At 39.6% G+C, this 144,179-nt stretch overlaps 3 protein-coding genes across 9 annotated transcripts in view; 1 reads left to right on the top strand and 2 right to left on the bottom strand.

Moving 5' to 3' along the window:
- pkdcca (protein kinase domain containing, cytoplasmic a) overlaps positions 1-12,037 on the bottom strand; it is a 23,246-nt gene extending 11,209 nt beyond the window's left edge. The window contains exons 1-2 of one of the 2 annotated variants that reach the window (XM_053503009.1): positions 11,021-12,037; positions 1,655-1,777 (exon numbers count right to left, since the gene is read on the bottom strand). In XM_053503009.1, coding sequence (XP_053358984.1) covers positions 1,655-1,777; positions 11,021-11,692 — 795 coding nt within the window. In that variant the 5' untranslated portion in view covers positions 11,693-12,037. The remainder of the gene's footprint in view (positions 1-1,654; positions 1,778-11,020) is intronic. The other variant, XM_053503010.1, reaches the window with a different exon arrangement.
- A 53,568-nt stretch (positions 12,038-65,605) lies between these two features.
- Positions 65,606-68,382, top strand: prph2b (peripherin 2b (retinal degeneration, slow)). 2 transcript variants are annotated; one of them, XM_053502657.1, is made up of 3 exons: positions 65,606-66,186; positions 67,099-67,349; positions 68,185-68,382. In XM_053502657.1, the coding sequence occupies exons 1-3, from the start codon at positions 65,606-65,608 to the stop codon at positions 68,379-68,381; spliced, it is 1,029 nt and encodes a 342-aa protein (XP_053358632.1). In that variant the 3' UTR covers position 68,382. The 2 variants fall into 2 exon arrangements, with proteins under 2 accessions (XP_053358632.1, XP_053358631.1); XM_053502656.1 differs by having other exon boundaries at positions 67,099-67,345; positions 68,181-68,382.
- Positions 68,383-70,487: 2,105 nt separating this feature from the next.
- Positions 70,488-115,698, bottom strand: ubr2 (ubiquitin protein ligase E3 component n-recognin 2). 5 transcript variants are annotated; one of them, XM_053501319.1, is made up of 47 exons: positions 115,614-115,698; positions 100,698-100,957; positions 100,148-100,226; positions 99,446-99,556; positions 98,931-99,061; positions 98,664-98,802; positions 95,200-95,262; positions 94,574-94,694; positions 94,291-94,395; positions 94,115-94,203; positions 92,963-93,061; positions 92,421-92,584; positions 91,819-91,918; positions 90,967-91,095; positions 89,976-90,159; positions 89,038-89,099; positions 88,802-88,912; positions 88,658-88,723; positions 88,405-88,527; positions 88,216-88,279; positions 87,948-88,072; positions 87,765-87,817; positions 87,569-87,671; positions 86,990-87,038; positions 86,757-86,911; positions 86,486-86,588; positions 86,300-86,409; positions 85,832-85,912; positions 85,562-85,743; positions 85,189-85,394; positions 84,987-85,080; positions 83,948-84,106; positions 77,505-77,596; positions 77,357-77,426; positions 77,109-77,257; positions 76,900-76,955; positions 76,359-76,455; positions 76,207-76,274; positions 75,921-76,056; positions 75,416-75,512; positions 75,038-75,165; positions 74,570-74,678; positions 74,399-74,455; positions 74,187-74,264; positions 73,533-73,703; positions 72,337-72,438; positions 70,488-72,242 (listed from the first exon to the last, which is right to left on the bottom strand). In XM_053501319.1, the coding sequence occupies exons 1-47, from the start codon at positions 115,695-115,697 to the stop codon at positions 72,101-72,103; spliced, it is 5,256 nt and encodes a 1,751-aa protein (XP_053357294.1). In that variant the 5' UTR covers position 115,698; the 3' UTR covers positions 70,488-72,100. The 5 variants fall into 5 exon arrangements, with proteins under 5 accessions (XP_053357294.1, XP_053357291.1, XP_053357292.1 ...); XM_053501316.1 differs by having other exon boundaries at positions 75,032-75,165; positions 77,505-77,599; XM_053501317.1 differs by lacking the exon at positions 92,963-93,061 and adding an exon at positions 93,144-93,242 and having other exon boundaries at positions 75,032-75,165.
- Between the last annotated feature and the right edge of the window lie 28,481 nt (positions 115,699-144,179).

Consider the following 144,179-nt stretch of genomic DNA (forward strand, 5'->3'; position numbering starts at 1 on the left):
TAATACATATATTAATATTAATACAGAAGGTTTCTATAGCAACACAGCTCAGATATGATGCCAGCTGCCTATGTAAGTTATTATGTCTATTGTAATTTGAATGGGGCAGTGTTGGGTACGGCTGAGGCTAAAGGTTGATGATGGAAGGATCAGGGGTTTGAGAGCTGGCACAACTGGTTTGCCACTGTTGGGCCCTTGGGCAAGGCCCTTAGCCCTATGCTCGTACAAAATCACACCCACAATGCTGGTCCCAATGCCTGGATGTGAAAGGAGGATGGTTGGGCATCAGGCTAGCAACCCAACCTCGTTAGAGACCTCCATTACTATAGAACCCGTTGGCAGGAGTAATATAAAAAAGGTAACTTATAACTTGAAGGGAGTATCACATTAAATATGTTTATTTAGTATTTGTGGAAGTGTTTCCAACGTTCACATCTCAGGTACGACAGCATGATTTGATCAAAAAAGTATATTGCGATTATATCGACACATCTTGCAATTACATTTTAAATTGTGATATTTAATTACTGAATGTCCTATTTTGTATTCCAGTGTATTTATCTAGGCTACCAACAAAAACCGGTATCCATATCACGATTTCAGTTTATGCGATGCTTTAAACACAGCTGTGAGTTGAACTTTATGGGGATGGAGAGCTTTTGTGGTTTCTCAGTAACATCACATGCTGTTGAGGGAACTTTTTTGTGCTGTTGTAACATGATTTGTTCTGGATATTTCACAACATCAAAAATATTGTAAAAGAACAGATGGCCTTGCAGATGCAAAGCACGGTCGGAGCGTGCACTGACTTGTGCCCCCCTGTGGCTGGAGGTTCCCCGGTTGGGATTGGAATTGGGAATTATACCTTGGGCTACTGCAAGGCAGGCAGAGATACACCCGCCAGAGTACGAGTTCTTTAATCAATAGAAATTGTGATTCCTGGCAAACTGATGTGGTGTAGGAGGAAGCTAGTTGATAAGAGAGTGCTAATTACAACAACTTGTCCCAAAATTCTAACATGGATTTTATGCACTATAATTTACACCTTATAATATAATATGAAGCTAATTAAATACCACGTGATGCATCATGAATAGTAGATAAAAAACAAAACAAAATATCTGTAGTGAGACATGCATTGTGCTGTGAGATTTACTCTGGATAGATCGGTTCATTCCTCACCAGGACACTTGGCAACAGGAAGTAATAGGAAATTACCCAGTAGTGAGAGCAATCTGTAGGGTCACCTGGGTGATCTTTATGCCACACACCAGAAGGAAAAGGAAGTGGCGAGAATACTACATGCTGGAAATCACCTGGTCTTCCAGAGCCCCTTCCCCTGACCTGAGCTCAGCAGAAAGCACAGAAACCGAATCTCCGTCTCAGACTGCTGCCAGACTCGACTTTACACGGCTAACTTACTGTAACGGCGCTCGCTCCGATCCGCATATCAATCTTAACATCCCTTTACGCGCCGTATCGGCCTACAGAGTCTTTTTTTTTTTTTTTTAGCATGTCTGGTTGCGTGTCCGGTTGCCGAGGTTCAGTATGTACAGTATGAGCTGTTCCCTGAATCCCCTCCCACTCTTCCTCCTACAGCAGACACACACTTGATGGAATGTGTGATATGGCACAGACGCAGACACACACTCACTCGAAACCGCTCTTCCCAGGGTGTCTGCAGCAACTGGATCATCTCTAGAGGGCTGCCCAGCTCCGTGATAGCTGTCACCGTGTCCTTGATATCGTTGCTGTCCTGGTAGCAGTAGCCATACAGCTGTGGGTGAGAAAGATAGAAGGAAGACAGGGTGAGAGAGAGAGAGAGAGAGAGAGAGAGCAGCGATATTAGACTGTCAATCTGGCGAGATAACAGCACTGTGTAGAATTTCACTGTTTTTACTCAGACGGATAGATTTTGTCTGAGTGTGAGCGTCTGGTGAGTGAAGTGGAGTTTCAGTTTGAAGATAAGACTAAATCAGAACCATGCTTACGAGTCAGCAAACGGCATGAGCGAAGTACAATGAGCCGGTCCTATCAGGGATGGAAATTTTATTAGGAAGTCAGATCATATGGGTGTCTGCAAATCGAGTGGGTAGAGGTGGAGGGGTGTAGTGGAGTGCGGCGTCACTAAATGTCCTTTTCCCTGCGTGCTGCCGGGGCATGCATGCTGCAGCATTTGGCACTTTGCTTACAGAAACATTTTCTTTAGCCAATTTAAGCCAAAGAAGCTAGTTAAACTTAAACAGCATGAAATTTCATCTGGAAGCAAAAACAACCCATGGCAATGTGACCGGCCCGTACCACCACCAGCGTCCCTGGCTACAAAGTGGAAAACGACCGACTGTTTTTATTAACAGATCACAGCCTGTCTTCTTCCTGTCTCTTTTTTTTTTTTCCCCTAACTGGTAGGGTTAACGTCGCCTGGTTTGTAAAGTATTAGAGGATTAAAGCATAGCGTTCTCTGCTGCTCTCAGTGTACGTGTGCATGTGTGCGCTGAACTAATTTTAGGAGAGAATGCGTATGCAGTGCTTTACTCGCGCACCAGGCTGTACTGTGAACGTCCTGACACCTGCAAATATCTATTCCTGGAGTAACGCACAAATGATTCCTGACGTCATTTTCATCTGATGCAATTGTGGAGATGCTAAAAATGACAGTGCCAATGCCATGAATCTTGAGCTTGCTTACCGATGGCCATCCTTACACACACACACACACACACACACACACACACACATACACACACGGATTGGGCGTGCCTGGCACACTCATATTTAGCCTGGGGGAAGTTATGGGTGGTGTGTGTGATGTGTGCTGTGTGTGTCGGCGTGCCAGCCATGTGGCTTGAAAGGAAAGCACTCTAGGCATAAGATGGTGGAAAGCCCTTGTCACACCGCCCTGCTTGTGGTGATGAAAGAGCATGCACTTAAGTAGGTACATGATGATTTCTCACTCGTTTTCCGTTCAGCGTATTTGAAAATAATATTATTTTAAAATATTGTCAGTATTGTGACATGCTAACTGCTGGCAGGTGCTGATTAAAATATGGAATGAGCTTGGAACCTCTAACAGGCTGGAGGCGGATACGGAACCAGAAGCCAGGGCTCTTTGTGTGATAAGAACATTTGCTTCATGTTTATTTGTTTGCATTCCTACTGGTGAAGCAATCTAGTGACTGACTGTGTCTGTGTGAGTGTGTGTGTGTGTGTGCGTGTGTGTGTGTGTGTGTGCGTGTGTGTATATGGCAGACTCCTCGGCTGCTGGGACTCGTCGTGTGTAAGGAAGATAACTTGAAGGACCCATGGTTGTCTGCTCGACCACATGGTGCCATTTTGTCTGAACTCAGGTCAAAGGTCAACCTGTCTGTCCTGTCAGTTTACCTTAAGTGCAATTGCATTTCTCCAGTCCTGCTTTGTATCTGTTTTTTTTTTTTTTTTTTAAGAAAAGTGAATTAAAACGCAATATTAATTTATTATTCTAGTTTTAAGCATTGTAAGAGAATACACCTTAAAATCCTTTTTTGTTTGTTTGTTTGTTTCCAAAGCAGACATGCAACACTCCAGGGACACTCTAATAAGCATACAAGACACTTTTACTTTTGCACGCTAAAAATAAGTCTTGGTTTTAAACCAATTTACATTCTTGGTTCAGAAAATCCTTAAAGGCCCGGTCACGGGTCTAATCCGGTTTGCACCGTTAGCTGTTGGGATGAAATCAGCAACATTAAATGGAAAGAAAACGCAGAAAACAAATGTCCTCTATTTCTGTTCTACATGGTGAAAATAGTGTTTTAAAATTCTGTAAAGAAAACTTAAAAAAGCTGAAAAGTGTTGGGGTTTTTTTTAGTCCAAAAGCAAGATTTCCCTGATTAATAGAAAAAGAAGACAGAGCAGAAATGTGAGCATAAAAACTTTCCTAGGAAAATAAATATAACCCTTTTTATTTACTAGGATTGACATAAACAAAAAAAAAAAAAAAAAAAAAAAATTTATATATACATATATATATATATATATATATGTATATATATATATATATATATATATATATATATATATATATATATATATATATTATTTTTTTTTTATGTCAATCCTAGTAAATAAAAAGGGTTATATTTATTTTCCTAGGAAAGTTTTATATGTATATATATATATTTTTTTATGTCAATCCTAGTGAAAAAAGGAGTTATATATATCATTTAATCATTTAATCATAATCATTTAATGAATTTACTGCAATTTGTTCTTGTTAAAAAAATTCTACGTATATATTTTATTATTAAGTTTCTTTTTATCCAGATGCATTAGTGCTGAAGAAGCGAAAGTAGCATCTTACAGTTGCAGATGCACAGGAAATCCAGAGTAGGAAAAGTTATAAAAATGCAGGGTGGGAGCTTGCTGCTTTTCTCGCCAGTACATTTGGGAGAAATCAAACATGATCACACTCACGGTTGTTAAACGTGCCGTAAATTTTGTGTGACACTAGGCTGGAAAAGTACCTACGATCATTGTACGTGTTATGACATTTCCTCATTTAACCGAATGGGCAAAAGTTGCAACATGTTAAATCAACTTTGTCGTTTTTCTTTTTTTTTTCCAGTCTTCTGTATCTCACTTTCCACCCTGCGCAGCCAGAAAGTGACTTGTTGCTGTATAATCGATACAGTGGTCGCATTCATCCTCACGTACAAGTGCTAATGCTGAAAACCATGGACAGTACGAAGTACACAAGACGTTCACTTCATCTAAAGCAAAGGTGTGAAGCCAAACTGTATCTACAAGCATCTATCTACCCCACTGCCAAAAGTACCAAACCAGAGTGTATGCCAACACTCTAAGGCCTGTACAAAAGCATTTCTGTATGTAGTCTTATTAATTTGTAAATACACACTTGGCCTGACAGGCTCGGTGCACGTGCAAACACGAACACGTCTGCCTCTGCCACGCTTTTTTTTTTAACGAGGGCACACTGGCAGCGCATCAAAACGTCCACAAGGATGGTGATGTTTGTGTAATGGGACAGGCCAATGGTAGCCAGGTGTGTACGGCTCTGGGTCAGTGAACGAGCAACTGTCCGCTCGAACAAGAGAGGCTCAGAGACGCGAACGTGATCCTAATCGCATGACTCGTGTGGGTGGTGAATTATAGCTCGGATGAGATTCAAGCTTGTGTTAAATGTGTGCGTGTTATGTGCGAGAAGGAGTGTGCGAGCGGTTGGGTGTGAGGTTATAATTTAGTGCCCTATTTTCATCAGAATTTGGATGGGATGCTGCTGGAAAAACCTTTGAGTCAGTTCTCCCTCACTGGAAAACTAAACTTTACATATCGCTGCCTTGCGGTGCTTTTTAATAAAGATTCTTTTTAAATCATTAAAACGTATTTGCTTAAGCATGCAAGTGCTTGCAAAAGGATTAAATACGAGCATAAACACACCATGCTTTCCCTCTGCCCCTCCTTTACATCCAGATTCAGCAAGATTTTCTAATTAGTAAGCACTCCCTAGGGACAAATCCTCAAGAAACGGCACTAAATATAAATATAAAATTCAGCAACGCTAAAGCTGTCATGATGACAGCATCTAAATGAAATCTCTTCACCTATAAATATTTGCACAGCAATCCCCCCCCCCCCCACACACACACACACACTCTCTCTCTCTCTCTTTGGAATCTGGAACTGTGAACTAAACCGCTAAAAATAATAAGGATCTTTAAGAGCTCGTGTGCAGCAGAAAAAGTGAGAGATAGAAATCAACGTTATCTTCGAGGTACCCCTGTAGCCAGAAAGTCTGCTCAAACAAACAGTGTGGCGCAAAGACACGGAGCTGGACATGACTATCACGCCCAACAGGAATTCAGGCCCGTCCTGAGGAGAGCTCTCGCTGAGTAAACACTTTCATTCAGGAATTCCAGGAGGTTTAATTATCGACAGTGATGTACTCAGGGCATCTCGCTTATAGCGGAATGATTATTTTAACATTAATAAGAGTCTCTGGGGTTTTAAGTCGGGAGATTTGTCTTTGTTAAAACTGGCAACTTAAATATCATTTATAGTGTACCATATTTTTTTCATAAAATTAATTATGACTAAATAGCTGGAAGTAAAGTTTTTGCGATGATAAGAATGGTGAAAATAACGATGACAATGATGATGATGGTTATTATTAATCACTATTATTATTATTATTATTATTATTATTATTATTGTTATTATTATTATTATTATACAAGTATTTTTCTTATTATTAATATAAATAATAATAATAATAATAATCATCATCATCATACTTGTATTAATATTATTAATTGTTATTATTGATAATCAAAACTCAGTGTGCAGTACATTTGCAAAAAAAAAATCTGTGAAAACTAAATGAAGCCAGGCTAGGGGAGAAGAGGGCCCTGACCTAAAGCAAACTAAGTGCTGAAAATATACCGTAACGTGTGTAAGATATATTCCACATTGTGTATTCACATTGGATGCCATGTTTTTAGATACATTTTCTTGTCCTTCACTAGTCAGCATAAACAATGATCTGTGAGGATCAAACTAAGCAAAGAGTAATGCTATAAAGACGTAATGATGAACGGCTGTAATGAGTGGATGCTACTAGGTATATACAGATCCGATTTTTTTTAAATCCTGTTTGATCTGCAATGTGAAGTAACAATACTTGTGAAAGAAATAAGGTCTTAGATTTTTAAAGAACTGTTTTTAAAACATTAAGAAAAAGTGAGTTTTTTTCTTTAAAAAAAGCATTGATTCTGATTACATAGATGATGGAGTATCATGTACAGCAGTTAAACTTAGATTAAGCAGTCGGGGAGCTTTCTGTCTTTTATTGGTGCCAATTGTATATCATTCAATTTTTATACACAGTTTTAACATATAGTTTTCATATAATTGAAATATGACCAAATGTTTTTAACATCAGCTGTGTTTTTCCATAATAAAGGATTCATTTAAATTTGGACAAAAATTTGGTGGCCAGATCTTAATTTTTTCAGTTTTGGCATCAAGGCAAAGACATGTAATATAGTAATAGAAGCAATGACTTTATAACGGCAAAATAAAGAAATACTTACTTACTTTAACAATCATTAATTCAATTAAAGTTTTTTTTTCTAAGACACCTTACAGGTAGAATTATTACAATTATTATTAATATCATAACCATTACATTTTAATATAACTGAGAATTACATTAATATTTTTTTTATTAAATCCCTGTGCCAGAGCACTGCTCAGTTTGTTACCCAAGCAAACACTGCAGAAATGAATGGAAATCTATACTTTGTGCCTGTGATCAATTTTAGTGTAGAAAAATACATAGAAGTACAATACAAATCACACTATGTCTGGAATTTTTTTGGCTTTTCTCTTTTTTTAAACTTCCTTCCTGTGGAAGTGAGAGGTTAAAGTGTTAACCCGTGTTTAATTACAGAGAGAGCTCGGGCTGAGGCTTTGGCCCCTCTCACGTCCTTCTCCCTGCAGAAAACAACCCTGGGGGTCTCTGTGTACAGGACATCTAGCTTTCACATTAACACTAGCTGCTTAATGATTACCTGTCTCTCAGGGCGAGAGACCCGACGCACATAAAGTTTCTCCGAGCACACTCAGCCTGCCTCTAGCATTATCTCCATCACCGATCCGTCTTGTTCACACTCCCACAAACATGGCAGAGGGCACGAGAGTCACTCAGCTTTGCCAGAGGCGTAATCACCCCCGATTACTATCCACATTAACCCCCAGCCCCCACCCCATGCATGCAACACACACCAGTTCTTCCAGTGCTACATAAACCTATTTATACATCAGGTGTACACTTCCAGAAGCAGAAAACTCACAGGATGATTTACTTCAGGATGTGCATTAGAGATGTAGACCCCAGGATACTTTGTTCTAACCATTTCATACAAAGACAAAGTCCGGTTCAGAGCAGAACCACGGTCTGTGCACTCCTACTGAACCCCGGCCTGGTTTTAATCAAGCCATCATATCAGATCTCACCTCTGACCTTTCGGACTGCAAAATTCTGTCTAACATGCTCCTGCCAAAGAAAACGAAAAGCAACACTTTGAGCCTTAGATTGGTGAGGTTAGGCTTTAGCTCAGGAAACATAAATCCAGTGCTGTACTTTAATACTTAAATATAGATGATAATACTTTAATCTTAATCCTTATACTATATTATGAAGGTGTCTCTTAAATCAAATGCTTATGATTTTTATTATGTTATTAAAAAAAGATTTCTGGCGTATTTAGCTGATGTGTCAGCAGCCACAGGCGCTGCTCTGCTCAGAAGCACACAGTTGCAGCGCAGAGACGTGGCACGGAATTCAGCATGAGCACTTACTGAAGATAAATCTAACAGTTTATTGCTTGGATGCATTCCGGTTTGCTAGTCAATAATTTGCAATAGTTCTGCCACTGAATGTGTGCCAGTGTGTGATTAACGGAGACATAAGGACTATCTCAGACAAAATAAGCAAATGTTGAAGCATGTTGTAAAGTTTCTAAAATGTTTTACAGTCTCACTCCAAATCTAATGAATAAAATACCATTTTGGAAACATGATATTTATTAACCGATCACAAACAGCCAGGAACAAAAGAGTTACAGTTGACTAAACCATTCCACATTCAACTGGTTCATCCACATCTTGAAAAAAAAGGAAACAAAGAAAGTGTGACTAACAGTTAACATTTCAGCTAAAAGCATGTCTTATCCATGTAATCATTATCAATTCAAACAAAACCCTTGGGTTACAAAACAAATGTAAAGCTATAAACAGTGCATATCCGTTAAAAACAAATTCAAAGAAAGGAATATAGCCTGTGGCACGAACAGAGCTTAAGACTATTACTAATACTCACCACACCTTATTTATAATACAGATATTTGTGTCATGACCCCAAATAAATAAATTAAAAACACTAAAACACAGCAAAATCCAAACTGCTGAATTTGCTATTCTGGGGTGTAGTTCAGCTTTAAAGCATATTTTAAACCACAAGAGTTAATTGACTTAACAGAGGTGTCAATTTAGCACTGTAGGCGTTGAATCAGTTAGCAGAGGCGTTAATTCTACACCGTAGGTGTTAATTCTACACTAGGTGTTAATTCTAGACTGTAAAAGTAAATTTAGCATGTTAACATGTTCGGTCAATGCAGGTAATTTTGCCTCTTTTGGCTGCAGTTGACAAGCAGAAAATGTTATCAGAAAAATTGTTTAGTGTATATAGTGCATATATTTAGCCAATATGAATCGCTGGACTTTGTCTTTTAGAAACATATCTCACACAATATGACATTCTTCCTCTCATAATTTAAATAGGAAATAAACATTTAAAAATATTTAGAACAAAAAAAAATATCTTGAATATTAAAAATTCTAGATTATGTGCTATTTCTGGATTCTTATTCAAATCGAAGCAAATATGTGATTTGGACCATGTTCACTGCTTTGTACAAAAGATTCGATTTTCCTTGTGTCTAATCTCTTCCAGTGTATGTGCTCACATGACACTCTGATGATTTGTTTTAAAATGGATTATAAGACTTTGCACACTGAACTTCTGGAGTTCATGCCAGCTTGAGCATGCGCTGCCATTAAAACAAAAGCAGGACATACAGAGACGCTTTTAAATTTATGTAAATAATTCAAAGATTTGAGTTTTTTTTTTACACTAGTTGCTGATTTTAATATGTCATTAAGAAGAATAGTGTGCCAAACAGGAGCATGTAAATCATGTGCCTGAACTTCATCATTGTGAATCTAAACTGATTTGATGGAAAAGGCAAATGTATACAAACAAAAAGTCTGAAAATGTCTAATCGATTTTTTTGCAGTGCAAAAAGTTGTATAAATCTTTATGAGCAGCTGTTCCTAACTCTGCAGTTGAAAACCTATTTTAATTAAGCTGGACTTTCTTTTGTCTGGGGATTTCCTGCTCGTGCTGAGGCGACAAGGCGCAGAACTTTAAACTCTGCCAGTCTGTGCACCTTCAGAAAAAAAAATCCCCGGTGTTGAATGAACTAATTTCGTGCTGCATTAATTTATCCGCTGATGATTTGTGTGCGAATCATTCTTGTAGGATTGAATTTGGCACAGGCTTTCACCTTTGCGGTTAGCGCATGCGTGAAAAACACGCACACCCGCTGCAACTTAATCACATTTTGTTTAAGGTTCCGTAATTAACTTTTACCGAGAAACGAAACGCCTCACTGCCCCAAAGCCAAATCAGTATCCAAAACACACAGTGGGATAAAGCGAGGAACAAAAACATTCAGACCACCAGCTCAACGGTCTGCGGCCAAACCTGTGCGTCCAGTTCTTTCAGTTAGGAGGAACGACTGATATTAATCGTAACAGCGATATTGGCCTTCGATGTGACTGGGGGAAAAATGCTACTAGATCTATTCCAGGCGTTCCAGATGTGTGCGTGTAGGATATGTGATAAAACAAAGAATGTCACATCACTGAACAGTTTAAAACAACCTACTAAACTCCTTAGTGTTCACTAGATTACAAATAACTAAAGCTGAATTTTTGTGATAACCCTCTTGTTATTTCAAAGGCCTAAATGTCTCCAAATATGTGCTCAAGGAAACCATTTCATCACCAAACCAGTCCAAAGAAGCCTCACCCTCAGCTCAAATGCTAATAAATAAGCAAATGGCATTGTGTATTATCCACAGGAGCTGAATACACACATTTAGCTGAAGTGTTAGAGTAAACCTGTGTACTCATTTTCTCGCGCGGTGCGTAAACATTCACACCTCCGATGCTTATTCAGGAAAAGAGCTGAAAACTAAGTGATTTATAACGCAATTAACGCCGCCTAAATTGGTTATTTGAATAAAAAATGCTATGATTTAATCGATTATATTAATACAAAAAAAATGCAACTTTTGGTTTTCTTTAACTGAATAAAATATTTAATCAGATTTAAGTCAGCTGGGGTTATCTGGTTGTTTATGAGCTGTGTATTGTTGTTGTTTTTAAGGAAGATTACCTTAAGGATGTTGGGATGCTGCAGCCTCTCCATCAGTGTCATCTCCTTGATGATCTTGAACGAAGCGAGTCTGTAACAGTCCTCAGCTGAGCTGTACCTTTTCACGCAGCTCTCCATGTCGTGACCGTTGAGATCCACGGATTTGAGAGCCACGGAGAAGCTGGCGTTCAGCTCCGCTCGGTACACAGCTTTGGTGTAGCCCGAGCCCACAAACTGCACACTGCTGGCTCTCTGCAGTGCCGCGCACCCGAGCGCCCCGCCTGACACGCGTGCATCAGCCCGCCGCCCGGCCGCGTTACCGCGCGCCTGATCCGCGTGCTCGGTTCTCTCCGCGCGCTCGAGATCCATCAGCCGTCTGCGTTCGAGCGGGCGAGCGGCGTCGTCTTCGTCCCCAGTCTGGTACCGGAGCACCTCTCCGAGTCTGCCTCGTATCTGTAAGCGCAGATCGCCGAGTGCGGCAGCGCTGCTGGACTCCGGGATCGGTGCGGTTACAGACGCAAAGTGCTCTCCGAGGTGAAGCGGAGGCGGACGCGTTTCTGTGAACGAGCGCTGTCGTGCCGCGGCGTGGCTTTGGTGCGGCTCGAAGCCGGGCACAAACAGCACGTTCATCAGCGTGCCGAGACAAAAGGAGAAGCAAAACGCCGCCGCCAGCACCGTTTTCCGCCGCTTCATCTTGTTCGTGATTATTATGACGAGCAGAAAATAGCTCGGCTTGCCTCCGCCTAGCAGCCTCGCAGCTCGAGGCAGCCTCGCCGCTCGGTGCTCAATTGTGTAGATATGAAAAGGGAACAGAAACACTAAGACGCGGCTCTCTGCATTCGCGGGTGATACCGTGCGCAGGCTATATACGCGCTCACGTCTCCATCTCGCAGTTATGATTTAAGATCCACCCCATTTTAGGACTGATCGCTGTGACACTTGGCTCGTCGGCGCGCGCTCGAGACCCCGCAGCATCGAGGGTCTCCCCTCACGCGTCCATCCAGCTAACGGCAAGCCCGCGCGCCGAGGTGCGACCCAAACACACATGACGTCAGCGTGACTGACAGCTGACTCCGGCTCGCGCCGAACGCTGTAGTTTTGCCCGCTGTTTGCACGCCAATAAGACCATTTATAGAGAGTAACCCCGCCGAACTACGCTTCCCAGTGTGCATTTCTGCCTTCCAGCCAAGCAACGCCAGAGCGAGGGGGCGGATCCCCAGATTTCTAAAACGAGCCCTGGTACTTGGTTTAAGAAGTGGCTTAAATACACACACACACACACTCATCAGTCAATGAAGGTGATAAGTCTTTGGCTGTTCCACACTTTTAGCCTACTTTTGTTTTATGCCTCAACTGAGAGATGATTTCACGTTTTACATGTATACCCCAAGCTCACTATAGTGGTATTTGATAGCATTTTAATAGCATCTCTGAATTGCTCTATTAAAACAATCACTGTGATTGACCTGTGATATACCCAGCTCCCCAAAGTCATTTTTCCCCGACTGATCCTTGGACTGCATTAGGGCCAGGTCTGCTAGTCTAAATTAATAGTTCATTCCGTTTTGGACTGAAGTTTTGTGAGGCTTTTTTTGCCGTTTGGAAAGAAAAGGGAAAAATGTGTATAATTATGTCTCTGGGGTCGGAGAAGTGAAAGTCTAAATTAAAAACAGACAAGGCAGAGAGAGAGAGAGAGAGAGAGAGAGAGAGAGAGAGAGAGAAATAATGGAATAATAGCATTTGTATGCTTCCGATTTTTATTCCGATATTTATTTTTTTGCTAGAGCATAAATAACTTTATAACTGTATGATAGATAGATAGATAGATAGATAGATAGATCTCTTGAAATGTGTCTGGATAAGAGCACTTTCCCTCCTACAGTCCTGTGTGCGCATGGTTTCTGTGTGTGTGTGTGTGTATATAATGAGGAGTTAGAGAGGCGCTATAACAGAGGAGTCAGGACTGAAGAGCAGTGACGCGGCCATCCATCAGCCCCGCATTACTGCGCTGTTAGCGACTAATTACCCAAAGCAGCGAGGAGGGAAACGGAGCACAGCGGCCGCCGGTCAGCGGGGTGGCACATGGCCCTGCTATTATTTATAACCTCCATTAGCATCACTCACATAACTGATGGTAGTTCAGACGAGACGTTGAAAATTCGGCAGCTCAGAAAATGTCTGTTGCTCACAATTTGTCATGCAGTTATAGTTTAACCTAGCAGCATTACTTCGAAAACATATATTATATTGTAGCATAGTATAGCATATATTTTATTTCGTTTTTTTTTTTTTGCATTCGAAAATTGTTAAGATTTCAATCTTTTTATAAAGGTGTCTTCTGAAGTGACAGAAAAGCGTGTGTGAAATATACGTATATATTTGCATATCCTATAGGAAGAAGGGGTGAGGGATTTAGATCAGCTCCATATTCTGGGCACAATAATAATAATAATAATAATAATAATTATTATTATTATTATTATTATTATTAGCAGTAGTAGGTTAGTAATAGGTTAATGTTTGGAACTAATTTTCTTTTATGGTTTTTATTTTATTATTTTTTTTTTAGATATGTGAACAACCATGTGTGTGAATGTTAGTTTTGCTAATGGAACTATGTGCATAATTAATTATGCAGTGTTGTTATTACCTCCAAGAAAGCTTTATAGGACTAATCATGTTTCATTCCTTAGCCTACTATATACGAGTAACGTGTAGACCAGATAATCTATCACACAACTAATGACAGATTAGGCGTAATTACATGACACAAAATGATCTGTAGATTTCAGTCTTTTAGATTATTTGGCAATAAATAAGTGCTAGTTTATGAGTGTTGTTTAAGTCCGTGTTTTTTAATGTACAATACTCAAGCTAACTTTAAAACCCATGTTTTCCTCATTATACACCCTGCGGCAGGGAGTTAACATCAAACTATTATTCACCTAAAACAATTCACGCACAGATTAGGACTGTATCCACCCTTTAACTGGTCGCTTAGGCAACAAGCAACACCCACTTATAATAATTCCCCTTTGAAAAGGAAAATAAAAGGGTAAGTCTCGGTTAATATTTCCGATGTCCTCCTCCATTAGCACTGCTCAGCTCAGGGCTCAGACAGTAACACACCGCAGGAAACCCAAGATGCATTAATCCGGTTTAAGGAAGGAGGAGGGCTGAAAACAATGCAATAAACCTGTGCAGTCCTAAAGCTGTGTGCGCAGCCTCGGGTCGCCATTTACACGCAGCCCCACGCGTTTACCACGTCAATTCATTTCTGGGAGAGACTGCGGGATTATGTGGCTGAGGATCTACAGACTGAGTCAGTCGATGCCTTTGTGTTTGGTTAACGCCTGCGCATGGGGAGGGGCGGTGGTGGTTGTGGTGGGGTTTAATCCGTTTCCATTCTTTGCTCCGAGGGCGTTAATTAGGCGCTGTAGGTGAGCGCTCCGTACCCATTCATTAGCAGCGCAGGGGGTTCACTTCATTACTGTAAGAATGCGCCTCAGCCAGAGGCACTCAGTCAAGACACGTCAATCAGCAAGGTGCAAACGCACGAGGTGACTGCAAGGTTTGGGGGCTTTAGGCTACACATCTAACCGAATACGTATCCATCTTTTATTTATAGACTACGTGGAACTGAGTTGAAGTTGGCTGATCAGTGTTAGGTGAGTCCCCAGAGTGCCAGTTTGGAACAATGTGTGTCCAGACTCAGCCCTTCTGCACTTCTAACCGGTCCCAGTCTCCAAACTTATCCACTGCACCTAACTCAACTAATATGTTTAATAAGTAGCTACATTAAAGGTTTGTAATAAAAAAAGAATAGTTGACTGGATTTAAACGTTGCAGCAATCCGCATGGACAGCATTCAAGCAAGTGCACAAAAATGTCTAAAGTATGGATTCTATCAAAGCAAAATGGTATGTTTTGACAACTATTAGCCCACATCAGTCATTTGGCCATTTTAATATTACTAGTTGCAACTTGCATTGTTTCTGTAGAAAATGTGCATTCCTGACCTTTACTTAACTCTCTCTCTCTCTCTCTCTCTCTCTCGGAGTAACAGAGTGTAATCAGAAAATATTAAACAAAGATCTAGAAAATAAGTTTACTAATTAATACATTAAAAAAGTTACATATAATTATTTCCATTTTAAAAGATTTACACTTAAGCAAATATGCAAGTTTTGACAATTTACTGTATGAGTGTTTTTTTTTTTTGTTTAATTAATCAATATACATTTTATATATTTATTTTAAGTGGAAATTCTGCTCTTACTTTAAATATGTTTTGATCCATGATCCATGGTTTGTTTGTTTGTTTGTTTGTTCAGTGTTCCATGTTTCATACAAAAATTCAACTAAATGATCCTAAGGAACAGGAATAGTAAAAGATGGTTCTTACTTCATTAACTGCAAGGACTGGGTGCCAGAACAAAGGAATGGGCTTAGGAATTAATTTGTAAATGAGATGTCAGTGTAATTTAAATCCAGTTATTACAATTTATTAATTTTTAGTCTCTATAAGAGTCTATTCTTTCACCTACTGATTTTACTTGGGCATGATGTCTAGAAATAAAAGTGCACTTTACCATCTTCAATCCAATTTACAATATTTTAAATGGTTTATTTAACCATAACTGTAAATTTTGTATTTATACAAAATGAAGCGTCTATAGAATAGTATTTCTGCTTTAATATAGAAGCATAATATTTCTGCTTTTGAGCCTGAATGACACAGACATAGGAAGTCAAGAAGGCATCGGTTTGAGTATGTTTTCACATATCCAAACTGATATCTCATAGCCTATCCAAAGTCCTGTAGCCTCTTCCTAGTATTAATAAGGAGACTATTAATTAATTTACACTGTTACACACACACACACACACACACACACACACACACACACACACACAAATTAGAACAATGATTACAAATGAAAACATTGAATTAAAGATTGTTAAAATTATCTTACATTTCAAAGAAAAAAAATCAAAGACAAAGTGAGACATATCGTGAACACAGATGAGCACCCAGTCATCAATAAGCCCCCCTGTTTTAAAGTTATACATTCAGTTCAGAGGCTGTCTCAGTTTCTAAATACATTTAATATCAGTTCCTCCATCCTTTTTTTACATCTTTGCAAGTTTTACACATAAACACAGTGCTAAAATGTGACAGCAAAGTAAGAAAATTATATTATTATTATTATTATTCATTCATATTCTTTCAAAACAAAGCCTTGTGCTGGTCTATCACACTTTCGCACACTCATCCACCTTAGTCTAGTGAGAGATCACAAAAAAAATCACGCTTTGTAAATGTATTGTTTTAGAGGTCAGCTAGTGGTGGGAGGTTTACTAGTAGACTATAAATGTGAAACTGGAGAAAACAGTAGGGATTTTAAAGTAGCTATTTTTTAAGGGATTTTATTTTTTTCATGTTTCTACCAAGGCATTTCAGTGGCAATTGATTTATTTGTCTTTGTACGTAATTTCTTGCTGAGGTGGTACACATGTGGCTGTGGTTTTTGAACTGAAACTAAAGGTTTTTAAAAAGTTTGTTAATTTGTTTTTTTGTTTCCCTTTCATAGTTTTCCATGGGTTTATTTTGTTTTCCTGAATGTGGCACACAAGAACCCATAAGTATGCTTTGGCATTCACTGTGGAATGTAAATTCCTCAAACACATTTAATATCAAGTGAAATTCGGCACCTGACAAGAGAAATTAATTGAGCCATAAATCGAGCTGCAATATTTATTTATTGTAGAATTATAGCTTTTTAATCTGTGCCTCATTCTTTTATTTCACACTGGCTGGGACATCATTCACTCTGTGGAGTGCGGAATTTAAATTCATTCTCACTGTGAATATGTAAAAATACCGTTTAATGAAAATCGTCGGTATTGGAGCATAAGATTTTTTAAATGCATTACCAATGTGTGTAATTATATAAGCTTTATTAATTCAAGGAACCCAATAATTATTGGCATTTAATGAAGTGGCACCAGTTATAACGCTTCGGTGAGTTGTTAAGTTTTAACTTCATCGCCTCACATATAAACTCATGCAGAACTCGTGACAGACATGAGCGATACAAGAGAATCTGTGTTAAAGAACAGCCAAAGACTCTCTGTTAGTATGGGTTGTTACATGCACAGAAACAACAGGCTTTTTACCTTCAGCATCATTTTCAAAGGATTAATGGATTTTCTTATTTGAGCTGTGCAAATAGGACATAAATGCATAGAACTGTGGTGGATCCCCTCACTAGTGATTAGATCAGGTGGGCCGTGGTTTACATGGGCTCCACAGAACAAACAGATGTCATAGTATGTAAGTTAGAAGACCCTTAATGTGTTAATTAAAAACTCAGGCTCATATCTACAGTTCCTAATGGCGTTAAATGAACAGTTCAGATAAGCAGTAATTGAGGTTATTAAGTAACGGTACAATCAGCAGAAGTCTGTTTGTTTGTGTGATTCTCACAGAGCTTGATAAACAAGGCACAACACAACAAACTAGGCATAAACTATGACATTATGTTTAGCAATTTGACTTTTATGTGCTTAACATTAGCATAGCTCCTCCATCTGACACAAGCACAAACATTTACCTTAAGGTTTCAAACTACTAAGCCAGAAATGACATTAAGTTATCAGTTAAAGGAGCTTTTACTTGTATTAAAAAAAAAAAACCTGAGCACAACACATTACTAACAGTTACAGAGGGTGAAAAAGGAATTTCTCTCTCAACTTTTTTTTTCCATTGAGGAGAATCAATGAAAAGAGTCTGCTCAGAGCATCACCCCCTGCAGCTAGTACAGTAAATCATATCTACGGCGGTCCATGCTTCTACTGGGCGATGCTTTTAGAACTGCCTTACTTCACCTGACAGTTCTAAGCACTGAAGAGTTGGGATTTTGATCTCACTGCCTTTTGCTCATTACCTCAGAACGTCAATCGCTCTTTATTCATTTCCAGATGTCCTTGCAACAATCAAGACAATAGCAATCAAGATGGCATTTAAATCACTCTCAGAATAGAGTTTTTTCTGTTTTAGAAATGTTCAGAAAGAAATCCCTTTCTCAGAATTCCAGTACGTCACACAACGGCACAAGAAAGCTGTCCAGCTCATCAGCAGATCAGAATGTGATGAGCTTCAGCACAATCATCATTCTCTCCACCACACTAGACTATACATTTTACCTCGATGCCAGAAGCAAAACATTTTCTCAGCAGTACTGCCATGTGGTGAACAAGCCCAAAAATCCATGTTTACAGATTCTTTTTTTTCTTCTTCTTTTCCGTAGAAGAATGATAAGAAGAAAATCAAAAAATTATTATTATTATTATTATTATTGATAAAATTGCAACAAAATGACTTCAACATCATTTGTACCAGATGTTTTAGACACTCCTCAGACAGGCAGAAAAAGATTTACAGACTTTTATGCAAAAATCTACTAATAGATTATCAGTATCTTTATATATCTTTAAGAAAATGTAAAAGGACCAATTGAAATATCCAAATAAAGTGATAACAGAAGGTTTGATGTAAAAGTCTATACAAGGGTTAACAATTTTTACATTTATTTGCTACTTAATTAAATTGAAATAAATCACCCAAATAAAGTTTTATTTATTAAAGATTTTGGGTGCTTAAAAAAGTACAAAATGTACTATGTATACAGAGCTTGGGTAAAAAAAATAATGCAAAATGAGCAGTTTCTCAGGGTTAAATTTTTATAGGTGTGTGTTTTTGGTAAAATTAATACTTGTGTTTTATCCAATACTGACAGCATTTCTCCCAAACTCCAAAAAAATATTGTTATTTAGAGCACTAAATTACAGAAAATGACAACACAACAAAATAAAAAGATGGAGTGTTTGCAGATCTTAATAAGTGCAAAAAAAACAAGGTAATAGAAATTTTTAAACACTAATGCTTTAACAAAAGAATGTTAGAATATTTGTTGAACTAACCCTGATTTGAAATCTAAAGTAAGCAGAGAGAAGAAATCAGCCCCTCCCGTCTCCCCCTTCTCATCTTAAAGGCGAGAACATAACAACAGGTTGCAACAGAGAGGTAGAAAATTAATCTTAAACTCTAATGAGACTTTCTTTTGCTTTACACTGTACACATGCGCTTACAAACGCAAAAAAAAATATGTCTTACGCATACACACGTGGTCACAGTGTTATAGTAAACAGTACACGTGTGCACGGATGTTGATTATACCAGTAAGAGACGCACACAAAGTCCCAGCAGGAGAGAAAACTACACCCAGTTCCGGAACACACAAGAGAGAACAAACATTGGCTCAGTTGTGATCACTAAACAAGAAGCGCATGCGTGATACATGATACTCGGTACTCGTAAACCAAGACTTCCTCGTTTTTCAAGTCAAAATTTATTAAAAACCTTTGCTCGGCCTGCACTCCCAAACCATGTTACTCGCAATCCGAGATTTCACTGTATATATCATTTTAAAAATATCCAAAATGTACTTTCCAATAATTACTTTCCAATAATTACTCCACAACCACACATGAGCCTAAATGCTCAGCTTCTGAAACATCTGCTCTCATTGTAACATTATAATTCCCTGTGGTCTACAGCATGGCATAAACCCTGAATTTGCCATCTGTCATCTGGTTACTTAGAGACCTCCGCGTTGCTGTTTTTTTCCTGTCATATGGCCGCATCACTGATCTGTGACCGCTACGCCACAGTGCTCAGAGGATTCAGGAGTGGGGAACTGGAGAGCAGAGTCCAGCCGCGCAAGGAACTTGATCCTCAGACTGTGGCGCGTCAGAGTGGACACCCAGAGAGCAAGACCTTACAATGGAGCCTCTCAGCACAAACACATACAGAAAGAGACAGACGGGGGGAGGGGGGAGGGGTAGAGATCCAGGTGCTAGGAAGCCTTTCATAAAACATATAAACATATATAAACATCAGTAAATGTCTTACTCAGCGTCTGTTAACATGTAGTACGGAGGAGGAGATATAGCAAGAGATAAACATTCTTGAGATATTTTTGTCATCACACAGGTGTCCAGAGGTGAAGGTGTTGGATAAGAACCAGATAGGAAAGGTGCACACCTGGAGACTGACACAGAGGCTTACAGAGGGAAAGCATGTATTGTTTGTTTAGCCACGTCTTACTATTCAGGCCAGATATAATGAAGTACTTTCTGTAAGTGTATACACACAGGTGCCATACTACTCTATGCCTGCCTCCTAGATTCCTCTAGGAGATATGAAACTAAAAAGACGCATTTCTTTTCTCTTCCCTTATGAAGTCAACTCCCTGATCATGAGCATGACAAAGCTTTTCATTCAAATGGGCTTAACCACATGTGGCGCAGAACAAGAAGCAGTCACTGGCTCGTCTCCAAAGCAGCTTTATGATCGTTTTATGTAATTATACCCTTGATTAAAATGTATTTAATGCATGTTTATGGGGTTTCACTTGTCATCCTTAGACTGGCCAAGTCCCACTGTGTGATTGACTGCAGCATCAGGGTTAAATTCAGCCATATTTGACCCCTATCATTTGCTGGAGTCTGACTCCAGGACTCATCTGTTGCACATCTGGCTGCAATGTGCTGCCCCGATCAGGCTAAGCCACCGCAGTGCAAGCTGTCAGGGCACCTAGCATGACAGCATTCCTGCTTCAATCCCTAATTCCACTCTTCAGTCATGTCCATCCTTCTCCCTTTCTGTCTCTCCTAGAACATATGATGATGGTAACCTGCTGTGAAACCTCAGAGGCAAAAGGATGAGGCGCCACAGACTGCAGGAGCCTGGGTGCACAGATGGTCATTATAACACACAGTGTTATGTGACATATCACTGTCTGTCATATCATGATGAAAATATGTGGAGTGGATTTGGCATGTGCATCAATCAACCACTTTTTTTTTTGCAGTTGCGGGGGCACTGTAATGAACATGATATGAGGACATCCCTAACTTTGAAAATTGCAGAAGGGGTGAAAACAGTTAAACTTTTTGCACACTATTATCCTCATATCCTGTCCATTAATTGTGTATTTAAAAATTTTCCGTTCTTTGCATTTGTTTGAACTTGGTGTTTCAATAAGTCAGTTTTTATACCTTTAAAGATCTATGTATGATCTGCCCCACAGACACTTGCGTTATGTACCGACTCACTGATCATCCCTGACACAGGATAAAATAAGGATTTTGAGGGGAATATGGAGTGACGCAATAACTAAATCCCTTGGCCTTTTCTTTTGATGAGGTTTTACATGTCATGTCCTTTCAATTCTTCAGGGCTATGACAGTACATTCCACTTATGAATCTACATAAAGAGTGTCTAGCCCTCTAACACAAAGCAGGAGCCACTCTGTCTGCTACAGTCCAAGTTCTTTAAATTCTTTCCCATTTCTGTAATTTTACATACACTACAGCACAAACAATGCAGTCATGCTATGGTCTCCACTTACCACACTATAACGGCTTAACAATTATAAACAATTGTTTATAGTCCAAATTTAAGCAATAAGCTGACAGGAGACCTGCACTGAAGGCAGAGAGACAGAGATGGATGTTGCACAGCTGACAGAAAGGGGAGGATTAGGATAAGGAAAGTGATAGAGGGATGAACGGATGAGTATAAGATGCTCAATGAGGATAGAGGTTACAGTATTAGCTCCATTTAATGCCCATGGGTTGAAATTACATGCCTCAAATGAGTACAGTGTCTCCTGCTGGGCTGAGGGATGAAACATGCCCTAAACATACATGGAGTGTATATGTGCAAAACCATGCTATAGATATAGATAGATATTGTACATGTACATGTACAAGCAAGCAGAGCAGAAGCCATACATAAAAGTGTAGAAATCCCCTAAAAAAAGGGCCAAATGCTGAAGCACAATAAGTATATCATACAACAAGTTGCTCTGTTTAATCCATTATGCTTATCCTGTGTAAGGTCACAGGGGCTTGAGCCTATCCTAAGGAATTTAAGGCACAAGGGGGTAAGATGTAAACCTTGGCTGGAGTGCCAGGCTATTGTGGAGGCTAAACTTATAAAATATAATTTCTCACCTTTGCCTAGCCTTATAGCAGCTTTTTACAATTTGCTAAAGTTATTCCCAAAACAGCATCTTAACAGCTCGAGTTATTCATATTGTTTTGCCAGATCAAACCGTACTTTGTTTTAGATTGTTTCAGCATTTATGCAACAATTAGTTTAACCCGAGCAATCGGATTGGACAAGAGGCTTTCCAGGAGTGTCCCAGGTGTTGTACAATAGTTAATTAGACTAAATGCCGGTTGCAGTGTAGGTGAGAACGGATCAGTGAAGGAAAAGCAGACAACAACCCAAAACACACATTCAAAACTAGTCACAGAAGCACTTTTAGCAAGAAAACCCATTTTAAACAACACTTACTATGTATTTAATAATTGCTTCTAGGTCATTCTGAATTGCCACTGAATTGCAAATCCATCTGTAACCCCTAATTAAGAGCATTACTCTATGTGTTAAACAAGTGATCGTACACCCTAATGCGATAGATTTTCATTTTAACAGTATTTGGGATTTAAAACCCCGGAACACAGAAGTTAGCAGAGATGATCGTCTAAAGCAGAATAATAGGACATATAAAGATTTAGAGGATGTCCACCAGCTTCTTGTTTTATTTTTTATTCACCTTTTGGCTACATAATACTAGTTAGAATTTGAAAATATTGTACTTTCAACTGCCAGTCGCTAAGCTCCACCAGCTCCACAAAAGAATTTGTGTTGGCAAACACTGGTTAAATAAGCTGGTTAAATAAGCTGGTTAAATAAAAAAATCTAATTATAATTGTTACACTCGAGGTCGGGCTGTGATCCCTTCGGCACTCAGGCTGCACCCTCTTGTCTATGACTGCCTACGATCGCACCTTGACAGTCTACTGTGATCAATCACATCGCCTCTTGCATAAGCAAGTTGATCAGTTAAAGTTTTATTATTATTATTTTATATAATTACAGGGCTAGCCAGGGTAGCCATGTAATTTTTTTCACATTGAAGTTACATGATGAATAGTTTTATATACTGTCTCTGATTGTTCTATACTCCTTACAGTATATTGATTAATAAACTTAATGGACCATTGTCACTTGGCACCTCCAGGTCCTGGGTTCGATTCTCACACTGGGTCTGTGTGCATGGTGTTTGTATGTTCTCCCTGTGTATATATATATATATGTGTGTGTGTGTGTGCCAAGAGAGAGAAAGAGAGAGAGAAAGAACAATTAGTTAATAATAAATAGTTTAACATTAAATTTCAGCCTTCTTTGTTAAAATTAAGTATGAAAGGAGTAAGCATAGATGAAATCCGTGAAGTCCAAATTCGTGAAACCTTTTTTGTTTCGTCTTTTTTTTAACAGGACGTGGTCTGCCTTACCTTGATCACACCCTGATCAAACTGTTTATTCATCTCTTTTCCCCCCCAGTGTCAACCTAGCACAAACAACAATCATAATAAAAAAAAACTGTTAACTAGTCACTTGTGTGTGCTTAAGAATTTCTGAATTTTTCTGATTGTTTAGAAGAATTCAATTTCAGCTTAGATTAAAGCATGGATGCATAATTAATATCATTTTAATCTAGCACAATATTTGTAAATTATTAAATCTCAGTGTCTAAATTTTAAAAGAATCATGTATATACTGTATAATGTATAATGATGATGATTTTAACACATAAAAAGAACTATTAGTCAACTTCTGTTAGCAAGCTTCTGTAAGGTTAAGAAATCCTGCTTTTTGAGTTATCATTGGTTATAAGAATTTAGTCCTGTTTATTATTAAGTAGCAAAAAAAAAAAAAAAAAAAGAAGAAGAAGAATGAAGCAAGACATTACTTGTGCTTATGAGTGCAGTTTAAAAGACTTGGAAGTATATGAGTCTCTCTTTTCTTTCATGTGCCTTTAGTGGTGCAGTACATTTCTATTTAGATTTAATCTGAACTTATAATAAATGACAGGAAAAAACTAAGCAACTTGAAGAATTATATATAATTTTTTTTCTTGTCATTTCCGGTCAATGAAAATTAAATTTCATTAATTACTCTATTAAACAAGATTTATCTGATTGAACTGAATTAATCAATTGTTGGACATGTATATGTGTGCATGCAGATTGAATTACTTTTATAATTGACTGTAAATAGCTGGTTAATGTCTAGATGCAAAACTGTCCATTCTTTTTTTTAAATCACAGTCAAAAAGCAGCAAAAGTTTGTGTGTGTGTGTGTGTGTGTGTGTGTGTGTGTGTGTGTGTGTGTGTGTGTGTGTGTGTGGTTCTGCTAGTCAGTCGATGTGGAAGCATTTTATTTGGAGAGTAGACAGGTCTGTAAAAAGCCCAGCTGTATCAGTTACCATATGTGAAATGTCAGCAATGTTTCTTCTCACGGGTAACACTTGGAAGATTTGGAAGTTTGAGCTCCACAACAATAAAGTGTTTTTTTCTAAATACAATAACAACATGAAGACAATGTTTTCATCAAACGATAATTTATTCTATCTTTAGGACCTCACAAAGGAAAGAAAAACAGCCGAATACTTCAGGCTCAGTTTACTTGACTGTCGAAGAAGGTGCAAGGAGATAAACCATCTTGGGGACAGTTGATGCATGACAAACCAGGACAAACAAAACAGAAAACAGAAAACAGCCCGGGAGCATTGTGGTTTAGTGGTTAGCACTGTCGCATTGCACCTTCAGGGTCCGGGTTCGATTCCTGCCTTGATCTGTGTGCATGAAGTTCTCCCTGTACTTAGTGTGTTTACTCAGAGTAGTACGGTTTCCTCCCACAGTCCAAATAAATGCAAATTCCCAAATTGCCCATATTGCGTAAATGAACGTGAGTGTATGGACATGGATGTGTGTGTTTCCCATGATGGATTGGCATTTCATCCAGGGTGTACCCCGTCTCATGCCCTACGTCTCCTGGGAAAGGCTCCAGGCCCCAAATGACCCCGTATACAGGATAAAAGGAGTATAGATGATGAGTGAGTGAGTAAATAAGGGGAAAATTGCAGGTGTGTTTACACAGTGAAATATAACTGACTGTGTTTATGTGTTATTTTGTAATGTTCTTGATGGCAAGTAATGTAGCTTTGGTAAGGTTTATTAATATTAAAGTCATGCATTACCTTTTTACAAAGTAAATCTCAATCAAGATCATCTCTTTTTTATCATATTATTATTGATTTACAATTAAATAATAAGGCCTACAGTAGAGGCCTTATAACGACCTAAGTTTCCTTGTAACGACCCTAACAGCTAAGCCTGCAGTGCCTGGGTGCATTTGACTTGTCGGTCTTTTCAAGACCGACTGGAGAAGGGCTTGAGTAGTAACACGCAAACAGACAGAACAGAGCAATGTAAACAGTCATTAATCCAGAGGCTGACACACAGACCTCCTTCTTCATTTCTAAAAACATGTCGATGATAGCCCCATACGGCTTCTGTACACAGACTGGCTGTAGTCTGAATAGCAGATCTTGGACTCCTACCATATCAATCTTTACTATGTTCCTCTTCCATGCTGTGGGAAGCTTTAGCACTGATGAGAAGGCGATGATGAGATCTGACTAGACCGACTAGACACTGAGACGAAACCCAAGTTGGATAGGGCTTATAATATCAGTCTCACTGACACACACAGGCATATACACACAATCACGTGACTGAACGGTGGAATGAGATCCAGGAGACAGATTCACACACTCAGAGCTGACCCGATTCTTTAGCCGTCACACTCACATCTCCTAAGTGTAATAAAGACTCCATGACCAAAGAGTTTGACAAGGGCCTGGAAGAAGATCTGAGTATACACCGGTCTGCGGGTGAGACTGAGTTTGTGTGTAACTGTGATCAGCAGAATTCCTAAAAATGACTGTGACTGTTTAGATTCCAGCTCAAAACACCACGCCAAAACAAAGAGAGATGCTTATTAGGAAGCATTTACAGTATTTGATGTCCAGCTATGGAGATGGCAGAACATTTAAAGCATGCCGTAATGGTGCTTTTAGACCATGTGCTCAACATTTCTGTGTTAATTAGAGGCGAGTTATTAGAGTGCATATCAATAGCTTTAGCACAAAGTAACCGAAGCATGATTGCAGAGGTGATTTGATCTCAGTGATTGCACACATTCTAAGGGGAATTTTCTCTGCCAGGTTGCTGTCAGGGAGGGTCGAGAGAGGGTCAGTGCAGATCCAGGATGCAGGGTGTGGTAAGGCCCGGTGGGATGCCTGATGGATTTTTGAGGCGTAACGCAAACACAAAGGAAGATCACTGAATGAATGAATGAATGACATGTACAGTACCATATATGCACTATTTGTTTAGTTCAAGTCTCTTGTTAGTTCCCGTATAGTATTCCCACTCTGTTCCAATATATGCCTTATGCTGCTCAAATCTAAGATGTAGATGCACAGAGTCAGTTCGTATAGGGTCAGCTCAAGCTCTTGGTTCTTACATACGTTTCCATTTCTCCCTGGAACATGAACTACTTGTGTTTTGGTGACCGCTGTTATTGCATTTACCTTCTCGTCTTGTTAGCCTGACATCGGTATCAGGTTTTTTTGACAGACTTGTTTGTTATGAGTCTCTAAATTCACAGATGGCAAAGGGTGCCAATACCTCTGACCCACTTAACAAAGTTCTTGCAGAGAACACAGTGAGAGCTGAAACATTGGCTTGAATGTTTTTTAAGTTCTAGTAGGAGGAAAGTCGCTTGTAGAGCTGTAGTCGCTCCACAAAATGCTCTGTAATGTGAGGGTCTCACGGGGGGCTTTTACTGGCCTGAAGGCTCAGAGGCTTCTGCTAAAACTATCAGAGCGAACCCTGACACTGGCCCGCCTGCTAAACGGTTTGCTATAAATATGAAATCAACAATGGCAACTGAACTCTTCATCCCTTCCATAAACTACACACACAAACATTCTGCACAGAATGATAGCCAACATACCGAACTCCCAACACGGTGGCTTCAATTACAGCAATTAAACTTACAGTCACTCTAACTCACTGTCAGTACCCACTCTATCCTTGTCAGGGTTGCGGTAATTTACAGTCCACTTCATGAAAACATATGAATGATAAATATTTGCCATTGCATGCACTACACAATATTTAAGCACAATGAGACCATATATAATTTTACATTTGGACATTATCATTTGCTTCAATATATATTCTTATAAAATGATTTGAATTAAAGTAAGTGAAGATAATTTATCATTTCACAATTTTATATCTGTATTTGAACAATATAATGTATTCGACTTGTCTATGAAAAGATTACCCCTATTATAAAATATTTGTGCTCTGAAAAGCCAAGTTCAAAATATTTCCCATAATTTTTTTTTTTTTTTTGAACATCAATGAATGTACCAGCAAGATATATTGTAATGAAGCACAGTAAGATTTTTGGTAAAGCATCAAAACAAACCACTGGAATATCATTTATCAGTGAATATTTTAAGGACTTCAGTATGTTTGGATCTGAACACTAGTTATGTGATTATTAGTGATAATGTGTTTGCTTTTATGATTGCCATCTCTTAGCACACTGATGTTGAACACAAACATCCTAGTGACAGGAAGCATTACTAAAATACTAAGCAGTGGCTACATGGGAAATGCTGATTGGAGACAACAAGAGTCAAGCGTAATTAATTCAACATTAAAGTCTGACTAAAATAAAATGCGCTGCCAATGTACTTCCAGCTCAATATGCACCCACTCAGTTCATTTATATAATTATTGTTATTATTATTATTATTTAGAATTTTCCTATTATATTGTGTCTATATATATGGAGTACAGAGTCAATATATAAATATAACCCATAAGGGCAAACCTGCCTGTATCAAATGTAGTCTTCATGATACCGTACTGGATAATGTGACATAAGCTCCATGTACATTTTGTAGAGAACAGCCTCACATCGTCAAGTCAGTTTTATTTTGGGCATAAATTCTATTAAACCATGTCTAAAACATCCCCAAAAGGCACCTTTACTTGTTTTAGTTTTCATACAGAGGCTTCCACCATGAAATGATTTAGATGACTAATGTATTCGGAATTCAGTACTGGTGGTTTTTATTAATGGAAAACTTTTTTATGTAATCTATGTTTTGGCTAACTACATACAAAAGCTTTTAGTCTTAACACTAGGACTAAAGCAGTAACAGTGTTGTTGTATGTGTGCAGCTGAAAGCTCATACCTGCAGTGCAGAGGCCTGGTGTGGATAATCCGGTAAAAAGATAACCTGATCCTGGTGTTGACCCCTACACTCCTTTCCTACTTAAAAGCTCACACGTATATGGGTGCGAAATTGTTTTCGCCTGCTTTTTGATGCTGGAACAAGTTTAAACTTTACAGTATTCTGATGGATTTAATATTATATGTATATATAAATATACACTCATGTTCAAAAGTTAGTATCCCCATTTTTACTCTATGTGTTTTGGTGGGGAAATGTAAAAAAAATCTTAGCAAATACAACCTCAGACAGACAACAACATTGTGGCTTTACTTTATTAAAGTACTCAATTAATCTCAAAAGGGAAATTGTATTAAAAGGGAAATTGTATTGTGTTTTTGTGTTATTCGGATCATTGTCCTGTCAAATGAGCAAAATTTTGACCAAAATGAAAGCCTAAATCCAAATCTCTCTACCACCATGCTTGATAGTGGGTGTGAGGTGTTGCTGCTGTCCATGGGACAGTGTTTTAGAAGTCTTGTGCTTTGTTCAGATGCAGTTCTGTGAACCTCAGTCGTGCTTCCATGGTCTTATTAGACAGAAGATGTTTCTTCTTGTTCAGTCTTCTTCTAATTGTACTATTAGGGACGTTAACATTTAACAAGCTTAGTGAGGTCTGTAGGGGCTGAGATGTAGCTCTTACATTTTTTTGCATTTCTCTGAGCAGTTTATGGTCTGACCTTGGGGTGAATGTGCTATGGCAATGGTTCTATAACCCTTTCCTGAATGATGTTCAGCAACAATTTCTTCTCTAAGAACTTATGTATTTCCCTCTTGGCATTGTGTTAACACATACCTGAATGCTCCAGAGCAACAAACTGCCAAACCGTCTGCTTTTATAGAGGTTTTTAATAGAGATTAATCATCAGTTAATCAAGGGCTGAAGATTAGCATCACTTACGCTCTTAAATCCTGTGGAAGCAGTAAGGGGGTACTTAGTATTGCCCACATGTTGTTTTCATTTTGGTTACATTTTGCTTAATAGATAAAGGCAAGGTGAAAAATGTTGTCACCAGAGGTTGTATTTGCCTAACACTAAAACCCAACATGATCTAATTACGTTTTTACACAAAAATACATGGGACTAAATAAGGGGGTACTAACCGTTGAACATGACTATGTATATGCATATGTATATTTATATCAGTACAACCTAACAGGTGCCTTACTTACAGTATGGTGCAAAATATATATATATATATATATATATATATATATATATATATATATATATATATATATATATATTACATAAAATATTTCTATAAAGAGCACTAAACAAAAATAAAATGAACACAGTCAATATTTGAGACGATTGAAAATATGAAATGGTTTGGAAAATAATGGAGACATTATAAACATAAAATGTGTGCTAATGATAATACGTCTAAGACTTACAGTACTGCACACACACATACACATACACACACACACACAAAACTATGAAATAACACATATGGCATCAGGTAATTTAGTAACAACAAGAACAACAACAGTTGTTATTTTAAGACAGGAAGGTCAGCTGTTCTGGAATCATTCTTGTAAGAACAGTGTTGTCAAGTGCATTTGCAATCAAGCACCGTGATGAAACTGGCTCTCATGATATCCATCCCAGGATCTTTCTTTGTACCTCTGCTGTAGAGGAGAAGTTCCAGCCTCAAAAAGCACTAATCAACAGCACCTCAGATTAGAGCCGTTATGAAGGGGTTATAGGGGGTAAGCAGCAGACACATCTCAATATCAACTCTTCAAAGGAGATTATTGTATATTTCGGATGCCTTCAGCACTGTTTTTAAATGTAGACAGAAATAAAAAATCTGGTGTTTTTTGGGGTAAAACCCGGTAGTGTATTTAAGGCATTTTATAAACTACTGCTAATGACTGTATGAATTATTATCTGTAACTCAACTCAACATAATGTATCATGACCTTGGCGATTGCATTAATTAGAGGTGTTTCACCTTGTTCCTGATTCATTTTTTCCATCCCAAACTTACAGCAGTGACATATGATAATTATCATTTGTTAATCTATAGGCAAAGAGCACTTCTCCCAGATAAACATCTTTGCAGCATACATTACATTTACATTTAGGCATTTGGCAGACACTCTTATCCAGACTTACAAAAAGTCACCGTCACATTTTTAACACTTAGCCCAAAGCACTCTGTTTGTAATAAAATGGATGTTTGAATAGTGCCATTTGAGCAGCCGCTAAATCAAATGACCACTGAGCACCAAAGACTAAAACTGGCTTTCATTATGACTTAATAGTCTGTATTCACGCCATTCACATTCACTTTGGCCTTTATTGGATCCAGATGAGGTTAATCATCCAACCATGACGCTTTCATGGCCAGATCACAGATGAGCCATGCCACCATGCCAGACACTGTGGCATCACTCATGCCTGCCTGCATTACGGTCACGGTGTGTGCGTTTGCATATGTTTCTTTACACATCACTAAAGATCAAGACACTCGTCTAATGCAAAGATTTTATATGCTAAAACTTTTTTTTGTGTGCATTGATGCATTTGTTTCCATTTAGTTAAGCACATACATCCTCTACTGCCTGTATGCTTCAATATTCTCCATGGTGTTTATGTTCAATCATGCAAGAGATAGTCATCAAAGGAGTGGGCCCTGAATCTCATTGCATACTTATATGGTAAGTAACTGGACTCTCTTCATTCGTGCAAACTCTCCTATCTGTCTCTATCTAAAGATGTGTTTTCCTGTAAGAAATCCCTCTGTTATTAAAAAATAATTAGATTACCAAGTTTCCTAACACTCTACATACTGGCTACACATTATAAGCTGAGACACCAACCGTGCAAATTAGACATAGGTAAAAAAAAATAATAATAATAAAAAAAAGCAGGAAATAAAAACTTCTTTGGTTTGTTAAAGATTCTGCTGATGGTCATAAGGTTCAATGCAATCTCCCTTCTCTCCTCATTTCTCACGGTGGTCTCTAAGGAAAAACAAAACCATGCTACATTCCAGTGAGGTTGAGATACAATCTTAAGATGTATGTAGATCTGAGATTTCCCTGGAAAATATACCCAGTTGGCAATTTGTCTCATACAGTTAGTTCCAGACATGAAATTAAAGACGTGTTTGACAATCTTTTGTAAATTTTTATAATGTTTGACTATTTTTTTATTGTATTTTTCAGCATAAATAACCGGATGCCATCGACAACTGATGCAAATCTTAAAGTTAATTGAAAGTGGTTAATCAGGTAGTCGCAAAAATTTCCTACAGCATACCATAACTGTATCTGTCATGCACATACATACATTTCGTCCTGTATGATAAATGTGCCTGATGCACTTTTTCTGTCTAAAAAGTGCCCAATGTAAATAATTTTCCCACTGCACAAGTCGAAAAGTGATCAGTTTGGCCAAGCTCTATTCCTTCTTCTTCTTTAACTTTTAATTGTCAATATAAGCAGAGAGGAAGATCAGTCCCCATTTTGTATATCCTTAAAAGGTGTATTGGGAGAGCACTAAAATCCATCCACCAGCGACGGAAGCTGACGAAAAAAGCAATAAAGTGCCTTATGACATTGAGCCCTGTTACTGCCCATGGAAACAAAGTTTTCTCTCGCTCTGTGCTGCAAGTGTGTCACTTTCCCCATTGTCTGTCTCTGCTTCTAATTTCATAAATCCTCAAAACTCACATGTCTTTCTTTATGTCTTTCTCTTATTCTCTCACACTTATCGCACATAACACAATCAAAAATGTTGGCTATTATAACTACAGCATTCAGAAGGATCAGAGTGCAAGTCTGTTGCCATGGCAGTGCCACGTTTGAATAAACACACGAGGGTACTTCCCGGGCCTAGGTCTCACGACCTCTGATCTCTTAACCTTAGGTCACTGTCACGACCTCACCTTAACTGCTCAGGGTCTGCCGTCCAGAATCCAAACAAAAAAAACCATGGCTACAAATACCACTCTTGGCATGGGTCCTACTCCTTTTTCTTTATAATGGATCTCTTCAGAATACGAAAGGGAGAAAAAAATTGGCCGAGCTTTCTTCCTGCAGCAAGTTCTTTTAGATATTCCATACTTATAGAGTGTTTGCAATCATGTGACAGGATGTTGCCCTTCCAGCCAAACTGACAGTTCAGCCATTTCTAGCTATGATTTCTAGCATTGAAAGTACTGCAGTGAAATGACGTTATGATCCCGAGCCTTGCTGTGATTTTAATATTGACCTAAATATATAAATGTGACTCAGAGTGAATTTAACTTCAAATAAACCAAAAAGTGTGTTGATGTGGAACAGACAAACAGCAGACTGGCAGATTAACGTCATATACCAGACATTAGAGGAAAACATTTTCAATTCCCGACCTTAAGATTTACATTTACTTACAATATAAGGACAGATCAGACATCTTTCAACTGCATCAAATGTTCAGATTATTACAATATGAGAGAGGAATCCATTAAAAGCACATAGCAGATAGAGCAATGTCAACCGCAGAAAGATATATTAAACAGACCAATATAATAATTTCCACCTGGATCTGCAGCCTGGGTCAGACTCAGTCTCAGCAGGCATTCTGTACACATGAATGTTTTTTCTTTGTCCCTCTTCTGGGAACATCGGAACATATAACATTTCTCCAACATTTATGGTTTTTATAGATGCAAAGCTTAAGATAAGAACAAAAAAAAAAAAACTACGGACCGCCAGAAGTGCAGACGGTGACTGTATACACTCTGTAGTTGTTATATCTAAAGATCTGATACAAAGTTAGAACGTCCAGGATGTGGAAGACAGACTCTTGAGAATTTTGAATTGTAGACAACTGTTTTACGTCCAGGACTATAAGCAGGATAAATCTTTTAGTGAGTCCACACTTCAGGCTTGTGTTACAGTTAATATACCAATATTTTTGTCAGCTACATAAAATGCCTTTTTTGATATCTCTGTTAAGATCCTTTTATACTTCCATAAAATAAGTAAGTGTGTAATTCATAAAAACTTACATAATATCAATAAAAAGTTAATAATTAACGTTATAATGCTTGTAGTATGTTATTAATGAGTAACATTAAAGCTGCTTAAAACTAAACTAACATTAAGTGTTTATTTATTGCCACGTAAGCCAAATGTAACTTTACATGATACGAGTACACTACCGCTCAAAAGTTTGGAGTCACTTGCAAATTTCTTTGTTTTTGTTTAGTGATTCATTTTCAACATTCTACAACAATACTGGGGATTTCAAAACTATGAAATAACACACATGGACTTGGGTAATTATGAAGCAACAACAACAACAGTCAGTTGTTATTTTGAGACATGGAGGTCAGCCTTTCTGGAATAGTTCTTGCGAGAACAGTATTGTCAAGTGCATCATCAAGACCTTCTCAGGAAAGCAAGACCGAAACTTACCTCTGCTGCGGAGGAGTTCATTTAGAGTTACCAGCCCCAAAATTCACCAATGAACAAACAGCACCTCAGATTGGAGCCGTTATGTAGACCTTACAGTTCATAAGCAGCAGATACATTTTAAGATTAACTGTTCAAAGAAGATTATTGCATATTTTTGAACGCCTTTACAATGTAGAAGGAAAACTTTAAAGCATATGTAATATAACATATCAACCATAACATTCATACATTAACATTGTGTATATTAATTATATAACAGTAAACTGGTGACAGGGCAATGAGTATCCAAGCCTCACCATGTTGTTTTTATACAGAAAAAAGTTAATGCACCACCAACCATTGAAAAAAGTCACTTCTGGTCACTATAGAAAGGCACCTGAACACTCACAGCACCACAGTCCATCACACATACCCAGGACTTGGCAGGCAAAGAGCCCAAGGACTCCAAGATCCCAATGGGGCGTTTGGAGATCTGGGGTGTTTAAAGCACCAAACATGGGGTGCATCAGACAAACAATTCCAATTCCCAGAGGCCCCACTGTGCCCCACAGCGCCTAAAGGATCCGCGGCCAATGTGCTCTGAGGTCAATTGAAAAACACTTTTCTCCAGTCGAATTAAACTATATTCCTCTATTACATGATAAGAATGTTTCTGTTTCCATAATTGAAATGGAGATAAACACTGATATGCTGTTGGCGGTTACAGTTAGTTACACTGAATGTTTCTTTGTATGAAAGGCATCTCTAAAAACCCCACTTGTTTGCACTGTTAAGAGTTTCGTTGGTCTCTTATCACTGATGACTCACTAGGCAAACACTCACCACAACGACACCACAAACTTAAAGTTTATATCAGAAATACTAAATGAAAAAAGGTCATGTGTACAACTTTATCATAATTTATTTCTATACAGGTATCTGTCTGTAATTCTTTAGAACATCTGTTGTTACTATCATATAACTATTCTATAAACAAAAGCCATCAGCAACCAAAGGCCTTAAACAGCAGGTAATGATTTATTATCTACATAATGCAAAAGGAAGTGTTTACACCTAATCCTTCCTAATGGAATAACAAAATTTCTTGTTGCAGCTATCGCCGTCTGTTTAAACTACAGTTCATTGGCACAATTTAACAAATAGTTTCCACATTTGGGAGAGAGTGAGATCCTGGCCATGTTGCAGACAGTTCACCAGGTGGACCGCTGTAAAAGAACTCTGGAAAGGAAAAGAGGTTTGTGGAGAGCTTGGCCAACAAAGAGACATTGTATCTTTACCATAATGATAGCAATTTGGTTCTGGCAACTGCCTTATATCCGGGATGATTTCCAAGAAATGTCCAAATTTAGTTTGTGATAAAATATATAACAGATGATATTGGTAGAAAAAATGATAGGGTGAGTGTTCAATACATTAATATTAAAGAAGCTTATATCATTACCAAAATAAGTGTTATTCATAGAGTGTTGTGTGATTGTGTTTTCAGATTTGGTTTCACAGAAATTGTGAATAATACAGTGACTAATCAAACAACACGTTTCTGAAATTGTTTCCAAATGCAATCTGTACAAAATCTTTAGTTAAACTGTAATGCTTTTATACTGTATGGCCATGGATAAGCACAGTGTTTTATATGGAGTGTTTTGTACAAGTAGTATCCAGCCATGTTATCTGAATTACAAGTAGACTTGTGTGTTCTGACGGCTGCTCCTTTAGTTGTACTTGTTTTATTTTAGTTGTGGTTCTACCCCCTCATTTACATGGTTTAGCTGCTTTATTAACCACACCTTTAAAAACATGACATTTTCTCCATATATCTACATTGTCTATATATCCATATATAAGACTGTTAGGTCTTATTCTTCTACCTGTTTAAAGACATTGATTAAGTTCAGAGTTTCAGAAACAGTGAAAAATAATTGCAATGTACACGCTAGCTGGGTTTTAAGTCTCAGGAGGTTAACTGTTTAAAAAGCATTACACATTACAAAGTGTGTGCATCAAGGATAATCAATTTTGCATGTCTGTTAAAGCAGGGACACACACACACACAACCTTTGGAAGCATCTGTGAAACTCTTCTGAAGACTGCAGCATGTCTTTTGTGGTCTTTGTAAGCCCTAAACTCCATCCAGGGTCAGCAATGATTTCCCTCTGAGGCATTTAGCCTCTGCGCCCGTGTCTGGAGTTCGGAGGAATAGAGACCCTTAGCATGATGTGAAACGCATCATGGGTAGGTTTTGTGGAACGACTAAAATAGATGATATCGCTCTGAGGGTCATGAATGGTATGTTGATGGGGAGATGCTTCTGAAACACAGGACAACACTACTAAGGATACATAGTCATCTGGAAAGAGAGAGAGAGAGAGAGAGAGGGAATTAAAGAAGGGCTGGGAGTTAAGTGGTTAGGTGATAGCATGCTGAGTGAGCATGCAGGGGGCCTCTGTAGGCAGGGCACATTCGGGGTCACTCCAGATCAATACACACAGCTACTCAATACTCCCTGCTCTCTCTGGGCTTTTATTACTCAAACACAACCTTACTCTCTCTCTCTCTCTCTCTCTCCCTTCCCCTTTTCCTCTTCCATGCTTACATACCAAGCTCGCTCGGCTGTGCTCTGTCTATGGTTTGTGGTTGTGCCGGACGCCGGGGGTCTTTAATTACAGTCATTAAAGTTCAAGGCATTATCAAATGCTCTGCAGCTTTATAGCTTCATAAACACTCAGCACTCTGGTATCCACCTGTTGCTTCAGCCACAAGCTTGAGTCATAGTAAAGGGCTCTTTATACCAGATACCATCCATGCTGCACATTTCAGCCACCACTTTTTTTTAACAAATAAATAAATAAATAGAATATGTATACTTAATAATGTGTTGTAACAAAACACATATCAAGAATCCAAGAAAAATCTGGTTTTTGTTTTGTTGCTAAATTTCATGATATATGAGAATCTCAATCCATAAAACAGATGACAGGCTGCAACCACAAGTGATGTGTGACATCCACTCACATTTATCTTCAAATTAAGCCCTATTTTTACCCTACGTGTCTGACAGTCCTGCCAAGAAATATGACTGTAAGCTGGTTCATCATACACTCTTAGAAACAGGGTAGTTAAATGGTTCTTTAGATAGCTAGAGATTCCAGGCTTTCCCATTTAGAGCCTCTCTGATAGGAAAACCATCTGTTGCAATGTTCTACAAAGATCCTTAAAGAGTTCTCCCAGAGGTATATGCCCTTAAGGGGTGCTAGATGATATCAGGCCTGTCAGTGGAAATTATTGTTCGCTATTTGTTCTGTATTTACAATCACTGGCCACTCTCTTAGTTACACTTTGCTTGTACTGGGTTGGACCCCATTTTGCTGTCTTAATTCATCAGGGCTTCGATTCAACATAGTGCTGGAAACATTTTAGTCCATTGACATGATAGCTTTATGCAGTTGCTGCAGATTTGTCAACTGTTTATCCATGATGCAAATCCTCATTCCATCAAATCCCTAAGGTGCTTTATTGGATTGGGATCGGGTAACTGTGGAGGCCATTTGGGTACAATGAATTCATCATCATGTTCTAAAAACCAGCTTGAGATGATTTTAGCTTTTTGACATGTTATCTTGTAGTCCTAATGGGATGGACATGGTCAGATACAATAAATACCCTGGTAGACTGTGACATGTAAATGATGCTCACTTGGTACTATGGCGCACAAAGTATGCCCACTCCACACCAGCAGCAGCAGCTTGTATTAGTTCAGGCTGGATCCATGCTTTTATGTTGTTTACACAAAATTTTGACTCTAAATGTCGCAACACAAATCAAGAATCATCAGACCCAACGTTTTTCCAATCTTCTATCGCTCAATTTAAGTAGACCCATGTGAATTTTAGTGTCATTTTCCTGTTCTTAGCTGAAAGGAGTGGTACCTGGTGTGGTCTTCTGGAGCTGTAGTAAATCTGCTTTAAGGTTCGACACGTTATGTGTTCAGAGATGGTTTTTGGCATACCTCTGTTGTAACAAGATGTTATTTGAGTTACTATTGACATTTATCAAATCCAAATCTGGCAATTCTTCTCTGACCTCTGGCAACTGCTTAAGGTTAAGGTTGTTGATTTGGTCTTCAAATTCTCCAGATGTTAATCTGAACAAGCATTCTTAAAAATTTCCAAGCAAACAAAAACGATCCATGGAGGTCCAACTCGGCAACAAAGGGCACCCAAAGGATCCACTGCTAATGTACTCGAAGGTCTTGTGGATTCATGCCCTGGTGGCACAGGGGGAACCTACACAATTCTGGGTTTAATGTTTATTTATTTATTTGTATGTTTGTACAAGTAGAACTTCTTTAAGAAGCTTGGATCTATTAACTATCCAGAGAAACCCTGAAAAAACATTCCTCTGAGGCTGTAACTTTACCTATGAGTAGGAAGAGTGAATGTGAAAAACATATGAATGAGGGACTCTACTACGTTGATAAGAGTGTGTTAGCAGCTACTAGTAATCTGCATGTACAGTAAGTGTAGAGACTCTGCTTGTGGTGCTTTTTAGGGAATGTCACAGCTAATTCCTCCTGCGGGGAGAATCAAGGAGGCCACATGTACACACAGGAGCACAGAGCAAGACGGCCTGGAGACACGGGTTCTGTCAACACAAGCCAACATCTGGATATGCTGCTTCTCGTTCTCACCTCTTCTTGCAATAAAATCAAGACTGTGTTCTAGTTCCTATGTGAGTGTTTATCTTACACAATTAAGGGGATATAAATAAAACAAGAGGAAGAGAAAACCTGGTGGTGGTGGTGGTGGGAGGCTAAACAACCTCAGTGTAGGGTTGTAAAACCACTGTCTTCTTGATCAGAGCTGCAGTTAAAGACAAATGAGAGTTTATTTGGTTGCCATTAGGTTTTTTATTCCTAATTCTATATTTAAAAGAATTCTGAATAAAAGAATTCCGAATTCTTTTATTCCTAATGGTTCTTAAAAATGCTCTCGTCAGTGAGAGACATAGTCCACTCCAATGTTCTAATTGTTACAGCTTTCAGCATATATTCAGTGTCAGGCAAACAGTATTGTTTAGAATACATCTTTTTGGTTCTGTTCATCTGCACTGAAAAATAATTTGTTAAAGCTATTGGAGACTAGAGGTGGACTGAGGCTATAACAGTGGAGGTTGTTAAATCATGCACATCGGGACTGAAGCAGATAAAGATTCATGAAACTTCAAGGACACAAATCATCACTGTTCACTTAAAGCTCCCTGGCATCCATAAGTTGAGTTGTGACAATTACACCGAGCTGTGTTTTAACTTCATCCACCATGGAGTTGGTACAGTCCCAGAACCAGCATGGGTCCAGCAGAGGTTTAGGGTTATTTTCCTTCTGGGGGCTCAGAATCTCATTCCCAGACTTCCTGCCAAGTTCTCTTCTTCTGACCTTTCAGTAATACAGAAATGACATTGGTGTTGTCATGAGCGAAAATCTCTGATGCATCTTAGAGTTATCAGTCTGGAGTGGAATAGCATACATTAAAAATAACAGGCAGATTTGAACCAACTCCAGAATGCATTACTGCTATACAATGCATTTGGACTAAGTTAGAGAGACACTATCTGATGCAGCAGGATGATGAGATGGGGTGAGATGTGGTAAGGGATGGGGTAGCTCAGTGGATAAGGCGTTGGACTACTGATTGGATGCTTCCAGGTTCAAACCCCCAGCACCACCAAACTGCCTCTGTTGGGCCCTTAACCAAGGCCTTTTACTCTCAACTGCTCAGATGTATAAGAAAAAAAAATGTAAAATCCAATGCAGCAGAATGTACAGATATAGTGAGAGAAAAAAGGATTAAAGTGTTGCATCAGCCAAATACTTCTACCACCATCAGGGGTTTTAAACTATATTGTGAAAAAAATGTACAGACCATAAACATCAAAAAACTTAAACCGAGATACTGTATTAATAATTAATAAACTACATACTAAAAAAGTCAGCTTAAATGTACACAGATATGTGTGAGTCTCTTGGCTCTATATAAACACACAGTCTTGGTTCAGTGCAGTTTGTTCAAACTGTTTCCACACCACAGAGCCAAGAGCTGTAATAAGCAAAGCCATATTAAATGTAGCAAAAGGAAAAACTCTGAAGGTTGTTCCTTACAGCCTGGGGTAACTTCAAGAACGATGCCAAGGGAGGAAGACAATTTTGCCAATTTTGGAGCAGGAAGTCAAAACAAAAGCTGGATTTAAGATTTATTGATTTGTATTTGAATGGGAAATAAAATTGTTGGAGCTGTCAAAAAACATATTTAATAATAAAAATGTTAACCATCCTGCAAGACAGTTTGTAAAATAATACATTCGCAATGAGTAAATAATACTTAAGTTACAATATTAGACAAGGAGTTTCTGGTCATTAGACTAGACATTAAACTAGCTAGCTACATTGAAGGCTACTTGACAAAAGCACAGTCCTGTACAAGACTTGAGCCACCCCTCATTTACTCACTCACTCATCGTCTATACCGCTTTATCCTGTATTCAGGGTCGCAGGGACCGGGAGCCTATCCCAGGAGACTTAGGGCACGAGGTGGGGTACACCCTGGACAGGGTGCCAATCCATCACAGGGCACACACACATACACACACTCACATGCTCATTCACACACTACGGGCAATTTGGGAACGCTAATTAGCCTAACCTACATGTCTTTGGACTGTGGAAGGAAACCGGAGTACCCGGAGGAAACCCACCAAGCACGGGAATCGAGCCTGGACAGGAATCGAACCCGGACCCTGGAGGTGCAAGGCAACAGTGCTAACCACTACACCACCATGCCTAACCCTCATTTAATTATATTAAATTAAGCTAAACTTAGTCTACATAATATACTTATATTTAATCATACTAAATATATTGGAACAAATGTTTTACTGCAACAGGCTGTAAAGTTCCTAAAGATACAATTAAAAAAATTGGTTGTTCATGTAACAACCTCGACAGCAACCTCATTTCCCCTCTTGTCTGTTTTAAACACTTAGCATCAAGCATCAGCAGTATACTGATCATCGGCCACTGGTTGTTTTTTGTTTTTTTTTCTTGAATGATTTATAGGTCAATCAGTGGCTTAACAAACTAATAGCACTCATCTGAAACTGGTCAGCTACAGGGACCGGACTCAAAATGAGAGGTTAAAAGTCTTTCAGCAAGCCTAAAGAGCTGTTCTTTAAGACTACTTCAAAAAATACAAGAATGACTGGCCCTCTGGACATTCGTAGGGTGGCTTAAGACTTTTGCACAGTACTGTAGTTACCACATTAAAGCTACCTACATCTAATAATCATATATTAATACTACTTACATTCCTACTAGTTATTTAACATCTAATAAAAAGAAGCTGATTTCCTTATGTACAAACGTAAAAATGTATGTTATTAGTAAGTCAGGAAGTCTTTTGTTTGTTTGTTTCCACCACATAGACCACAGCCACTTTATTTTATGAATAAATAACATACAGTATAGTGTTGCAGTCAGACGTTTACATCCACTTACAATGAACAAGATGTGATGGCAATATTGGAAATTCAACTATTTTAATTAATCTTTTTCTTTGATGATTAAGCAGCATTTTGTTTTTGGGTTTTCTATAATCAAAACAAGGTAATTATTATGCAGGGTAATTTAAAAAGAATGAACTGATTTCATGACTAATTGCTTCAATTCTCAAGCATTGTTATGGAATGAGTCAGTGACCATTTAAAATCGGAGTTTGAATGGCTGCCACAGGGGGGCGATTACAGGACAAACCTATCTCGATATGCTCCAAAACTGGCTCTTCCCTTCACTGCAAGCAAATTCATATGAATTCATTTTTCATCAAGATAAAACACCACCCCATTGGCACATGATGGTTCGAGCTTTTTTTAAAATAAAAATGTTCCACAGCGATGGATTGGTCGAAAGGGGGCCAATGATCTTGCTCTTTGTGCTTGGCCTGCGAGATCCCCAGACCTCACCGTATGGGATTTTTTTCTTGTGGGGATACAGTGGGGCAAAAAAGTAATTAGTCAGCCACCAATTCTGCAAAATCTCCCATTTAAAAGATGAAAGAGGCCTGTAATCTTCATCATAGGTATACCTCAACTATGAGAGACAAAATTAGGGGGAAAAAATCCAGAAAATCACATTGTAGGATTTATAATTAATTTAGTTACAGATTATGGTAAGTATTTGGTCACCTACAAACAAGTAAGATTTCTGTCTCTCAGACCTGTAACCTTTTCTTTAAGAGGCTCCCCTCTCCTCCGCTTGTCACCTGTATTAATGGCATCTGTTATCAGTATAAACGTTACGTTTATGTTCAACCACTACCCACTAACCTCGATGACCTTGAACACTGAATAACAACAGCGATCAACCCACACCTGGGAGGAATTCTCTTATCGTATTGATGTCGCCCGTTATGCAGGTGGTGGTCACACTGAACATTTGTAAGACAGGAAATAAAAGTTGATTGTGAGTGGAATAATTGTGACTGAGGAAAGGGCAGCTAGTGAACCTAGTGAGTTCTGTGGAGATTTCCATGTCTTTGTTGGAAAATTGTAGTAGTAGGAAGTGGGGAGCTAGATCAGAGATTTTTCTTTTCAGCAGTCTGGCAATTCCATAGCCCACGTACCACCAGTGCTTCAATTCAATTGTATTTATATAGCGCTTTTAACAATGATCATTGTCACAAAGCAGCTTTACAGAATCTTCTGATACTAGTGAGGACTCTTCCTGCTCCATTGAAGATTGTTTGAGAGCGAGACAGCACTGGAGGGCCGACGTGCGTAGAGATGGAAACTTACTCACAGCGCCAAAAATTGCGGTGAATTATGATGAACCATACGTACGGCCACCTCGCGAAACCGGATAGGTAAAATAGGGATGCTGCTCACAATTAACATCTTAAGGTAGACTACCCTTCATTAATGACCTGAGTGAACGAACTGCCACAGAGCTACAGACACTTCAGTCAACACTATGGAAACAACACTACTAGGTGCAACAATATACTACATCTAATTAAGTCAAAAAGAAAGTACAAAAGTCAAAACCTACCTTACCAGTCAAGAATAAACCCAAGAAATGATGACTTTAGAACACATTCCATATACTTTGTGAAATGAATCAGTTCAAAAGCATAATGCTACCACCACTGTGTTTAACAGTTGGAGTTAAATGCCAATTTTGTATTTTTAACTTTTTATCAAAGGGTTTTTTCTTTGTCCATGTGGCCAGCTGCCAACTTTAATCAAGCATGAAGCAAATTTTTGAGCAGGGGCTTCCTTCTTGGATGGCAGCCTTTCAGCCTTTAGCCTTTTACACCAAATGGTGATATAAAACTTACTTGACTGTACACAATGACAATGGTGTTCCAACAGTTGATGGCAGGCGTGTGCCTTGGTGGTTCCTCAGTTGTTCCTGACTATCCAAACCAGATTCCTCTCAGCTGAAGGAGTCAGTTTAGGTTTTCCTTTAGACCATGGCAGTTTCCTTCACCAAGTGACTACACCTCCCAATAACATGTAAATACTGGTTTGGATAGTCAGGAACAACTGAGGAACCACAACTGAAGATTCCAAGATCAGTTCAAACAATTTTGCATGAATATGCAAACTTGTTTGAACTGATCTTGGAATCTTCAGTTGTTTAGAAATGTTCCCATGGTCTTTGTACTGTAAGTTGTTCAATCCAATGACTGCAATCAAACAAACTCTTTTATTTTAGTATGGAGTAGCAACCAGCTGTGGTCAATCACAGGAACTTGCTTGGCAAATGAAAACACATTTAGGATTATCAGTCACACTATTAATATAATAATTATAATCATATATAGTTTATATACCTTGACCATTTGTTGAGATCAGAAAACCCCAAATTAATTAATCTGATTTATTTAGGATAAAGATCAGAACAAGATCATTGAAAGCCCAATATTGCTATGGCATTCATGTACTTGAAGAGTGTATGTAAACATACTGTATGACTGCAACTGTACAGATTAATGAATAGATCTTTCTGACTTATTGTTCTTGCTCCTGAAGCTTTTGGTCTTTTCCAAACTCTTTTATTTGGTTTCTTGCCAATTCAGCTTGGTCTGGTTTTGCTCCTTGACTTTTGCGTGTTAGTTTGTCGAGATTTACTGTATGAATGTCTTAATGAAATATGAACGTGTGCTATATCAGTGGAATGCCACAGAGGGCTATTGTAACTTGACGCTGAGCTAGGAAGTTGAGAACAGGAGTTACTTTACATGTCTTACAGAAAACACTCATTCAGCAACCTCTTCTGGCTCGCCCAACCACAAGATTTACAACTACTGTGATTTAATTTTGCCTCTTTATTTATGGAAAGTAGTGCTTATAATCCCGTAACTTCTTAACGTAATTTAAATCAGAACAAAAAAAAATTGTAGATGTTATTGTGAACAATCGTAGACACAGTTCCAGTTTTTATGAAAGTGACTAAACCTCTTTCAGACATAATGAACATTCTATGTGTGCGGTACAGAATTATTCTATTATCTGCTTTTTTCCTCTTGAAATGGCTCATTTAATGAAACATGAAAATGTGTATTTAAGGTAAAATTCCTGAGGGTATGAACCTAATTACCCCATAAATTGTCCTTTAACCTTCCTCCTGTAAGGTAAACGTTCAGCTGAGTATTAGGGTTATTTTTATAGTGGTGCGCTTGTTCAGTTATACAGTCTGGCCTGTCCACATGTCTGAGGTACTGAGCTACTGGGGACACAGCGTGACACACGGGAGCCAAGACTGGTCTACAGGCACACACACACACACACACACACACTCCTTTTTATGGCTCATTTAGGCTCATATTTAGCCTATTGGAACTAAGCACGCATTTTGCAGATTCTTCAGATTTTTAGAACATTGACTGTTTCACTTTTCTTTTTTTTTTTTGTGTGTGTGTGTGCATGTGTGTGTGTGTGTGTGTGTGTGTGTGTGTGTAAATGGTCTAGACACAAGGTTCTATCGTCACTCATGGTTTATTTGATCAACTGCCTCTGTTCCTGTCCAGATCCCTGGAAGCACTCGATTTTAACGTGAAACATAAACACACACACACACACACACACACACACACACACACACACACACACACACACACACACACACACACAGGTCACAAACAGACCAACGTGTGCTGCAAAGAACTAGTAGTAACACATCTTATTCTCATTACTAGTTAATAGATGTCAATGTGCAACTAATATTAATTTAAAAAAATCAACCCCCGTATTAAAAACAGCACAGTTCATTTGAAATTGTCACAGGGTCAACTTCACATAGGCACAGTTTTCAAAGTTACAGTCATAGAGCTTATCCATAAGTATGTGGACACCTGCCATATGTGTCTTCACCAAAATGTTGCCACAATTTCTTTATACTGTATAGTGTAGCATTACAGTTTCCCTTAGGGCCCAGACCTGATTCATCATTGCAATGTCCCTGTCCTTTTTCATTAGGACTTTGTTTACCAAGTTTGGAATGAAAGAATTATAGTGTCCAGAGCTCTGACCTCAACCCCACTGAAGACCCTTGGGATGAACTGAAAATTCTGAAAAAGGATCAGACCTCAGTAAGATCAGTGCATGATCTACCTAAAGTTCTTTTGGCTGAATGAGCAAATCCTCAGACACATTCCAAAATGTGGTGGAACACCTTCCCAGAAAAGTGGATAATGTTGTAATAATAAACAGTGGCAAAATCTATAATGTGTTTTTTAAAGCACATATGGGTCTGATGGTCAGGTGTACAGAAGATTTGAGCCAGACGTATTAAAACTATGAAGCTTGCCATGACATCATAACTTCCTGCCTAAAATAGTGTTGGTCTCCATCTATTGAGCCATGAACTCACCCAAAACCTGCTTCCACCTGCTCACCTTTTTCCTATAACGCATCCTGGTTGCATCTATTCCCCAGGTAAGTCACACACACACACACACCCAGCGGCCCACATGATGTAAAAAGAAAAGACCAAGACGCCGTGGTAAAGTTCTAATGCTCATGTCCCCATTGTAGGTGTCCTCTCTGGTGGACACGGGTCAGCATAGACACTCTGGCTGGTCTGCGGCTATAAACAGTAAGCTGTTTAAGACCCAGTCAGTTTTAGAATATAATGTTTTAGAATATTCATATGTCATATTAATACAATACTTAGAGATAAAGTGTTGATGTGTAAATTAATTTCTCACAGGAAACAATACATAATTGTGTGTGTGTTGCTCTTATTCCACATGTTTATGTTTAAAGTCTGAACAGCTTTTGAGCCCTGTCTAGGACTGGAGTGGGACCACAGCCTGCTGATAAAATAAACCAAGAATGCAAGAATGATGATGGAAGCTTGGGTCCAGACACTTTACACAGGCACGCACACACATTCTCATTCTCACTCTTACACTCACACACTCTCTCTCTCTCTCTCACACACACACACACACACACACACACACACACACACACACAGGCCTGTTGTATTACACTGTACAGGCCTGTAAGTGTTACTGTAACCAAATAATGATACAGCTACAGCTACTAGAGTAATCATCTTTGTCTCCAGACACTTTTTTAATGTCACTTCAACATATAATATGTCATGTATACCTTTTTATAATGAAATTTAATCAAAATTCATGAAACATCCAATTTTCAGGCTTTTGGGTGTAAAGCACCTGATAACTCTTATATTTCCAGTAAAAAAAGATTTACTACTGTAGAGTAAATCAGTTCTTACTTATTAATTAAGGTTTAATTAGGATATGTGACATGTTTAGCAAATGTACTTTATTAATAGTGTGTAACTGATGCTTATGTTTGTTTTCCTCCTGCTAGGATTTCCTTTGCTAATTTCCTTGCCAGAGTGGCCGAGGCACCCTAGTTGTCCTACTCTTAAAATAACATCCATTATACTACCACTACAACTACAGCTACTACTACTACTAATAATAATAATATTAATAATATTAAAAGTAGTAGTAGTAGTTGTAGTAGTAGTAGTAGTAGTAGTCTCATTATACAGCACTAAAAGCTGCTTTACAAAAGATAACAATCAATATGAAAAATTGCTAACACACCACACATAAAAACAAGGCACTATTATGTGTGGGCTACTGGAAAACATCCAAAATACACTAAACGGAGAAAAGTAAAAGATTTGATCTCACATAAAAGCACTGATAACTACAATACTACACAGTTAGAAGTTCAATTAAATTCGCCATAATTACGGCATCATAATGTGAACCTGCATGTCAGTATAATTGGACTATGTGCAATGCAGATTTACAGTGTTGTAAAATTCAGATTTTTTTCTCTTTTTTTGGTCACACTTAGAGAATTTAAGTACTTGTCATGTATCAGTTTGGAAAGGGTTACAAATCCATTTCTAAAGTTTAGGGACTCCAGCAAACCATGGTGAGAGCCATTATCCACAAAGCGAGAAAACTTGGAACTGTGGTAAACCTTCAGGTTAAAAATGACCTCTTCTTTGTCTTTCGGCTGTTCCCTTTCAGGGGTCGCCACAGCGAATCATCTGCCTCCATCTTACCCCATCCTCTACATCCTCTTCTCTTAAAAATGACTACAAGAGCACAAATGACTCATCCAGGAGCTCATAAAAGAACCCAGAACTTACTTGCCTTCAAGGTCAGTGTTCATGATATAACAAAAAGAAAGAGACTGGGCAAAAATGCCATCCCGAGAGAGTTAAGATTAGAAAGCCACTTCTGACCAAAAAGAACACAAAGACTCGTCTCAGATTTACTAAAAGAACATCTTGATTTTCCCCAAGACTTTGATGCTAATATTCTTTGGACTAAGGAGAGAAAAGTTAAATCTTTTGAATGGTGTACATCTTAACACAAAACTAAAAAGCATTTAACAAAAAAAATAAATATAATGTCAACAGTGAAGCAGTGAAGCTTCAGGACCTGGATGACTTGCCATAATTAATGAAAGCATGAATTCTGTGTTCTAACTGCTTTTTGTATTTACTTTGGTTATCTTTGTCAATCTAAATTCTTCTTAATACTGAAAAAAATTATTAAAGGTCCAATTACACTGAACACCTTTTGCGAATTGCTGTTTATCATTTTGTGATCTTACCTACAATAGATAAATCAAGATCACCATCTTTTATCTTTGCTGTAAATATTCTGTTTTAACAAATAACTTTTTTTTCCTTAACAATTTATGTTATTACTGTATTTTACTTATCATACCATAGGGCTGAATTGAATAAAGAACTTCCTTTTCTGACCTTTCTAGACATCTCTGTAGCTAGGCCCTGACTCGGTGAGCTGCCTTTGGCTAAATGATTTACATAAATGCATGTGATTGAATAAACCACAACAGATTATCTGCTAAAGAAGCTACATTAGCTCATGTTTAGAAAACCGGAGAAGCAGAACTAGTTGTAATTTTTTTTTTTTAAATGCTGAATTGCTTTGCTTTGTACAGTATACAATCAGACCATGGTCCACCAGTCGCACTAGTGTTACTGCATCTGCCATTTCCACCAGGGGCTCATGAGTAGCCCAGTCACTCACTTGGGGTATAGATAATAAAAGGGTTAGGCATTTGATCAATCCTTTTTTATTTCTCAAGAAGCATTAATGTTAGGCTGCAACTTAAATCATTGCCGCTGCCAAGCCTCCTTCCTGTATAATATTTTAATTGTCAGAATGCTCAGACGGTGAGCCATTGCCATGGTGCCTCATTACTCAAGTTAAGATAAAATGATTACTCATGCTAAAGGAATAACTCTTTCATGGGACTCTGATGGTTAACTTGTTTTTTATTTTTCAGAATACTACTCTGTGCTGTCATAGGGGTGTAATCAAGTTTAAAAAATCAAGTAACTGTTTTCGAGCACCTAGTGTCATGTAATGACATAATGCCGTAATAATAGCATTGATATTTATCTCCCTGAAATACATTGAAATGCAGATATCCCACCCTGTGAAAACTAACTTCAGGCAAAAACACAATAGGATTTCAGGCTAAACCACAAGCACACATACTCAATCATACAATTGATATGGAATTTGGAAATACCAATCAGCCTTCAGCATACATCTTTGAACTATATGAGAAAAGCAGCATTTTCAGAGGAAACCTGCCAAGCACAAGGAAAATATGCAAACTCCATGCACAGAGAATGGAGGAGAGATTCAAACCCCATTCAAATTCAAATTTTCATAAGTTTACAAACTTTCAATCACAGCTGTTACAGCTAGCCAGATAAACCATCAAATATCAATTTCCAGGATATTGTGCATGATTTGTTGGCTATCATTATGTAGGAGACTCCTGAAACTTCGGGAGAGGTGGGGTATCTCAAAATGCTCATACTACTTTATTTCTGTATCTGACGATGTCTTGAGCAGGACTTGAGCTCCGGTTCAGGTGACAGTGCTGAATGCTGGTTCATAAGAGAACCTGTTGCTGAGACTAGTTAATGCACAAATATTGCTTTGTCATACAATGCACGCCACAAAATACTGTGCCGACGGAAGCTTTTCAGACCATTTCAAGTTTTCCACATTTTTTGTCATCTTAAATAATTTAAATAATTTTTCTCATCATTCTACCACCTGTAAAAACTCCAACTTGATAAATATTAAATGAATTAATATTGCATTGCATATGCAATTGTTGGCCCAGCTTTCCACAATGGTATTTGTTGAGACAACAAGTAACATTGTGTTCTTGAAAACTTTGGAAACAGAACGAGTAAACTAAAAATATCAGGTCGACCCAGCAGTTTACCGTCCCTGAGATGCAATCATGTGATTTATAAGATACTCCTGAGAATGACAAAGTATCAAACCCTTTTAAATATGAAACTGTATATAGCTTTATTCCACCATTAGAATAAAAAAAAAAAAACTCTTTTAAAAACTTTCTTTTACACACTCTGGTGGTATATAGTCTTAATATATTTTATTTGTATCAGATATTTTGTATAATTTATCTTCTTTGCCTTTATAAGAGATCTCTTGTTAGTTTTTTTTAATTAGAGATCTGTTGTGGATGATTGGGTCAGAGGGGTGACGACTGGCCTTTTGGAGCTACTGTACAGGGGGATCAATATCAAGGTACTGCAGCAGCTCTAGGCTGTTTGGTCAGGTCTATGCTCTAAATATTGAATTCCAAAAGGACTGGGCATACGCCAAGGAAGCCATTCGAATGATTATAATTGAAGATACAGTACATGCTCCCTCAGATTCACATGTTGAGAAACAAACTCTTGTTGCCATAGACTCTTTTTCTTAGAATATCTGACACATTACGAAAAAAGTGTTCAAAAGTCAAATCTTTGCTATTTTTTTATGATATTGTAATGTAAAAGAATCAGTAAGTTACTGATAAGCATCTGGTGTTATACAGGTATTTAAAGGTATATGAAGCTACTAACTTTTAAGCAAAATAGAACCTGTATTCTCCTGTGTTATGCAGATCACTATTTAACTTTGACTAGTTTTAGAAGAAAAGTTTTTTAAGTAAGTTTTTATGTTGCAGAGGTTTGGAGTGTTTTTTTTTTTTATTTATAAAAAATTACTGAAAGACTGAAATATCTTATTTACACAAGTATTCACACCCATCATTTAGTTTTTGGTTAAAGCACTTTTGACAGCAATGACAGCCTCAAGTGTTCCTTGTGAATGATATTACAAGCTTGGCATACCTTTCTTTTGGAAATTTATTCCATTCAATATGGTAGAATTATTCAAGCTCAACTACATATGTTGGATGAGCAGGATTGGTGCACAGCTCTTTTCATAGATGTTCTATTAGGATCAGGTCTATAGCTGGGCCACACTTTCACAGAGTTCTTCTATAGCCTCCCCTGTGTTTTCTTGCCTTGGGTCATTGCCCTGCTCAAATATAAACTGTCACCCAAGCCTGAGACCCTATGCACTCTGGTAAAGGTTTTCATTCAACATTACTTATATTAAAATACATTTTTCTATATCCATTTTTCCATTATTCTGACTAATCTCCCAGTACACACAGCATGATGATACCACCACCATGTTTGATTGTAGGGATGGTTTTAATAAGGTGATGCATAGTGCCTGATCCATCCACACATGGCGTGGGAAATTGTGTGCAAATAGTTAGAGTATTTTCCTTCTCATGGTCTGAGAGACTGTTGGGGGCTTTTTGGCAAACTCCCAGCAGGCTGTCATGTGCCTTTTAGTAAAGAATGGCTTCTGTCTGGTCATAAGTTTGACTGGTGGAGTGCAGTGATATTTATTCTTTTGATATTTATTCTCATGCTTTTTCTCTCATCTTGTAACAAACATAGCAAAATGTGGAAAATTTAAAATGGTCAGGAAAATTTCCATCTGCACTGTAACTTATAAAAGTAAACAAAATTCTAGACAACTGCAATTTACCAAGCAGCGTAAAATAAAAAAGCTTGCCTAATTTCCGAGATCTGCATATTATGCAGTTTGGGCATAATGCTAGAGTAATCATCAGCCTCCCATATTATGATCTGTTGTGTTTGTCCTTTTCTCCCTTTAGGATTTCTGAACTTTGTTGTCAAAGGATGACAGATGGACGTGTAAAGCAAATAAAGGTTAATAAGTTGTAGTTTTAAGGTTGCTTTTGCAATGTTGCTTTTGGGTCATTCATACCAAAGATGTTTCTAACTTTTAAAGACAATATCGTCCTGATGTCATGTTTCGGGTGCACGACATTCAGTTTGGTGACATCACAACTTAGTTACAACTATTTAAGAACGTCATTCAGTGTTTATGTAGTAAACACAAGGGTTTATGTAGTAAACACATACAAATAGTGAAATATACCAGTGTTATTATACTTAATATACTTAATACTTAATGCTGCTTGTCTAATCAAATTAGTGGTCCAAAACAGTTACATAAGAATTTTATAAGATAAATGTAATCTTTTTTTTTTTTTTTATACTTTGATTCATGCTTTCAACAGCCTCTTTAATAATGGTCTTTAACCCAGCTGGAAGCATGGCTGACTATAGCCCTTAAACACACACACACACACACACACACACACACATACAGATGTACAGAATAAGGGCCAACAAAAATAAAGTCAAACAGTCACCATACCAAATCTTCAGAGCCCCTGCGCACTGTCAGCTCACAGCAAATATGGTAAATATCAGTGTAAATGAGCCATAATAAAGGTTTCAGTGTGTGTGTGTGAGTTGTGCAAAAATCTAAATTAGCTTCATCCTTCATCCGGCACCATATGAAAAAACAACTCCATATTTTCCTCTCAGACTCTTAGTCAGAACCTCTCCCTCACCTCCCTTCTCTACATCCAACCATTTTTCTGTAAGCTGCTCTGTGCTGAGATTATTGCTATAAAGAGGAAGAAAACAGGGATCGTGGTAAAATCAGAGAGGAAGAGACTTGTTATCCATCCTGCCACATGAAAGCTGTCCTTTTTTGCCCTGTGCAACAGATTTGGGTGAGGATTTATGTACTGTGTGTGTGGGAGGGGTGGGGGGCGGGGGTATATTAGTGATGCAGTGCAACTAAACTCACATCACCTAAACCCAAAGAACAAACTTTTTCTGTTCATAAACAATCTTTACAAACAAAATGTATGTATATATATATATATATATATATCTGCATGCGCATTTTGGTGTTTTTCAGCATGTAATTTATGAAGTGCGCTTTATGACCCAGTGCTGATTTATATCCCACATGGCTCTGATGTAAGAGACCCTGAACAAAGCACTGCTCTGAGATCCCCTACGCTGCTTTTTAATGTCTCTTACCTATCGCCAGCTCTCCAGCACAGAAGGAAGATCTCTGATCTGTTAATTATCCTGAATTCCCTCTTGCTTCTGTTGCAGGTCTTTCCTTTGGCATGTGTTTCACATTTATGAGCTGATGTACGGCTGATAATGATCTTAAATGGTTTTATTTTAATAATAGCCCAGGGCGTATTAGGGAATGACTCAATGTACATTCTGATTTGTGTATAAAATGTCTCGGTGCTGGTCTCACCTTGGATCACCTGGGGAGAGAAGTGGGATTGTTTAATTGACGTGGTTTATGCTGTAATGGCTATAAAGCAATGAGGTAAAAGTCTGAGGTTAAACTCTAAGGCATTAAACTCCCCTGTAGGTATAAACCTGTGGATAAAGACGGTTTCCTTAACTTAACACAGACAACACATGCACACCAACCAGACCAACCAGAAGTGCCCACCCAGAGGTTGGCACATGTCATTTGCTTGCACTGGATTTCCTAAACTGGGTGTGGATTTCTTGGCATAGCTGGTTGGAAGATGCGCACACACACAAACGCACATATTTATCCTCTCTGTCTCTTTCTCTCTTCACTCTACTCAAGGAATTTATGATTTTGATTCATTTTAAATAAACTTATATAACATATCTATATATCCATCTATCATTGATTTAAAGAATTCTTCAAACTACTATTAAAATTGCAGGATCAAACAAGGATATTTCATTTCGATTTTGCTGGTTGTTAGAGTGCAGGACTTTAAAGCCTACGCTAGTATTACTAACTTTGTATTTTAAATATTATCCAGTATATGCAATACACCCGTGTATGTAAAAGAACAGAAGAAAAAACATTGGGAGCAACTTTAATTAGAGAAAAGTAATTTCTTTTCGAATATTCCTGCCCAACATCTTAATCATCCATCCATCTATCCACCCATTATCTATACCAATTTTCCTGCGTAGGTTTGTGAGGGGCCTGGAGCCTTTCACAGGAAACTTAGGGCACATGGGATGGAACACACTAGATGGGGTGCCAACCCATTACAAAGCACAAGCACACACATTCACAGACCCAATCATATATTATGGGTAATTTGGAACTTCCAATAAACCTTCTGTGCGTGTCTTTCGAACACAGGCGAAAGCCAGAGAACCTGGAGGAAACCCACCAAGCATGAAGAGAACATGCTAAATCCATGCACACAGGACCGGAGACTATATTTAAACCTCCGAACCACGGGTGTGTGAGGTGTGAGGCGACAGTGCTAACCCATTCCAGTCATAAAATCCAATATTTATTTACTTTACATTTCACCCATTTTCATGCACATTGCCAGAATGTATGTAATTATAGTCCTAGTCCTACCTCCTAAAGGCTATCACCCTTATTCTCCCACTCTTTCTTCTATCCCTTCATCATTCCTGTTTTCTTTGGCAAATGACAGGAGATTTTGACATCTGCTGATGATCTAATGCTACATCTCGGGCCAAGTCCAACAGAGTAAAATGTGAAAAATACTTGTGCTGACTGTATTTTCTCTTCATTCGCCTCACGCTGAACCGGTCCACCAGCACTCGTAAACCTCACGTTAATCACTCTCAAATATTGTTGATGATATTTGTGGGTTGGGTTGGTTGGACCTGAAGCCAATCGACTCTTCGTCTGCCTGGTAGCTATGAGTTAGGTCACTTCAGTCGGAGAGAAAAAAATTTACATGTGTTTAGGGAAACACATATAGACTTTGCTCTTGCTTTATATCCGGTGTCAGTTGGCACCAATGCAGTTCTATATGGACATGACCATTTAATTTATGAGGGGAGGAGTGATAGATGATGTATTACAGCAATACGCAAATCTCTCATCATGTGGGTGTGAGGCTGTCAGTGTGTGTCTATCTGCAGGAAAGGGGCCATACAGTAAATGTATGGATCTGACTCGGGTCTGCCCTCATGCTCACTCAACAAAGAGCAGTATTGTGTGAATGAGGTTTCTGAACTTTCTCTGTCCCTTTATCACTTCCCCCAAAGCATATAGAAACTGACATGCAAAATGCCTGCACAGCTCTCGGCGCGATCCAAATGGGAGCAATTGGACTGGTGGCAGTCCGATCAGGAGCAGGCTGCGGGGACTTGGCATGTTTGCTTTTCTGGGATTAGTTAAAATCATGCATGTAATAAGGAGAAAATGGCTTTTAAGCTTGCCTGTAGGAAACAGTGTTCATGGAACCACTGCATTATGCCTTATTAAAGACAGACCAGAGAGAGCAGTTCTGAGGAAGCAAGCTTAGAAATGTGCATTGAAAAAAAGGGCAACTTTGTGATTGCAACTAATAATAATATGAGGGAAGAGAAATTGATATAAAAGCCTGGCATGTAATTGGATACATCCCTTGGAAATAAATCTTAAAATCTTGTCTGAACATAGTTATCCCATCTTTACAGCTTCAAATGTGCACATAATTCCTCCAGGTTTCCTTTATTTTACAGCCAGATTTACTACTTCAAAGTTTAGCCCAAGTGCCAAAAATCATTATGTTTTAACGAACGAAATGTAGAGTTTATTGATAATGAATGATGTAATGTCAATGTTATTTTCAAATAATTTACATTCTGACAAACACAGTTTATTTTAGTATCCTAAAAGATCCTCCGAAGTTCAGTGTAGCAACCTAAAACAAGTTGTTTTCTACCTGATCTATTTTTTGAAATGTGCATATGATGCATTTCACTTTAAAATTAAATAAATGAATTCTGACAGTTTTGAGAATAAAAAAACAGCTTTTGTAAAAGATGAAAAAGTATTACAAACTGACAGAATATTTAGCATGAATTTTCTTTGAGTTAAAAGAGTGATAAAGGGATAAAAAGGGATATTATTATTATTATTATTATTATTATTAATAAATGTTTTAATTTTATATTTTTTCTATTTTTATATATTAGAATCCTGAACAGATCTTCTGTTTGTTCATATTGAGAACACTTGAAGCACAGTTTTAAGCATCACATGGTATATGTGCTGTAAATTATTTTTGAAATGTCTGCAACATGTTTTGGCAGAATTACCAGGCTCCAAGGCAGGATGAGTGCAAATAAAATCATTCAATATATATATGACAATTTTATAAGTCATATTTTGGCTAGAAAAAATACATTAAAGTATAATAATAATAAATAATAAAATAGAAATAAGAAAAAGAAATAACAAGCCTGGAAAAAATTATAGAATTACAACAAAGAGCCTTTTAAATGTGGAAGGAACATATTGAATCATCACACACAAGGGTGCATTACAGTGTAGGTTTTGTTCTCTGTGAAGATGCTTGTGAAAGTATGGGTGTATGAGTATGTGTTCGTGAGAGTAAGGTCTCAGATAAGGCCACTCTCTCCTGCTGTTCATTAGAGTTTAATAGAGAGCAGAGGTCAGCTTGGGGGTGCACACGCATCATCGTCATCATCATCCCTCACTCCGCTGCTCGAGCTGTCACAATGAGTCCTTTATTCCTTTTATTAATCCCGTATACTTTACACTCAGTGCACACACTACGCACATTTGTAGTGCCTGCCAACTACAAAAATTTAATTTATATTAAGCTTCTTGCTTTGAACTTAGTCCTGGCTTACAGCTTGTCGTTATGTCATAATACTGTAACATTAGTGCAGGGTATTAACTCCAATAAATATGGAACTTATACAAACAAGGCAATCAAATTTATAGCTACTGTCATAATACTGAAAGTATTATTTAGGTAGTCAAATCGTCAGCACTGCTCAGTGATACCACAGTAATGTTAAACGCTCAAATCTCACTCTCCAACAGTAAAACTGGCAGTTATTTAAAATAAAATTTACACTTACTGCCCACTTCATTAGGTCCACCTTTTGCTGTTTGTTAATGCACATATTTATGCTCAGCCAATCACATGGCAGCAACTCAATGCATTTAGGCATGTAGACATGGTCAAGATGACCTGCTGAATTTCAAACCGAGCATCACAATGGGGAAGAAAGTTGATGTAAGTGTCCTCGAACCTGGCCAGACGGGCTGGTCTGAGTTTTCCAAACTGCTGATCTACTAGGATTTTTACTCATAACAATCTTTACAGGTTTAAAGAGAAAGATGTGAAAAAGAGAAAATATCTAGTGAGCGGCAGTTCTCTGGACGAAAAATGCCTTATTGATGCCAGAGGTCAGAGGAGAGCAGCAAGACTGGCTCAAGCTGATAAAGGCAACAGTAACTTAAATAACATCTTATGAAAAATGATGTCTGCCAGAGAGCATCTCTGATTGCACAAGACATCAAGATTCATATCATGGATGTGCAGCTGAAAAATCTGCTGAACTGCATGATGTTATCATATCAATATGGGCCAAGATCTCTAAAGAATGTTTCCATAACCATGTTGAATCTGAAACAAAGACTTAAGGCAGTTCTGAAGGCAAAATGGTGCATCACTAGCAAGGTGTACCTACTGTAATGAAGTGAGCGTTCTCTGTATATTAATGTTATCCTTTCTATAGTAACAACTTGAATACGTCTAATTTTAAATTGCTTATTTAATTTAACGATTAAAAATGTGTAATTACTCACATTAAAAAGATTTCTGTTAGCAGACTTTTATTTCATATTCTTCGAAAGGATCATTATTTTCTTGTTCTTTCGGCTGCTTTTATTAGGAGTCGCCACAGATGATCATCTGAGACACATATTTGATTTTGACACAGATGTATCACTGGATCCCCTTCCTGATGCAATACTCACAATTGGTGCCAAAACTAAGTGCTGGGTAAGGGGCATTAGCTGGGATGTAAATCAGGAGTGTAAGTAAGACTAATCGGTTAAAGTAAGCAGTACGGAAAAGAGGAGAGGACAGCTGCCTGCCAAAACTCTGTCCACCATCTCCATGTAATATTCTCCTCGCCTTTTGGCTACATAGTGCTGGTAAGAATTTAGACTACTTTCACCCCTGATGCAAACCCAGGTCTTTTGTATCTGAAACAGGAATTCCAAAAACTGAGCCCCCAGTGCCCGAGTGTGTGCTTGGGAATGGTCAGAGCTTTCAGACTTTCTGCTTTTCAGTTTTTTTGGTGACATAATATTTTTAAGATTTTTGTTATCTTTTTAAATAAGTAAGAATTTTTTTTTTTTATAAAACAGATGATGACAGAAACTAGTAAAACATTAAATGGAAGCAGAAAATATTAAAAAGTATGACATGTCTAATAATATATTGGAAATGGCATTCCATCATTGGTAATGTGCTGAAGTACAACTCTTTGGGACTCGTATAGAAAAATAAAACAGCTTTCACACTGTGCTTTATTCTTTGCTCATCATATAAAAGTATATTAACTTACACTCATGCAGAATGACCTTACACATCCTGTCACTGTTGAAATGATTTATTACGGCCAAATAAGGCCCAAAGTGGTATGGGTCACCAAAACATCCTTAATAAAACTTAATAAAAGTTCTATTCCCCTTCCAGTTTATTTTTAATACACGAGTCAAACTCTCTGCTGGCGGTTTTACTCCCATCTGCTTTCATACTGTATGTGGTCACATCTACTATGTTATTCGTGTTATTTATGTCTACGAATTATATCTCTTGTACGTGATTTTTTTCATCACTGCATCTCACTGTTGTTTTCTGTCTCTGGTGTTCATCTTCGTATATATCTTCAGGTTTCATCTGACCACTCAAGGAATTTTGGAATGACGTCAAAGAATATAATGTTTGACCCCTATGCCTTTCTTGGCATTTGGGAGGTTATATTTTATAATCAGAAACACAAGTGAAAACGTAACAAATCTCTTGGAAAGCACTCAAGTGCAGCAGTGAAGACTCCTCCATTCGCACTGAGAGATAAGGAGCATCGAGGTTTGAACAAATGCTTCTTTTTGTTATATACAAACTGATGAATTTCTTCGCTCAGGGCTCCTACAAGGGAGCATCACAGCTCCTCACAAAAGTGGTGGTTTTGGCACTCACTGTCCAAGTGGAAGAAGCGGAAACTCATTGTGACAGATTACTTTCACTATGACTAAGGATTGTATCAACGAAAAAAAGCTTTTAGACCAGCGCTCTCCGTTTCTCATTTTCTTCTCGCTCTTCTCACTGCAGGACGAAGTCACAGCACTACAACTCCATGACTCTGCACCGGCCATGTATACACAGTGTATGAGCGAAAAATAATCTTATTAAGCTCATAAGTGTGTGTTTTATGTTTTATAGGTATGTTTTCGCACCTGGAAAAGAGGAGCAGGAGGCGGAGCAGGGGGTAAGATGCAGACTCTCTGGTCAAGGCTGCAGACTAAGCAACTCTAAGGGAAATTGGTTTTTAAGTCAAGCTCAAGGATTTCTTCACTTATGGGGTATAAATGTAAATACATTTCGTTGTCCAAAGCCAACATCCTGCTCAATGATTTATTTAAGAGCGCAACATCAGTGGCTGTCACCTAAGATAGCAGTCATAACCTCTTACACCACCTGACAACCACAGTCTCTAGACTTTCTTCTCATTTTACACCCTCTGGCATCTTCGCTTCCATAAACTTTTAGAATGTGAATTTATAGGTGAGACTTTTGTCAAGCTCATGATTTATGGGCAGAATCCTACAGTGTGTGGGTCTGTCTTTCCCCTTCCCTCTCTGTAGAGACTGTCTACTGTGGCAGCTTCTCAAACAGCGGCATGAATTTCCTGGACAGTAAATACAGTCACCATTAAGCACATTAGGGCTACACCTTTTAACCAGAAATAAAAACGCCACAAAAGCTTCTTTGGCGAACACCATGACTAAGCGATTGTCACACAAGAGGGTAAGGTGTTCTCTTTTTTTCCGTTTTGCTCTTTCCTTGGGTCAACTTTGCTTTGGCTCAGTTCATGCTCTCAGCATTCTGCTAACTATTTTCCAAAGCTTTAGCTGTAAAGTTTATTTATTTTATTTATCTTCCTTATTTGTATTCTCCAAAACAGCCACTTTTAAAACAATTTAAGTTATTCAAATGACCTGTTGTTACCATCAACTTCTTGAAACTATGTTTATTTCTAATATAATCCCTTGTGACACTAATGCACTTATCCCACTATTGCTTAAATATCATCAAGGTTTGCTTCAACTGCATCAACTTTCAGCTGATGCAGAACGTAAATAATTCTTAAAATAATTTTATTTTCATGATGATTGTAAATGTCATATTAGACCCGAGTTTATATTTCTTGCTCAAATTTGAAGAACATGATGACACTGCAAAACTGTGATTTATTTTTTTTTTATATTTAGAGTACACCAGAGCCAAAGCCAGACAGTCTGCTTCACATCTAAAGGACTGGCCTCCCAGGAACTCCTTTAATGACCCAAACATGCGCAAATGGCTTGGATCGAGTTCAAGACTGTACTGGGATGTGCCAATAACTCCCAGCTGAGTCCCTATAATGTGTAATGGTGTTTTCATGAGTGAGTGTGTGAACAGCTCCCTCAGACAGATGCGTATCTTCCACAAGTTGTCAACAAGTTATTCGCTGATTTTTAACAATCAGGCATTCCACTTGCTGAATGTTCACAGAACTGACTGCAATGGGCTCTGAGCCACCTTGGGCTGTAACGTCATTCATAGATGCACAGCCTTCTTTAAAAAGTTTGCACAATTTAAATGTTTTATGCGGCTAAGAGTCTCATCACTATACTGTGCTTGAAGCCTTTAATAAATGTCAATCACGAGTCCTGGTTACTTGAACACCCCTCATAGTGCCCATTGCCCATTGGAAATGTTCTTCAACTAATTTGCAAGTATTAAAATTGACTTCAAAAGCACAATTTCAATACAACTTCACTTATTTATGAACTTCCTTTATCGGCCAAATTAATAATTTTAACGCCTTTTAAACTAAGACTGCTAAGATCTATTATGTATTAGGTAGCTTTCCTGACCTCTTATGAATGTATCATGTTTAACTGATAATAAATTAGGAACATGCAATCTAATGATGAAAAGAAATAAATTTAAAATAAAGGTTTTGAATGGTCCAACCATACTATTAAATGAAGGTGATTATTAATTATATAGTTATATGTTATAAGCTATGTTATAAAGACCTCTATATGTTACCATATTATTTAACAAAAACATAATTTCCTTGGTGAGATTTGAAATGATTAATTCTTGCAGTATCCAATGACAGGCTCAAATGCTCGGACATCTCGTACTACTTTCACTCTCTTGTGATGCAAAATCATTACACAAACAGTCCTATTCAGTGTTTAGTCTTGTATCTTAACCTACTGGGTCAGCACCTGTCACTGACACGAGCCTATCAGCTTTCATGAGAAGAAAGCATGGGTTGTCCTAGGCTCACAAACCCAAATGACAATTCAATTCTTCCTAGATGTCAGCTAAATTTTGTAAAGTAGACTTTGGCCAAAACAAAAACAGCAATTTATTTAAATTGATTAAAAATGTTAATTTAAGCAAAGTCTGGATGTAGTCTGAAAAGCCAAAAGTATGTCCTGAAATTCCATATTTCAACCAGTCTTTTACTGTAGAAATGGATTTCCTGCACAGATTTTGGTTTGCTCAAAAGTCTGTAAAAGCCATGTAAAAACGCCTCACATTACTGAGAAACCACTTTTCTCTCCACATGTCAATTCAGTTCTCAAGCAACTCACTCACACACTCATGCACGCAATCCAAGCCAAGCCTACCTACCCATAATCATTTAACATGTGTGTTCTCACACAAAAGCGTAACTCTGTTCTTTACTGGCCGACCATTTGTTTTCACTGGAGACAAATTTTCCCTAAATTGATGCAATTCTATTGATTAAATAATGAGCCTTTTCCTCCTGTCAGCCTGTCACCCAAAGCTCTCCACTCTTATACTTATGTATGTATGTGTGTGTGTGTGTGTGCATGAGTGGGTTAAAGTTTGGTGATGTCAGAAATCCAAGGCACAAAACTCTCTCTCTCTGTATACTGTATATATATATATATATATATATATATATATATATATATATATATATATATATATATATATATATACATACATACATCCATCTTACCATCTAGGAACTTCTGTAGTCCCAAATGATGACCATGGTAGGACACCCATTCAACATTCACCCAGTACGAGCAATTTGGAAACACTAATTAGCATAATCAGCATGTGGGAAGAAACCATAAAATCCAGCTCAAACCCACCAAGCAAGGGGAAAACATGCAAACTCAATGCACACAGATGTGACGTGGGAATCGAACCAAGGACCTGGAGGTGTTTACCTCTAAGCCACCGTGCTGCCCCAATACATACTGTATATATAGACCTCAATATAAGTGGTGTAGTTAGTGGTTAAGCACGAACTCCAGGGTCCGAGTTCGATTCCTGGCCAGGCTCGATTCCCGTCTCTGTGTGGATGGAGTTTGCATCTCCGTTCTTAGTGGGTTTCCTCTGTTGCTTCCACAGTCCAAAGACAAAGATTAGACTACTTGGCGTTCCAATACTTTGTGTATGAGTGTGTGTATGTGTGTGTGCCCTGTGATGAAGTCTCCTGGGATGGGGTCCAGACCCCTGCAATCCTGTATAGAGGATAAAGTAGTATAGACAATGAGGGCAAGTGAGTGAGTGAGTGAGTGATGTATACTGTGTTTACGTATATGGATTGAAGTGTCCGCAATGGAAGCCCACTCATAGGAAAGGAACAGATTTAATGAAGAGATGATTAGTTGGTAATTAAAAAAAAAAGGCGGAAGAACAGATCTAAACTACCAACCAGTGAAAAACTACATCACACATCTGTAAGTCTCTAGCATGTTAATGCTCTTATTTTTTGCTCATATCTGTATATGTGTATCTGTTTGTAAAGGAACCTTTCCTCTAGCTACCACTATCTGTTTATCATTACTTCCTTCTCTCTGGCACAAATAACTCGGTGCTACTACAGAAGAATTTATTCAAAAAGACAGGAACAGAGCTGATGGTTCGACGTTTTTGAGAAAGCTGGGAAGAGATGACTAAGAGACATACCTCGAGCTTGAGAAGCTTTTTTCCGGAACAGACTAAAGTAGCAGCACACTGCCCCTGTCTGTTCTGAACTCTCATAAGCACCTCCTGAACACCAAGCAAGAGCAAAGGATGAACATGTGGCATCTGTTAAGGAGCCATCACATGGAAGAAAAATAATGGCCTCTGCAGAGACTGCTGCTCTTTGAAGTGAGCGTGAATCCAAACGCTATACCTAATTACACACAGACAACGTCAACGGCCTGTTGATTTGCCCGACTAAAAACACCGATCCCACAAGGTATGACCAGATGTATGCGTGGTGCTCAGAGGGTGGCCTGCGGAACAGAGCTTCAGTTCTGTCCAACTGAACTCTAACCAGCCATGTCCCACCGAGAGGCACACAGAATGTCTTTTAAATCTTTCTCATCCTGTTTTGTTTCTTGCTGATTAGAATGGTCTGTTGTTTGGCAAAGGGTTTAATGAATGTTTCAAAACATTTTTAAGACTAGAGACTTTAATCTCGTTTTTTCTTCCTTTTAAATTGTTCACTTTTCTTCTGTAACTGGAACTTTTGGCATCCCTCCAGGATGTATTCCCTTTTCATGCCCAGTGTTCCTGTGAAAGCCTCCAGATTCTCCAGAAGCCTGACCTGGAAAAAACACATACGAAAGATGAACATATGAATGGATGTTCTGTTCACTTATTCAAAGATTCCAATCAAGCATTTTTTTTAAGCAATCAAGCTGAGTAACTTCAGCCTACCACAAGATGTCAGTATAACTCACTTAGATGGTGTCTGGAACTACAGTAAGTTCACTTATAAGTGTTCCCATGGACTGGTACCGTTACTGGTTTCACTCTTGCATTCACCATTGATCTTAATTAGGATCATGGTTGATAAAGATATTTATTTATAAACATTGAGCACAAACAACATGTACATTGTGTATGGGCTGCCCATGTGAATGCAGAAAGAACATGGCAAAACATCAAATAAAAAGTAAATATTTAAGATTTAAGAATAAGGTTTTAAGAATAAATTAAGATCGAATAGTCATTACCATACAGCAAAAGATGCAATAATGCAATTTTATTAACTGGTAGACAATCACGCTGTTTCCGTTCCCCCCCTCCCCGTTGTTGCTAAGGCAAATGCAGTGCGTGCTACACTTCCAGTTGCACTGCATTCACCTAAATGGATGAGACAGTAAGTCAGTGAAATCCTATTGCTCCCTCTCTAATCTTGTCACATGTGACTACAGCATACCAATTATAGGGGTTGAGCAATGCAATTTAGCTCCCACACAAAACCAACACTGTAGAGCTGCAGCTGCTCACAAAACAGCCATGCCTTAATATTGCGAGGTCAGGAGACACACAGCATCCTTTCATCTAACATGGAGTCGATTCAAGCCATCAAAGACTTTAACCTCCCCCTATAGATTTCTGTCATCCCGTTCATGTTTCATTACTTACGTACTGCATGAACAACAGGCTTACTGAGTGCAACTGTGTAGTTCAACCCGTCAGCCAACGCCGAAACCTTGATCTTACGGTCGCACACAAATAGGCTGTCCTTGAGCAAAATTATATCTGCATGCATGGTGCAAGTCATACTCTTTAATGATCTGTAGTTTGGGATATTTCTAATATCTAACTTACAGTATTATTGTTACTGTTGTTGTGTCCTTGCCATTGCACCATGTACAGTATGTACCCAATGCCATAATGCCATAAGTAACATCTAATAATTATTTAATGATATAAATATAGATGCATGTAAAAAACAAAGGAACATTAGTACTGCTATACAGCATGTACTATATGTACGGTGTACGTTAGCATGTTATTACATTATAGGCCTGTGTCTACTGGAAATCTTTAGTTGAGAGAGAGAGAGATAGGTTCATTTTTATTTACACTTTTTACAATAGTCATTGTCTCAAAGCAGCTTCACAAAATGAAAAGGAAATCTATGGAAGTGTGTATGAGTAAGAAAAAAATGTGTTTAGATAATAATGAGATTGTCCCTGATGTGCAAGCCAAGGGTTTCGGCGAGGAAGAACAAGGTGGCCAGGTGGGTATAGGTGAGTAGTATCAGTCAAACGTTTGGATTTAACAATTGCATCCTAGAGTAATCAGACAACTACTTTAAGCAGTGTTGCACCAATCACTTTATGTTCTAGTGTAGAAATTGTCTTCTAGCTGAACTAACTGAGCTCTATCGTTTCCCCCTGGTTCCATTTAGCTTACATATAACATACATATTACATTTTGCATGCCACTTCTAGGAGTTCTAGGGTGCAGTAATTATGTTTTTTTTTCATAAGAGTAATAATAAATATCATCATTATCATTTAATATTTTTGGCAGAAGGGGTCAACCTTGAAAAGCAAATTAAAAAGTTTTTATGTGACTAGACCTACTGCACACACCTGAATTCACCTGGCTGTACTTATACATGACAGGTAAACAGTACCACAGCATATACAGTAGAGTAATCTAAGATATGACTGTATTCAGCATTATCTGAGAAGTACAGCAAACAGATGTCATGCAGCCATTAATACATTTAATAAAGGTTAGATTTCTTGGAAACTCATCACGCTTGATGATGGAGGATGCAATAGTCTACAATATTTAAGTGTACCTCTCCTCCCTCTGTGCCATTTAGCAAAAAAACAACTAACCAATTACATGGAAAGATGAGGGATTACAACCCAGGGTTCATCTGCTGAAAATGAGATCAAGGCTGATTAGAGGGTTTAGCATGACGTAGAGCAACTCGTTGCTTCAATCCCTCCATGCCTCAGCTAGTCACCTTTTTTTTCAGGAAGGGCAGATGGTATATTTTTCTTGATTTTAATGCTGAATGCAGTTTTTGGTTGGAAAAAAAAAAATCTCTACTCACTATGGAGGTCCTTGAGTTTTTTTTGGTCAGAATGATTTTGAAGGGGAATATTATTGGCATGGCATCTGTGGCGCACTATACTGGAATGGAATATTTAACACTTAATATTTAACTGATAACAAATCAACAGAAAAAAAACAACATGGCTCTGATGGTTATAAAATTTGACTACGCCAAACGGATCAAATTAGCTCAGGGACTATGGCTCCTGTACTGGCTTGCAGTTATAGGTGGGATCCTGATCTTCAGTATGGGGCTTTTCTTTAAGATTGAACTTCGCAAACGAAGTGAGATGATGGACAATAATGAGAGTCATTTTGTACCCAACCTGCTCATCCTGGTTGGTCTGGCTGCTTTTGGCATCAACGCTTTTGGAGGCAAAGTGTGCCATGACTCACTTGATTCAGCTAAGTTTTCCAAATGGAAGCCCATGGTGAAGAATTACCTGTGTGGATGCTTTGCCTTCTCCAACGTGCTTTTCATCATAGCTCTGCTTTGCTTCCTGATGCAGATCTCGCTACATTTTGCCCTGGCCGAAGGTCTAAAAAATGGGATGAAATACTATAAAGATACAGACACCCCAGGTCGATGCTTCATGAAGAGGACGCTGGACATGACCCAGATTGAGTTCCGTTGCTGTGGCAACAACAACTTTCGGGACTGGTTTGAGATCCAGTGGGTTAGCAACCGCTACCTTGACTTCAGCAATGATGAGGTCAAAGAGTAAGTGTTTTACCTTCTACATTTCATTAAACTAGAACAAAGGTAAGTCATTGCAAACAATTGTTAAAAAAAAAAAAAGTGGGGTTAAATGTCAGAATATGTTAAAGGTAAACTAGCGAAATGAAAAGTACTATGTTTGCTAAGTACATTTATTTCTTCTGATTGCATAGAGAATTACGATAGTAATGATAATGTACATTTCAAAAAGGTCAGTTCATCACCAGGTCAAATTGTAAGTTGCTTATGTCACAGTTTTGGATTTCTTTATGAATTAGTTTTAAGATATGAACTATTTTTGAGAATTATGTCATTATGTCTAAAATGTAATAACTTTTACTACTGTTGTGATTTGAAAAAAGTCTAAAGGTCCCATAAACACAATGTAATGTGCAATATAATAATAACATTATTATATACTCACGGCATTTGTCAGAATTCCTTATCCAGAGCTACTTACATTTTTGTCTCATTACACTTACTGTATGAGCCATTAATGGTTAAGGGCATTGCTCAAGGGCCCAGCAGTTTTCTTAAAAAAAAAAAAAGCAGTTGCAGTTTGCCTTTAAACCTCGGACTTTCTGACCAGTAGGGCAATGCTTTATTCCTGCCAACTTAAGGGAAACATTTGGAGGTTTGGGTCCACTTGTGTCCTTCAAGAAAGGGGACACTCAAAGCATCAACACCTTATTAAAACACTTGACATTTTTGGTATTATTACCCATCCGTAAATAGGGCAGTACCACACTTTCTTACTTTAAGGAAAACCTGTAAAACTTACATTTTGTGTCTCAATAAGTCTATTATTTAATAACCGTCTAATAGGGAAATGCATGTTTCTTGTGTTATTTTTCAGGCCTTATTATAATTAAGGTCCTTAGAGAACTATTAAGTGAACATTTTTCATACTTTCAGTCGTATCACAAGCAACGTAGAAGGTAAATACCTTATGGACAGCGTCCCATACAGCTGCTGCAACCCTGGCTCTCCCCGGCCCTGCATCCAGCACCATCTGACCAATAACTCGGCTCACTATGACTATGATCATCACACCGAAGAACTCAACATCTGGACTCGAGGCTGCCGTGAAGCCCTGGTCTCCTACTATGGAGGGATGATGAACAGCATTGGGGCTCTTGTGCTGCTGGTCACAGTCTTGCAAGTGAGTAAAAATTTGGTACATAAATGAAACCTCAACCAAAATACTAACATTATAAGAATGAAAAAATAGTTAAAAGGGCTAGTTGTCCTTAAGAAATCAAGATAATACTATAACTTCATACAATAGTGCCGGGGTCGTCAGTCTTATGCACAAAGAGCTCTTGTGGCTGCAGGTTTTCATTCCAGCCAAATATAAGGTACACTTGATAGTTGATTGGACTTCAAGGTGAACTGATTAGACAAGTGAAACCAGGAGGCTCTTGCATTGTTAGAATGAGAACCTGCCACCTCAACAGTTCTTTGTGAATTGAAAGCTCTTGCCAGTATTTACGTCATTAGAAAACTGATTGGAGATTTTCCAACCCAAACACATTTCTTTTATGAAGTTGACATTTCAGCACAATCCTTCCAATCACCAATTGGATAGCCAATTGGACACCATTTGAGAGACTAGAAAGAAAGAAATTGTGTAGACCTTGGCTTGAAATTTGAACTTCCATAAATGGGCATGGGGGCAGTAGTAGTTTGCATTTTAAAGCTACAGACACTGAAACAGGCCATTTGAATCAAGAGTATAACAAAAAGAATTTTACATATGCCATAATGCAGGGATCTTCAACTCTAGTCTTAGAAAGCCAGTGTCCAGCACAATTTGATTCGCTATCACCTAAACAACACTGAACCTGATAATTAACAGATCACTTGAATCATTTTAAATCTGTTTGATCAGAAGAATCGCTTTACTGTGTTGCACACTGGCACTTTAGGATCTCTACTATAATGCATGATCTGAGTGTTATTTTACTTACGTAAGTAAGTATGCAACTGTGTTACAGGCAGCAGACATGGTGGGACTGAAATACCTGACAACTTCTTTGGAGACCCTGACAAACCCAGAGAACCCAGAGAGTGAAAGTGAAGGCTGGCTCCTGGCGAAGAGTTTGAAAGAGACTGTGTCTGACACCCTGGAGAAGATCAAATCACTTGGCAAAAGGAACCAGGTGGAGGAGGCTGAGGCTGCATCTAGTGACAGCTGAGCAGCTCACACACCCAGCTAGGACTAAACCATCCTATAAGGAGAATCAATGATTTTTTTTTTTTTTTTTTGCAAAAAAGAATAACAATCCCACAAACATTATGCACTCAAATATATTGTACTGAACACCCAGAAGTAAAAAAAAAAAAAGCAACATATCCATGAACATTTAAAGACATTGAGCACTTACTGGAAAAGAATGCAAAAATGAGTGTTGACATGTAAATGAAGTGACAAATCATATATAAAGAAGAGTGTTTAATTTCAAAAGGATGTGTGTATGTGGGGGTACAAATCACTTTGTAGAAAAAAATAGTTAGCATAACCACCCCAAACAATTAGAGTTCAGGAGGGACAAAACACTGATTATAGTGGTGATGATCCTCATACAATCATAGTCAAATCCAAAAGGTCTAATCACTGTTAGAACACACATACTTTTGACCTCTTCATACATTATACACTGTCTGAAAAAAAAAAAAAAAAAAAAAAGGCTCCCAGAACCACACTTTTACAATTTGAGTCCTGGAATCTGCCAGTGCCATCAAAAAAGAAACAATGCATAGATGGATAACTTGATCTTTCAATACATTCAGGTAATCAGCTAATTTCATTTTATTGCCACATAACATTGCTGAGTAATGTTATGCAATCTCAGAGTATAATGCTTTCCCAGAGGATTGGACAGTGGGCACTATGTCCTTCTTACCCTGACACACCCATCGTTATGGAATAGGGTCAATCTGGACTCATCAGACCACAATACATTTCCAAGTCCAATCTTTATGCCTGCTATCAAATCATTATAGTTCATATAGTCTGAATCAATTCATCACACTGTGTGGAAATGCTCTTACTTTACCTATTAAACACCGCTGTAATTTCTACTGTCGATGCTTAAAGGTTTATAAGTGATTTCCACTCGCCATTTCTTTCATGTAGTTGTCATTTTAGCACCATCCTTTCACATTTTAATAAGAAGTGTTGGATGCTTTTTTAAACTTTATTAAAAGCAGTAAATCAATAGCTGCTTGGCTCCTTCTTTGATGAGGCTGCTAAATTATATGATCCACATAAAATGGTGACCCTCTGGACCAGGCACTGTACTGTATATAATTAATATTGGGGGTGGTGTACAATAAAGGTATTTAAACATGTATCCGGTTTATCCCATTATTTGTGGTACTTACTGAAATAACATGATTTAAGCAAAAGATCAGATCCATGATGCAAGCATCGAAAGGAAGCTGCAGAAAACATGTTGGGACCCTCAAATTTAGCAGCTATGACAAGGAACGAATAATTGTCTCCTAAAGGACTCCTCTTGCATCACTTTCTTTTACAGTTATATCCACGAAAAATTATTTTAAAGGCACACAAATATTTTTTTTTATTTTTTTCTTCTGTCCATAATTCTTAAAAGGACATGCTTCTAAACCACTGACCATGGGCATTTAAAATAGAAAGGTAAGAGGGCTTTCGTCACCTTGAATTGTCTTCAGCTGTAAAGCCTATAAGCAGTGAGGGAGGAGATAAGCTTCTTTGGTAGAGCTTCTTCCCAGGCAGAGGAAATTCATGGAACAGGTAACCCAGTAGCAGGTACAGGACAAAGGCACCTTGGGATCACCAGAAGAGTCTCTCTCTCTCTCCCCCAAAAGCAAACTTACAAACCTAGCTCAGACAACTTCACTGTTACACATTCTCCATAACCAATCCCATTAACGCTTCAGCACTACCACAAATAATTTTCAACACAATTACAGTCTATTACAGAATAGTTGTTATATTTACAAAAAAGAACAATATATAAACACAAACTATTGAGCTGCTGAAGTAGGCAATGCTGTCAACCCAAAGAAAGTTTAACTTCCTTACAAAGTGTCTAAAGCTTCAGTGTCACCCTTTAGCACCATGACACTGAAGCTTAAAAAAAAAAAAAAAAAAAAAAAAAACATAAATCATTTTTGTTTTCTGAATAATTAAGTTTCTGACAAAACTGCATAATACGTGTCATGTACAAACCAACACAATTACACAATGCACGGGTGCTGAAACACTGTGGATAATTTGCAACACAAAAGCAGTCAAACATCCATATACACTAAGCTCTCATTCCTTTTCCTTATTTTATTTTTGTTTTACAATATTGTACAATGTATTCATTTATACAATAATTCACATATTAACAAGTAAGTCTTTGACGTTGGATTCCAATTAAACCTTGACACAGGAAACATGCTTATAGTGAGAAACCCCTGGAAACCCTGTTGAGAATTAGAGCGTGCATGCACACACGTCTGTGTGCATACACATGCTTTGGAGTTTAAATGTACTGTTTGAGTGGAAAGTGCAGCACTTTTTTTTTTTTTTAACATCATGTTAATAAGCTTCTGAGTCTTCCAAGACATCTTAGTCCAGTGACCTCAACTGAGTTATGAGTTTTATTTTTATATTTATCACAGAAATGGAATGGAAAGAAATTTCTGAGCGGATCCAAGAAATTCCATAACAATTCCTGCTAATAAAATTACACGGCTTGTAATTCGATTTTCTTTATCACATTAGGCAGGAAGTCATTCTCAGTAATCTGCCAGTGTTAGTAATTTGATCAAATCGATGTTAAGAAAAGTTTCCATCACATGGCTTGTGCCCTGATTTTGTTTATCATAAAGGGCCATGGGATCAACAAAAAACAAGCATATTGGGTTTTTTGCGCTAATGTTGGTTTGTTTGTTTTTTTAAACACAACTGCTGCTGTAGCTCAAAGACTTTAAATGGCACATACTACACACATTAAGTCAGTAGGTATAAGCTTCCTCAACCCAAAAAAAAAGAAATTTCCCCAAAGTGGAGGTCTGCCATGATGAAATTTCACAAAACTGCACATAAATAATATTTTTAACAAAAATAAGTTGCAAAATTGAAAACGGTGTTAAATTCATTCTGATCACATGAACAACCATATAAATCCATCACACTATAAACACACCGGCTTTACACTCTCACAAAGCACACGCACACACACGCACGCACACACCAGGCACTCACAGACAGCACGTGTCACTTGTGTGCTCCCAGATTTCCTCAGTTCATCTTATAATTGCTTCACAGAGCATTCACATGCTGGGTGCCCTCAGCAGAAATATTGCAATGATGGGGAGTAGGGAGAAAGGGAGTAGGCCATATGACCTGAAGATGGCGCCAATCCATTATGGCTACTATTGAGACCCAAGGGTCACTGAGAAACATTGTGCTTGCCTCAGAGAGAACACCAGCATTATTTAATATTAAAGCAATCTGAAAACTGCATCTGCAGTAAACAATACTTGAGTTGAATAGTGTAAAATAAGTTAATGGAGTCAGGGAAAATGAGAAATTAAATAGCTTTTCTCTGTTTCTTCAGATACTTTGAGAACCTTACTCTAAAGAAGAAAGCATCATTTCGCAGTTAAATACCTTGGCAATAGGTTTTTTTTTTTTAAATATCGATTTGGATCAAATAATAAACTTTGAGATAATAATACCTCAAAAAAGACAAAAAAAAAAAAAAAGCCATGCATTCATCCACTCAAGGGGAAAAAAATAAAAACAAAAATAAGGAAGAAAGGGAGTGGTAAGAGGCACCATTGTTTTGGCAGCCTCTGCAGTAAAGGTGCAGATCCCTTGTTAGTTTAGATTTGGCATTAGCCAAGCAACTCCAGGACCTCTCAGGAAGAAATATCAGAGGTGCTGCCAGTCAATGCCCACCAGAGTCTGATTAGCTTCCTGAGCATGACCGATCTCCTCTGTGATGCTGTGCTGGCGCCAGAGCTTCTGGATTTTTCTGTAGCGCTCGCGGCACAGGTGTAAAGGGTTCCCCCGTCTGGGAGGGAAGGAGAACAGATTATATAAACGTATGATATTATATATGCTATTAACTTTACAAGGAATGCTGAAAGCCATGTATGGTTTCTTACCTGAGCCCTTGATCTGTTTCTCCATAGTCATCGAGGTATGGGGGAGCATAAAAACAGCCCTTAGTCTTTCCAGCGAGGAAGAGAACCTGACTCTCCCTCACCCTGTAAAATAAAGTAGAGTCTCACATACTGCAAACTAGGGACCGATAATCAATACTTGATATTATCCTAATGTTATACTAATTGATATTGACAATCAGTAATGTTCCCATTACTAGTGTTAGCAGACATGCTCATTCAGCGAATATCAGCAGAAACGCCCAATTCCAAATCAAAAGATGTAAAGCCTTCCAAAGAGAAAAAGCATGAAACAGAGTTGGTTCTATAGGGTAGAGACCCACTATTCTAATTGATTTATTAATAAATAAAAAAAGAACCATTTTAAATGTAAAAAAATATTTTATCTTAAAAATGAAACCATAATATGTTAAATAACTAACAAAATTAGTATTGAACAATTTAATTAGCTATTTTATAAATTAATCAATCATTACCCATACTTTAATTATTAAACTCTGCATTCCTTCTAAATAAATTTCTTATGAACCTTCCAACAAAAGTATTATCCAGTAGGGATGGGAATTACTAATCCCCACCCGATAGATCACATCATGATTATTAGTTCCCAACTTGATTAAAATTGCAGTTCTATATTTTATAAATATCCCAATAATTACATCTTCAACCGATTTTATTACAATTTTAAACCTTTAAAATGTAAAAGGTTTACTGAGTAATTAAATGTAACCTGTTTCTTCCAACATTAGTTTTCTTACTTAAAACCAAATGCTGGATTTAACAATACTCAATAACTTCAAATTATTCACTCCTACCACACAGGATGCCAATGTGTAAATACTGTCAATTACCTGTAGGATTATAAAGAAACTGACAATTTACCGCCTGATTTAACACGCGTGACTTTTTATAACATAACTTTTATAACCACTCAGAAGCCTCTGTGCTCGGTACAGAAATGTTTATATCTGAGGCTAATCGGCCTAATATATTCTATGAGTGGGAAACGCTGCACAGTATTTCTGGCACGCTGCTGTTGATTTCTATCTTCCTAACCAAAAAGAGTAATGTGAGGCTTATTTGGCAATAATCCCTAATGCTCAACCCAACACACAGATATGTAGTGACAGACAAACCATAGCAATCAACACAGGAGTGCAAACCGTCTTTCTACTAACCTGAGGAAAATGCCAACACCAGCTCCACAGGTGAAGGTGTGGGCAGTACATGCTCCAACATCCTCACCCTCCACCTCAGTCTGACAGCAGTAGCTCTGAGAACATAGCATCGCGCCACACACCAAGCACAGCGTTGGAGCACGAGACTTGTCTCCACCTGACTTAGGACAACTATAAACAACAACTGAGGTTATACAAGTTGAAGTCAGAAGTTTGCAAACACTTGAATTGAAATGGAAATGCTTAAAATCATTCATTAGACCCAATCATTATTATATTATAGTTTTGTCAAGTCAGTTAAGACATGTGCTTCATGGAAGACAAGCAATTTCTTTCAACATTTTACAGATAAGATTATTTCCCTTAAAATTCAAAATCTAAAGAATTTCAGCCAAGACTTTGGTACAGGGGTCATGTTTATCAGTACAATCAATATTATGCACTTATAAATTCCATGGGACCACGCAGCCATCATACCGCTAAGGAATGACACACGCTTTTTCTCCTAGGGATGGACATACTTTAGTACGAAAAGTAAAAATCAAACAACAACAAAAGAAAATGATTTAAATATATTTTGCTAAAGCGTATGTAAACCTCAGAGTTCAACTGCCAATATAAACACAACAACTAAATATACACAAGCACACTCACGTGAAGCTGGAAGCTTGGTTGATCAGTGCACTGTAATCCTCTGGCAAATCAATTAGCTTATTCGATTCCCGAGGAAAACTATAGGTTTAAAAAAAAAATACATTCATTATTATTAATAATAATACAAAAAAAAAAAAAATACACATTTATTCTAAAAAGCATAATCTATAAGCAAATTCAGATCGCTACAGACAAGGACAAAGAATAATGACCTTATAAGGGTTTCTGGTGACTGGAGATACTGCTGAATGCCTGGATGTGAGCACCACCTGCAGGGCAGACAGTCACGAAACAAACTCAACCCATCGCCTACTAAGTAAATTAGTATATTCAACATTCACAGAAATCCTGTACTTTCTTGACTTAATTATGTAGTTTCTTACCCCTGAAGTAGGGGATCCAGGACCTCCTGATGATTATAATAGAGCTGGAGCAGGTTAGAGGGCAGACACAGATATGCACACAGCACCTCCCATTCACCCGCACCTACAGCTAGAGTATAGGACAAGGAGAGCTCTTACAAATGTGAAGTTCCTCCAGTGATCAACCTCACGTTCCATGTTTTGGCATAATTGTGTTTGAATTATTAAGAGGAAGAATGTAGAACTAACAGCTTCGATGAGAATCTAAGCTTTGTGATGATCTAATAAATCACCTGGATTTCTAAATCTCTACATTTAAATTAGTCTCGAATGTAGAGATGTAGGCTCGGATAACACCATCTGGTGGAAGCACCTGCAAGTTCTGGTTCAACTTGAAGACTAAATGTGTTTGCACTCAGGACTATATATATATATATATATATATATATATATATATATATATATATATATATATATGCATACAATTACCATGGAGCTCAGATGGAGTGGGAACTCCACTGAGATGGTGGAAGAACAAAGCAGCTCCTCTGAGAAAGGGCAGGAAGCCTGCCTTTACACAACGCCAAAGATGCCAACCCGAGCTAACCTCACGCAGGCTGTTAAAAACACACATACACATTTTAAGATTATTTGTATAGCTCAGTAATTTCAAAGTTGTGGTTAAATATAAACACAATGCTTCCCAAGGGAGTTATTTACTGAAATGGTGTGGGAAAAGTACATAAAGCTCATAATAATAATAATAATAATAATAATATTATTACCAACAACAACAACTGATAGTACCGTTATTGTTAATCATGACCAACAAGAACAATAAATAAAATGAATAATTTTCTGTCTCACCAGCCTACATGAGTCCTTAGTGTGTTATAGAAAAGACAGACACTCTCTTCTTCCTCCTGCTTTACTCCTTCACTCTCTTGCTCCATGGCCAGCTCCTCTGTGGATATACCAAGATAGTGCAGGCTGTCAAATTAATAAGTTAATAAGTTAATAAGTTAATAATATTCTAATTATATATGTTTGGTAATTACTGTATACCAAAAATTATTTTTTTTTTGACCCAGAGGGTGCTTTAGGTTACGTGTACTATAGCATACGAGAAAAAATCTTTTGGCACTCAAATTCAAAATCAAATTTAAGCACTCATTACTTTGACAGACTGTTGGCAGAAAACATAATTAATTTATAACAAAATGTTCATTGAAACAATGAATACAAATAACCAAGTTATTACTGAGTTGTAAGAAAGAGGGTCACCTAATTCCTAAACATCCACATGACAATCAAGCAACAGATCCTTATCTGTTGTTAAGCTGCATGTGCTCCAAGCAGAATATATTCTAACCTGGTACTGAAGTAAGGAGGATCTGGACCAGGTGAGCCACAGTGACCAAGTGGAGAATATGTAGCTGTGCAGTATCTGCACTTAGACCCGAGAAGTCTAAGCAGTGCAGCGCTGAATAGGATAGCACCAGACTCACCTGACATACAAATAAACAAAATAAAACAGAAGGTGTCGATTCACAGCTAAACAAATATCTGACAAGAAATTGTCCCACGGGGGTGTTAAAATGTCAGACTAGAATGCTACTTAAATATTATTATAAAATTTAAAAAGCTCATCAGCTTACCAATAAGTGGAACATGTCTACCTCCAGAATGCAGGGGGAACATTCCACCTGGGGATCAGGAACAAGTGCTGCACAGAACAGTCACAACACAGTTACAGAACAGAAAAAAAAACAACAAATGGCAGAAAAATAAATAGATAAATAAAATATACCTGCTAACAATCGCATGAAGTGAGTTTGCACAGTGGAGTGAGAGGCGACAGTCCAGCACGCAGAGCCAAACCGAGCTAGAGAACTCAAACAGTCATCCTTAAAAATAACAGACATGGCACATTTAATGAGTCTAATGGATAAGTTTTCATGTGAAATCAGTTAATTCTTAAAACAATGTTATATGTCACTGTTACTTTTATACTTTGCAGATGAACTATAGATTTAGAACACAGGATACAATAAATATCAAAGCTTAGAAAGAACAACGTAAAAACTGAATATATTTTTATGATTTAGGATATTTAAAGGTCCAGACTTTTGGGTAAACCATGCTTTGCTTTTATACTAATGTTTTTAAATAAATAGCAGATCAAAATATTAAAACAATTGTTGTTCAAATACATTATTACATTTTGTAAGTAAATTGTAGTTAGTCTGTGTTTTAACAGCGCTAATAATATCTCTGATACATAATTGATTATACTTTACCATCCAACTCTAAAATAATAATTCATTATGACATCAGTTAGGTTTCCATACCTGCCTACAGGGTAAACTTCCAAACAAAGGCTTCTCCTCATCTACCAGTAATCTCTCTGTACAAAATACAGTAGTATAGGAATAAAAGCATTAGGTTCATACAACATTGTTCCCTTACAACAAACAAAAACTGTATCAACCAACCCCTAACAAAGGTCAGTGAACACATGTAATAACATTTACTTTTAAATGAATATGTGCATACTCACCTATAGACTGGATGGTGTAAGAACAGCTGCCCCAGCACATGATAGGCACACGAGGGTCCTGCTCATTAGGGTGCACCTTAAGGCCAACTTTATATGTTGCTGTCCCAAATGTCGTCAGCATCTCCCTTATAGAGCTTGAATAAGGGTTGCTATCAAAATATTTCACAGGTCAGTTTCAATGTCATAGAAATATCAAGAATCAACACAGACATTTCATATTACAAATGAGAACAGTGGACCAAGCTTACACTGGAGTGTAGTCCAGCCTGAAACCCTCAGGAGGAGGAAAGTCATCCACAATCTGTGTCTCGCCAGCATCTAAATGATAATCAGACAATTTGACTGTATGACCGTACACACATATAAGGAACACAAGCATGTATGAAAGAGACTTACTTGTTGGCTTGGCTTTGTTATGAGCAGAATGTAAGGCTCTGATCTGCAGGCAGGTTGTATTTACCCAATGACCCAGTGCTGGCTGCTCACTACTGCTGCAATCACAAAACGAATGGTTATGACTATAACCTCTGTTCCCTGAAGGAGAGGAACGAGGTACAACACATATAGTATGGGATATCACGCCCTCTCGTGTCCTGGCTGAAGCCACCTTTATTCACGCCGTAAAGGCAGGCAAACCTGTGGTGACGTAGGTGTAGCCCCGCCTACACCTATAAACCATCGTCGCCACGGTTGACCCTCAGTTCGATAGCCGCTCTTCGCCGAGCGTAACTATGAGGCGGGGCAGCAATGTGTTGTACCTCGTTCCTCTCCTTCAGGGAACAGAGGTTATAGTCATAACCATTCGTTCCCTTTCAGTCGATTCACTCGGTACAACACATATAGTATGGGACATATATTCACGCCCCGCCGAGTATCTATCAAAGTTAGTCACAAGAACCCTGACAGCTACTCTACTGCATTAAGGACCCCGCAGAGAGGACACAATGAGCCACCGAGGGGGCCGTTATATCAAGTCGGTAGAACCGGACAAAAGTGTGTGGTGAGGACCAACTGGCTGCCGCGCAAATCTCGCCCACAGACATTCCTTTGAACAGAGCCCATGATGTTGCCATAGCTCTCGTTGAATGTGCTTTCACACCCAGAGGCAATGGGACACTCTTGCTACTATAAGCTAGTGTAATAGCCTCCACAATCCAATGGGAAAGCCGCTGTTTAGACAGCGCTTTACCCTTTACTGGACTGGCAAAGCAGATAAACAGTTGATCACATAAGCGCATATCTACTGTACGGTCCATGTACACTCGTAGTGCACGTACGGGGCACAAATTATGCAATTTTCTCTGCTCATCAGAAGCAAAAGGAGGAGGAAAAAAGCTATAAAGGTCAAAGACCATAGAGCTATAATCAGTGGAGACGACCTTCGGTACATAGGCCGCGTTTGGCCGTAGAGTAACCTTTAACCCATTAGCAGCAAACTGCGTACAGGATGGATGCACGGATAAAGCGTGGAGATCGCCCACTCGTTTAGCAGATGCTAAAGCAAGAAGAAGTGCCGTCTTATATGAAAGAATTTTCATATCTATAGACTCAACTGGCTCAAAAGGAGGACCACAGAGGGCCTCAAGCACTAACAATAAATCCCAGGACGGAACACTGGACCTCGTAGTGGGTCGCAGACGTCGCACTCCCTTTAAAAACCGTACTGCCAGCGGATGAGCCCCTGGTGACACTCCGTCAAAACCAACATGACAGGCTGATATAGCCGCCAAGTACACTTTAATAGTAGAAAAGGAAAGGCCTTTCTCTAATAGTTCTTGTAGAAAAGACAAAATCTCCACCATGGAGCACTGAAATGGAAGAACATTATGTTCTTGACACCATTGCTCAAATGCTCGCCACTTGTAAGCATATAAACCTCTAGTAGACGAGGCCCGAGCACTTTGGATTGTCTCAATCACATTCGGGGGAAGCCCTTTTGCTAACAAATTGGACCTTTCAACAGGTAAGCGTGCAAGTTCCACAGCTCGGGACGCGGGTGCACTACCTCTCCCCCTGCCTGAGACAGAAGGTCCCTGAGGAGAGGAAGTTTCCATGGTTCTGCTGCTAGCAGGCTGACTATCTCTGCGTACCACAACTTCGCCGGCCAATGAGGTGCCACCAGGATTAGTGACAGGCCCTGCTGACGTACCCTCTCTGTGACAGGCAGAATCAGTTCTACCGGAGGGAAAGCATACAATAGAGCTGGGGGCCATGAGTGTGCCAGCGCATCGATCCCCAGTGGGGCATTGCGATCCGTTATGGAGAAGAATAGTGGGCAGTGAGCATTTTCTTTGGATGCAAAAAGATCCACTGCTGCCCTGCCGAAGCGCTCCCAGATCTGAGCTACCACCCATGGGTGTAATCTCCATTCCCTCACAAGCGGGCCCCCTCTGGATAGAAGGTCCGCCCCCAAATTCAGGTGCCCTGGAATGTGAGTGGCCCTGAGTGACAGAAGATGAACACTGGACCATAGCAATAGAGAATGAGAGAGTTTCAGCAGGGGAAGTGAACGAGTCCCCCCTTGTCTGTTTATATACGACACCACTGTTGTATTGTCTGTCCTGATTAGAACATGATGGCCTGTTAAAGCCAGACGAAAATGACTCAGGGCTAAGAACACTGCTAACAGCTCCAAATAGTTGATGTGAAGCCTGCGTTGTTTCTGTGACCACGCCCCCCTGATCGCGGAGCCGTCGCACAGAGCGCCCCAGCCGCTGAGGGAGGCATCTGTTGACACCACTTTGCGAAACGATACCCTGCCTATCGGAGAGCCCTGACGTAATAGCCTGGGTTCCCTCCAGGGCAGAAGGGCTGACATGCATGACGGTGTCACCGTCAGCCTCCTGTTGAGGTGGCGCGCCGCACATAGGCGGTGAGAGCGCACCCAGCGCTGAAACGCACGCATGTTCAACAGCCCGAGAGGCACCACAGTGATCATAGACGCCATCATTCCCATTAGTTGTAAAAACACTCGGAAACGAAGTTTGTGTTGCAACTGAAACAGAGCAAGGCAGCGCTGAAACGCGGCTATTCTGTGCTCTGAGAGACGTGCTCGGCTGGTAACGGAGCATATCTCCAGACCCAGGAATGAACACTGTTGACTCGGAATCAGTGAGCTTTTCTGCATATTTACTGAGAACCCTAAAGTCTGAATGTGAGACAGAACTAGTGCTGTCTGTTTCTCTGCCTGCTCGCTTGAGCTCGCTATCAGTGCCCAGTCGTCTAAATAGGCTAATATGCGAATGCCTTTCTCCCGAAGAGGAGACAGCGCCGCCTCGGCGCACTTCGTGAACGTTCGGGGAGCTAGTGACAGGCCGAACGGCAGCACTAGGTACTCGTAGGCCACGCCCTCGAATGCAAACCTCAGAAACTTTCTGTGGCGCGGAAAGATCGCTATATGAAAATAAGCATCTGTGAGATCGATCGTAGTGAACCAATCTCCCGGGCCTATTGCATTTAGCAGTTGCCTCAGAGTAAGCATTTTGAACTTGTACGTTCTTAGAAACGTGTTCAATATTCTCAGATCCAAAATAGGACGCAGTCCTCCCCCCCTCTTCGGAACGACAAAATACCGGCTGTACCAACCTGAGTTCGCTTCCGAAGGAGGCACCACTTGAATCGCCCTTTTGCTCAGAAGAGAATTTATCTCTTCCCGAAGCACCGCTGCGGCGTCGTCCGACACCTCGGTGTTGATTATGGAAGAGAAGCGCGGTGGCTTTACGCGAAACTGCAGTCGGTATCCCATAGCGACTGTGTTTTGCACCCATGTCGAGACTGCGCATGCGCGCCACTCGAGAACGTGGGACGCCAACCGGCCCGCATTGGTTTCTGAAAGGGGTCTGCTGCCCCCTGGCGTTTCGCCAGAGTGCAGCCTCATCGATGGCACTGGGCTTTTTTGTTTTGCAACATTGTAAACAGGAAAATTCTTTATTGGTTTTAATAATGTAACATTCACATGATTTACAAAATGCACCATTTTTGGGGCAATCACACTGCAAACATCGAGGGTACTTGCTGTAAGTCCCTGAGAACTTTTTAACACGCCCCAACTGGGGTTCATAACTCGAACATAAACACTTGTGTGTGAGGGGGGGGGATTGTGCTTGGGAGACTGTGTTAGGGAAGTGCAGCGCCGTTTGGGACTGATTTCCTGAACATAACGTAGCGGCCTCTTGGGCGGCATTGAGAGAGGAGAAGCAGTGTCTCCCTGCTGCCAGAGCTCCTCTCTCTTTAAAATCTGAGCTAGGAGGAGTGAGGATTCTTCCTCCTAGTCGCTGAATCCGTTCGGACGCCTGGTGGGGGGCCCATACCCCAGGCCGACTGCCGTGGGTTTTGCCTGGGAGGCTGTTGTTTCACCGGTCGAGAGCTCGAGCTAGCTGCCGGCGGTGGTCTCTTATGAGGTGGTCGCGGAGTGGTCATACTTCGAGCCTGTTTGGGCTTCACCTCTCGTCGCGGAATAATGTCTCGCAACGCTTCGGCCTGTTTCCTTCTGAAGTCAAACTTTGCCTGAATGGCATCGAGTGACTGGCCGAACAAACCCTCAGCAGACAGCGGTTCGTCCAAGTAGACAGCCCTGTCTCTATCAGGAATGTCAGAGAGCGTGAGCCATAAATGCCTCTGTGCTACTACTGCGCTCGCCATCCCTCTTCCGAGGGAAAGAGCCGCACAACGAGACATGCGCAAAATGTAGTCTGTCGCTGTCCTGACCTCGTTAAGCAGCGCACAGAACGGGCTCTCCTGAGGCACCAGTGAGCCGAGCTCTGCCAAACACATTGCCTGATATGTTTGAAGCAGCGTAGCGGAATTGAGCGCACGAGCAGTGCCTGCTTGAGCGCGATAAATCTTCTCCAGCTGGGCAGAGGAGAATCTACAATGTTTAGACGGAAGGAGAGTAGGTCCAGACACTCCATGATTGTGCGAGGGTGCCAAATAAGCAGCCAAAGATGGCTCCATTGGCGGTGGGCTAACTAGTCCTGCCTTCTCAGCTCCGTCTAATTCCAAATATTGTCCGTAACCGGGCACTGATACACGGGTCGACAGCGGCTTGCTCCATGACGACGTTAATTCGCCGACAAAGTCGGGAAACATGGGCAAGCAGTTCTTAACTGTTGTCGGTTCAGGAGGAAGAAAAAAATCCCGCGAACCTTGACGGTTTTTGAGCCGGCTGCGGGGAGGGCCACTCCACCTCCAGCTTCTCAGCCGCTCGGCGGTAGAGAGCAAAAAATGAAGTGTCGTCCCGAGCGGTTAACGCAGTAGCAGCGGAGCTCTGAACAGGTGGCACAATTTCATGCTCGTCCTCCGACAAGCCATGTATCTCTAGGCCGATGTCGAGCACGTCATCGTCCTCGAAAGCATGCTGCTCGGTGCCTGGCTGCTGGCCAGCGCTGTAGGAGAGCCCACGGTCCTCCGAACCCTCGAGATACTCCATCTGGTCCGCCCAGCTAGGTGCGGGGACTTCTGACGGAAATTCCTCGTCAGCAGACACAGGCGAAGCTGGGACTGCTGATTCGGAAAGGAGGGGGTCCTGCTGAGCGACTGTATTTCTCCCCAGGGTCCTTTCCACGAACGTGACCCGTCTTTCCAGCGTTAAACGCCGGAGCTGGCGACAAAGCTCACATGACTCTGGCTCAGCTAGAGCTCTCCTAGCATGGAGAATCCCCAGACAGACGGGGCACGCTTCGTGCTGGTCCTTCTCGTGCAAGGAGAAGCCGCACTCCTGAGGACAGGGGCGAACAGCGGACCTCTTCTTAGCTACATTAGCTTGCATGCTCATCTTAGCTAGCGCTGTTAGCACAGCTAAACAGAAGCCAACTAACTGAGATGTTGCTAATGTTCTGACTGTCAGAAAACTTAAAAGTCAGCGCCCCGCGGGTAGACGACTCACCAAAATGAGGCTGTTGTCGCTAACGCCAACAAGAGCAGTTAAGCTGATTTTAAGCGCAGTCTTTCAACGTAAAACGTAGAGTTTACTAGCAGCACCTAGAAAACTCTACGGAAAAGGTGTTCACAGCGAGGTGAAGAGCGTAAGAACTGAGGGTCAACCGTGGCGACGATGGTTTATAGGTGTAGGCGGGGCTACACCTACGTCACCACAGGTTTGCCTGCCTTTACGGCGTGAATAAAGGTGGCTTCAGCCAGGACACGAGAGGGCGTGATATCCCATACTATATGTGTTGTACCGAGTGAATCGACTGAAAGGGAACAAACGATTTACCATTTACTCAGAGAAAAGGTGAAATTCCACCGGAACATTTAAAGGAAAACACTGTCACTAAATATCAGCAAATAGCAATGGAACAGCTATATCACACTTGCTTGTTTTTACACACACAAAGCAAAATTTCTATACAGAAAAACTCGACTGGCTTCCTTTATAACAGATAAATAGAAGTCGTTTCATGACATTACTTGTAGTCGCCTTATATCCCAATTGACTTTAAAAATCTCCCTGCATGTTGTTCTGCATCAAACAAAGAAAACAACTGAAGAGATCTGAAATTACTGGAACTGGGGAATCCTTCTATACATTAACAAAACCTGGAAGGATAGTGTGGAAAAAATGTGGTCAGGGGAATCAAGAACAGAGAACTATGGAAGGTTTCTTCTCCAAAGGCATGATGGTATTCCAGTACTCAAATTGTAAAAACGTGGTTCTGGGAGCACAAGGAATCATTTTTACACATGAACTGACCACCACATTGCATGCTGTAATCAAAAATAAAGGTGACTGAATGAAATCTTGTGTGAGTGTCTTTTGTTTGGCCAGTCAGTATATTTAGCAGCTCATATTCACTTTCTAAATTACATTTGAAACAATTACAAATTTTGTATGCGAGTACCTGCAGGATGCTTTTGTGAGGGGCAGGAGAGGAATGACGGTGTTACTAAGACACTCACAGAGTGGACACAAATACTCCCCATTTTCTACATCATAACTGGTATGTACACGCAGTCTCTGTTGTCTGCGCTGCTCCTTAGCCTGCACTGCCTCAAAGTACCTACAGGCGAAACAGCATGAAGGTTAGAGACTTTTTTATAAAAAAAAAAAAGTTATGAGTTAAGCTTGTTGAGGTAATATTTATTAGATATAAATTGTTGGTTAGAGCATCTCCCCATCCAGAAAATATGAAAATTATTTTTATTTGGGAAGCAAACATCACGTTATATAATGGGCAAAACATGATATACTCAAAAACCAAGCATGCCAATGATGTACTCAAAAAAAACAACATACCGCTTCAAATTATTTGCTTTACCACGAGCCTCAACAGTTTTATGAGTGAAAAATAGCAAAGTGGGGGCCTCCGAGTGGCGCAGTGGTAAAGTGCTCGCCCTATCATCCGGAGATAGCTGGTTCGAACCCCTGGTGACGGCCGGAGGCACAGAGAGAGCTGATTGGCCGAGCTCTCTCAGGGGGGAGGGATGAGAGGTACTCGCGCTCCCACATTAATCATGGCTCTATAGCCAATCAGGGGCTCCTGTGAGCTCGCGCACGCGAAAGGAGCGGCTAGCCCTTTCCTCCGAGTGTGTTACTCCGCCCCTAATGGTGCGTGATCAAGCAGTTCGAAAAGATGCGGTCGGCTGACGTCACGCGGTTCAGAGGAAACACGTGATAGTCTTCGGCCCTCCTGGCTGAGTGGTAGTAGTAGCCTTAATGTGGGAGCCCCCTAGTGACGGAGAGGAATTGGCTACGACTGAATTAGGGGAGAAAATTGGAAAAATCCAAAAAATTATATTAAAAGTAAAAGAAAAATAGCAAAGTGCACATCCTAATGCGCTCTGATGCGGAGTTAATAATCGAATTGCTGTTAGTTGCAGTTTAACAGGCTACACTGAGTAGGAGGTAGTCATATAGGTAGATTTCGCTCAACTCCTCACCTCTGCCAGCAATGAGAGTGCATGATGTGACCACAGCTGCCAGTATGGGTACCAAAAGACAGGTCAGGGTGCATGAAGAGGGGATCATAGCTCTCTGTAACACAAATGGTTCCTCCAGAAATAAGCACACTGACTACCCAAGACTATTCAAATTACTAGGTCTGCAAACTAAAGTAAAGTAAACTGTAAACCATAACGTTACCTGGTTTGTGAGGGGGCCTTCTGCGGTTTTTGGACATGACAGTAGAGCGTTGCACGAATGCAGCAAGCACCATGGCTCTGCCATCAGGTCTGATTTCCTGCTCTTCTTGACACAGGATACACGTCACCACCTGCCTCCTTTCTCCTCCTCTGGCACGCCAACGACGAGGTCCCACACACACCAAAGCACTGTCGCATAAACTAGGACTGCAGCAAGAAGAGTATATAGATAATACATGAATAGTTTCAAGAATGTTTATTCTTATTTTTATGTGATGGTAAATAAATTAGTTGTGTTTACTGAAGTTGTTTGCTTTGTTATTGAGAATACAACAATACTCCAAAAGTCCTTGTTTAAAACAGCCCATGAGCACCTGTGGTCTGCTGATGTAGATGCGGAGGCATCAAGCTCCTCTAAACTCTGCTGGAAAAGCTCTTTGTTCTCATTGATAAAGTGTCTCTGCATCTCTGACATCTGAGCCATGATCTTTTCCCTGCGCAGTCTAGCCATCTCTGCTTTTCTCTTTCTCTCCGCTTTGTCTTTGTCCCGCACAGTCTGCAAGGCGCAGGTAGAGTTAGGTATTTCAACACACTAGAGCAATAATAAATTTGTCAATAGGGCAGAATGTTGCTCAGAGACTGACCTCCTCCTGACACTGCCCTGTTCCTTCACTAGGAAGTGTAGCAGCTGTGCGCTCACGCATAGTTTTAATGTTGACCACCATCTGTGGAGGGGTGAGAGGCGGGGAGATGAAAGTTAAAAGTAAGGCTGACCATCAATTTTTTTATATAAATTAATCTATCGATTTTAACCTCTACTGATTCTTTTCTGGTTGGATGATTAAGCTTTTATTAATTGCCAGTATTTCCAGCATTTTCCAGAAACATTATAATAATAATAATAGTTAATTCATAATGTAATTAGTTACAAATACAAATTTGTATTAAACATTAAAGTCCAGAGGCCATATGACGTGTGCATACCGTACAAGTTTAAATACATTAAATTTCGGCATGGTTGGTATAGAAAATATACACTGCTGCCCCCTGGTGGATATACTATGTGCTTACATAGAGAGAGTATAGCAAATTGCAACAAAAAAAAAAATTACTTTAAGGATCCAGCGAATCATGTCTTTGTGCACTTCCAGGTGGGGGGCACTCTGCAGAGTCTCTAACAGAGCCAGGATACTGGGAGTATTGCTTGGAGCTTCACCAGGACCTGTCACACAAGAAACCACAGGTCTGACTAAACGCTTGAGACTTTCTATAGTGTCAGAAGACAAACTAAAACTTACGGGAGATTTTGAGAGTGAAGATGAAGGTAACTTCATTGTCATCACCACTGCTCTCTAGCTGGTGCTGCTCCTCGATCAAAGCCATACCCATCAAGTGCAGCACCTGCAGCAACATGCATTCGCACAAGCAAACCCAACTGTAAACACAACTCAGCCATTAAATGTACTATACATCTGTACAATAGATGCTCATGATCTCAGCACAGTAAGTGCAACATTTCTGAATTTACCGGAACATCAAAACATTTTAACCCAACACACAAACATTTACCCTCTGCAGCATGGACTCTGACCAGTGTCCTCCACTAGGCTCTATAGCCCACTGCAGCACAGCTCCCAGCATGCCAAGCAGCACGTCACACTGCAGAATGTTTACCAAGCTGGCAAACAGAGGACAGAATGAAGGCAGGGCTGGTGGAGGCAGAGCTGCAAAACAGACACACAGACACTCACTTGTTTAGATGTCTCATTCTTTTACGATGATTACTGAGGAAATAAACTTACCTGGGTCCTCTCTATTCTGTCTCTTGAGCTTTCGCTGAGCTTCTTCAGCCTGTAACAAATAAACCACAACTACTTAGGCCCTGTGTACACCTGGTATTAATAGACATCTTGTGAAGAGGAAGTGACCAGCCAACAGAGGGGAAAAAAATCTTTCATATGATTCAGCAATTCACTTGAGACTCTTGTTAACATCAGTAGCCAGTGAGGCCGTTGTTGTTTTACTGTGTAAAATACAAATTAAAAAACTTCAATATGAGCACTCAAAATTTGTTTTAAAAGAATAATGCAGTGTTTTCAACTTTATTTCTGGTTACCTCATCTGTGGGCGATTACTAAAGACAATAACAGACACTTCCTGTTCTACCAACCAACAGACTTATAAACACGCTTAGAAATAAAGTCTACAGGATTCTATACAAAGAAAAATAAGTGAATACTGCATATAATGTTTGATTTACTCATTCATGAATTTTCAATCCGACATGATGCTATAGTCTTTGGTGAACTATCCCCAAATTATTTCTATTTGGAGTGATTGCCCATAGAATGTGTGTACATTTGCAGATCAGGATTAAATACCTTGGACTGATCAGCTCTGGAGTAATGGTAGAAATAGAGGTTGAACTGTTTGGCACTTTCTGAGCGGAGTTCATACAATCCTCTACCAGTCACTCCTGGCTTCCTGTTAAACATGATCAATTCAAGAATAAAATTATTTCCAGATAAATGTTTAAACTATGACACCAAGTCTTAAATAAAAGAGACAGACACTTACTTAAACAATGCAACGCTGTCAATGACTCTCTCCATTCCTGTCTCTTTATTTTCCTAAAGAGAAAAAACAGATTTATGAAGCCTTTCCAAGACTTTATATATAAAGGATGTAAATACATACGTAACTGGCAGCACTCAGAAAAGACATAACTAAATGAATAAGTCAATGTGTCAGTCTACACACATTTTCAGGCAAAGCTTTGACCAGCTCACTGTGAGCCATGGGACGAATACAAAGCTGATGAATTATCTCTCTCTTGAGTTCATCACAGTTTTCTACATGCCCAATGCCTGGGGTAAACCGCTCACCTAAAATACACACACAGATAGCAAGAAGACACACAATCTTTAGGCACAGATACCTTTCCGCATGTGTATAACTACTACTCTAAAAAATATCACCAAAATAGCCAATCAAGTGTTTAATTAGTTTCAGAATTATCTGCACTCACCCACAACCATTATAATGAGGTGGAGCATCTCCTCTATTAAAGTGCTGTTCTGCTGGACTACATCCTGGAACAAAAAAATAAATAAAATTAAAAAATTAAAAATTAAAATCACCCATAAACTGTAAGAACCACTGAGGAAATGCAAAAATGGCAATTATGGAACGTCAAGAATCAAATAGTATCACACACCTTGTTAGCATTCTCTCTGTTGTATCTCTTCCTACAGTCTGCTGAGCTGAAGATATGAAAGAGCTCAAATCGACTGAGCACAATCATCAGAAAATGGTTGGGATCCATCATGGATGCTCCCGCCTGCTCACAGTACACCATAATCATGTGTCAGAAAATGTACCAGCAAATTACAGCATGTTTTGCCTAGCTATTCGGCTCCATCAAGGCAAACAATATATACAGTATGATAAAAAAAATAATAAGTGCTAACCTGGAGCAACATGAGGTCCTTATCAAACATCTCAACCCTACACTTCACATTGTGGTAGTAATATATCTGTTTTAAAAAAAAAGCAAGTAAGATACAAAATAATTTTTGTGATACAAACAAAAATATTATTTTGTTAAAGTATACCTGATTGACTAAGGAGAAGCCATTTCTCCTCCACATTCCAGCATGCACCTGTGCACAGAGAACCAGGCAGCGAAGTGGATGCTCAATCACCATGGGGGGGCTGAGTTCACTCTGGGGAAGATCGACCACACACACACACACCACATTTACTGGTAAATAAACTCCCTTGCAAAAAAAAAAAAAAAAAAAAAAAAAACTGTGCAAACATAAAAAAAACAATACATATTATGCCTTACCAAAGGTAGCTGTTCAGGGAACCTATACGCCACTTCTGTTTTGCTAAGGAGAGCATGAAGTCCTTAATGAAAAATATTAAAAGGGCAGAAATTAAGAACAATACCTGCAATTTTGGAGCACTAATAGCATATTTCTTTTATTCAGTAAACAATGTCTCCTATCTGTGATGGACAAGCTGTAAACAGTTTCTTTTATATTAGAAAATGGAGTAAGAGGTCAAGAAAGAAGTTAAATTAATAAAACAATTTAACATAATCTCCTTGCTTTTCCATACAGTTTGTCCATCTGTCAACAAACTGTCATACTCCCTCATTAAAAATGTTTTAGGCTAAGCTGCGACCCATGAATGAACCGCCGTGTTCACTTTCTTCATCTTCATAGGTATGCTGCTTTCAGAGGAATGCCCAACAGGAGAAAGATCAGGATTATATTAACAGCTAAAAGCGATGTTTTTGCAGAATTTCAGCAGAGTGGGCAGAAGTGTCCTTCTTGATAGCCAACGACCTTCCCTATATTTCTTAATTCATTCTTGAACAATTCACGTCAAAACACTTTCTCCATATTGCACACAAAGTTTCTGATGAATATTGGCACAAGGTACGCCCTCAGAAAAACAAATGCACACTGCATGCATTTATGAATTAACTGATAAAATAAAGTTTTACACCTGCACAACAGTGACTGGGGAGACAGTAGCCGTGCTAATAAGACAGTACAGCCAACAGATATAATAATTGGAGTGCGGATGATTTTTGACTCCTCCTCATATTTGACGGGGTTTCTTTGGGGTGACGGGACTAGAAAAGAGGATTTAAACTGAAAAAAAGATGTGGGAGATCAAGACCAGAAGGTGGCGTTAATGGCACATACAGTAGCGGATTCCCATCGCAGGTAATAAAAAACAAGACAAAACCACAAGATAAACATGGTCTCCTACCTGCCAGCAATCGGGACACGGGGAGGTGAATGCTGACTTTCTCCTGTGAGACACAGTAGCGGATGGTGTCCACTGAGTGGCCACACATACTGAGAGTAATGGGCTGCTCACCATCAGTGAAACCGCTGTGGCAGTGAGTCAGAATTGTTAGGCACTTCTTATAGGCTTCAATTAGCACCCGCTCCTGCAAATACACAGCAAATATTTACAGTTATGAGATCATTTACAAGTCATGAGACCATCATCAACATGGAGTTGATATGGACACCAGTAATTTAACCTGGCCTTGAACAATTTATTCCAATCACTTATATGTCTGGTCTAATGAATCTCATGTGACATTTGATAAAAAAAAATTATATGCCACAAAACTAGATAAAAAAAAATAATAAAAAAAACTAGTTCATGGAGTTTCTTGTTTAAGACAGCGGGTGTAGTTTTGGGAACTATCCTGTAGAGTACCTGTCTATCCTTGTCAGTGGCATTGGCTTGTAACTGCCGTGCCTCTTAGCTGATACCTTTTTGAAATACTCTGTCTTGACTTTTTAAAAATTAATAATGTTCCAGTTTTGGGGACTGGTGCACCAGCAATTTCAGCACCCATTATCTGGAGCTCTGCCAGTTGCCTGTTTATTCTGGCACAGAAAATTCATCTATTTACAGGAGCTGCTTATCAAGGTTATTTTTCATGTAGCAGTTGTTATTTTGTTCATTTCTTGTAGGCCAAAACTTACTTCTCCGCCTTTGAATGCCTTTATATATTGACTTAAAAATCCGCCACATTCATATATTTCGCTTTTAAGACATCCCTGCTCTGAGACATTTTTCCCCCCAAAACACCTCAGAAATCTAAGACAAAAGTCATGTGATATAAGGACACACTGTGTTGGTTTTTGTTAGAGCAAAGATAATACATGTATCAGTAAACGAGGTCCTGTAGAAAGTGCACATATTGTAATGCAGTAGGATTGGCGAGAGTGTTTGCACTCACATCACTGGCACACCACTCTTGTATCATTGAGATAATGTGTGTGAGCTTCATCTGTAACGTGAAGGCTGCCTCCCACTCTGGTTCCATCTCTATGTGTTGGCCCACCTGTCGCACTACTGGGTCCATACCCTACAAAAACCACAAACATCACGCATTTGTCAATAGACATACATAGCTGCATTGCAACAGCAGCAACAATTGTTAAACACACTTCAGAGATAATAATGAGTTAAAATAGATTGAATTTAATTGAATACAACATGGCTAAGGTTAGAGATCTACTAATACCGATACCAGTATTGGGCATTTGTCCAATACTGCACTAATCTAGACATAGATCACTTCTGCACCGATACCACTTTATAGCAGAGCTGAACAATCACAATGCAACCCCTACATGCAGCCCCTCCTCCTCCTCATGTCAAAGCAGGTGTCAATGGTGAGGGGAAAAAAAAAACAAACAAACACGCATGTCGGTGAACTGCATGATCTCATGCCTCTAATATTTGGACTAGCATTCTCAGCCCTGTGTAGCTCATCAGTTTAAATCCTGCACAGTGGATCGATAAGGTTTGCAGAAAGTCGTTCTACATGCCTAGCAGTTTTAGGCCGCACACACTATTAAAACAATAGCAAGTGCATTTAATGATGGGCTTCAGACATACCATAAGGACATTCCAAAAAGCTCTGTATAGGATATACTCTGGGATGATGCCAGGTACTTGGATGCAATGTACTTGTACTTCGGTCTAACCAAAATGGTATCTGTGCATCCCAGGTTATACTGCACCCCCAAATAAACATTACAGCTATATCTGCAAGTCAACAATGCACAGACAAACATGTGATTACCTGCATGCACTTAAGCAGCTCCAGGAAGGCATCCAGTCCTTCCAGAAACTTCTCCCTGAGTTGGTCATTCCACTCTGTTGGACGGCTGATCAGGACATACCTGGGAAAAAATTTGTTAGTAGGTAACTGTTAGACAAAAATAAAAAACAGATTTGAGTCATCCAAGGGAGACATTTCATGTTACTGAATATGCTACATTCCATACAGAGAATATTATTATGAAATGAAATGGCTAAATACGCCTTGAAATGCATACTACAGGTATAGTCTCTGCGTTGTACGGCTCTATTTAAAAATAAAATCAATAAAAAAAATTTGTTGGAAACAAAATTTAGCTAATGCACATCTACACTTCCTAATAAAGGTTCTGTAAAGGTTTGGTCAAATTCACAATACTTAAGTGTTTAGGAGGAGTTGCAGATAAAAGAAGTTTGATGCATCCCTCTGCGTCACAGCCAATAATTACTAACTGTGCATTTTTTATTTTAAAAAGAGGTGTAAATCTGCATGAACTTTTAGCTATTTCACAGAATCTCCATACTACACAGATATGTTAATTTCTAACAATATTCTTCACAATCTTTTTTTTTTTCCATTCTTACTTGAGGTCTCCTATAAGACTCTGAACCCTGCGGAATTTAAAGGCCTGTTGTGCAGTGTAGCGTTCAAACTGAAATCGACCCTGCAAGTCTCTGTGTCTCAGGTGATCAACAAATGTGCGGATAATCGTGGTCATCAAGTTCTCCTCTGTGATCAGCATCCGCGCCTGTGGCAAGGGGAATAACACAATTAGTACGTTTAATAGTGATTCGACAATCAAATCAAGCCAACAATTTGATTTAATTCTAATAACTAGAAATTAAATTTTTTTTTGCTTAAAATTCAACCACTCATAATAAAAACCTTAACTCTAAGCATACAGTGTGTGATTGATAAAAATAATCACCATAGCACCAATGATGCATGGTGACAGTGTGACTGCTCTTTTAGCCCTGGCAGGCTGTGTGTAATTGACACTTGCGTTCTCTAATCGAATCGCACTGAGATAAGAGAGAAATGTAAGAACTAATGAAGAGTGGGAGTACCAACAACAACAAGCTTTTTTTGCGTCATCCTTACTGCAGCAGCCTCCTCTTTTACTCACCAGGGAAGGCACGGTGAAAATTTGCACTGAGAGGTCAGTAACGGAGAACTCCCTGTCATGGTCATCCTTCACGTAGTCGCTCTGCAAGCGCTCGTAGTTCTGCCAGCATCAGCAGGGTGTGCAGAGGAGAGAAAAGAGGCAAAAGAGAGAGAGAACGAGTGTGTGGGGTTGAGGTACTCACCAAGGTGGGGACGGTGAAGAGTTGCACAGACAGAGAGGTCACTGACACTAAGCGCTCGTGATCGTCCTCCATAAAATCTGTCTGGAGGCGCTGGTAATTCTATGACAAGGGAAAGGGCATGGGGGCACATTCATCTTCCGGGTCAGAGGTCAGGGGACACCTCACCCTTCACTTATACCCGGTGTTTACACCAGTGGTATAGACTATGATGCAAAAGAAGGGGTGAGAGCTTCACGTAAAACTGCCAGAGGTTATTTAATTTTTTAAGTATTTATTATTTAAAAGTAGTTCAGTTCTTAATCATCCACAGGGTAATACAAATGTAAAACTCTCACTGCAAATTAAAAAATCAAGTGGGGAATTATTTACATGGTACATCTAAGTATTCTAAAGTTCTCCTACTTTATTTTGATTGAGGAAGACTTCTGCTTTGTGGCTATGTGACTGTTTCAGCAAGAGCCTGACCCTGACATGCTGAAGCGGAGTTTGTAGGAAATACTACAGCCCCAAATCCATCAAATGCAAAACTAAAATGGAGCTACTGCTTCTCACACACTAAGCAATTGATATATAGCAGCAGAAAGAAATATGATGGGAAACGCTTACTTTTATTCCTGGTTATAAATCGAGAAATAAAGACCCAACGATTATGGAAGGTTATATGGTTTTAGTTGCTAGCTTTAATTATTGCTTCTGACATCATGAGCACTTGCTTAAGTCAGGCACCAGGTCTGCGTGTTAAAAATGTTATAACTTGAACACATTATCATGGCATACATAACATGATTAACACAAAACGTACTCATGGTTAAACTAAACCATAACTAAATTATAAAAGCATGTTTGCAATTTTCAATAAAAATAAAACTTTTTTTTTTTTAATTGAAAATTATCATAAAAACTGGTTTGCCCATCACCTTGTCATATTTGCTTATAGTGCAATAAACAGCCACAGGGACTAGATAGCTTACCTTTGCAAACTGAATAGCAAACAGCTTCTTATATTTCAAATCCATAAGTAGACTGCTCATGAACAGCTGGTGGTAAACATTTCTTGCCCCTAAAAGAAAACAGCTTTCAGTGTAAAACCCTTTAAGGTAGTAGACTTTACAACAGAATTAAAGTTTAAATATAAAACATTCAATACCTTTCCACATTTTGGAATCACAGAGCATTAAAGTATCAACGAGCGAGTTCTCTCCATCAGGGCCATTCTGTAGCCCCACCTGGCACAGGATCCTCCTCAGGGCATCTGGAAGATTTAAAACTGACTGTTATGTCACCAACAAAAATACATAAAAATTAAAAATATAAGGTTTATGAAAAAAAACTGACAACTCCACCAGCCGGAAAAGGTTTTGTGCATCAATACCAAAGTATGTATTGTACTCAAGTGTAAGCAAGAGCAAAAGACAAAACTAGATAACAACCTGAGGATCTGATGATGTGGGAAAGCCAGGAGAGCGCTTTGAGAGCAAAACACTGATGCGCTACCACTGAGGAGTGCATGACCTGGACCCGCAGGGGCTTTGACTGACGACTTGTGCTCCGCTAAACAAACAGAGTTTAAAGAAATTCCACACAAATAAATTACTCTGCATTAAAAACAATCAAGTAAATTATTTAGTGTGTGTTTACATTAAGCTGGGTAAATCCATAAACACATCTCTGTTCAGACCAAAACAGTGTTTTTCCTTCACTAAAACTGAGCATTTCCAAACGAAGCAAATCTAAAAAATGATGGCTTGCCAGTGCAAAAGCAAATACAAGGTTTGCAAAAATAAGGACTAACATTTTAAGAAAGTTTTATATATAATCACAGCTATACCAATAATTCCAAACTTTGGCTGAAATTCTTCTTATTTTTTCAAATTCTTACAGTTTGCTTAAATCAAACTGTCGGTCTGTGTGTGTGTGTAGTACGAGGCAAATTACACATTTTGGTGTTTTAATGTGAATGGAAAAAAAAGAAAGAAAAAGTTAGAGGGGAAGATATTGTTTTGAAAAAAAAGAAGAGTTTACCCGGCTCGTGGATATACTTTAACAAACAACTTACCACAATGACAGACTTGGCCAGGTCACAGAACTGAAAATCTCCATAACGTACAGACTTCCGCCCCTGAAAACCATAACACATAAGAACTGAAAACTTTGTATACAAATATTTAGTTGAAGCACAATCACAGACAGTACAGAAACTTTTATATGCGCATCTACACATGACTGAACTTTGAACTACAACATGATGAATGGACAGGACGGCACAAAAATTTCTTTTTAAATTGCAATCCGTTTAAAAAAAAATTAATAAATAAAAATATATTCAGTAACATCAATCCCTGCAGCATTTGTGCTCATAAAACAGCCATATGTCCTCATTTGCTGTAATCAATAACTATAGAAACTGTACCAGGATCCCCGATTAACACACGTTGTCCAAGACGACTTGATTTCGTATATAGGGATGAATTCAATTTTAAATGCAATCATTCTGCGGATGGCCATATGTTAATTTTGAAATGGTCAAATAAATTACCTTATTTTGAAATAAATAAACCACATCCATATCAATATTATACTCAATGCACATCTTTTTCACGCAGATGCATCATTCTTGGTGATTGGAGCAACAGAAACAAAGAAACAAAAACAAAGAACAAGCATCTGATTAAGCTACTCAATCAATGACATGCACTTAGTCCAGTGGTTCTCAAACATTTTCTGTCATTCCCCACTTAAGAGGGTGGGCGAATTTTCAAGCCCCACTTGTCAACAAAATGATAACGAAAACGGCCAAGTGTACTATTTATTGAAATATCAATTTCTAAACCGATAAGATCAAATAACACCAAGTTCAAAACAGATAAAATACACGTGCAATTGTTATAAGTGTCTTCCTACTTTGTTGGGTCTCATGCTGTCCGCTGCCAGCGGTTTAAGCCACAAAACACACACGGGTCTCTCTTCTGCCCCACCATCGCCACCATGAATCCAAGCGCAACATAGGCTTCATCATGTTTTCCTTTCGGCTGGGTTTTTGGTCGATTAGGCTAATGATGCTGAATCACCTGCTTTTTTGTGGTCCATGCAACAAATGTATTTATTAACGTTATTATGCTCACTATATACATTATGCATACATATGCATATCCTAATATAATATTTGATAGAGATTATGTAGAGGGGCAATCCGTGGCAGGGGGGCATTTTAGCGCATAACACCTGTTTGTGACGACGGTAAGGTTAGTTTTATATTCGCAACTCCGAATTCAATAGCTGCGTAAATAAACCCGCAAATAAGATACCCACATATATTTCCTCTCCACATTGTCTTTAAGCTACATCCGCCTTAAATTATACATGTTTAAAAGCATAAACACCATTATTCTCTACGGCGCAACGAATGATTTAGGGATCATCGCAAAATGCCGCACACGAACAAAAGCGTAGAACGATATTGATCTTCCCTTCTGTTCAGCGCCTGAAGGATCAAAAAGCAACTTTGTTACCACACTAGAAACGCCAGACTAGTACTGCCTGATAAAATATTAATGTTTAACAAAAATACAGAAACATCAGCATACACATTGGAATAAATGAAATTACATATATAATACCGAATGTTTCCTTATACATTGTTCCTCTGCAATTAACATGCCGACGTTAAACCGTTATTGTTGTACTATGGTTCCACTTTTTCCCTGATTTTATTTTTATTTACTTGTATTAATGATCAATTTCTTTGCGTGTGATTGTTTAGTTTTGAGTGTCCGATCTTTATTATCAATAAAGAAAAGCATGAATTAGAATAGGTACTTTCCTATTATTTTCCACTAATTCCCTCCCGTTCATTGCGCCCCACCTGTCATGTCTGTATTCCCCACTAACGGGGCGCGCCCCACACTTTGAGAACCACTGACTTAGTATAAGGAGCTGAGGGGTAAGTCTAAGACCAAGATTCTTAAAAACAATGTTTTCAATGCAGGATGCACCTCTCTTGATGACACTTGAGTCTAAAAATAAATAAATAAATCATAAAAGCTGTGTGACACATGTTACCTGTAAAAGTTCTAACCTTTGATCCATCAACTATGGCAGCACTAACAGCTATGTTCAGACGCTCATGCTGTGACAAAATTTAACAAGCTGTTACAGTAACCTTTTATCGCTCAATAAGTTAGCCAAAAAAATGAACTTACTTAGAAAAAACTGAGGAGCGTAGAGACACAAAAATGCTGAACACTGTTCTTTTGTACATTTAATTCACCAGGCAGGTAATAATCTACAAGGTAAAACAACCCAAAATCTGAGCTTTGGTTGCCCTACAAAAAGTATTGGATTAATCAGCACTACCTAATTTTTATGGTTTTTATGGACAATCTGGATTCCTGCACTGTATCATATGAGAGCATCTACAGTCACGTGATTGGCAAGAAGTCAAACAAGTTTAACAAACAAATGTTCAGTATTATTATTAGAATATTAATAAATCCCATAACAATAGACAAATGAGACTAATTGAATGAAATGAATACATTGGGTGAGGCATGGTAGCACATGCTACTCTTTCCAGTGTTGCCTTACATATGCAGCACATTTAACAAACACTGATTTACACCCACAAATGAGATTCTCCTGGTAGAACAGAAATGCTGTCAAAATGGGTGAATTACTTTTAAACTTCGGGAAACACACTGGGTGCATGCACCCTAACATGATGATATTAAAAAAAACATTATAATAATAAAAGTTCATCATACAGTCTTAAGGTCTTTACACACCAGAAATGACATGAATAAACAGTATTAATAAGCTAATATTTTGGTGGTGAATGAAACCCCTAAATTACCACAAATATTCACATCAAACGTGACGAGAACATGCGACTACAGGTTCTAAAAAGTTGCGATTTCACATCAATCAAAGATGGCCTAGTGCTGATTCTACTTGAATCAAGTTATAATTTGGGTGTACCCTTTACGGAGAAAAAGAAATGAACATGTAAAATGTCACCATTTGGTGCAGGAGTCAAACTGTACTATGGTCGCTTTATGACCTGCTTCAGGATGTCTTTGGGGCAGTTTCAGGAGTGTTGATGTTAATGACCTCACAATTAAATAAGGAGAAGAGCAAGAATTCAGGGGGCCAATCACTCAGAAACAGCACCTGGCCATTTGTCTGGGAAAAAATATTATCCAAAAAGTACTTTGCTAAATGAATAAAAAGGTTTAGTTTACAGGTACATCATGCCTATTTGTATGCAGTATGTGACTACAATTGTTTTAAACTATTGAGTGACATTATAACAAGCTGCATGGTGATTCGTCAGAGGTGTTCCCGTCATTGATAAATGATAAAATTGATCTTGGCAAAAGAACACTTCCCACTTTGCACAGAGAGAAATTCTGCAATTGATATAAAATCACTGCGAGGTTCCTGGCGCGGGAAGTTCGCCCCTAGTGTGTACAGAACTGAGCTGATGAGACTGCTAAATAAAATCATAAATAAAAGGAAGCTTACATCTCTGTCCACTGTAGTAGCAAAACTGACTGCCTCCTTCTGTGTGCAGTTCACAGCTTTCTGTAGTGTGTATATGACCTGCTCGTAAGTATGCACCTCATCATTAAACAGCATGCAGTAATAGGCGTCACCACGCTCCCTGTGAAGGAAAATAAAAAATATCACGATAACATCCAAGTTACCTGAATATTTTTTTTGTGACAATGTCAGGATTGATCGATATAAGGACAAGAAGTAAACAATGAACCAGTATCTTTGGGTACATACGGTGGTGCAAGGCCTTGGGGGAGCTCATTTTCCTTGTCCCATGTAAGCATGTCCACAGCATATTTCAGGATGATAGAAAAGATATTATATGTGCGGGCAATCATGTCTGCAGAGAGACTGGCAAGCGGATCCTGGAACAATGACATTTTGGGGAAGAGGAAATAGTTTCAGTATCGTCAAAAAAAATTTTATTAATAAATTCACAACCTAATACAAAGACAAATGTGTATGATTTGATACTCAGTTTAACATTGAATCATATAAGAAAAAAAAAAAAAGAATGCTCAGGTAATAGTTTCAAGAAAGCATTAAAGTTACATAGTGAATGTTAGCCAAGTTATTGGTCTTCAATAGTTTTAAAGAACTAAGCTAAAGCACTAAACTCAAACTAATCTATGTCATCAGGTTATTTATGTAACTTGACATTTAAAGCAAAGCTTATTAAAGGAGATCCCTGTAACTGTGCCCTTACACATGCTGCAGAGATAAGCTAAAAGAAAATCTGTCAGTCTGACCTCCTGGGAGGAGTCACTGATGTTGGGCTCATGTTTCTGACAGTAAGAACCCTTCTTCCATGCTTCTGTGTCTCCACAGTCACAGAACCCCCCTCCTCCAGAGGTTGTCATCTAGAGAGAGAAAGAGAGAGAGAGAGAGAGAGAGAGAGAAAGAGAGAATGTCATGTGTCAAGGACAAGTCTGGCTGAATCAAGACTCTCAAGGAATCAGACACACTTGGTTGCCATCTATGCCAGGGTCACAGTCATTTTCATGCAGGCTTTGGTAAGGTCTTTGCAGGTGTTACTATGATTACTGTAAAAACACCTTCAGGCCTTATCTTCATGTAAATCATTTAAACCTTGTACTGTCTTTTAAATTGAAAAGAATTGCTTCAGTGCTGGTTTCTCCAGCGTGTGTAGCATGTGTAACTCTAAAGCGTTAAGTTATACCTTGCCGTTCCACCTAGAATTCCTTCCATTTTTACTGTCTCAATCTCATGTTCTCATAACATATCTGCGAGGCCAAAGGCAAATGTAACGCTAATATTTCACCAGTGTAGCCAGCACACTGATATAAATGATGAACCTGATCGTCCCATCTAAACGGTAAGTTATAGCTGAGAACTTGTACACTGTACACAGGTGTAACTAAGGTGCATTTACTGGAGACTCTGTGGAAAACCAGGATACAGCATGAGTGCTTAGATGCGTTTGTGCTTACTCTGTAACGATGCTCCTTATGCACACTGCCTAAAAAGCACTGCATGCACAGCACACATGTTGGGTCTGCTGCACACTCCCTAAAAAGAGGAAATCAATACATATTTATTTTTGATGCATGAAAAATTGCATTAGATCGTTAATTTTCATTTTAAATATCAGATACCGTTCAGTTTACTTCACCAAACAGTTTAGATCTGAACAATTTACAGCCCAGCATTACCACAAAGCAAGAAAAGGATTTAGGATGTTAAAACATTGTAGTATATAAACATTATTGGCATTTTTACAAATGACAGACTTCTGCATTTTAATGTTTTAGTATTATTTGGGAACAGGTAATGTATGCTGAACTATAGCAAGTTGTGCGTGTTCTCAAGGTTTCAGACCAAAGAGAATAGCAGTTCCACACACTCCAGCCTTCCAGTAGGCTTACAGAAATTCGATCAGAATCACAATGTACCAACAGTCTAACCTTAATAAGCATTCTGTACTAGAGTTGGCATGTGTGCAGCTAGTAAAGAAGCTTGAAAACTGAAGTGGTCTCCTACCTGCAAGAATATGTGGGCTCTCCGACCTTAAAGACATGACCACAAAGCTGGGAAGGCTGGTTATTCTGCTCGAGCTTGGCCAGCCCAGTTGAAGGCTCTTCTCCACACAGGTACCACTCCATTGGTGCCTGCAGCAGCAACTGGGCCAGGAGGTCCTCACTCTGAGGGTTTAGGTTGGGCCCAAGGCAGTAGATTTTGGGCACATAGCAAGCCAGGTGCTGGTAGACGTCTTTGGGCAGGTCTGTTGCCTGAAGCCATTTCTGCAGCAGGAACAGCAAAGCTAAAGTTTATTTTACGGTGGAATTTTTTCCCCCCGCATTGCTTCACTGATATCATCAAAAAAGTTGTTTATTTCAGTAATTTAATTCAAAAAGTGAAACTAATTATATAGTTTATTACACACAGACTGATATATTCCAAGTGTCTATTTCTTTTAATTGTGATTATGAAAAAGTTAAATATTACAGACTCATGGTGTCACACTCTAATCAGCTAATCAACTCAAACCACCTGCAAAGTTTTCCTGAGCTTTTAAATGTTCCCAGAGTCTGGTTCAGTAGGCTGGCTGCTCACAGAGTGCTGTCTCTAAGCACATTAACGGAAAGTTGAATAGAAGGAAAAAATGTGATAGAAAATGGTGCACAAGCAACAGGGATAACTGCAGCCTTGGGAGAATTGTTAAACAAAGCCCATTCAAGAATTTGGGGGAGATTCACTAGGAGTGGACTGCAACTGGAATTAGTACTTAACGAGCCACCATGAACAGACGCATCCACCACTCTTGAACCAGAGACATTTACCATTTGGCAGACGCCCTTACCCAAAGCGATTTACATTTTTATCTCATTATACATCTAAGCAGTTAAGGGTTAAGGGCCGTTGCTTAAGAGCCGTCGTGGGATTAGAAGCTGGGACCGTCCGAGCGATAGTCCAGTGCCTTAACCACTGAGCTATCCTAGAAACAATGTTAGAGGCATCCTACCTGGGCTAAGGGTATAAACAAATTAACTGCTGCTCAGTAGGCCAAAGACCACTTTTCAGATGAAAGTCAACTTTGCAATTTATAAAAATCAAAAACACAGTATCTCAAAATATTAGAATATTTCCTGATCAATCAAAAAAAAATAAATAAATAAATGAGCAAACTGGTCATTTATGCATTTAATCAGTTAAATGGATTAGGAATTACTGCAGCACGCTGCATTTACTTAAACTTCAAAATAAATATTTTAATATTTTGCGTTGCTGTTTTTTTTTATAAATTGTAAGCCATAATCTTTTGTAAAGTTTTTTATTTACTTGACATGTAATGAATCTAGAATGAGTTTATTTTTTTTAATTAAATGACAAAAAAGCTTTTCCATATTATTACATCACATAATAGTATTTCCTTCTTACTGCCGGCACAATACAAAATAATATTCTGAATATTTCAAAATACAAGCAGGACTCAAATCAAGCGCAGCACGAGGAAATTGATTTTAATCTGCATTTCAGACTATGTTCAAGTCAGCTGTAATAGAATCAGAGTCCACACGTTAACTACACCGTGGAGGACTCTGGATCTGCTGTGAATTCTGGACAGTGTAAAAATATTGAGCTTGTATGTTACTGGTCACTTTATTCTTTTCAAATTAACACAAGCCAAATAAAAAGTGTCTGTGGGCCATAATCCTTCCTATTGATTAATCGTACTGATTAGACTATTAAGTAACAGTCTTGCAGCATACATTGGTTTCCAAATTCCTCAAAAGTTATGCTCTATATGTGACTATCTCTAGTTCTGTGTGGTAGAGAAGTAGAGCTCATTATGACTATTACTTGAAAATAAGGTGGCACCTTAGGGATGGGAATCATCAGACAGGAAGTTTTTTCCCCAATTTTGTAAAAAATGATCAAGGCAAAATCTTCTGCCTTGAAGCTTATTTTAATTAATTTTATAAGCTTTTGTTAGGTTTTTGCACAATTATTTGTTTGGGGTGACACAGCGCGCTTCTGGATGCAAGCCGCCAGTAAATACAGACGACGAAGAACGCTTACGTCAACCATAAAGCGGAAGGGGCGCAAACAGTTAGCTGTGTATTGATTTGAGGAAGCGTTCTGTTGTGGGCTGCGAAATGGAAGAGAGCGATAAAATTATATTAAAATTTATTTTAATGTGTGCCTTAGTTTTTTGATACTCAGTCATTTGAAATACCTATTTTTTAGTTTTTGCATCTGTAATGCACTTTATTAATCTTAGTGAACTTTAAGTTATTCTTGGTATTGTGAATAATGACTGTTCATTTTTTATAATATGCTATATTCTAAAAAGAAAACCAATGTGAACAGCAGATGTACTGCTACCCAATGTTATGCTTAGGGCTGGGCGATAAAACGATAACGATATGTATCACGATAGACACGTGATCGATATCAATAAAAAAATGTGTTCGATAAAACGTTCGATAATTTTTATTCTTTGTCGGAAGAAAACAGAGGTCGCGAAGCTAATTTGGTTGCTGTCATGCGCACTCGCTTCACGACCGGCACTAGGACCCTGAAGTCGTAGGGTGGTCGCGATTCAGGAAGTATAAAAGGAGACAAGATGGCGCTGATGGAAAAGACAAACGAGTCGATGCATTTCCATTCTTTTATTTATTGCGTTGTCAGGCGATATTACAAACTTCCGGTTGGAATCCGTACTTAAATCAAACCAAAAACTACTAAAAGAAAACAGGTTCAGGCTCTATATTCCAGCTCATCTCACATTTCCGCGTTCACGCACATTGGACTGCATTACCCACAAAGCATTGCCCGCACTGGACTACACTCCCGTAAACAGCTGCCGTAAAATCAACCGCTCTCCCGCAACAGCGGGTATAATTGTGTAAACTCTTGCTCTCGCGTGGTGACTCGCGTGGTTATCCTGCCTGTTCGCGCTATTTCCGCGTTTGGATTTATCGTCCACGCTACAAGGGCTAACTGCTAGTCTTCTGGTCCGCTTCCGGTTGCCCGTGACAGTTGCATTAACAAAGGCACTCGCTCTCTGGTAACCTAGCAATATAGAGAGTGATACTGTTACATGATTGACGTTAGTGTATCACGTTTGGTTGCGCCATGTCGTCTCATATGCTGGTCTGCTGGATCCTCTTTAAAAGCAGCAAATGCACTTATTTTATTACACTTTATTAAGCATTTATTACATTTTCTTTCATTTTGCACCGTAAGTGTTAAGAGATAATTGTTAAGTGTTATGTTTACATTTGAATTATTTGAGTTTTCCATGGTTATTGACATTTCTGTCTTAATAACTGAAGGGACTATGATCAGAGGAAGGTTAAGTTTAAAATAAAATGTTTAAATGTATTATATTTTTCTCCTGGTCCTTATTTTAAATGGGTCATAAAAATATCAATAATTATCAATATCGACCGATATGAAACACTGATATCGTGATACAGTTTTTAGCCATATTGCCCAGCCCCAGTTAGGCTACTATGGATTTTCGTTGGTAATTACGTTCAAGGTGTATTTTAGAGCTAAACAAATTAATAACTAGGGCTGGGTATCGAGTTCGATACTTTTGAAGCACCGACCGAATCGTCTCGATACTATCGAGTATCGGAAAAATCTTTTTCGTTCGGTGCCAAATTTCGATACCCAAAAGTATAATCTTGTCATCGTCAGTGAGCTACAAAAAGTGCGGCATCCTTAATGTGCCCGGATCAAATGCTGGTGATTGGCTGCTGCGAGACTGCCTTGAAAATCAATAGTTTACAGCGGTTACGCCCACTCGCCCAGAACTTGTCAAATGTGAGGCTGTAATGCACACTACACTTTAAACCGTAGCAAAAAATTTTACGCAAACGATGTTTAAGCGATCAAAAGTATGGCTACATTATGCCAAGATTGACGGCAACAGCGTGCGATGCAATATTTGTAAAAAGGTTATCGCGTCCAAGACTGGCAACACGTCAAATATGATGAAACACCTGACAGTACCAAAATTAATTTGCGAGCAGAAATTTGCTCCGTGTTTAAGTGCAAGAAGATCACGCCGGTGCAGTCATCATCATCCTCTCAGTATTTTCCTGACTCGGGGCCTCCAACAACATGCCCACCACAAGCGTCGTCCTCCGTGACTGATGAGGATAACGGCGCGATGACTGGGGCTCCGACAGGTAAACCGACATACACAATCGGCTAACTTTTAGCGCTTCATGCTTGTGTACCGTTAAAGTTAAGTTTAAGTTTGTGCGGGGTCACTTTAATAAATCATTTTTACCTTATGCGACGTTATGTACTGTTTGATGGCTTTAAATACGTAGCTATGTTGATGCTAAAATGCTTTAAGGTTAACAGTAAATGATGAAAGTTTACCTCACATAAAACTTATCTTATTTAAATGTCCTTAAAATAATTTGGATTTAATTCAAGAGCTTTCTGATCCTCTCATAGATTTACTGGATATGCATTTTTCAATGCCCAGAAAGGAACCAAAAACATCAAAATAAGTCCATGTGATATCAGTGGTTCAATCAAAATTATAAGAAGCTGTGAGAATACTTCTGTGTACAAAAAACAAAAATAACTTTATTCAATGATTTATCTATGGGAGGATCAGAATGCTCTTGGATTAAGTCCAAAATATCTTCATTTATAGATAATTAATAAAATAATTTTCATTTTTGGGTGAACTAAACCTTTAAGCGACAGTGAGCCTCACAAATACTTAAAACTGATTGAACTTTATTAAAACTGTTTACACTGATCTATTATGTTAATTACACTTTGTTCATTTTGTGCCTTTGTTTACTGGTCTTAGAGATAAGCCTGCTGTGAAAAGTGTCACAAACATCCTGAAAAATAAAACGAATGGTTATGACTATAACCTCTGTTCCCTGAAGGAGAGGAACGAGGTACAACACATATAGTATGGGATATCACGCCCTCTCGTGTCCTGGCTGAAGCCACCTTTATTCACGCCGTAAAGGCAGGCAAACCTGTGGTGACGTAGGTGTAGCCCCGCCTACACCTATAAACCATCGTCGCCACGGTTGACCCTCAGTTCGATAGCCGCTCTTCGCCGAGCGTAACTATGAGGCGGGGCAGCAATGTGTTGTACCTCGTTCCTCTCCTTCAGGGAACAGAGGTTATAGTCATAACCATTCGTTCCCTTTCAGTCGATTCACTCGGTACAACACATAGTATGGGACATATATTCACGCCCCGCCGAGTATCTATCAAAGTTAGTCACAAGAACCCTGACAGCTACTCTACTGCATTATGGACCCCGCAGAGAGGACACAATGAGCCACCGAGGGGGCCGTTATATCAAGTCGGTAGAACCGGACAAAAGTGTGTGGTGAGGACCAACTGGCTGCCGCGCAAATCTCGCCCGCAGACATTCCTTTGAACAGAGCCCATGATGTTGCCATAGCTCTCGTTGAATGTGCTTTCACACCCAGAGGCAATGGGACACTCTTGCTACTATAAGCTAGTGTAATAGCCTCCACAATCCAATGGGAAAGCCGCTGTTTAGACAGCGCTTTACCCTTTACTGGACTGGCAAAGCAGATAAACAGTTGATCACATAAGCGCATATCTACTGTACGGTCCATGTACACTCGTAGTGCACGTACGGGGCACAAATTATGCAATTTTCTCTGCTCATCAGAAGCAAAAGGAGGAGGAAAAAAGCTATAAAGGTCAAAGACCATAGAGCTATAATCAGTGGAGACGACCTTCGGTACATAGGCCGCGTTCGGCCGTAGAGTAACCTTTAACCCATTAGCAGCAAACTGCGTACAGGATGGATGCACGGATAAAGCGTGGAGATCGCCCACTCGTTTAGCAGATGCTAAAGCAAGAAGAAGTGCCGTCTTATATGAAAGAATTTTCATATCTATAGACTCAACTGGCTCAAAAGGAGGACCACAGAGGGCCTCAAGCACTAACAATAAATCCCAGGACGGAACACTGGACCTCGTAGTGGGTCGCAGACGTCGCACTCCCTTTAAAAACCGTACTGCCAGCGGATGAGCCCCTGGTGACACTCCGTCAAAACCAACATGACAGGCTGATATAGCCGCCAAGTACACTTTAATAGTAGAGAAGGAAAGGCCTTTCTCTAATAGTTCTTGTAGAAAAGACAAAATCTCCACCATGGAGCACTGAAATGGAAGAACATTATGTTCTTGACACCATTGCTCAAATGCTCGCCACTTGTAAGCATATAAACCTCTAGTAGACGAGGCCTGAGCACTTTGGATTGTCTCAATCACATTCGGGGGAAGCCCTTTTGCTAACAAATTGGACCTTTCAACAGGTAAGCGTGCAAGTTCCACAGCTCGGGACGCGGGTGCACTACCTCTCCCCCTGCCTGAGACAGAAGGTCCCTGAGGAGAGGAAGTTTCCATGGTTCTGCTGCTAGCAGGCTGACTATCTCTGCGTACCACAACTTCGCCGGCCAATGAGGTGCCACCAGGATTAGTGACAGGCCCTGCTGACGTACCCTCTCTGTGACAGGCAGAATCAGTTCTACCGGAGGGAAAGCATACAATAGAGCTGGGGGCCATGAGTGTGCCAGCGCATCGATCCCCAGTGGGGCATTGCGATCCGTTATGGAGAAGAATAGTGGGCAGTGAGCATTTTCTTTGGATGCAAAAAGATCCACTGCTGCCCTGCCGAAGCGCTCCCAGATCTGAGCTACCACCCATGGGTGTAATCTCCATTCCCTCACAAGCGGGCCCCCTCTGGATAGAAGGTCCGCCCCCAAATTCAGGTGCCCTGGAATGTGAGTGGCCCTGAGTGACAGAAGATGAACACTGGACCATAGCAATAGAGAATGAGAGAGTTTCAGCAGGGGAAGTGAACGAGTCCCCCCTTGTCTGTTTATATACGACACCACTGTTGTATTGTCTGTCCTGATTAGAACATGATGGCCTGTTAAAGCCAGACGAAAATGACTCAGGGCTAAGAACACTGCTAACAGCTCCAAATAGTTGATGTGAAGCCTGCGTTGTTTCTGTGACCACGCCCCCCTGATCGCGGAGCCGTCGCACAGAGCGCCCCAGCCGCTGAGGGAGGCATCTGTTGACACCACTTTGCGAAACGATACCCTGCCTATCGGAGAGCCCTGACGTAATAGCCTGGGTTCCCTCCAGGGCAGAAGGGCTGACATGCATGACGGTGTCACCGTCAGCCTCCTGTTGAGGTGGCGCGCCGCACATAGGCGGTGAGAGCGCACCCAGCGCTGAAACGCACGCATGTTCAACAGCCCGAGAGGCACCACAGTGATCATAGACGCCATCATTCCCATTAGTTGTAAAAACACTCGGAAACGAAGTTTGTGTTGCAACTGAAACAGAGCAAGGCAGCGCTGAAACGCGGCTATTCTGTGCTCTGAGAGACGTGCTCGGCTGGTAACGGAGCATATCTCCAGACCCAGGAATGAACACTGTTGACTCGGAATCAGTGAGCTTTTCTGCATATTTACTGAGAACCCTAAAGTCTGAATGTGAGACAGAACTAGTGCTGTCTGTTTCTCTGCCCGCTCGCTTGAGCTCGCTATCAGTGCCCAGTCGTCTAAATAGGCTAATATGCGAATGCCTTTCTCCCGAAGAGGAGACAGCGCCGCCTCGGCGCACTTCGTGAACGTTCGGGGAGCTAGTGACAGGCCGAACGGCAGCACTAGGTACTCGTAGGCCACGCCCTCGAATGCAAACCTCAGAAACTTTCTGTGGCGCGGAAAGATCGCTATATGAAAATAAGCATCTGTGAGATCGATCGTAGTGAACCAATCTCCCGGGCCTATTGCATTTAGCAGTTGCCTCAGAGTAAGCATTTTGAACTTGTACGTTCTTAGAAACGTGTTCAATATTCTCAGATCCAAAATAGGACGCAGTCCTCCCCCCCTCTTCGGAACGACAAAATACCGGCTGTACCAACCTGAGTTCGCTTCCGAAGGAGGCACCACTTGAATCGCCCTTTTGCTCAGAAGAGAATTTATCTCTTCCCGAAGCACCGCTGCGGCGTCGTCCGACACCTCGGTGTTGATTATGGAAGAGAAGCGCGGTGGCTTTACGCGAAACTGCAGTCGGTATCCCATAGCGACTGTGTTTTGCACCCATGTCGAGACTGCGCATGCGCGCCACTCGAGAACGTGGGACGCCAACCGGCCCGCATTGGTTTCTGAAAGGGGTCTGCTGCCCCCTGGCGTTTCGCCAGAGTGCAGCCTCATCGATGGCACTGGGCTTTTTTGTTTTGCAACATTGTAAACAGGAAAATTCTTTATTGGTTTCAATAATGTAACATTCACATGATTTACAAAATGCACCATTTTTGGGGCAATCACACTGCAAACATCGAGGGTACTTGCTGTAAGTCCCTGAGAACTTTTTAACACGCCCCAACTGGGGTTCATAACTCGAACATAAACACTTGTGTGTGAGGGGGGGGGATTGTGCTTGGGAGACTGTGTTAGGGAAGTGCAGCGCCGTTTGGGACTGATTTCCTGAACATAACGTAGCGGCCTCTTGGGCGGCATTGAGAGAGGAGAAGCAGTGTCTCCCTGCTGCCAGAGCTCCTCTCTCTTTAAAATCTGAGCTAGGAGGAGTGAGGATTCTTCCTCCTAGTCGCTGAATCCTTTCGGACGCCTGGTGGGGGGCCCATACCCCAGGCCGACTGCCGTGGGTTTTGCCTGGGAGGCTGTTGTTTCACCGGTCGAGAGCTCGAGCTAGCTGCCGGCGGTGGTCTCTTATGAGGTGGTCGCGGAGTGGTCATACTTCGAGCCTGTTTGGGCTTCACCTCTCGTCGCGGAATAATGTCTCGCAACGCTTCGGCCTGTTTCCTTCTGAAGTCAAACTTTGCCTGAATGGCATCGAGTGACTGGCCGAACAAACCCTCAGCAGACAGCGGTTCGTCCAAGTAGACAGCCCTGTCTCTATCAGGAATGTCAGAGAGCGTGAGCCATAAATGCCTCTGTGCTACTACTGCGCTCGCCATCCCTCTTCCGAGGGAAAGAGCCGCACAACGAGACATGCGCAAAATGTAGTCTGTCGCTGTCCTGACCTCGTTAAGCAGCGCACAGAACGGGCTCTCCTGAGGCACCAGTGAGCCGAGCTCTGCCAAACACATTGCCTGATATGTTTGAAGCAGCGTAGCGGAATTGAGCGCACGAGCAGTGCCCGCTTGAGCGCGATAAATCTTCTCCAGCTGGGCAGAGGAGAATCTACAATGTTTAGACGGAAGGAGAGTAGGTCCAGACACTCCATGATTGTGCGAGGGTGCCAAATAAGCAGCCAAAGATGGCTCCATTGGCGGTGGGCTAACTAGTCCTGCCTTCTCAGCTCCGTCTAATTCCAAATATTGTCCGTAACCGGGCACTGATACACGGGTCGACAGCGGCTTGCTCCATGACGACGTTAATTCGCCGACAAAGTCGGGAAACATGGGCAAGCAGTTCTTAACTGTTGTCGGTTCAGGAGGAAGAAAAAAATCCCGCGAACCTTGACGGTTTTTGAGCCGGCTGCGGGGAGGGCCACTCCACCTCCAGCTTCTCAGCCGCTCGGCGGTAGAGAGCAAAAAATGAAGTGTCGTCCCGAGCGGTTAACGCAGTAGCAGCGGAGCTCTGAGCAGGCGGCACAATTTCATGCTCGTCCTCCGACAAGCCATGTATCTCTAGGCCGATGTCGAGCACGTCATCGTCCTCGAAAGCATGCTGCTCGGTGCCTGGCTGCTGGCCAGCGCTGTAGGAGAGCCCACGGTCCTCCGAACCCTCGAGATACTCCATCTGGTCCGCCCAGCTAGGTGCGGGGACTTCTGACGGAAATTCCTCGTCAGCAGACACAGGCGAAGCTGGGACTGCTGATTCGGAAAGGAGGGGGTCCTGCTGAGCGACTGTATTTCTCCCCAGGGTCCTTTCCACGAACGTGACCCGTCTTTCCAGCGTTGAACGCCGGAGCTGGCGACAAAGCTCACATGACTCTGGCTCAGCTAGAGCTCTCCTAGCATGGAGAATCCCCAGACAGACGGGGCACGCTTCGTGCTGGTCCTTCTCGTGCAAGGAGAAGCCGCACTCCTGAGGACAGGGGCGAACAGCGGACCTCTTCTTAGCTACATTAGCTTGCATGCTCATCTTAGCTAGCGCTGTTAGCACAGCTAAACAGAAGCCAACTAACTGAGATGTTGCTAATGTTCTGACTGTCAGAAAACTTAAAAGTCAGCGCCCCGCGGGTAGACGACTCACCAAAATGAGGCTGTTGTCGCTAACGCCAACAAGAGCAGTTAAGCTGATTTTAAGCGCAGTCTTTCAACGTAAAACGTAGAGTTTACTAGCAGCACCTAGAAAACTCTACGGAAAAGGTGTTCACAGCGAGGTGAAGAGCGTAAGAACTGAGGGTCAACCGTGGCGACGATGGTTTATAGGTGTAGGCGGGGCTACACCTACGTCACCACAGGTTTGCCTGCCTTTACGGCGTGAATAAAGGTGGCTTCAGCCAGGACACGAGAGGGCGTGATATCCCATACTATATGTGTTGTACCGAGTGAATCGACTGAAAGGGAACCAAAGTTTCTCAGAGATTATGTGTATTATGTAATCTTTTTAAAATATTTTTCTTAAATAAAAGTATCGAAAAAAGTATCGTTCGGAACCGGTATCGAATTCAGGGTATCGGTATCGGTAATTTTGAAGCGATACCCAGCCCTATTAATAACAGAAGATAAAAGCATTAGTCTACTAAAAGCAAATGTCAGTGACTGTGAAATGTGGTGAGTCACCTCGAGGGCGCTTACAAACAAAGACTGTTTATCTCTTTACACCACTGTATTTCCTGCTTAATTCATGAGCTATACAGTAACAGGCTTCCTCCAAACCTAAGACCATCTAACCTGGAGACACACCACAGTAACCTTAGAGAAACATTTTTTACGTAACAGTGCTATAGTATTATGTGAAAATGTGATTTGTATTTTTCAAATAATGTCTCAATAGCCTTCTCTCTTGCTTTTCAAAAATAGCAAATCCCTAATTTATAAATGTAATCGCTCAAATAAACTTTTGCCTCCATTGTAAGGTCTTTGAATGATAAAAAAATATTTAAGAAAGTTTTATTATTGAGGTTGTTTTCTGATTGGTTCAAATGACAAGAGGCAATAAATCAGGAAGTTTCTCTTTCCTAACCATGTCTATACAAGGAAGCACTGTTAGCGCACATGTCTTGGCTGGGTCATTTTAGGACATCAATCTTAAACAACTGAAGTCTGACTTAAGAATCACTAAGGACTTTTCTATCCTGACCCTCTTAAATTGCCCCAGAGGTCCAGGCTGTCGCTGCTGATCTAGGGTTCTTGGTGAGTTCTTGCAAGTCTGTCTTTGAGTGGTTCATCAAACTGATCCATAATGCAAAATGGACCATTAAAACAAAACCATACAGTAAGGTAGTCGGCATATCAAACTCTAAATACTAAGGACTCATTGAGAACACAGGTCATAAACTGACACAGGCCCAGTTGCTTTAACACTTGTCGGCAGTGACTAATCACATGTCACAAAACTGGTGGTAATCTCATGGAGTCCCATAAATATTTGGTTAAAACACACTCTTACTAATAGACAGGGCTGGGTGCTACAACACCGTGATAAAATTTGTCAATAACCATGTTGTGTTTTGAGCATTTTTACTTGATAAGGGTGGATCACGCGATTATAAAACAGCCAATCACACTGCAGATATAAACAAACAAGAGCCAATCAGTGTGCAGGTGTGTTGTTGACTAACGGTTGACCAAAAAGGCAACGTAACAATAAATATATATGCAAGTGGTTAGGATATGTTAAAACAGTAAAGTGAGTATTAACTCGATCTGTACTGAACTGTAACTATGACGTGTGCTGGTCAAGCTGTGGCTTGTAGCCCGTTGCCACAGGGTGAGTGCTATAGCCATAAATATGAATCTCATATATATATATATATATATATAACATTAATACATTATTGCAGGTCCTGAAAAACCTAAACTATTTTTCATTGCCGTTTCAGATATTGCTGGTGTTATGCATGACAGGGACACACTGAAGCTGCATATTAATGCTGGCATCCATCACAAAAAAAAAAAAAAAAGACCAGACCAAGCAAAGGGTCACAGAAAGAGCACCAAGTTGTCAGAGTAAAATGAAAAGCCAAACCTATCTGCCTAATGGGAATAGGTTTGACTTTTTCCTTTTTACTCTGACAAGCCATTGCTTTCTGTTGTGTTTATGCACAGTCAGACAGATGATGCTGAAAGCATTAAATGATGGGACTCTAGTCAGTATGTGACGCACGCGCCTGTTGAATCCAATTAGTTTTTGGCAGCTGGTCACTTTTTGCACAACACCGGCCCGCACTGTACCACTGTACTGTGAGTACCACCTCACTGAATTGCAGATCCTTTTTTGTTCTGGAATCAAGTGTGTGTTATTGTAGTCATTAATGCTAGTTAGTTAGCGAGTACTGGTAGAAGCTAACCTGTTGGTTAGCCTGAGAGGCTTGTGGACCTAGTTTTTATCATGAATGTTTAACAAACAATACACAATCAAAAAGATTTTTTACATTTTTGTTGTTCCAAAAATGTTAGCTGCCTTTTGTTGACAGTAAGTTACCCTTCGCTAGCACACAATTAAATTCACAGTGCTAATGCTACTGAGACAATATGTTAAAGGTGGAAAGTTTTCCTACATGATAATTAGTGCACATGTTAATATTGTGAATCAATCAACACACCCTAAGTTAAATATTTGTTATTATAAACCTTATTCTGAGTTTTATGTTTAACTATAATAATTATCAATATTGATCAACATGGAAATTAGCATAGTATTTATTTATTTTTTGCCATATCATCCAGCCCTATTGATAGATATTTCATGAACTGTGTAAATAAATAGCCTATGCACTCATTACTATAGACCACTAAGCAATTGCGTTGGGAAATCCTAAAATTCTACAAACACATTATAAAGCATGTAAAATTAATATTCCAAACAATAATGGACTAATATTCTTTAAAGTCAATTACCTGACAGCCAATCCTCTCATCACCACTCACAGCAGTGAGGTTGATGGGAAAAGTGATACAAATGTAACTACTAGCAGCCCGATTAGATGGGAGGTGGGTTATAAACATGATCAGTGAACTTAAATTAAACTTGTAGCGCTGTATACTGTCAAGGGCCATCGTGGAAAGATAGCCACCTTTACAGTTTTTAGTCAAAGTTAGCAAGTTCGCTTAAAAAAAAAAAAAAAAAAAAAAAAAAAGGGAAACTTTCCTGAACCTAGTCAGATTTATCCAACATTTCTAAATACAAGAGTACAACACATCAAATATAAGACTATTAAGCATATTTCCACATTTCTAGAGAATTCTTGTTCTGATGATAGATATTTTGTTATTTCAAGAACTAAACATTTAAACCATACAACTATCTGCCAATAAAACAAGTTTTAGATTTTTATGCTGAGGCCATAGCTCATAAGGCCTCACCAAAAACATAACCATAACACCATAAACATAACCATAACACCATAAACATAACACAGGAAATAAAGAAAAAAAATGAACTAAATGAAAACTTTTGACCAATACAAAATTTGAACTAATAAACAAAAGTGGGGCAAAAAGCTCCTGCAATAATTTTTTGCAGGAAGGTCCTCTTGTGGAAATAAAGTAAAGATACTGACTTGACATCATGTAAGGGCAGCAAAAATGTGGAGTTGTGAAAAACTAAGGTGGAAAGGCTTTAATCTTAAGTATAAACTTTTTGGCCTCAAACAAAGAACTAAATCCAATCTCTTCAGGTTGTAATGCTGATTAAACCTAGTTTTAATCGTCAATGAGAAGAAAAGGTATTACACTGCAAGTGCAAATGGATTACACATCAATCAGCACTTTTCTGACCCACTAACCCGAATTACTAGTAACCATTGTACAGTACTCAACACTACATCGTTTTTATTGGTGACGTGTGCTTTAATTTTAGTGTGTAGAATTTAACTACAAAATGAAAGAAAATACTTGGCAATAACTAACAGTTTACTTTTCATGCACACAGCTGTTCTTTAGGCGTTTGCATTTTGTTTGACAGGAAGAAAAAAACGTACTGGGAATTTGGATGGTTTTGAAAAGGAAAAAAAGCTACTTAAAAAATATATTATGTTTATTATTTTAAAGGGAAATATTTCTATTCATTTGCAGTAGTTTAATGCCAAGTAAAAAAAATGTATTGCTTAAACTTCAAAAAACAAAGTTGGCATGCATTTTCGTTGCTAAGCAAAATGTTTATCTCCAAACGTTTAACAGACTAAAAGCACCGCACTGATCATTTGATCGTTACAGCCAAAAAAATAAAAATTTATTAAAATTTTGCCCTATTGCAGCATTAGCGCTTTAAAGAGCTGCAGCTAGCGTGGCTAAGTGAAGAACAAAGCCAGTGTGGTGTTTATCAGCTTCCTCTGCTGTAACAAAACATCCCTGCACTTAGCCTGCTAGCTAATTCCACATGAAATCAGTTTATAATACACACAAGCCAAAAAGGCTGCTTTAAAAAAAAAAGATAAACAACCTCAGAAAACAAGTCTAAATATATATTTTACAAAAAATATAAAAAAAGAAACACTCTTTATTAGCTGTTAGTAAGTCAATATTGCTGAGTACCTGCGAATGAAATAAAAAATTAAATAAAAACACACACACAAGTTATCAACCAGGCTAGCTTGTCATAGCTTTAGCGTTAGCCAGGACGCGGAGACAGCTTTCCAAGCAGCTGAGAAAAACAACTCGAGTGAGAAAAAAATCGGAAATATCACCACGAAACAAAGAAGACCTGCGCTGCCACATACATCAGGCGAAAGTTTATCTATTTCTGAGTTTTTCTATAAAACTGTCGCCTACCGCAGCGGTATCCTTAGCAGAGAAATAGAGGAATTCACTGCAGAGAGCAGTCGGTGCTTCTCGATCAGTCTCAGCCGCCGCCATGTTTCACTTCACTGGCGAGAGAAACGCGACGGAACCGGAAATTAGCCGAACAGACAAACTCCTGAGCAACGAGCTAAGTTTATTTTTTGCTGACTAATGAGTGGGGAAAAGCTCTTGGAAATCTGATACCTGTGGACGAATTTCTAACAAAGTCCTATAAAGCAATTATTATTATTATTATTATTAATAATATTATTATTAATAATAATAGTATAAACAGAACTGCTACTTCTACTAATAACAACAACAATAATAGCATCAACAGTTCTGCTACTACTAATAATAATAATAGTAATAATAGCACTCCCGACTAAAATAAACAATGATAATAATAATATCAGTGGACAGACTGTATCAGTGAAAAGGTACATGCCCTTCTAATTCAATGTTTTATTTTGTTTCTTTGTTTGTTTCTTTAGATAGATAGATAGATAGATAGATAGATAGATAGATAGATACTGTATTGATCCCTAAGGAAAATCCAGATATCCAGCCGCAATAGAGACTAATAAGTAAAATACAGTCCAACCTTGATGTGGAGTTATATTTTGTGGCATAGTGATAACAGAACAAATTGTAGTAATTGTGCAAAGAAGGGCATGAAAGTGGCTGAGTCTATGCATAATGGAATTATATGACATACTTAGTTAGACACTGTATACTACATAGTTAAAAAAAAATATTGAAAACATCCAACGTATGCAATAATCATATTTGTCATGAAATATGTCATAATCATATATCATAATGGAAAGGAGATCAGATAGCAATAGAGATCAATGTATGGTAAAGATTTTGGTGAAACTGTAGTGTGGCCTATTAGACCCCCTCTGGGTAATAGAAATGCCAAATGTTGATTTACAAATCTTAACAATTAAGCAAGTTAATGAGACAACTGATCTGGTTAGCGAATACTATAGACCAGAATTACAAACATAGTATTTCACAGATGGGTGTAAGGATCCGGAATCAGAAAACTGGAGCTGCAGTTTACTATACCTAGTTAGAAATTAGATAGTATCAAAAGAATCTGATTGTTTGAGTGTATGTACTGCAGAGCTGTTTGCACTCTAACAACATTCTGCACTCTAACCAGTATTTTGTCTCTACTCCAAACGATCCACACATCTTGGATTTTACAGTATACATTTATTTAAAAAAAATACAGTATAAACACACTGCACACAAAACATTGGTGCATGGTGAGGTTTCAGGTTCAATAGTTTTAGCACATCAGCTAAGTTTAAAAAGCTACACTTAACAAGGTAAGGCAAAAAAATGGCACAAGCATCTCTCTTATAGGAATGTTGTCTTCTTGATAGGAAAATTTGGCAGTTATTCCTGGTCTCCCCAGGTCACAAAGACATGCTTCCATCACACCAGACTTCTCTTGAACCCAGATGAGAAGAAGTACATGATTAGATATTTATTATATGTATCTATGCTATTCGTTAAACTTTACAGCATGCATTATATTTATAACATATTAAAATAACATTTAAAATATATAACGCTCTTGTGCTATGACCAAAGAAATTAATGTTTAATGAGCACTTTTTTTTTAATGTCACTGTGGAAATCAGACGTAAACAGAAGCTGGTTCCTCACCTTACAGAGTAGAGTTTTTAAATCATTTCTTAGTGCCTTGTGCCGTCCGTGTAGCACGCGCTCATTTCACCCTCTGAGCTGCGCGATAGATGTGTCAGTAGACATGTTGCTCGAAGCGTTGTTAATTTTGTCACAAAAAAAAACATCCAGACGGAGCATTTACAGTTGTAACAGTGACTTTCTTCTTTTTTCTCATTTTGGACAGCAGAGAAACAAGCTACCTCTTGGGTTGTGTAAATACGCATGTGTGCCCGGGATCGGAACCGATGTTACAATGTGCACGCAGACCTGCGGGGGATTAGGGAGGGGTAGAAATCATGCTCGGGAACGGAACGGAACAATCGTTCCCAGTGAGAAAATGCCCAAAGAGTTCAAGAGACAATGTAAGTCAAGACATGATCAGGGAAGGATGAATTAGATGTTTTAAGGAAGGCTGGTCTGGAAAATCGGCTTTAACAGGCCAGGGTGACAAGGGATAATGAGACCTACAATTGGCAGTAAGGTAACCAACTTACTGGATTCCAACAACCTTTAAATAACAAAGAAGAAAAAGAAGAAAACTTATGCTCTGTAAAGGCTTTATGATGACTCTAATCTGAGGTGGTGTTAATTGTTGATTCCGAGGCTGGTAACTCTAAATGATCTTTTCCTCTGCAGCAGAAGTAAGTTTTGGTCTTCAATCATGGTGCTTGATGGGTTTTGCAAATGCAAATGTCTTAAAATAACAATTAACTGTTGTTATTCTTACTTAATTACCTAATTGCTAAATAAATACCTAAATAAAGTACTAAACTAAAAAAAAACATTGAAATATACTGTAAGGTGTGTCCAGACCTTTGACTGGTTCTGTAGATGTCAAAAGAAACAGAGAAGATCACTGTATAAAGAAACAGGAAATGGAACCATAGGCATTACAAAATCAGCACATAGCCCCTTCTGACTCTATTTCCATTTTCATTACTACAACAATCTGTATAGTACTAGCAGTATAAACATACAGTAATTTATAATATTCACAATATTAAAAGGAGCACTTGTACACCCTCATTTATTTATTTATTAAGCCAATTAGGTGGCAGTTGCACGATGCATATAATCATGGTAAATGTTCAAATCAAACATTAGAATGAAGATTAATGTGCTCTATCTGACTTTAACTATCAAAGGGCTATTGGTGTCAGACGGACTGGTTTAAGTATTTTTGTTGATCTTTCGTATTTTTACATACACTGCAATCTCTGGAGTTTACCAGAATGGTGCAAAAACACCATATGGTCATATGGTTGGAAACACCTTGTTGGTCAGTGAGGTCAGAGGAAATTTAATAGATTGATTCAAGAATAGATTAACTTGTATAAGCGTCACAGCAACCATAAGATGGATTGGATTAAACAGCAGAAGATTTACTTCTGTCAGACTACACAAGTAACTGGGCGCAGGATAACAAACTGGACAGTTTATGATTTGGGGGGGAAAGGTTTTACTTCCACTGTCCAGCTTCAGTCCAGTAGGTGTGTCTATCAATGACAGTCTAAGATTCAGAAGTTTACCTGATTTAGTTTTTAACAGTTGTAGCCCTTTCACCTCAATGTTACATATGTTGAAAAGTTCTTAGATGCTTTCCTGTCCATGACGGTGTATGGAGCAGTTATTTCAATTACTATAGACTTCATGTCAGCTCAGACAAGTCTGATTATATTATAGACCAATATTGTGTTGTTTATCTTCTCAACACAACAGTGAATATAATGGAATAGATGAAGATAATGTACTGTAAATCAATATAACATTAGTTAGTAAAACATAATTACTTCTTGTTAACTTAAATCTTAGACGTACTTTTGTATTTATGTTACTAATATAACCTTTTACTACAGCAGACCTTTTTTACTTGTTCTAATAAAAAAGTGAAATAAAGGAGTGACAAAAATTATATTTACACATGAGTCTGTAAAACACAAAGAATAAACTGTGCCATAGGGTACCTCTCCATTTTTTCTTGTCATTATTGTCTTCAAGTGCTCATTCTGCTCATTCAGTAAAAGCGATAGCAATCAGAAGTGATAGCATCAGCAGTATAGCAACAACAACAATATATACTACTACTACTAATAATAATAATAATATGTAAGATGTAATCATCTTAATTGTCATTTTTTATTCAATTAATATTTTTTCAGTAACTTAAAAGAGAATATTTGTGCTGAAGACATGCAAACTAAGGAAACAATATTTCTAATCATCTGACCAATTTTGCAAGTAATTGAGTAACGGTTCACAATCAACAGGAAAATTTACCACCGCTAAATTTAACGTCCTACATTCCCTCATTGTTGTCTTCTCACGTCATGCAACTTCTTTTGCACTTTTTCTTTTGTCTTCCATTTAGAGTGATTCCTCATAGAGTATGTCACTGTATATTGCCCATGAGTTAACCTTGGGAGGGAAGGAAACTGCTTATCATGTTTGTCAACAATGTTTTTCAGTGATGTTGAGTTAAAATCAGTGAAACCACCACTGAATATACATACAAAATTGTTACCAATCACCCACATGCAATAGAAAAGTAGTTATATGTAATACACGATTGCCAGCTTCCGAACGGCTTGCTTCTTGTCCAACTTCAAAACTATAATGGGCTTTGTTCCAGCCTACCGAAGCACTGCCTAAGATGTGTTTGGAACATCAGTGGCTGTAGATATAAGCACAACCAGATCAGTATTTGATTAAACTGAAGTCATTATTTTGTGCACAATATTATCTCAAATTTACCAACCCTTCTTTCCTTCGACAGTATGAGGCAGCACTTACATGGTGTGGGCTTTGACTGAATCAGATGTTGCAGTAATCCCTGGAGCTTCTTTACTTCTTCCGTAAGGTCTTGCAGATCCTGAATCTGCTGCTGTTCTGCTAAAGTTCTGCTATGCTGTTCTTCTATACATAAAAAAGACATTTCAACATGTTTGATAACAACAAATCTCAGATAAACTCACCTTGGAGATCTGTTAGCATCATCTGTTTGAGTTGGGTTGAGTAGTTTCACCTCTTTTTGGATAGTTTAAGAGGAAGCATTAAGAGAATTAGCCCCATATATAGATAGCTCACTATATACACTCAACAAAAATATAAACGCAACACCTTTGTTTCTGCTCCGATTTTTCATGAGATGGACTTAAAGATCTAAAATTCATTTCAGATACACAATATTACCATTTCTCTCAAACATTGTTCACAAATCAGTCTAAATGTGTGATAGTGAGCACTTCTGCTTTGCTGAGATAATCCATCCCACCTCACAGGTGTGCCACATCAAGATGCTGATCTGACATCATGAGTAGTGCACAGGTGTACCTTATACTGCCCACAATAAAAGGCCACCCTGGAATGTGCAGTTTTGTCTCACAGCAAAATGCCACAGATGCCACAAGCATTGAGGGAGCGTGCAATCGGCATGCTGACAGCAGAAATGTACACCAGATCTGTTGCTTGTGCATTGAATGTTCATTTCTCCACCATAAGCCGTCTCCAAAGGCGTTTCAGAGAATATGGCGGTACATCCAACCGGCCTCACAACCGCAGAACACGTGTAACCACACCAGCCCAGGACCTCCACATCCAGCAGTTTCACCTCCAAGATCGTCTGAGACCAGCCACTCAGACAGCTGCTGAAACAATTGGTTTGCATAACCAAACAATTTCTGCATAAACTGTCAGAAACCGTCTCAGGAAAGCTCATCCCTGCATGCATGCTCGTCGTCCTCATCGGGGTCTTGACCTGACTCCTGCTGTAACAGACTTGAGTGGGCAAATGCTCACATTCTATGGCGTCTGGCACGTTGGAGAGGTGTTCTCTTCACGGATGAATCTCGGTTTACATTGTTCAGGGCAGATGGTAGACAGCGTGTGTGGCGTCATGTTAGTGAGCGCTTTGCTGATGTCAATGTTGTGGATCGAGTGGCCCATGGTGGTGGTGAGGTTATGGTATGGGCAGGCATCTGTTATGGACGAAGAACACAGGTACATTTTATTGATGGCATTTTGAATGCACAGAGATACCGTGATGAGATCCTGAGGCCCATTGTTGTGCCATACATCCATAAACATCACCTCATGTTTCAGCAAGATAATGCACGGCCCCATGTTGCAAGGATCTGTACACAGTTCTTGGAAGCTGAAAATTGCTGGCCAGCATACTCACCGGACATGTCACCCATTGAGCATGTTTGGGATGTGCTTGACCAGCGTATACGACAGCGTGTACCAGTTCCCACTAATATGCAACAACTTCGCACAGCCATTGAAGAGGAGTGGATCAACATTCCACAGGCCACAACTGACAATCTAATAAACTCTATGCGAAGAAGATGTGTTGCACTGCATGAGGCAAATGGTGGTCACACCAGATACTGACCGGTTCTGAGTCCCCAGACCCCCAATAAAGCAAAAAACTGCACATTCCAGGGTGGCCTTTTATTGTGGGCAGTATAAGGTACACCTGTGCACTACTCATGATGTCAGATCAGCATCTTGATGTGGCACACCTGTGAGGTGGGATGGATTATCTCAGCAAAGCAGAAGTGCTCACTATCACACATTTAGACTGATTTGTGAACAATGTTTGAGAGAAATGGTAATATTGTGTATCTGGAATGAATTTTAGATCTTTGAGTCCATCTCATGAAAAATCGGAGCAGAAACAAAGGTGTTGCGTTTATATTTTTGTTGAGTGTACAGTAGATAGTTTGAAGTAAAAAACAAAAAAAAATTATACACTCTGTGTAGCCCATCTGTTACTATGCACAGTAAGTCAGATCCTTTTGCTTCTCCATCATTTGAAAGGCACCACAATGGAACCAATACACACCAGATGTTATTTTGCTAGAGGATCGCTTGAACATCCATGAGTGTTGCATTCGCAAGGGAGTGTCTGGAACAGTAGTTATTGCCATTGTGTCTTTTATTAGACACCTTTAGTCCTGTTCTATTGTTAACATAAAAAAAAAAAAAATCCACCCATACCAAATATCCTGTATAGGATCACAGGCAGCCTGGAGTCTATCCCAAGAAACATACAGCACAAGGAAAGGTACACCCACGATGGTCTGCAAACTCATTGTGGACTACAAGCACACACAGTCACACACCTATTCATACACTATGGGAAATTTGGAAATAGCATTCAGCCTACACTGCATGTATCTGGACTGTGGGAGGAAACCCACCAAGCACAGAGAGAACATGCATACTCCATGCACAGAGACCAGACATGGGATTTAAATGCTTAACTCTGGTGGTGTGAGGCGACAGTGGAAAAAGATCAGGAAATATTCAGGGAAACATCTTCCTCACACAAGCCTAGGTGCTACAGTCAGTAACTGCAGTCACTATATAGTATAGTGTATACACATATACTGTTTATTTAATGTCAAGTCAAGTCAAGTAGGCTTTATTGTCACTTCAACCATAGTAACCTTAGTACACAGTAAAACGAAACAACGTTCCTCCAGGACCAAGGTGCTACATGCAACATAAACTTACAAAATAAATTAACAGAGAAGCTAAACTAGCTAACTAAGAGGCCTAGTTAGCTGGCTAGCAGAGACAAGACAGAGAGACCTAACATAAATTACAACATAAATTAACAAAAAATAACTAAAAACTAACTAACAAAGAAAGACTATCTACAGGTTTTACAGACAACATAAAGTGCACGTGCAAATGTGCAAACGAGCAACAACAAAGTGACAGTGCGACAACAACGACATATCAGAACATAAAATATGGTGTTGAGGTAGTAAAACATAGCAGCAAGAATTGAGATTAATACAAAAAGTAATGAATATTGTGCAAAAGAGATAAACAGTGAGGCATTTACAGATGTGTGTACGATAGTTTGGTGGTGTAGGTCAGTGTGTCTGCGCTTGTGTTGATTAGTCAGTCCAGTCTCAATGTTTTGATGTATTGATGTAGTTGATGTAGTCATTGCTCTTCTAGAGTATCTAATTGAGAGTGGTAACATCTGGTCAGTGGTCGTTTCTCAGGTTTCACTACACACTACAGGTGCTTCCTTCTTTATGTCGTGGTGATTTAGTGGCGGTTCAATAACAGAGTAACTATGGAAACCTGGACATCGGTGTGTTATACACCATATGGTCAAACTACCTAATTTGGAGACATTTAAAATCAAAGCTTTAAGCATTTACATCCTTAGGGTTATGGGCCCAGATAGATGGGCTACAAGCTAGGAAACCCTGCCTTCACAATAACAAGCAACAGGTTTATATTGCTTGTGTTTCTTCATTTTCACTATAATATTTTTCTGTACTTGCATATGCTTCAACTCCTGACAGAAGTAACTAAAGTTATGAGAGCAAAGGTTTTCCTGGAGCTATAGGCTGCCCAACCTGTGCCACAGGGTTATTTTGGGGAATTCACTGAAGCCTGTCACTATATTTGTTGGTTTACTCTTCTATAGCTAATTTGCATAGACTTGCTGTTCTCATTAGAACCACAGCTACATGCCATGTACTTTTTTAAACAGTCAATGCAGGATGAGTGCAGATTGTACCTTAATCTCTGCGGTGAGTTTCTTCATCTCCTCATGCTGATCTGGATCTGTTATAATGACAGGTGAGGCATCCATTCTTTTATCTGCAGGATGTTGACGCTTGTTGCATCACTGCATTCGCTAATGCATTGTCATATACTCTGGAAAAACAACAAAACACAAGCCTTACTGAATGCTCAAATAAAGTCATTATCTGTCCTTACTGAATACTCAAATAAAGTCATTATCTTACCAGTGGACTCTTCCTCCTACCTTTAAAAGGTGTCTGAGAGCAGAGCAACCATCAGGTTGACACACAGAACAGCGGACAGGGCCAGAAATGTACCACAGAGTAAGCGAGCCATAACATGATCCACAGCCACCATGGCATCAAACTCATACTTGCCCACAAGGGTTATGAGGTACAGGCTATAAAGCATCTGCGGCACTGTCTGCATGCTAGGTACAGCTTTTAAGCTTTTGTGCAAGAATGAGAAATTAGAAAAGAGAATATTATCTAACAGGAAACACATAGAGCCAAATTATTCTAGGCAGTTAGATTGTTGATTGTTGTTACCTCCAGAAAGCACAGGCATACGGGACATAGATCTCTGCACATAAGAACAGGAAGCATAGCACGTCACCCAGCTCTTCTCCAGCATGACAATGAAGGGACCCATAACCCTAAGGATTTAAATGCTTAAAGCTTTGATTTTAAATGTCTCCAAATTAGGTAGTTTGACCATATGGTGTATAACACACCGATGTCCAGGTTTCCATAGTTACTCTGTTATTGAACCGCCACTGAATCACCACGACATAAAGAAGGAAGCACCTGTAGTGTGTAGTGAAACCTGAGAAAAGACCACTGACCAGATGTTACCATTCTCAATTAGATACTCTAGAAGAGCAATGACCCAAACACACACACACACACAGACCAAGTGTTATTTTATATATGGGGCTAGCAACCCCATGGGAATTTAATCAATCCAGCGTGTAATTCATAACAATTCAGCAATGAGAACAACCTTGTGTTCTGATGATTTCATCATAATGTACATATATCCAATTGATTAGGACCATCTCATCTTTCTTGATATCAATGAATAAACCAATTTAAATATACTATGTACGTCATATTTTCATTTTAATTATTAGCTATATAAATAGTATTTGTGAAAAAAAAAAGAAACCTCCACATTCTCAGCATTTTTTCCTATTGCTGCTATATAGTTCCTACAGAAAGTATTCACCTCCTAGAATTATTCCTCAGATAGTATTTGTTTAGTCATTAAATGCTCTCCACATGTTATATCATAACAACAGTTCATTAATAAGTGTGAATTGTCTCTTGGCAGCGGTTACAGATTTTCCCTCGTCTCGGATGTGTCTCTAAGATCTTTTCACATTTTGATTTTGTCATTTTCTTCCTTTCCTCAAAACATATTTTCTCCAACTCTGTCAAATTGTTAATGAAAATGTTGATGGACACAAATTTTCAGACCATCCCACAGATTTTTTTAAGTTGGTTTTATGTTCTGGGTAAGTGAAGAAGAGAGGGCAGGCAGGGTGGAATGGGTGAAGAAGAGCAGCAAGAGGGATATGTGACAGAAAGGTATCGGCCAGCGTGAAAGGGAAAGTTTACAGGAGGTGTATATTGGGAGGAGAATGTTGGAGATGGAGCTACCAGGCAGGAGGACAAGAAGAAGGTTTATGGATGTGATCTGGGAGGACATGCAGGAGAAAAGAAGTGGTAGACAAAGTTAGATGGAGACAAATGGTCCACTGTGGCGATGATAGCAGTCAAAAGAAGAAAAAGATTCGAAAAATTGTCAGGAAAAATAAAATAAAAAAGCAGTAAGATTTTCTAACATACTTTGTCTCAGACTTGGCTTTCCTGTGGCCACTTTCGGAATTAAGGCTGGTTGTGTAAAGAGCTGATGATTGTGTCTGCACAAGTTCCCATAGTTCAGCTAATGAGTTCTCTAACTCCTTTACTATTGACGATTCTTAGATGCTCTCTCATTTCTTTCTCTTCTAACAACTTCTATCTTAAAACTTCACAGGCAGTTTGATGGTCTTCATGGCAACCAGACTGATCTGAGCTGAGATTTTTTGCTGCGAGACCTGCCAACATCAATCATATTTATTGTGAAACCATAAACCTGGACACAAGTAAATTAAAATTAAGACAGGTGGAAGCTGTTTAGCATATTTATCAGTTCTTCTCTCAAGAAAATGAAACCTTCACAAGTTTATTTTTATTTTTCACATAAAGACTTTATAACCAATCTGTTGAAGATAAACTTTATTATTATTATTATAATTATACAAGTAGTGGGAGGAGGAGCGTGTTTAATAATATGTAATGTCAATACCAGTAATTAAGGAAAGTGTATAACGATGATATTAATTACCTAAATGCTCTGAAATGCTACATCAGCCTGAGCCAGAGGAAGATGACAGCCACAGTGAAGATGCGGAGGTCTCCGGAGTGTCTTAGAGACCAGGTTAACATCAGCCAAGTGAAGACCCAAAACTGCTATCAGCAATGCATACACAAGCCAATCAAATATATTCCTTAAAAAACATAAGCATCACTTAATCTAAGACATTAGTTAAACATAATCATTTGCATCATTTTCATTTATATTAAATATAATTAAGGAGAAAATGTCCAGGGTTTTACCAGGGGTCATGCAAGTAGCTTCCCTTTATGTTGCGAATGAACTTCATTTGACCCTCAAAGTAATGACGCTCCTTTAAGACATAAGTAATATGCATAAATTATTAGAAAATAGAGTTTATTCTCCTGGGCATCAAATGCAACTTCAAGACAGTTGCTGCATTGTTTGTTGCATGTTTTATTCACAAAAGAGATTGGGTTGAGATTCGATTGTAAAAGTTGCATTAATGTTCACAGGAGCATGGGAATATATTACAGTATATCCAAAAGCATCTCATATACATTATGTGCATGAATTTATAGGCAGGCCACTAGAGCAGTGGTTCTCAACCTTAATAGTAGAGGATATATTTAAAGACATGTAACTTTGCTTTAACCACTAAAACAATATAGGTGTAGCGAATGTGGACTGACAAAGCATTTCCCCCTCATTGCTATCAGTTTATCTCTCGTATAGCAAACAATACATGTAAAAGAATTACTAAAACACATTAGACTTACAAGAACACATAGATAGGTAAAGACCCTAGTAATGACTGACATGATTATCATGTGACCACTGCAAGCACACACACATTTATTGACTGTCAGCCGGTAAGGGTTAATATCACTATAACCATTTATAACCCTTCCATTTCATGTCATATTCATTTTATTGAATAGATCATAGGCTGTTAGAAATGCATGTTGTTCTAGTTCCAGGACTTTCCATAAATTAACTGCACGTACACATTGTACATATCTACTATCACAGAGCACGCCAGCACACACTCACACACTATGGCCAATTTGGAAATGTCAAATATCCTACTCTACATGTGTTTAGACTATGGGAGGAAACCGGAGTACCCGAAGGAAACCCAGCAAGCAAAAAGTAAAAACATGAAAACTCTATGAAACAAACCCAAGTCAGGTATCAAACCCTGGACGCTAGACGTGTGAGGCCACATTGCTAACCACTACGCCACCATGCTGCCACATAGTGTTTACAAAATTTACATTTTCAGAAATATATATTGTCCCCTTAAACATTATATTTTAGTTATTAGGGGGAAAAAAATCGGTTGATAATAAAATCAAGCCAAAATGTAGCAGAGAACTGTGCACATGTCCAGGTAAGGAGTAATGACAGAATGGTCATGATGGGGTGGACTTTTTCTTTTTTGTAAAAGGTATCATTTAATGAGCACATGGTGTTAGCCAAGTGTGTTCCAAAGTGACTGGGTTCTAATTAGCATATATATTTTGACTTTTTAAAAGCTTTTAATAGTCTAATATTTTAATATTCACTTTTTGAAGGTTTTGACATAAAGATCCCCCATTGTAAAATCATGTCATAATGATATTGGTATGTCCCCTTTAAATGCATGTTAACATGTCGAAAATCACACAGCTTGTGTGGTGCACCCAGGTGGCGATGGCGCAGGGTGCTTGGGCACCGTGGCTTGCAATTATATTTATTATTATTATTATGAAAAAGCATTGTAAAATTTTTTCTTTGTTTTTATTAAAGAATTTGTTGAGGACATTAAGGACATAGGAAACCTATATTAATTTTGTGTCACTCAAAGATGTTAGCAGAGCAGCATGTAGGATATGATGAATTCACATACACCCAAGCAAAGAAAATGGTAAAAATGAGCTAAACACATTTTAAAAGACTTATACTGATAAGTGTCTAAATGCTTGGTCATTTATAGGAAAAACCTTAGAACTGCATTATTTTGCAATAAGTTAATTCTGATGAGGGACACCAAAGGGCAATATCACTATTCACTATCACTATCATATTTCAAGATAAATTAGAAATAGTCTAATATTTTCTACCAGCAGTGAAAGAGAGTGTGCTTATGCAGGAATAAATCTATAGAAGTTATAAATGTTTTTTTTTTTTTTACATTATTTGTTGATGTGGTGCTGAACACTTATTGAGACAAGCAAATACAAAATTGAGGTCATGACATTGTAATGAGTCTGTGAGTTATGTACATTTTAATGCTTTTAATGTGCTTTTTTTAGATGCTTTTTTTTAGATAAATAAACTGTGACCACGTTTTGGATAAATTGCATGCTTTTATGCCAATGCTTTAATGGATAAACTGACTAAGTGCCCTTCGTCTATGGTTACAGCTGCAATTCTTAAGACTTTAATTTATTGTAAAAATCAATGAATCTGTAAGAATCCTATGATTAATGAAGAGGCAGAAGTAAATCACTTAAAATTAATAAAGATGCAGAAGTAGCATTTCCTTAAATGTCCAGTATCCTGGTAAAGCACGTCTGTCTTTGGTCTGAGTACGCCTGCACTCAGACCAAAGTTTGAGTACAGACATGATATTATGCATATTACATGCACAATTTGGGCAGTGACTCCATATTACATGCTGTTATCTAAATAAAAAATGTTACAAAGTAAACAGTGTGAATAAATGTACATATTGGTATAATAAAAAAATGCCTTAAAAAACGTTTATAAAATCAGGTGTCTAGAGGGCCTGGAGCCTATCCCAGGAGGACACACACACTACAAGCAATTAGGAAATGCCAATTAATCTAATCTGCATGTCTTTGGACTGTGGGAGGAAACCGGAGTACCCAGAGGGAACCCACCAAGCACATGTTAACTCCTCTCTCACAGACCCGAGACACCATGCCAATCAATGTTCAATAATTCTGTACGATGGCTGTCCTACCTCTGGCCACATGGGGTGTGTGCAAGCCAGGTCCTCATTAAGTCTTTGTTTACCTGCCATACAGGTTCCATTTGACTGTAATGAGCTTTAAGACTACAGGGTGCATAATGAGATCCAGTTACCCTTGATAGACAACACACTCTAGCTGTTTAACAGTGAGAGAGCGCATTATTAAAGTACAATAATTCACTAACATGAATTGAATGATGAAGTCTTGTCAGGCTGACGATAGCATACCGGTGATGTCGGCTTACATCTGGTTTTCCCCAGACCGCAGAAAGAAGTGCATATTTATTTTAATATATGTCTTTTCTCAGCAATATCACACACTCTCTTGAGTCCATACCACCTCTACCTTGTGATTTCTTCAGGCATGTTCTATCTGGCTTCAACAAATTAAGGTAGACGAACTGTTGGCATGTCATTCGGTCTTTTATGTGAAACTGATTCAGGGCCAGGTTGGCCTGTGGGGGACAAACTAGTTCTGAGTTCTCACTGCGATCTTTAAGCACATACACACCTTCTCAATCCTTCTATTATATTAATAACTTTTTAAATATTTGAATATTTTACATATTCCTTTTTAAACAACACGTAATGTACAGTGTTCTGCAACAGTGTATAAATGCATAAATAAAAGCACTCTTAATATTTAGTTTAGCTTGGATTACACCATGCATTTTCCAATGCATGCATTTTTGCCAACCTTATGCTAAATTATAACATTTATTTCCACCCAGAATCATTTTTTGCCCAAGTTCTTGTTAGATTTGACAATCTGGTCATTCAGATTGTCAGCTGACTTCACTTTATTACCACATAACATTGATGAGCCTAGAGCTGACCAACTGATTGCAACCCCAGATCATAACACTGCCTCCAGAGGCTTGTACAGTGGCCACTATGCATGATGGGTGCATCGCTTCATGTGCTTCCCTTCTTACCCTGACTCATACACTCATTGCCCTGGATTCATTAGGCAACATGACCCTTTCTCCATTGGTCCAAAATAAAGCCTTTTATTCTAATTAGTCTCATTAACAAGTGAGACAACTTTTCTTATGGCCACATACTTACAGTATGGCCACTGTTTAGTACTAGTCCTGTGAAGTTCTTGTGGCATTGTTTGTGGCACAATGCTCTTACTTTCACATATGCAGAAAGCTTTCAACTTTCGTTTTTAAAAGCGTTTCAGCGAACAAAAGTTAATAATTCTGTTCTCAATTAAATCCAAATTATGACTTTTTGGTGTATGTTACACATTAATATTCATTCTGGATTATGGGCATTTGATAGGTGTACAACAATATTTCTTTGCAGAAAACTTTACCCAGGTTGACGGCAAGCTGCAGTGGAGTTCTCTGTCTGTAGTCATGTGCAGCGATGTCTGCTCCATACTGCAGGAGAATACGAATTGCCTAAGTAGCATCGTTCTTAGCAGCAAAGTGTAATGGTGTCTAAATGTATTTACAGTATATGTGTGTGCCTCAATGTCAGCTGAAATAGATATGAAAGGTCAGCAAATAGATAGAGGCCATGTCATAATTTATTGCTTTAGTATGCAATGTATGCAAGTTTATTTTTTACACAGATACATTTTGTTTCAAACCGAATGTCAGTTATAGAGTTTTTGGGAGATCATTTAAAATGGTATGGTGGTGGGAGGTGCCCCAGGGTTCCCAGTTTGATACTAAATGTGGGTTATTGTTTATATTCTCCTTATATCCTTCTCCAGGTTCTCTGGTTCCCTCTAACCTCCAACAATATCCGTATGTGGAACATCTACACTAAACTGTGCTAGGAGTGAATGAGGGTGGCCTGTTCTGGAAAGGCTATTCAGGTTATATTCCTGTCTAATGCCTAGTGTTCTCTGGAGCCACCATAATTCTGACAAAGATTAAGTGGTTATTGCAGATGAATAAGTTATACCATTATAAATGAATGAATGAATGAATGAATGGCATCAGCAATTAGTAATTCATCAGGGCGATATACATTTACATTTAAGCACAACATCCTTTTCATCATCAAGTCCAACTAATGACATTCTTCATTGCTCAGCCCCAGGAGTGCATTATGTTCATGCATAGTGACATATGGTCCACACCTGAGTGCCCATGATCCATACCTCAGACCACTGTGCTTAAGTGGATCTGTAGATGGTTGCTATGAGTGCACCCTGATTTGGTGAACATGGCATGGTTTGGTTCTACAAAAATCAATCATACATGTAGATGTTAATGTAGTCGACAGATTTTATTTAAAACAAATGCACCTCCTCTTTCTCTAGGAGAAAGTGTCTTCACCAAAAGCATCAGGTCTGCGGATATCTATATCTCTCTCCAGGAAGAACCTCATCTTCTACATTCCAAGCTCAAGAGATCTACCAGTGCACACAAACACCAACACTGATGCACACAAAGCATTATGTTAGATTTCTTATAGAATATTGACATGGACTTCCCTTAGGAAATGTAATGTATTTTTTAAAAACACTTCAGTTATAGACATTATTCACACATTGTTAACACTGACGTAATTTTGCAATAAGATAAACATTAAATTCTTTGTCACATGTACTTTACAGGGAAATAACTTTTTTACATAACCCAGTTAGGAAATTGGAATCAGGTTTCAATAAGGGCCTTGCTCAAGGACTCAACAGTGGCAGTTTGGTGGTGATGTGGCCTGACCTTCCGATCAGTAACCCAGAGACTTAACCGTTTGACCCACCACTGTCTCCACACATGAGTTCACATGTGAACTTTCCGGACATAGAATTTTGCAATTTAATTTCAAATATTCTTCTCCATATCACAGGCTGCACATGCAACATTGAACATACTGAGTCTGAACAGCTCACCTCATGAAGTGCTGTCTGTCCATATTTGTCTGTTGAATTGGGATCAGATCCATCTCTGAGGGTTTCGTTCATGAATTGTAGGTCGAACTGTATGAAAAAAAAAGATCACATCAACAAACAAAAGTTTACCACCTTTCTAAACTGCTCCATTTCAGTACATTCTTGCCTCACATAACAGTACAGAAAAGAAAATGTTATCATTGACAACCTCATCTGTGGCCTCATCGCTGGCAGCCAACACTCTAAAGTGATCCAGCAGGCATTTGTTTAATTGATGTTCTTTGTTGAGTGCATCTACAAAATTTTCCTCAGAGGCAAGGCCCTTGTACTTGCTGCTTAAAGATTCCCCTATTAGTAAACAGTAAGATAAACACACATGGGTCATCTCTAATGATATTTGGTTAACCTTTTTGGCTTCTGAATAGGTACGCCATTGAAAAATAAGATTCAGATCATTTACACCACTGAAGAATATTTCAAGTTCAAGTTCAAGGCTTTATTGTCACTTCAACCATATACAGTTAGTACACAGTGAAATGAAACAACGTTCCTTCAGGACCAAGGTGCTACATGCAACATAAATTTACAGGAGAGCTAAAACTAGCTAACTAAGAGGTCTAGTTAGTTAGTTTTAACTAACTAACTAGGCCTAGGAGTGTGAAGTGTGTGTGAGAGGGGTGCGTCCGATCAGCCACAATGCTGGTGGCTTTGCAGATGCAGCGTGTGGTGTAGATGTCTTCAATGTCTTCAGGATGCTCTCGATAGTCCCTCTATAGAAGATGGTCAGGATCGGTGGTGGAAGCTGGGCCTTCCTCAGTCTTCTCAGAAAGAAGAGACGCTGTTGGGCTTTCTTGTGCAGGGAGCTGGTGTTGAGGGACCAGCTGAGGTCCTTCTCCAGGTGGACGCCCAGGAATTTGGTGCTTTCGACGATCTCCACAGAGGAGCCGTCGATGCTCAGCGGAGAATGGTCGCCTCGTGTCCTTCTAAACCATCTCCTTTGTCTTGTCAAGACATTTTTGTTATTTGCATCATCACTCAGAATTTAAGACTCTTAGAGGGTGTGTTACTGGGTATACTACGCTGTTGTACTCATATTTTTTACTTTTTTTTTATTTTCAAACTTTACAGAAAAAAAAAAACACAACAAACCACAACAAAAAAGAACACAAAATCAAACCCTCCCATCCCCCCCCAACACCAGACAAACACAAGGATGCCATAACAATCAGATGTCTGTAGCCCTGTGCTATATGTGTATATATTTGTATGTTTTATTTTCAGTTAAGAATGTTGAGAGATATAAGTTCTAAATGTACTATGCCGACATGTATTTATTTTCTGGAGGCCTGTATTTTATTTGAATGTTTAAATGTTTCTTATTTTATTGGTTAAAAGTGTATGGTGACCTGTGTACCCTAATCGGTTAGGGGGGAAGCGGGGGATTATGGGAAGAGGAGAGGAATTAGTGGAGAGCAGACGGCTAATCTGAGCTCATTAGAAAGAGAGTAAAAAATACACAGTTTTTCCCGCATCTAAGTTTAGAAGTGGACTGATGCTAATATAAGTTTACCGGACTGATAAACTGCATTATTAGCGACTGTGTGTGTGTGATATTCGCCGAGTTAAACCCGCCGAGAGAGTATGCCTCCGGGAGACACCTGGCCGCCATTTTGACTACGCGATTCCGACGCGGTTCTATCCTCGGTCCACAAGGACTGCCGACTGCATTGCTGAGACAGCGAACTCGAAGTTCATCTGGATTAGGTGGATTCGACAAGGGTTTGGTGTCAGCGCGAGTCCGTGTGAGAAACGCCTTTTTCCCCTCATCTGAAACTTCAGGTACCTGCTCCATTTTGTTTGCTCCTAGAGTGAAGTGACCGCTGATGTTTTAGGGTCTCACCGCTCCCAAGCATCGTAATCAGGCCTGCCACGAGGGGTTGAGAGTTTAATTTAATTACTGCCGGCATAGGGGTTTATTGTAACTGATTTAAATAGATTGCAGACAATTGTGAATTTGACTGTTGCAGTGTTTAGTGTCTATAATTGTTGTGTGAAAGCGCGTGTATATTATTTTTTATAGTTAATTTCTCCTATAAAAGGGAAACTGTTTAAAACAAAGAGTTTTGAGGTTCAAGGAATCATATTTTCATTTATGAAGAAAAAAGGGTATAACCTTTGAGAGGAAGTATTATTTTATGTATTTTATTTTCGTGTAATTTTATTTTTTCCAAACGAAAGACATAAGAGCAAGTAAAGGAATTTATTTTGTATAAAACTCCTGGTTGTGGAAGTTATTTATTTTTGAGTGCTTACTCATTCAAGAGCGCACAAACTCCTAGATATACGCATACATTGTGTTATCACTGTTAGTTATACGAATTCGGGGTGTCCCATAGGGGAGTTAAATCCACTACATGCTTGTTCTAGGGGCATGGGGGCGCTACACAAAATGGAGGCACCGCTGGGATGGAGTTTGAGTGCTTAGAAGTCTTTCTTTGCTCTTGTGTTTTTGAAGGATATTTTTGCCGTTTTGATAGTGTGCAGTTTAGCGACGTTGTTTTATTATTGAAATGGATTACCCTACCGAGCTAGTGCAGTGGTGCAGGGGAGAGAGTATCGATGTCAGCCATGCTATATTGGTGGTTGGTGTTAGTGAAGATCTAGCAGTAGGCCAGATTGAAGAAATTCTACATGCCGTACGGTGTTGGGGGCGTGTCAGAGTAAGGGGTAGGAGATTTAGCAGCGATGCTGATGGTCTTTTAGTTCTTTGCGAATGCAAAGAATTGATTAATCCTAACTCGACCCCCCCTGAAGTTAGGCCTGCCGATAGTGATGCTGTGTGGAAGATTGTGACAGTTGGCCAAGCTCTAGCTGCCCCTGAAGATTTCTCAGTTAGGTTGAGGGACTTTCTAATGGCTGAGGGTAAGACCCTAGTTGACTTACAAGGTTTGTGCAGTCCCTCTGCTCCTCCTCGAGGGCCTGATGAGTCGGTTCTGCGTGCTATGGTCGACGTTGTCAGCCAAACTAGCAAAAGGCAGACTGAGGGGTATGGTTATCGCCGTCTCCGAATTTTTTCAGGCATCACTCCAACTCCCGTTGGGGAGGATTCTGTGGAGTACTGGCTTGAACAGGCCACTTTAATGGTTCAGGAGAGTGAATTGGCTGAGCAAGAAAAGAGATGTCGAATCCTAGAGTGTTTGAGGGGGCCTGCTTTGGAGGTTGTAAAATCACTGCGACTCGGTGAGCAAGGTGCCACTGCCAAAGAGTTCCTTGACGCACTGGATGGTGCATTTGGTTCCGCAGAGTCTGCTGAGGACCTTTACTTCTCTTTCCGTCTTATTCAACAGAAGGCTGGTGAGAAATTGTCGGACTATGTTCGGAGGATTGAACCCTTTCTGGCCAAAGTAGTGAAGAGAGGTGGTATTTTGGCACAAGATAAAGATAGGGTGGGAGTAGAGCAGCTGCTTCGTGGAGCAATTGATTCAGACTTAATGCTATTGCAGCTACGGCTAAAGGAGAGACGGAGTGATCCTCCCAATTTTCTTGATTTGCTTTCTGAGATTAGAACGGAAGAAGAGCACCAGCGAACACGACAAAGAGTGAATGCTCGTGTTCGGAATGTTGCTACTCTAGATGAATCCACAGAGATAAGCGTAGACATTAAAGGGCTGAAGGCTGATTTTAAAGCTTTAAGGACTCAAGTGGTTGAGATGAGTAAGAGACAGTCCTCTGCTGCGAGAGCTGTTGCTCCCCTATCAGCGGTCCAGATGCCTCAATCTGGCCCCAGCAGATCTGAAGCTGTTGCTTTAAGTAAGAATGTTAAAAGATTAAGCTACAAATTAAAGTCTAAAGGAGTTGATGCAGCTGAGCCAGTAGCCACAGTTGCTGCTGTTGGAACTAAGCCTGCTGATTGTGGTTCTCTTAGAAAAGTGCAGAGCCATCGAGATGATGTCCGTTTCTGTTACAGGTGTGGGGAAGATGGCCATATCGCCACTAGGTGCTCCTCTGAGGAGAATGAAAAAAAAGTGATTAGGAGACTCATAGCTTCCCTTAAAAAAGCCAAGGATGAGTGTGCCCCTGACAATAGATCTATTGGTGAAACCGCTCACTGTTTTTCCAAGAAACAGGCAGTGCATGCTAAGACTTCAAATCCGTTTCCGGAGGGTCTTATTGGTCCTCCATCCACTGTGCGGGTTAAGGTGAATGGTCACCCCTGTACTGCAATTTTGGATAGTGGGTCACAGGTGACCATTATTTTCGAAAAATGGTATGAGAATTACTTATCAGGTATACCCATACAACCAGTGTCTGGCTTAGCTATCTGGGGACTCAGTGATACAAGTTACCCATATTTAGGATATGTGGTGGTTGACATGCAGTTCCCAAAAGAGCTTGTTGGTAAAGCAGAGACACTAGCTGTGTTAGCGTTGATTTGCCCTGGGCCTAACACACCTGACCAGGTCCCCGTTATTCTGGGCACCAATGCTAGTTTGTTCCATAGACTTGCTGCGTTATGTGGTCGTTCAAAGAGTGACGCTCTGGCTCGTGCATTGAATGTCAGCAGTGTAGGGACCAAGAGGAACCTTGCTTCGCACAGCCTTAGTGATAGGGACACAGATGACATAGTGGGCTTGGTGAGGTGGATGGGCCCTGATCAGCTGTCCCTCGCGCCACAAGCGTCTTGTTGTGTGCCGTGCCAAGTGGACTTTTGCAAGCCAGCACCTAAGGGTATTGTTGTGGTGGAGGCAACTGATGCCACACTATTGCCGCAAGGTGTAATGGTTCAGCCTATGGTAGCTCCAGTTAGTGCCATTGACCCTAGTTGTTTCTCCTTGTTAGTACAGAATGAGACGAAGAAAGAGGTTGGCATACCCCCAGGTACGCCTCTGGGTAAAGTCCAGGCTGCTGAATTGACAAGTCCGCGGGTGAAAAGTCGAGCAGCTGGAGAGGTAGATCCCTCTGCTATCGATTTTGGTGATTCACCTATTCCTGTAGAATGGAGAGACAGACTTAGGAGAAAGCTGTGTTGCCGACGTAATGTGTTTTCACTCCATGAATGGGAGGTTGGTTTAGCTAAGGAGGTAGAGCATCATATTCGTCTGTCTGACCCCCGACCGTTTCGGGAGAGGTCCAGACGTCTTGCGCCTGCTGATATAGAGGATGTGAGAAAACATCTGCAAGACCTGCTAGCTGCAGGAGTGATAAAAGAGTCTCGGAGTCCGTATGCATCTCCTATAGTGATTGCACGGAAAAGGAATGGTAGTGTGCGTATGTGTATTGACTATCGGACTCTGAATAGTAAGACAATACCTGATCAATACTTGACTCCGCGCATTGATGATGCCTTGGATTGTTTAGCTGGAAGTTGCTGGTTCTCGGTGTTAGACCTCCGTAGTGGTTACTACCAAATAGCCATGGCGGAGGAAGACAAGGAGAAGACTGCGTTTACTTGTCCGCTCGGTTTCTATCAGTTCGAGCGCATGCCACAAGGGGTTATGGGGGCCCCTGCGACGTTCCAGCGCTTAATGGAGAAGGCTGTAGGGGACATGAACTTGCTACAAGTTCTTGTTTATTTGGACGATTTGATTGTGTTTGGTGCGACGTTGGAGGAGCATGAGGAGAGGCTCATGAAGGTTTTAGACCGCCTCGAGGAGGTGGGTCTTAAAGTGTCATTGGACAAATGCCAGTTCTGTCAGCCCAAAGTAAAATATGTGGGTCATATAGTGTCGGCTGATGGGATTGCCACAGACCCATCTAAGGTGGAAGCTGTAACCCGGTGGCCACTGCCCACTGAGTTGAAGTCGTTGAGATCATTCCTTGGGTTCTGTGGTTACTATCGCAGATTTGTTGCCAGCTATTCCTCCGTTGTAAAGCCACTGACTGACCTCACTAAGGGTTATCCTCCTGTAAGGAAGGGCAAGAAACTGAATATTATGGGAGAAAAGCATTACTACAAGGAATCTGAACCATTTGGTCCACGATGGACAGATGAATGTACAAAAGCTTTCCATGACATCATCAGTCGCCTTACTAACGCACCGGTGTTAGCTTTTGCTGACCCGAACAAGCCCTATGTCTTGCACATTGACGCTAGCCTTAAAGGGCTGGGTGCTGTGTTGAATCAGGTGCATCCTGAAGGCCTTAGGCCTGTTGCATTTGCTAGCAGGGGTTTAAATGCTGCTGAGCAGAAGTATCACATACACCAGCTTGAGTTTCTAGCTCTTAAGTGGGCAGTGGTAGATAAATTCCACGATTATCTATATGGGGTGAGATTTACTGTGATGACGGACAATAATCCGCTCACCTACGTGTTGACGACTGGGAAACTTAATGCTACTGGGCACAGGTGGTTGGCTGCTCTAGCCACATATGATTTTGAGGTCAAGTACCGCCCGGGAAAAGTCAATGTGGACGCTGATTTACTTTCCCGTAACTGGATCGATGCAGATGTTGAGCCCTGGAAGAAACTTTCCCAGGGTGATGTGAAGGCTATCTGTGGTCGTGTGTGTGCGCGTGTAAAGGAGTCGCTTGACAGTAATGTACGTGTGGCTGATTGTTTGGGAGTTCCTGCAGAAGGCATTCCTGAGTTGTATGTTTTTGCAACCCATCTAAATTTAGGTCGGTTAGAGCTGTTCACACGAGAAGACTTGCAAAAAGCCCAGTCAGATGACAGTGTTCTCAGAACAGTTAGGGAAGCCTTGAACACTGGCCGGTGGCCGTCTAATTCAAGCCAGTGCGATCCTGATGTGGCTTTGTTAAAACGTGAGTGTCAGAAATTGAGGGTTGAGGATGAGTTGTTGTACAGGGTGACATGTAAAACCCCGGGGAAAGTGAAACGCCAGTTACTACTACCTGAGAAGTTTAGAGTGCGAGTGTGTGGTGTTTTGCATGATGATATGGGACATTTGGGGGTAGAGAGGACGGTAGACCTGATAAGGGACAGATTTTATTGGCCGAAAATGGCCCAGACTGTGGAGAGGTACATAAAAAACTGTGGGAGATGTGTGACATGGAAGAGTCCCTGTCCACGCTCCGCTCCGTTACACCAGATAACCTCGAAGGGACCCATGGAGTTGGTCTGTATCGACTTCTTGTCTTTAGAGCCTGACTCCAGTGGGTTCGCCAACATTCTAGTTGTCACGGATCATTTCAGTCGCTATGCGCAGGCATATCCTACTAAAGACCAAAGAGCAGTGACAGTCGCTAAGGTTTTGGTTGAAAGGTTTTTCGTTCACTATGGCCTCCCGGCCCGCATTCATTCAGATCAGGGCCGTGATTTTGAAAGCCGCTTGATAAAAGAGCTTCTGAGGGTTTTAGGTATCCGTAAGTCACGGACGACTCCTTACCATCCCCAGGGAGACCCGCAACCAGAACGTTTTAATAGAACTCTGCTTTCTATGCTGGGCACCCTGGGGGACACTCATAAGCGTCAGTGGAGTCGCCACGTGAGCCAGCTTGTGCATGCATACAATAGCACCAAGAGTGATGCCACAGGGTTTTCGCCCTATTACATCATGTTTGGGAGAGAGGCTAGATTGCCTATTGATGTGTGTTTTGGAACTGGGGAACGAGAAGCAATCAGTCATTCACGTTATGTGGAGGAACTAAAAAAGGATTTACAGAGTGCATATGAACTTGCGGAAAAGTCTGCAACACAGGTTCACTTGAGAAACAAAAGGAACTACGAAAGAGTCTTGCGCAACCAAGTATTAGCCAATGGTGATCGAGTGCTCTTGAAGAACTTGGGGCTTAAAGGGAAACATAAGTTGCAGAGCAGGTGGAACTCTTCACCTTATGTGGTAATGGAGAAGCTTCCCGATTTGCCTGTCTATAGGGTAAAGCCGGAGAGTGGTATGGGAAAGCTGAGAACCATTCACAGGGACAACATTTTGCCAGTTGGTAGTTTAGTTAGAGTATCTGAGGAGTCAGATGTTCGACAGCTTACTAGAAGACCGGTAACTAGGACTCAGAAAAAGTCTGTGCCGAACGAGCCATGTAGAGAAAACACTAGTCATCGAGTGAATGATGAGGCTAGTGAATCTGAGTCTGAAGCACGCCCCATGTTCAGATGGAGGTCGGACCTTGCTGATCTTAAAGATCCTGTCACTGAAGGGATCCAGAATGATGTGTTACCAGCAGTGGATACTGCTGATGAGAGTGAGAGTGTGTCTGAACATATGGAGAGTGATGATGGGTCTGATGTGATTTCAGATGCCGAAAATGTTCTTGCCGACATGAGCGGTGATGAAGTAAGAACTGCTGATGAGGCAAAGGCACCAGTTGGGCGAATAAATGATACTGCAGCTGAGAGGAATTCTCCAGTATTAACTGTTGAGGATGTTCAGCCTCAAAGAAGTTCTTTTAGACGAGAGAAGAGGCCTGTGAAACCTGTTATACGACTGACTTATGATGAGGTCGGAAAATCTAAAGACCAGCCGTTGACTATAGTTCACAGGGGTGTAGTCATCAGGATTGGTTAGATGTTTGTTGTTCATGTCGTATGTTCATGAGTTTGGTTTCATGGGGACATGGAAACCCGTTAAGAGGGGGAGAGTGTAGCCCTGTGCTATATGTGTATATATTTGTATGTTTTATTTTCAGTTAAGAATGTTGAGAGATATAAGTTCTAAATGTACTATGCCGACATGTATTTATTTTCTGGAGGCCTGTATTTTATTTGAATGTTTAAATGTTTCTTATTTTATTGGTTAAAAGTGTATGGTGACCTGTGTACCCTAATCGGTTAGGGGGGAAGCGGGGGATTATGGGAAGAGGAGAGGAATTAGTGGAGAGCAGACGGCTAATCTGAGCTCATTAGAAAGAGAGTAAAAAATACACAGTTTTTCCCGCATCTAAGTTTAGAAGTGGACTGATGCTAATATAAGTTTACCGGACTGATAAACTGCATTATTAGCGACTGTGTGTGTGTGATATTCGCCGAGTTAAACCCGCCGAGAGAGTATGCCTCCGGGAGACACCTGGCCGCCATTTTGACTACGCGATTCCGACGCGGTTCTATCCTCGGTCCACAAGGACTGCCGACTGCATTGCTGAGACAGCGAACTCGAAGTTCATCTGGATTAGGTGGATTCGACAAGGGTTTGGTGTCAGCGCGAGTCCGCGTGAGAAACGACTTTTTCCCCTCATCTGAAACTTCAGGTACCTGCTCCATTTTGTTTGCTCCTAGAGTGAAGCGACCGTTCATAGTTTAGGGTCTCACCGCTCCCAAGCATCGTAATCAGGCCTGCAACGATGTTTTGAGAGTTTAATTAAATTACTGCCGGCATAGGGATTTACTGTAACTAATTTAAATTGAGTGCAGACAATTGTGAATTTGACTGTTGCAGTGTTTAGTGTCTATAATTGTTGTGTGAAAGCGCGTGTATTTTATTTTTTATAGTTAATTTCTCCTATAAAAGGGAAACTGTTTAAAACAAAGAGTTTTGAGGTTCAAGGAATCATATTTTCATTTATGAAGAAAAAAGGGTATAACCTTTGAGAGGAAGTATTATTTTATGTATTTTATTTTCGTGTAATTTTATTTTTTCCAAACGAAAGACATAAGAGCAAGTAAAGGAATTTATTTTGTATAAAACTCCTGGTTGTGGAAGTTATTTATTTTTGAGTGCTTACTCATTCAAGAGCGCACAAACTCCTAGATATACGCATACATTGTGTTATCACTGTTAGTTATACGAATTCGGGGTGTCCCATAGGGGAGTTAAATCCACTACATGCTTGTTCTAGGGGCATGGGGGCGCTACATGTCCATAAATAAAATAATAATAAGTAATCTTCACACACACTTCCTTTACGGTACTATCTTATCTGCGTTTATAACCTCAGCAAAAGTTAAGAAAGGCTGCCAAATACTATAAAATGTGTCAGTAGACCCTCTAACTGTATACCTAATTTTCTCCAGTTTAAGACAGTGCATCACTTCCCTTATCCAGTGGCTAAATGTTGGTGGATTAGGGTCTTTCCATTTAGTCAAGATTAATCTCCTAGCCAAAAGGGAACAGAAGGCCAATATTTTAATTTCCCTTTGGGTAAAACTGGTATTTTCTGGAGGCACACCAAACAATGCAACAAATGGAGTTGGCTCTACTATCTCTCCAAATACTCCAAAAAAAGTTTCAAAAATGTTGGTCAAGAACATCTAGAGTCTTGGACAAGTCCAGAACATATGCAGCAGAGTTGCAGGAGCCTGCCTGCATCTGTCACACGTGGTGTCTATATCAGCTTTAATCTTAGAGAGTCTGACTTTTGACCAATGTAGACGATGCACAATCTAAAATTGTATTACAGCATGTCTAAGGCAAATGGATGATGAGAAGAATCCCTGTATTATTTTGTGCCAGATTTCCTCTGAAATTGGTTCATCTAAATCTGTCTCCCATTTATTCCTAAGTAAGTCTAAGGGTGTTAAATCATACATATTGAGTATTTCGAAAATCCTGCGTATAGTTTGTTTTTGGACTGATTTACATTCAAATATTGAATCTAATAAAGAAAGTGGAGGGCATGATGGGAAATTATTAGAATTCAATGCCACAAAGTTCCGAAGCTGCAAGTACCTATAAAAATGTGATTTGGGAATGTCGTATTTCTGCACCAACTGTTCAAAGGATGCAAAATTTCCATCAATATAGAGTTCAGACAATGGGACCAAACCCTTTCTAGCCCAAACTTTAAAGGCATCATCCATCATAGACGGAACAAACATGTAATTTTTAGCAATTGGGGCAGCCTGTGGTAACTCCTTAAGGGAAAACGATAGTCTGAATTGATTCCAGATTTTAACTGAATGTATAACAACTGGATTAGAGGTCAAACTAGAGATTGGTTGAATAAATGGTATTTTAGAACACAATAATGCTATTAGAGAAGTGGGCCTAACTGAGGCCCCCTCCAGAATTGTCCAAACAGGGGGATTAATGTCATTATTTAACCAGAACAACAGCGCTCTTATATTGGCTGCCCAGTAATAATACATGAAATTTGGAAGTGCCATCCCTCCTTTTGCACGAGGTCTCTGCAGTATAATTCTTTTAATTCTTGGTGTTTTTTTGTTCCAAATAAAGGTTAATATCTGATTATTTAATTTGGAGAAGAAAGATTTTGTTAAAAATAACGGAAGGCACTGAAAAATATACAAAAATTTGGGCAATACATTCATTTTTATTGTATTAATTCTTCCACCCAATGAAAGATGGAGGTGGTCCCAACGCTCAAGATCTTGTTTAAGATTGGATAAGAGAGGTGGATAATTGGCTCAGAACAAGTCTTTATAATCATGCGTAACCCAAATCCCAAGGTATTTAAATTTTTTAGGGCTAATCTTAAAGGGAATTGAGCTTAAAGATGACAGACTGACCCTATCACCAACAGGCATTAGTTCACTTTTCTGGATATTAACTTTATAGCCAGATATTTTGCCAAACTCTGTAAGTAGAGTCACTAACTTAGGTAAGTTTGTCAGGGGTTGTGACAAATACAATAACATGTCGTCTGCATAAAGCGACACCTTATGTTCCAATCCTGCCCGTTGAATACCCTGGATATCGGCTCTTTGTCTCAGAGTTAAAGCAAGTGGTTCCATTGCGACTGCAAATAGAAGTGGAGACAGAGGGCATCCCTGCCTCGTGCCACGTTGAAGCTCAAAATAAGCAGATATGCTGTTATTAGTACGCACAGCGGCTAATGGAGATGTGTATAAAAGTTTTATCCATGATATAAGCTTTTGACCAAATCCAAACCTCTCCAGAGTATTAAAAAGATAACCCCATTCCACACGGTCAAATGCCTTTTCTGCATCCAATGAGAGAACTACCTCCAGTGTGCCAGGTGGGGAGGGGCCATAAAGAATATTCAAAAGTCGTCTGATGTTAAAAAAAGAATAACGATTCTTAATAAACCCCGTTTGGTCAGGTGATATAATGGAGGGCAACACCCCCTCTAAACGTCGCGCAAGGACTTTAGCAAGCACTTTGGCATCGGTATTAAGTAGGGAGATTGGACGGTATGAGCTACACTCGAGAGGGTTCTTGTCTTTTTTAAGGATTAATGAGATAACTGCCTG

This window comes from Clarias gariepinus, chromosome 8 (genome assembly GCF_024256425.1).
Source record: "Clarias gariepinus isolate MV-2021 ecotype Netherlands chromosome 8, CGAR_prim_01v2, whole genome shotgun sequence".
In the NCBI taxonomy this organism is placed as follows: Eukaryota; Metazoa; Chordata; class Actinopteri; order Siluriformes; family Clariidae; genus Clarias; species Clarias gariepinus.

Bases quoted from the DNA above. Each gene is read 5' to 3' on its own strand.
- ubr2 (XM_053501316.1), bottom strand. From the start codon at position 115,697: ATGGCGGCGGCTGAGACTGATCGAGAAGCACCGACTGCTCTCTGCAGT. The intron at 92,585-92,962 runs GTGAGTAAAAGA...CCCTTGCCACAG, and splicing joins TTTTCACCGTGCCTTCCCTG to GCGCGGATGCTGATCACAGA. The intron at 85,395-85,561 runs GTGCTCATGGGC...TTCTTGCTGCAG, and splicing joins TCTACATCAGCAGACCACAG to TCCTAGTTTATGCGACAGTG.
- prph2b (XM_053502657.1), top strand. From the start codon at position 65,606: ATGGCTCTGATGGTTATAAAATTTGACTACGCCAAACGGATCAAATTA. The intron at 66,187-67,098 runs GTAAGTGTTTTA...TCATACTTTCAG, and splicing joins AGCAATGATGAGGTCAAAGA to TCGTATCACAAGCAACGTAG. The intron at 67,350-68,184 runs GTAAAAATTTGG...TGTTACAGGCAG, and splicing joins GGTCACAGTCTTGCAAGTGA to CAGACATGGTGGGACTGAAA.